Source organism: Bacillus rossius, chromosome 1 (genome assembly GCF_032445375.1).
Source record: "Bacillus rossius redtenbacheri isolate Brsri chromosome 1, Brsri_v3, whole genome shotgun sequence".
NCBI classification, from domain to species: domain Eukaryota; kingdom Metazoa; phylum Arthropoda; class Insecta; order Phasmatodea; family Bacillidae; genus Bacillus; species Bacillus rossius.
Window position 1 is genome coordinate 262187117 of NC_086330.1, and position 144179 is coordinate 262331295.

Here is a 144179-nt window from a genome sequence, read left to right on the forward strand (position 1 = left end):
ACCCAGATTTTCAATGCCTCGCAAGTACCTCACAATTAACTTGATTGAGATAATGTCTTCTTCGGTTGGTTTCTCGACAATTCTGCTGCAGCGATTCACTGCAAACGCTATATCTGGCCTTGTCTTATTGGACAGATATATGTGACTTCCTAACAACTCTCTATACGGAAAAATCTTGTTTAGTCTCTCTTTTTCTTCTTCTATTTTTTCTCCACCGCTGGAGTTGGGACAGACTTTGCTTCAGACATGTAGGCTTTCATGAGCTAAGTCACAGTCCCTGTCTGGTTGAGATGAAGACCTCTTTCATTCCTGCTAATTTCCATTCCCAGGAATCTAGTAGGGTTTTTCTGAACACTCACTTAAAATTCCTTCTGCAGACTTTCCATTAAACTTTCTACAGCTTTACTGTCCTTGCCCACTACAACACCATCGTCCACATACAGACCCAGGATCACAAAGCCATTACAATTTTTAAACACACAGGGTTCAGACTTCAGCTGACACATACCAGCTGACTTCAAGTGGTCTGTAATTCTCTTATTCCACCTTGCAGGAGCTTGCTTGAGGCCGTACAATGACTTTGTAAGTCGGCACACACCATCAATGTTCATTCCCTCTGGGGGATGCATATAGACCGGCTCTTCCAGATGGCCATAGAGGAATGCTATTTTGCTGTCAAACGTTCTCACCACATACCCTTCGTTTTGAGCCATGCCTAGGATAGCCCGCATGGGTCCGCTGTTCAAGACTGGGCTGTAGGTTTCGCCACAGTCAATGCCGTTTACTTGTTGACACCCTCGTACGACCAACCTTGCCTTATATTTCCCATCCTCCTTCCTTTTAAAAACCCATTTACTGGTCAGTTTCTTTTGTCCGGTTGGAACATCTTTCTTTTCCACAACTGTCCACGTCTCATTTTCCAGCAGCGATCTCTTCTCTTCTTCAACGGCTGCTTTCCAATGCTTTCCTTCGGTGCAGGAAGAAACAGCTTCTCCATAATATGTCAACATCACATAATCTTCAAATCTCGCAGGGATCCTTCTGTTCCTTCCATGTGCTCTCCCTTGTTCATTCACAGCATTTTCGTCAGTTTCCTCACTAATTTCAAATCCATGAAATGATTCGTCACTGTCTGTGTTTTCATCATAATTTGACATCCCATCTGCTTTGTCTTCATCATTTTCTTTCTCTGTATCTCATTCATCATATCACCCCATTCCTGTAGCACAGGCAGCATTAGCGGAGGGTCGCTTGCTTCTTTACGAGTGTCCCAGTATTCTATGCACACCACATCTCTTCTAACCACAATGTCTCTTCTATTTGCATCCCACAGCCGGTAACCCGTTCCCGTGTAGCCCACGAACAGCAGTTTTTCACTTCTTGACTTCAGTTTCAACTGGTTCTTGTTAATCTTTGCATATGCTGCGCATCCAAATATTCGTAGGTTAGAAACATCAGGTTTTCTTCCATACCACAGCTCTGCTGGGGTTTCACTCCGTCCTGTTGTTGGGTTTCTGTTGATGAGATAGCTTGCTGTATACGCAGCCTCAATCCACAGTTCTTCCGGCATGCAGGAGTCCAGCATTAGTGCTCTAATCTTGTCCATCAAGGTTCGGTTGAAACATTCGGCCATTCCTTGGTATGGAGCAGATGTGTCGGCAACGGTACCTTCAGCTTCAATCCAGGCTCTGAGCTACTCCTTGCCATTGTATGTTCGCAGTTTGTGGACTTTCAGATTCCACTGCCTTTCTATTTTCTTCACATGCTGAATCACTAGTTCAGGGACCTCCACCTTTGATTCGAACAAGCGGATTTCAGCAAAGTGTGTGAATCCATCAATGAAAGTCAGGATATATTTCTTCTTATTCCAGCTATGTGGTGTAATTGGCCCCACCAAGTCGGAGTGTAGTATTTCCAGGGGTTTGTTGGCTTGCGCCCGTTCTTTCACGAACGGAGCCCTTGTCTGTTTTGCTTGTAGGCATATTACACATGATTCATGGTTCAGATCTCCAATCCTCAATGTCATTCCTTTCACAACCTTTGATGCAGCTTTGAAACGATCTTGACTGATGTGACCCATTCTTCTGTGCCAAATTATGTCAGGATTTGTACTTTCGGCCACCAGAGCTTCCGACAATGTGTCTTTGGGAATTGTTACCAAATACAGTCCATTTGCACTTCTTTCGCCGCTTATCATCACTTCATTATTTTTGATCACTTTCACTTAATTCTTTGAAAATTTCACTTCTCCCCCATTTCCTGTGATTGACTCCACCGACAATAAGTTCTTACTGAGCTGAGGGACGTACAATACTTGCTTCATTTCACAACAGTCTGTCACTACTTTCCCTACACCCTCTGCACTCATGCGCACAGAATTTTTCGCAAGGCCTATATTCATCCTAGTAGCTCTCGGTTCTTCCAGTAAGCTTTTGTCGTAGGTCATGTGGCATGACGATCCTGAATCCAGGATCCATTCAGTGTCTGCTAAGTCACAGCTTGCTGTCATGAAGGAAACTGGTGGTCCCTTGTTTGCCTTATTTAGGAAATAGCAGTCCTTTTCTTCATGGTTGGTTATTTTCATATGCTACAGTTCTTCACTTTGCTTGGACACTCCCTAGCCATATTTTCGGTTTTGTGACATGAGAAACATCTAATGGTAGAGGTACCTTGCCTTTTATTCACTTCACTAGCTCTGTGAAACCCCGCTAAGTGTTTGTCTGAACCACACTCGTAGCATCTTCTTGCTTCAGCTTTGAATGCCACTGCATCAGTTTCGGCCCTGGAGTCAGTGCACCTTTTTTCCTCCGCCACCAATCGTGTTGCCAAATTTGCCAGAGTTTTACTTTCCAATGGAGTGGATTCCCATGCAATAATAAAATAGCTGTACCTTTCAGGTAAAGTCGTCAGGATCCTAGAAATCAACATATGTTCTGGAACGTCGTTTCCCAGCACCTTCAACCTGAACACCAGGTTTTCAAGCTTACTTACATGCGTCACCAAGTCTACCCCTGCTGTGTATTTATAAGCAAAGAATTCCTGCATTAGATCGAACTTCTGCTGCGAAATGTCCCGTTCATATACGTCGCACAGTTTTTTTAACATGCTGTACACATTCTCACACATAAGAATATGCGTCAGAGGAATCCTGTCAACAGTGGCTATTATTATCCTTTGTGCTTTCGCATCCTTTTTGATGTACTCCGCATAATTTCACTGTCTCGCTCTGGTAATTTTGTTTTTTCCAGTTACGATGTCGTGCAAACCTTGTGACTTGAACAATATATTTACTTTGAACTTCCACAACTGAAAATCACAAAGTTCCTTTAATTTTTCCACCAGTGAAAGTTCGTTCACTTCGGAGTGAGCCATTTATGTATCGTCGCAACGACCCTTTTAATGCATCCACACTTTTTTGCGCGATACTGATACACGAATGAAGAACATATGGAAAAAAGACCATCCAGGATGGTCAAATCGCAGCCAAGGCTACGTTCTCCTTGAGCCGCTGTGGTAAAGGATGCCATCTCACTGGGTATCGCAACACTCATCGCTACCTTAACGACCATGCTGTTCACACCTGCAGGTCGATGTCGTCAGATGTATCCACATCCACACATGATCCCAGAACCAGAATATAAAGATACCATCACCGGCATCACGATGCCTGCTCGCTACCATCGCGTACGTACACAATCGCACACACAGAATCGCTTCAAAATGTTTGCGCTAACGCCGCAGTAAGCAGAAGGTCGGCCACCTGATGAGCCACCTGCTCGTCGCTCCTGACAACTGACAAGGTGCAGCAACGCCAGCTGCCAGGAAAACAGTCCGCCAGACCGGTTACTGGTTAGGGGTGTAAATATGAACAGTGACATGGACTATGTAATCGGCCCCCAGAGTAGCCATGGGTAGCGATGGTCAGCATTACACCACATCCATGGCCGAGCCAAACCTATGCATATAGCACATTGCCCTCTGCATTATGCAAGTTGAAGATTTGATGCTGGTGCTTGCTACTAGATGCCTTCCGAGGGTGGCAGTGTGTGTTTCCTTGTTCTATTGGTTAAGTACGAGCGACCCTTGACATGTCACATAAGGACTGTGACGTGTGAACAGTGTTTTTGTTGCACACATATAACCTGGGCCTGTCATGAAGATTAAACATGGTGTAAATAGAGATGGACGAGAGCTAAATACACATTTTTTCCCCACATCCCACTCGCGCTCGGTGCGCATGCGCATGATGTTACATCCTCCCAGCCCCGATTATACGCACTGCTCAATAGCTGCACTAGCACGGGTCACAGAATCTACTCAGCTCAGCTGGTGCACCGGTTGTCCCAATGTTTTGACACCCGCTATGCTGCTCCAAACCTCTGACAGGGCCTGACCTAGATTTTTTTAGAGAGGGGATCTAACATCGTACCTCCTTGGCCTTTAAGTAAAGCTAAGGACCCAGCCCTATCCACAACACACCACAAATGTAGCTCACACCAGTCCCGACTGGTGCTGCCAATGGCCACCTTGTTGATAGTGGTTAATATTTTATGTTTAAAACTTTTCCAATGAAGGAAATGTGATAATCATAAAGTGTAAATTGTGTCAATTTTTTAGCTTGTAACTGAACAGACTCGTCGCAGATGTTTTTGGACTGAGTTGTGTTCATGACATCACTTCCATGCTGTGCATGTGGAAGTAGCGTACGGATTCCTTGAACCCAGTTCCATCTAAGACCACCACCGTTGGCCATATGTGTCACGAGGCCCTCTGACTTCTTTTGCTTTATCACCGCGCATTCTCTTCGATAGGTTTTTTGTAATTTTTGGTTAATTACCGGAACTGGAAGAAAGGACCTAGTGACAGTGTTTGAGTGTGTAGTCAGTCGTGTGTTTCATAGTGGCACTTCGCAGTGCCCTTGCCTGCAATAAAAGGCCCAGCAGTTAGACACAGAACTGTGATTAATGGTTATAACCCAGTCGTTGTTCTATCCTAGTAATTCTCTGTGTATGAGAGTGACTAAACTGGTCATTGTAGGGAACACCATCTTTCCTCCCCTTTTCACAAGGAAGAGCTTTGAACCAAGCAGCGTATGTTTCTGGAATGACACCTTTATCCAGCAGTTTTAACAGATCTTGCTTTTTTTGGACTGATATGGGTATCCTCTTACTGTTCGCAGAACTCAGAGTGATGGTGCTCCATTTAAATTTCTGTGCCCTACGCCCAAGAACAGAAAACTCTAAGAAGGTCTCATCACTCAGATTGTACTTTAACTGGACAGAGTATGGAAGTTCTTTCTGAAACCGAAGCCACTTTATCCCTAGCCAAGATATCTTGTTCCTATTGGTATCTTCTTTGGTGTTTGATAGAACCCTCATTCCTAGATTCTTCATATCTTTTACATCTTTGAAACTCATATTTTTTACTTTGTATGGGCTTCTTTTTTTCTGGCCATTTCCATTACAACTTGATATTTCTGGGTGAATAGATGTTAATGTACTTCCGGGCACGCTCAATTGTGGCATGCATGGAGTCAACTTCAAGATATATTTCATGTCACATATCTTGAGGTGGTCAATAGTATGCACTGCATATAGCATGGCTGCTGAGATGAACTGGTTGCGATTCTGTCCACCAGCTGTGTCCGAATAAAAAGTCACATGGTCAACAGAATCAGGCAGCATCTGCAGGTAGTTCAAAATACAGAACCCAATTTCTGAGGACCCTTTTTTCCCTTCAGTTTCGTCCCAGACGTAGCAGTAACCATCACCATTTGAGTCAAATATTGTGAAATTAAAAATCGACAACTTCCTACTGTAGTAAATCTGACAATCTCCGGCATGGGGAATGTAGAGAGTCGCTTGAAGGTCAAATGTTGCAGTCCTTTTCTTTCCTTCACTTTCTCTGGCACATTTCATATAACTTTCCTTCATTGACGTGGCTTCTTTTTTCCTTCTGTCATGGGTTATCCACTTTTCTGCCATTTTGGTCTTATCTGAAGCCTCATAATAAATTTTGCATGTAGTACATCTGTCTTTTTTGGGCACATATGTTGATAATTGTGAGTCATAAGAATAAAAGATTCGCCGAAATACATTTTCCTTAACAGGTATTATGTTTTCGTTTGGACAGTAATTTGTACAGTAAAGTCTATAGAGCTCAGCAACACTTAGTTCTGGGGACAGGTAAAGCCTTTTAGAAACAAGCCGACAATAATGTGATTCTAGGTGATGGAAACTGAAAATGATTTTCATGAATTACATAAAAAAAAACAATGCCCGGTTTTGCGAACACAAAGGTTGTAATATTATTAGAAGACATAACATTTGTCTACAGCAGCGTCGGACACAGTTGCTTTATTTTCAGCACAAAGGTAGTATTAGTGGACATACAACATACATTTGTCTACAACATCATTTGACACAGTTGGATTCTTTCCAGCACAAAGGTATTACATATCGGACATACTACTTTTGTACACAGAAAAAGTTACACACTGGACGTACTACTTTTGTGCTCAGAAACAACTCCTTCATTATAAATGAAAAGGTAGTATGTGGGACCTGCCACCATTGTCCTCATAATGTTTAGTAATACACTGGACATACTGCAAGTGAAAAAAAAGCAATGTTAACCACTACGTTGAAGAAAGGACATAAAACCTTTGTCCAGAAGAAAGTGTACACCAAGGAGAATCAGTCAGTACCGATAACTCGATTTTGAAATTTTTTGGACATACAACCTTTGTGCTCTTAGCCATCGAATCAACCCGTCTACTTAGGACTAACATAAACTTGCATGTCAAGAGTTGATTAGGCTGTTTTAAAAATGGCATTCTGACACAGGTAGGCAAGCGATAAGAAAATAACTTGAAAAAAAACTAGTTTGTAGCATTTGATTAGTTTTATTAAAAATCAATATAAGTAGATTAATTGAGTAGCAGATATTGTAAATATTATCATAAGTTTCCTACAGTATCCTTTTATTGATAGATTATGCGATTAACAGTATGTGGTTGTTGACAAGCTGTTGTAACGCGAGGAGGAGTCCTCGTCACGGATGCATGTTGTCCATGATCCACCGCATGAAGGCCGAGGCGCGCGTGTAGACGCCGGGCTTGCTGGTGGCTCCGCAGCGACTGGCGCCGAACGACACGATGCCGATGAGGAAGTAGCGCGGCGGGCCGCCCAGGCTGTCGTCGGGCAGCATGAGCGGTCCCCCGGAGTCGCCGCCGCACGTGTCCTGCCCCACGCTGCCGCCGGCGCACATCTGCGTGTCGTCCACGTTGGCTTGCCGCCGGAACGCCTCTGCGCACTGGCTGTTCTCCACCACCGGCAGCTGCACCGTCAGCAGGACCGCGCTCTGCTTCAGCTTGTCTGCGAACACGAACCTCGCACTAGCTACTGTACCTCATTTAACATATTCAATGGTAATGTTTACTTACAAGTAAAACTGACTATCAAGTAAATCGGATAAACTTATTAATAGTATGTTTAAAACATTATTTTTAACTTATTGTCGCTCCTATGCGGTCTTAGGTTCGAAAATGTTTACCTCTATTCCAAATCGTTGCAACAGCCAAAATACCAGCGCCTAGCTACGGTTCTAATCGGTGGATGGTCTGGAGTATTTCCCGTTTAATGATAATGCGGATGTGGTACCTCCTAGCAAAACAAAAGCCATTTCCGTGTTTGTTTTCGACGAAGTAATGTGCGAGAAGCAAGGCATAATACAAGAGTACTTTTCCATGGGCAGACACGCTAAAGTTGACTGCGTTTACCTGTGTCAGACGTACAGTCGTATTCCAAAACACCTCCTACGAGACAACGCGAATGTCGTAGTACTTTTTCGCATGGACGAACGTAATTTACGTCACGTCTATGACGATCATGTAAACACCGACATTACATTCCGGGTAGCCTACAATGTACAAAAGTTGAGGAACATCCCGATAAAGCCCGAAGGGTTAACCTTCGGCCATCTTCGGAAGTTTGTTTTTATTTTGGCAAAACGCGTGGTATTTAGAAATAGATTGTAAACATGGCATATAAGAACAGTAAGATAGGGAATTAATTTAAGGAATGTATAGAAAATAAAATGGAAAACATCGTTGGGTTTGTGGAGATGGAAGTTGTCTGTGAAACATTCACGAATGGATTGCAACAGTTAGGTTATTAATACTAGGTGCCTCAGCAGATGAAGATGAATTTATTATCTCTAGCCTGTCCGTGAATAACGTCAGAGTGATAGACTCGACAACAGACTCGGCCATTGGTTGGACAAGCGTGTGTATGATATGTCAATAAAGTGCCATAGTTTTTACTCAGTCTGTTTCCTTTTCATTGCTGGTGAGAACGGGACGAGAGTGGAGTGAGCTTGAGGAGTGAGTATTAAAGGGGAAGGGAGGGAGGGACTTAAGGAGGAGGCTCAGGGAGTTTAGAAGTGTAAGTTGAGAGGGAGTTATCCTTGCCACCGGGTGGAAGCCCAATTGCAAAAGTACAAATTAATTAATTCATAATTCATACAAGGCGTCCTGGGTGGCCTGAACAGCCCAGGTAAGTTAAATTAACGACGCACTCCTGCCTGCAGCCACGTGGTAGAACCCTCCCTGAGACCATATTTTCGACCTAACTATGAATGTACAGTCGTAATTACTTCAACGCTGCTGTGTTGATGACTTCATAATGAAATGTGTGAATAGATAAAAGATAAATGTATATTTATATAAGATACCAAAATTATCGAGATTATCAAAGAATACAAATTTTTAACGTGTGAAATATGTTGACCATTGGGTGTGTATTATGTTGCTGTAAATAATATCTTTTTTTATTCAGTTTCTCTTTAACACTTGGTCTCCAGAGTGCCCTTTATTTGAGCAATTCACTACATCCTCAGTACCTACTTGTAAATTGCTTCTGTTTGTTGCAAGCATGTGAATAAATTACAATATTAGCTTATACGTTAAATTCCTTGGACGCGCCATGGAAATGAAGAATTATTTTCCGTTTGTTGCAGGCATGAGAAAAAATTAGAACATCTGCTTATACATGCGATTCCTTGGACACCACATAAAAATTAGGAATTATTTTTATCAATCCTCATAACTGTGCCTTTTTTACTGGATTTAGAATGTTATTTCATTGCCACTTAAGGATAGTAACTTAGAAAGTTGAAATAAAACTGGTTGTAGGTATTATTTAAAAATCAAAGAGTATGTTTTTACAACCTTATATGTCAATGAAAAAAACTTATGAAATTTGGATGGAGAGAAAAAAAGTATAAAGATTTTTTGCCACATATTCATAATAAATGATTGTACAGTGAGAACGGTAGGGGAATGGAATAGGCTGGAGGAGGAGTGTGTGGCGGCTGGGAGTGTGGACCAGTTCAGAAGAAGAGTGCGGGGAAAGTAGGGAGAATGCTTGCCACCGGGCACTTCTGTACCCAATTGCAGCTATAATAATAATAATAACATGATAGGTATATTTTCAAACGCATTGATAGTTATTGGTAGGTAAGTTACAAGAAAGAAAGTGTAATATTTGAATCATAAAAAAAGATTTAGGCTTAACCAGTGGCGTAGCCAGGATTTGTGTATGGGGGGTGTTAAGAAGCATGGCCCCCCTGTATTAAAGTGGGGGGTCTGGGGGTCCTCCCCTGGAAAAATTTGGATTTTAAGGTGTAAAATAGTGCTATTTTAGCAGTTCTTAAATTGCAGTTTCGGTTCTTAAATTTAAATATTTTAATGGTAAAAAATTTATTAATTTTAATATGAAATTTGTTTGAGTGATGAATAAGAAATTAATAAAAGATTTGGTGCTAAGGGGGGGGGGTTTGAACCCCTGAACACACACCCCCCCCCCCCCTGGCTACGCCCCTGGGCTTAACATATTCAATATGTCATTATTCTATTCATGCACAGTACATAAAAAAAAATTTATATGAACTGCACATATATATTTTAATGTAACATGTCAACTTTTATGAGGTACCGGTATAGGCTGAAAGAAATGGACATGGATAGGGTTCTTTTGGGCAGGGCTGTAATGAATAAAAAAATACAATGACAAAACTTTAAAAATTACTCAATATTTACGTTTATTTCCATTAATATATTTGTGATGAAACTGTGGGCTCTAACTTTCACATAAATAAATGTATTATTTCTGTACTGAGCATTACCAAAACAGAGATTACAGAGTAATATTTCCTCTTTACATTCTACGACCAGATGACACTCTGCAAGTCAACATACACTAAAGCACACAATTGTGTTGAACCTCAGTATCCATCTATGTGAAAAAATACTTTTATGGTGAGAAACAGAATCTTGTAATTTGTTAAAAAAAATTAAATAAAAAAATTATTTGTTATTTTGACCAACATAATTTGTGTCATCACAAGTTATATAACTTGAGTGTGCCTAGATGTTAAACATAGTTAGTTGAAGTATAGTGCGTTCTGGTATCTCTGAAATAAACTGTTAGATGCAATAACATGCATACATGTATCCAATTCTTTCCCAGCAACCCAAATATCAGCTGATACATTAAAATTTTCTGCTTTAAATGCTATATGGCTAGTAACTTCTATTCTCTTTAAATGTACTTGATTCCTGTAAATGTAATCTGGTAATATTCTATTAGTTATTCCTCGAACAAAACTTAAGCAGGAAAATTCTCAGAATAATGACAGTAAGTAGGCCTACATATACTCAATAACAAACAAAACAGTTCCTGCGTAACATACATGAATCAGCCATTAAACATTAGAATATGTACACACACAAATACAATTCAAAGTTATTAGTTTTAACTTTAAAATTGGGCTAAAATAACTTTCTTAAAATTTAAACAATTCTGTACCCCATAGGGAAAGGGTACTATGTACTTTTATCTAAGTTTACAGGAGAACATTTTAAAGTTTTTTATTATAACCAGTAAATACATAAAAATTAATTAAAAATGCTAACCAAATTATTATATCACAATTTTATAAGTATGTACATACATTTTTCATTGAGTTAGGAATTCATAGGCCTACAAACATAAATCCCATATTGATTATATAGACAGTTTAAAATGTTACAATTAAGATATAGACGGGGCACGCTGGGGCAATGGACCCACGACCAACAACGGCCTAGCTTTCCAAGCTATCCTGGTGCCCTCCGGACATCATCATCATCATTACAACACCCGTACAGCCCGTCAGGTATTCCCCGGGCCTTCCACAGAGGACCGGGTGACAGCAGGTGTAAATGCATGTAGCTGATTTTGTATTTTCCACCACAGGAAAATGAAACATTAAGGTAACATGCTATAGATACAAAGAGAAATATCATTGTATTAAATTAATTAATTTAATGCACCCGTGGCAGTCTACAAGCAGAACACTCTCGCACTGCTCATTTCACAATCCCCTCCTAGTGTGAACCCCACTGTCGCATATCGAGCGGGGAAAAATAATTAGATGTTTTAAAATCAACTTCCATAAATAAATATAACAGCAATGAACGGGAAGAAATGGATTGATTGATTGATTGATTTAGTGCTGTGATTTAATGTAATATTAACCAATGTCTTGCCGTCAACAGTTTTTAAGGGCCTTCAAACTAATTTTTAAGTCGACAATAATTTGTCAATATGACAGCAAATGTAATAAATTAAGAAAGACTGGATTAAGATACAAACATAAAGAAAGTACCTGCGATGTAACAGTTGTTGCCAGGAGATAAAGAAGGCACCAACAATGCAATGCCATTACATTAACTTAAAGTTTGTTGGGAATAACTGGTCAAAAATCAATAAAAAAAATGAAAAAAATTCTTGGCTCTAGACCTTGCCGTCGTTACCTGCTGAGACACATTTCTTACACATTCTTTAAACAAATTCTCTATTTCATTGTTATCGTGCGCAAAATTTACAATCTATTTAACATTCCCGCGCGTTTTTCAAAAGAAAACCAACTTCCGAAGATGGCCGAAGGTTAACCCTTCGGGCTTCATCGGGATGTTACTCAACTTTTGTACATTTTAGGCTTCCCTTACATTCCAGGAATACAAAGACATGTTCTCCTTGTGTTGGAAAGACGAACACGGATTTCTAGCTATAGTCAAAGACTGGCCTCTATATAAGGGCAGGTACAGACGAGGTTTCGATCAGTATATCGTTAAACATGAGTCATAGCATTTCGAAATTCGGTCGTAGCAGTCGAGACTTACGTACTGCTCTCAAGCCTCATGACGACGTTATCCGCAAATACATTTCGCTACTGGCTCAAAAAGTAGAAAGTGTGAAAAACGAATTACTAGAGTATCTCGTTGCCATCAACCCGCGCGTGGAAGCTTCGGATTCTCGCATTCGCGACATGATCGAAGTATCGAATGCACAAAGACGTGACGATTTGAGGACTTTTCAAAGTAGTCTGAAAGCATCACTAACTCACTTGTCAACAAATTCAGATTTAGCTAAAACCAAGAAAGAAGTTTCTGCGAACACATAAAAAAGTATAAAATGAGGTTGTGCAATATGTTTTCAGCCAGTACAATGTCGGACCTGGCCAGTGACCTTCATCGAGCTATACAGTCTGTTCGTGAAACATATCTACTTGCTAGACGAACCATACTTGCACGTGAGATGAAAAAAGGAGATATTTAAACCAATCACTAGTCGCCTCGACGAACATAAAAATAAGGAAGCCATCAATGTGAAGACGGAAGTTGAAGATGACATGCCAACTGTAAAGAAGAGAAATTCTGAACCAGATCGAGGAGAAGAGGACTTAACGAGTACAGAGTCCATGCACAAGAAAAAAATACCGGAAAAGGGACACCAAGTTAATGCAATGGTCCGGCCATACCTGATACCGTTTACGAGTTGGAATAATGATACGACCTACGGAGTGTACAGAAAACATGATAAGTGGTTCCTCGGTGCTAAAGAAATAGACTTTCTACCAGGAAATATCGTGCGCGTAGAAGAATTCAAAACGCGCGGGACTCCGGGTCTGTACGAATTGCTGTTTCGCAGGGGGCCTAAAGGATATTCTCACAAAGACTTACAAGAGTACAAAAAACTGCTAGAGCTAACCAATTCACATTTTCGCGATAACGATCCAGATAGTGGTGTATATAAAGACGAAGATCATGAAAAAAATCGACATTCTCGCTAATCTTTTCAGGGAACTAACAATACATGGTGAAGGTTTAAAAAAGCTAGAAAGTGATCAGATATTTGACTATGTATATTGGGACGACCCCAATGAATTAGTTCATCGCCTTAAAATTCTACATGCTTCGCTTAGTGTAGGAAACTATTCGCACATCAACGAAATATAGATGAAATGAGGGAAGCCGGCTACATTTACAATGAATCTAACCGGAATCGCTCGCGAACTTCATGCTCCTGCTAGACGAAAATACCTTCGTCGCAAGGTTATAGTTCGTGGAATTGATGATTTATTCCAGGCGGACCTTGTTGAGATGATACCGTATTCCCAATTGAATAAAGGTTTCAAGTACATGTTGACAGTCATCGATGTTTATAGCAAGTTCGCTTGGGCTAGACCTGTAAAATCAAAGACTGCAACTGAAGTAGCCAAGGCCATGGACAATATTTTGCGGGACGGACGTGTACCGTCGCACCTGCAAACGGACCTCGGGAAAGAATTCTACAATGCAACCTTCAAGGCTTTGATGAAGAAGTATGGCATCGAACACTACTCTACATTTAGTACCGTCAAAGCCTCTGTTGTCAAAAGGTTTAACAGAACTTTGCGTTCCAAGATGTGGCGACAGTTCACGGCTAACGGAAATTACAAGTGGCTTGACATCTTGCCGAAACTAATAAGCGAGTATAATTCAACAGTGCATTCTACCACGAAAATGAAGTCAAATGATGTAACAGACAATATCCTGCTTCGAACAGTGTTTTCCAACACGAAGAAGAAAGATCCACGAAAGCTTAAATCTAACGTCGGTGACATTGTGCGAATCTCCAAGCAGAAAGGTATCTTCGAGAAAGGTTTCAGTGCGAATTGGAGTCCCGAACTTTTCCGTGTGACACATGTACGTGAATCAGAGCCTAGGACCTCCTACCTCGAAGATTTGTACCACAAACCTATCCGTGGCGGCTTCTATGCCGAAGAGATTCAGCCTACGTTGCATCCCGATACGTACTTGGTGGAGAAGATTATAAAACGAAGAAATGGACGGTCCCACGTCAAGTGGTGGGGCTTTCCACCTCGCTTTAATTCGTGGGTGGCAGATGCAGAAATCGAGAAATCCACAAGACTTTAGTAATTTGTCTGTGTTTTTTTTGTACTTGTAGTAGTGTAGAGTTTATGTAATTTTATTTGCTTTTTTAAAAGAACTTGTGGTGTTTTTATTTTCTCAAACCTGTCACTTTTGTGCCATTTTTTTTAAATTAAAGTTGTTTTGTATCGCCCAGGATCTAACCATGTATCGATTCTATAGGTAAATTATGATTGATTTTTTTTATAAATTTATGGGTCAATAATACAAATATCCACGATTGTGGTCATACCGGCTTACTGGAGGCTGGTAGTATAGGATTTCAGCCTCTTTTAGGACTTTGATCATTATTTATTGAAACTGATATTTTTTAAATTATATTAATATGTTTTGCATCAACCAAAGATCTAACCAAGGACAGGAATCGATCGAATCAATCAGTATATTGCTTACAAATTTATTTAATGAATTTTGGAATTTTTCTCGAATCTCTATCATTAAAATTATGGATTTTCAAGATGGTGGACATGACGACAGGATCGGTTGCCATTTTTATTTTTTTGCCCTCACCGAGTTCAAACCAAGGACTCCGAGCTCCGTGCCGTAATTTTTATTTAATTTTTTTATTTGAATTTTAATAATTCGAATTTTTTTATAAATTTAATTTTTTTTTTATTAAAATCGGAGAATAAATAAAGATTTTCAATATGGCGTCCATAACGGAAATTGAAACGGTGAAGTCATAATTCAAAATGGCGGAAAACACAATGTCGGAATGTTCGAGAAAACAAAATGACGTCATCCAAAATGGCGGATCCATGGCGGATCCAAAATGGCCGCCGGGGTCAAGGTCAAGGTCACGACCATCCAAGTTGGCCGCCGTGACGTCACAATCCAAGATGGCGGGCCGACAGTCCTAATCCACACTATCCACACCCAGGACCTAGGCGTAGGGCGCCCATTTGTAGGATACTACTCATAAGTTATTTCTTATGTTCACAATATTCAAATAGAAAGTTTAAGAAATAAGTTTTGTGCTGTTTAAGTTTAAATGTTCATGGAATTATAAGTGATGCATAGCCTTCCGACACTCATTATTCTTTATTGAAACGTCTTCGCTCTGTTTCTCAAAGTATTTCTAATGGGTTTAGCTTTTAATAATTTAATTTTTTATTATTATTTCATACTTATTTGTTAATTGCTTTTAATATTTTCAGTTATTTAGTTGATATTCATTATTAATATCCATTGTGTAGCTATATATATTTTTAATTTTGACATTAATCATGCTAAGTTTGAGCACATTTATTGAGAGGTAATCTGCAATATTATACCGGTGTATAAACTTAAGTTTCTTCACTTTTTATATCAAATGGGTGTATATCAAATTCACCCAAAATTTAAATTTAAAAATATATTTACTTAATATAAAAATTCATATGCACTGTCTTGTTAGCTTACCCAAGTCGTATATTCCCCATCCCGCCACGTGGGGATGCTCGCCAATGAAGCTCATGTTCATTAGCGGTCCAGCGATGACGCATATCGGTCTAACCCATTCTGCGGGGGAAAAGAATGCTTTTACACAGTACCATGACAATTAGTAGTTTTATTATCAATGAAATATCTGAGCCATCAAATTACGTTAGTTGTACTTAACATAATAATATAATAAATAATTAACATGTAGAGAAAAATCTCAATTTAAAGAAGGTGTGCTTAAAATTTACCTTTTAAATACTAACTTATAATGCAATGTTGTTTGCAAACAGTGTAAAAAAAATTGGTACCTTAATTTAAGTGGAATTGTGAACTAAATTTTCCTCTCCGCATTAGACATAAAGACAGGTCAGAAGCGGTGTAGTTCACGACTGGCGAAGTGTGGAAGATGGCCCAGCCGAATGAAAATGGAATCCTGAGATGAGACATCTAAAGATTGGTTTGTGAGCACATGAGTGGGCACAGGCGTGTTAAATGGTGCCCAACTAGTGTAGCCTGAATACTCAGAAAGCAAGAAGATAGCAAAGTTTACAAGGGAAGTGGATTTTTGCGCGCGACCATTGGACATTGGAGATAGAGAAGCAATGTGTCCATGTTGAAATGTTGTGACGGCTAACAGACTTTGTGGTGGCACACCTCACACCAACTTAGTTGAAGACCAGCTGACATCTAATCCACATCAAATATGAAGTGAGGGGTAGTGTTACAGTTATGGGCGCGGAAACCAACTGGCGCGTAGCATGCAGGCGGTTTATCGACAGCCCGAACTTTAGTCTCGAACGTGACCGAGTGGAATATGGACCCGTGGTACACAGATATCTGTCAACAGTGCCGACGACCACGATAAATAGATTTACTTACGACTTTCCACCTAAATGCACCAGTATGTGAATGTGCAGTAGCTCAGAGAGAACACAAAAACGGATGGAAAATCCGTAAAAGGTAAAAGTGTGTAACAGCAAAGTATGTGATGGGAGCGGTAGACAAACAGCAACCTGTAGCACATTTAGACATGTGGGACATGTGAAGTGCATGGGAGCATTGGAGTGGCACATGAATCGGAAGGATATTTTCGTCTGCGATGTGTGTGTGCGAGTGGAAACAATGGCAGCCGATGGCCCAGGAATGACAATTCAATCGCCCATGCCAATAAAGCCCGCGCCGCGAAACAAAGCACATAGAGCACGCCAACCCGACTACAATTTAATGTATCCGAGCACACCACACCACGGGAGGAGCAATCAGCCATCTATGAATGCCACTGCGGCTGCTAAGTTCCAAATACTTCAAACTTTCTCCAGATTAGATTATGAGGAGCTGCGCGCATTCATTCAGTAGCAAGAAAATTAGTGTAGTATGGTGTACCAATTAAAGACTCGGCAGTAAATGTAGGCGAGCAGTTTTTATGCAATTCTAGAGTGTGGTGAAACTCTGTACGTCACTATAATGACTTGTGGAACAAGTTTTGTTCGCAGTTAGAGGGCCGATACTCGGACGTAGTTAGCGTAAAAATGTGCCGTGACAAATTTGACAGTGAATCGCAGACAGAGATGCAAGGACTGGTAGTGTACATTAATGCTCTGTTGTTTATTTACAAGCGACTAAACCCAGAATTGCCACTATAAAAATTACTCGAAACGATCACGGAGCGAGTGCAGCCATAATACGGAGTATGTTAAGGAGAGTCTATGCGAAGGTTTATTTACAAACAGCGATGGAAGCAGAGCGCGGCGTGAAGGAAATGTTTATATCACGAGAGCTGCGAGGGGAAGTAGCAGCGGCATCTATCACCCTGCCACTGCATCGAGAGCAATGCCGGGAAGTGGAGGGGTGACTCCAGCTGATCCCCACCCTACCAGCGCAAGGTCAACGACAGTGTATGTGCGCACCGACCCACAGCATGCATGCCCGCAACTCGTGCGTTGGTTGTCACAACAAACCACAGCAACAACAAGGTACAGTGTATCCATCCCAATCACACTATGCAGGTACTGTGATGGTGAACAATACCATTGGCACGGTGAGTGTGTCAACAACCCACACAATAGCAAGTCGGGAAACAGCGGGTGAGGGGGAAAGGAGACAGTGCTACAAATTCTCTGCCGACAAAAAGGGGTACAAAATGCAACTGACAATCTTTTAGGGCAATTAGGAGTAAACCGGCAGGGACTGATGTGCATTCCAGTGATAGTAAATAAAAAGTCAGCAACAGCCCTGATTGATACTGCTCCATCACATAACTATGTGCAATCACATGTTATTTTGCTGCAAATGTATTGAGTCAGTACGAAACTGTTATGTTAGCTACCGAATGTCACTCGTGTATAACCCTAGAGCAAACAAACATTTAATCATGTATTAGGTATTTACAAATGTCTGTGCCAGCTCTTGTGAGTGACATGTTAGGAGAAGATGTTATTTTAGGCACACCATGGCTATTAGCAAAAAATGCAATCATTGAGGCAGCGAGTGGAAGAGTCCATATCGATTCACAGGAGCATCGTACAGTATACGGACTTTGCGTGAAGCCACTAACACAATGAACACCAATACGTCAGAAGATTTGAACCATAATGTGCCACCAGAATAAAAACAAAAATTCCAGCAAATTTTAAATGAGCATAGGCAGTTGTTTGTATGCGCAGACCCCTTGTGGAAGACAACAGTAACAGAACACAGGATCCATCTGGAGCATGATAGGCCTATTTACTACCCACCATTGGCGTCATGTCTCTGCAACATAAAATAATAGAACAACAGGTGGCGGAGATGTTGCATGACCACGCGATTGAACTGAAAACATCCCATTACAATTCCACAATTAAACTATCACCGAAACGAGATGGTACATGGAGGTTTTGCATCGACTTCCAGCCGATCATTCTTATCACAATCAGCCAGCCGCCACCCCTTATTAACATCTAAGAGACACTGAACCTCCCAGGCACACAAAAATTATGATTACACTTGACATGAAGTCGGGGTATTGCAGATCCCAGTACTCAGAGAAGATCATAAAAAAAACCGCCTTTACCACACCTGATGGACGATGGTCCCATTTGGTTTAATATGCGCCCCTGCTACTTTCCAAGCTTTGATGGTACAAGTGTTAGATGGACTCATAGGACATATTAAGCTCGCATATTTGGATGATGTGATTGTATGGTCCAATCCTAGGAGGAACATCTCCACCACCTCGCCATAGTTTTGGAGCATATGAGATCCATGGCTTCACATGCTCTAACCATAAATGTAAAATTGGGAGAACCGAACTGCCATATCTAAGTCACTACAAAGACAAAAGAGAGAAACAGACCAAATGCGGAACAGCTACAGCTGATAGTACAATACCCCGTACTGGAGACACATAAACAGTTGCATAAATTTTCGACTTATCCAATTGGATTAGGCAATATATTACACAATTTACAAGTACGATAGTTGCCCTAACTAAGTTATTGTCACTGCAAAATTGTTATCAGTGGACAGAACAGACATAGGCTGCTTTCGAGGAGCTTAAGTGGAATTTCCATGAGTGCACGAAACTTTCACGATGCGATCCACAGTGCAGACTGGTGGTCCAGGCAGATGCGAGCCAGGAAATCATAGGTTGTGTGTTAGACCATGACAGAGAAGACAGCAATAGAGATGTAATTGAATAATTCATTGCGAAGTTAGGACGAGCGGAAAGGAGATATGATGTCAACGAGTGCGAATGCCTAGCGATTGTGTGGTCACTGAAACGATACCGACCATATTTAGAGTACCTATCAACCTTTCAACTTGTTTGACATGGCTACATACCATGCAATCAGGGCGAGGTAAACTCGGTTGATGGGAAATGCTTTTGCAGACATTTAACTTTTCCGGTTGAACATTGTACCCGGTGCTGATAACCAATTAGTGGCCGTAGTTGCAAGGATACCAAGGAGTATAGATATCATGCATGCGCGAGTTATCAACAGCCAGCTGAGCTCACAGGATGGCCGAAGACAGCTGGAGAAATGCGAGCAAAGTTACGTGGAGCAGTAGTGCTGTGTAAACAATGGACTATGAATTCGATCGCAGGTGACAAGTGACGCTTGCATGTGCCTAAGGCCACACGAGTTTTTTTTTTTTTTTCAATTTTTCCATGACTACCCTTTGGCAGGACACTCAGGCGCCAAGCAAACCTGAAAACAAATGCACGAGCATTTTCATTGGCCCGGGATAGTACGAGCAGCGAGTATGTGAGAAATTGCGAACATTGCCATAGACATAAGTCCAGAATGGGAGATGGCAATAAACATCAACTATTGCGATTGACCTAATGTACCCACATCCGAAGTCCAAACAGGGCAAGAAATGTTTGCTGATGGTGATGGACTTGTTCTCTCGGTGGGTATAGGCATATCCAATTTCCACTGCACAAGTACATCACACTGCAAATAGCTTGGAACATGAGTTTTTTCCCAGGTGGGGCTACCCATAAAACCTGTTGTCGGATAACACGACACAGTTCACGGGCTGCAAATGGCGCGACTGGTGCGAGAATTGGTGAGTCTGCCACTACACCACCTCTATTTACCATCCACATGCGAACCCCATTTAAAGAAGAAATCAGGACCTATAGGTACAGTTGTATTAAAGAGTCCACAAGGACCATCCCTCTTGGGCAGAACATATCCCCACAATACTCCTGTGTCTGAGGCAACAGAACAATGAGGCTACAGGTAAATCACCTGCTGCCATCTTGCAAGGATACCAGTTGTGATTATCCATCGAGCATGCATTGCCAACAACTGTAGGTTTCAAATACAACAGTCACGAGCACAGCACCAGCATCATCAACATGAGCAAATGCTCGCCGAGGTCAAGCAGGTACAGGCACAATACATCAAACAATGGCTACCACAGATGCAGAAACCACCACAGCCATTCGAACCATGTGATCTTGTGTATCTGAAGACACACCCGCAGTCTGCAGCTCAACAGAATTTCTGTGCCGGCTAGTGCCGAAGTGGAGCGGCCCATACACAGCCACGAGTGTACCCGAAAGTCGAGTGTTGTTTGTGCGCATGGGCTCGTGGCACATCATCAAGTTGCATCGTGATTAAGTTCGACTCGTTTCACGAGGGACTCATGCCCAACCACATGCAAGCAGCACTGAGTTAGCTGTGGTAACAAGACTGACTCCGCCAGAGTCGGAAATACACGAGCCAGGAGATTGGGTGACAAGGGTAAAGACACTAATGCACCGACTCAAACCAATTGATTCATCAGTTGCCGACAGCGAGACTTCTTGGCAGTTGGCTGCAGTGAGGAACCAACCGAAATACCAAATCCACCTACCAGAATGATTATGCGACAGTGGCAGTGGTGTTCGGTAGACAAGACCCGAACAACACCACAGATCCTCAACACTACCACCCACAGCAATCAAATAAGGAAGCATGCAGGCAACATCAAGCAAAGAGGGGGCGCAAGCACGCGGGGTGCTAGGCTGGAAGCAGGGAGGAGCATGTCACTCACACAAACGACATTGGGCCACAGTCTCCAAAGAGGGGGGCGTTTATGTGCACCTCCTTTGTCGGCGCTCAGCCTGCCAACCATCTACAATGATGTCAGCTCGGAATGGAAGCTTGGCTTCGAGAGATCGAAGCAAGGGATCGAGAGTATTGGGAACAGGGTCGAGGAGAAGAAGAGGACGGGCAGTGAGCGTCGAGAATGAGATGCTGAACTATTTTAACTTTTAATAGTCGCAGTGAACAATAAATACTTAAATAAAACTATAGTTGTGTAGTTAAGGCATGTGTGAAGTCTAAATACCACCCCACGTTAGGCATAAAGACCGGTCATAAGCGGTGAGCTTTACGATAGGTGAATTGTGGAAGATGGGCCGGCCGGGCCGGCCAAACGAAAACAGAACCCTAAGATGATACCTCTACAGTATGCTTTGTGAGCACAGGAGTGGGCACGTACATGTTTGTATACTGACACAAGCACTTGACCTTGGTTTCGACGAGAAGTAAAGGACCCCAACCAAATAAAAAGTAAATTTAAAAGAGGAACTGATATGTCAACAGGACATTAAATAATGCATATTAGTATAAACTCAAATTGTAATGTACTTATGTGGAAACTCTACCTCGCTGACGATTAGATCTTATGACCGAAGTATAATAAAATGCAAACTAAAAAGAGATACTGACGTGTAAATTCAACCTCGCGGTCGGTGCGGATGAGCGCTACATCATTCTTGAAGGTGCGCAGGTCATACTCGGGGTGTGTGATGATCTCAGCTGGGTGGTAGTCAACCACCGGGTCGCTGCAGAAACCATTCTGGCAGTCGGGGTCCGTGCTGGTGTCGTGCTCACCCAGCCGCAACAAGCTACTGCAACAGCAACATGCATGGCCCATCACTTCAATCGGTTCACCATGAATAGAACATTTCTTTAATCTAATTCGTGTCACTAGCCCAAAAGCCCACTATAGTTCACTTTCAAGCGAACTGAGATGTTCACCCAACTGTGTCCTCTGCAGACCACTTGCATGAACAATTTAAAACTTAAAATCTTATTTTGGTGGAAATTTCTTAAAATATTTTTCAGATTTAAAAAATATATTTATGATTTGTTCTGTTGCCGATCGCTTCTTTAAAACTTTATTTTAGTATACTAAATATTTAAAATTTGTAACAACAGCTATGACACAGAACTGGTTTCATGTCAAAAGAGCAACCTGTCTTTTAAAAGAGCATGCTTATTTATTATATATTTTTGTTCAACAATCTAAATATAATATATAAGTTCGAAAACTAATAACTAATATGGCTGCAAAAAGAGGTTGAAAGTGCTCGACAAGTGTCCAGATTCGTTCACTCTCTCTTTCGCCTGCACCTCTTGGAGCTGTGACAGCGAGCCAGCATTTTCTAATAATACAGGAGTTCTGGTGTTCTGGATACTTTTTTTTTCCATATCCAGAGGATCCAGTTTAACCACACTACTTGTTACCCCTCCTTCCTCCTCCTAGAGTAAAACATCAAGAGGATCCATTTACATCGCCCCCTCCATCTCCCCATCTCCGCCTTTCAGTGCATTATTTTGAACAATGATAACAGTCGGTGATCTTGAGGTCCAAAAGATTGAGTGCTAGCCATTCAGCCAAATGCACAATTGAAAACTAAGAATTTAAATAAGGTATACAAAATAAGTGAATGACTGTAGTATTTCTCTCATGTGTGTTAGGCCCCTGGGATGCCAAATTGAATACTGGGGGATTCTTCTACTCCTATCTATACTAATATTATAAAGCTGAAGAGTTTGTTTGTTTGTTTGAACGCGCTAATCTCAGGAACCACTGGTCCGATTTGAACAATTGTTTCAGTGTTGGATAGTGCATTTATCTAGGAAGGCTATAGGCTATATTATATTATCAATAACATTAGGTATCCTTACTAAAAGTCCAATAAGGTAACCCAAGGTGTAAAAAAATGACCCCAAAAAATCCTTACACAGCGTGCGCTGCGAAACCTATTGATTATAGAACAAAACAATGTACTACCACTTTGCAGAACATATAGTTGTCTTCAAAAAATATCGCATAACCATATGTCTAACTATTGTAGTTATCTCACAATTAGTGTTTTCTTTTCTTTTTTAAATAATTAAAATGCCATCGCTTCAAAAACTCTTTATTGTGTACCTTGGTATTAATCCTTATCAAAATAAATTACTTATAAGTACTACTTTACTACTTATTAAATTTTAATGATGCCACATTAGTATATCGCATACGTACGAAATCGTAACAGGTCGCTAGTATATAATACTATTCAACAAATTATGGTATAGCATACCCTCCAATTAAGGTATGCCAAAGTTTATTCATGATACACTATATGTATTGTGCAAAGTCCTGTTTGTCGTTAGTGTTCTCCCCATTTCCCCTTCCTACCTCAACCCCTAGGTGACACCGAAAAACCCCTCTAACAACTTCCCTTCTCCCTCCAAGCCTCTTCACTTACCACTAAAACATAGCACCCTGCCAAACCTCGCCAGGGATCGTCGGCCGCTGTCGACGATATATATGTTGGCGTAGCCACCATCTCGATTCCAAAGTTAGTTGCTATGCATGCTAATGGTATATTAATACTCATGTTGCACTCAATGGATTTAAAATGTTTAAGCATACCTTTTACCAGTTCAACATTGGTTTCTGCTTTTCATTGGCTCAGAAAATTTCCGACAACTACAAGTCCAGGATTGTCGTGTCTCATTCATGGAATTTATGAAGGCTTGGTCCTTAATTAATTTTCTTATTTCTAGTCCGTTATATATTCCTATTGTAATTTTTTTCTTCCTCAACTGAGGCATTTCTTCCCCTATAAATGCAAAGCATGATCCGTCCTTATCAAGAGACTTTACAAAATGCTTCATAATGCCCAGCTTAATATACAGTGGAGGAAATGTGTTTTTGTCTCGTTCAACTAAGGGTTCGTTAATAACGTTTTTTCGCCAATGATTATATCTTTTCTCTTAGAACACTCTTGTCTATCCCAGTGGTGTGTTTTGTCTCTGCCATCCCAGAGGCACAAGAAACGAGGATATTTGGTGCCCAGGATTTATCCTGATCACCGAGCTTAACATCAAAGTATCCAGGATAAGCTCTCTTTACAAGGTCACTAACAGTCTTTCTGTTATCTTTTAAAGTGTAGGTATTCTCCGCATATCTAGCAAAAACACATCAGGATGATACAACTTCTTCTACTGAAGATTATTTTTTATCAACTTCGATGAATCCTGCACGGCAAAAACTCACAAACTGACCTCAAATTTAGTTGAAGCATTGAAATGAATTATGGGATTCCCATCTTGGGGTATCCCAGTTACGAATTAGGGATTCCCAGGATGGGGTATCCCTGTGATTAAGTGACTTGAGTCAAGCAGGTGGTGTTACTTCTTTTTCCACACTTACCTCAAAAAGTAGAGCTGATAGAAAATAACTAATTTTAATTTAGATTCAATGTTCAAAATATAACAAAAATCAATTTCCAAAATCCTAGGCACCAAAAAAAAATATTTTGTTGGCCGATGTAAGTGTTATGGAACAATGTATACCTGCATTAAGTAAACAGAATGGCCTACCACATTTACGCAGTCGAGTCTGACTGATGCGTTGGAGCTAAAGATGCAGATGTTGATATGGTATTTGACTGGTTTACATGACCTAAAATGTCCGATGCAGATGTATGGATTTGACTGACTGGAGCTGACGAATTTGAACTTTTGAGGTCCACCAAATCAGTCAGCACCATCAGAATCTTAAGTCATGAACAATATTCACCAATGAGAAGCTTGATGAGCACTAAAAAAAACTATAAAATCGCGTGATATTTATTTACAAACAAACATTTTACATTCTTGTTTATATAATTTCGTCTTGAGCACCATTATGTTTAATGTTTTGCATTAAATTACTTTGAAACATTAAAACGAAAAATCTGAAATAATAAATAAAATGGTAAATGTATATAGGCATGAAAATAAAAATTTTATCCAAATATATATCAAAATCTTAGAAAAATTTTGAAAAGTGTTGAATCTCCATTAATATATATTTACATTAATAATTTTTTGTATAACACTCTCGAGTAAAGCCAATCTACCGAGTTGCCATCTATGATAATCACTTGAACCAGATGCATCACACAAGTGATTGTGGTATGCTGCTACAGAAAATCCATCACACAGCATGGTCGAACAACACGGTTAGACAGACGCTACTCCGCAAATGTGGTATGGCCTAAGATTTAGCAAATTCTTGCATTTTTCCGGTTTATAGGGGTCAGGGAAACCATGGTATAGTATGTGTAAAGGTTTTATCAATCATACTACGGTTTCAGGTGTAAAGTTTTCAGATAAAAAAATAGAATTCCCTGTTAATTTTGAACATAGCCCCCAGGGTCAGAGGAATGCACAAACATAAGTAGGCCAGTATTTTTATGTGAGGTAGTGCTTTGGGTGGAATTTTGGAATTTGAATTTGATATTAACTGTTATGCTAGCAGAGTTCTGAACATGATTCTTAAAGTCCACCCTACCATATGCCTGGTTTCTGGTATCCTCCTGTTATATCCATGGGTATAAAAGTATGTATGGCAGTTTGTATAGTAAAAGAGAAATAAGACTTTGTTACTCCATACACATGATACCTAAAGTGCTAAGAGAAAACTTGATAATCTAGTGATATAAAATTAAAAAGATACGAGTGAATTCGGATTTACTTCAATGTAATTTATTTATGATATATTTAAATATTATATTAATAAGTCAGCTCATCGAAGTAATTAACAGTAATATTGTACTAATTCATTGTTAGTGTTCAAAATGATAGCAATTTACATTTTTTAATGTTAATTGATTACTCAATTATTAGAATATTTTTATAAAATAACTTACATTTTTTACCGGCCAAGATAAAGAAACAAGCAAGGTTTAAGATAGTTGTAAATATGCTATTGGACAGAAAGCAATTGTGAGATTTGGACTGCCACATGAAGGAAATGCATCGAGGCTTATTGAAATATTATTTGGATGTCATTACAACAGAGATAGGAAGTTGTGAACTCACGCACCCACCACATCAAGCTTACGGATTAAATCACAATCCCGAGTGTGCGGTGTAGATGTTCTCCACCTGCAGTAAAGGCTCATAGGAAGATAATGAATGAGTTTGGAAAATTAAAGTTAATAAAGTCGTCTATTTCTTCATGTGCAGCATTAGCCTTTTAAGTAAAGAAGAAACAGAAAGGAAAAAATTGATAGTTTTATATCACCGGAAATTGAACATTGAAATAAAAATAAATTCTTTTCGCGATGCCGAAACTTGATAGTGTCGACATCATCCCGCCTGCCCCCGTAGAACTTTACAATGGAATCGTTGATCACAAAACGAGATGTTCAAAGGGGGGTTCCTGGCCAGCATGACTGTGCCAAGGAAATGATTACTTTTGTTATAGGCCCCTGAGTTGTAGGCAACTCAGGAAACCATATTTATAGAAAGAACACTTGTAATTGAGGTTGACATTGTTTTAATGACATTCACATACACACTCATACATAGTGCTGTCTCTTGACTGGCCTGAACCATATGTGAGGCAAGAGGCTCATCCCATAACACAGTTTATAGCCTTACTTCTCGTATCGCGTGACGATCTCCCACATCACAGTCTTACATACATGGATTTGAACGCGGTTCGCTTGGCGTAGTTCATGCAGTACAGTTGTAACAATGTCAATGATACATGGGTAGAGTTAAGTACGAACACTAAAGACGATGTTTGGCATCTTCGGTGCAACTGAAATCCCGTAAGCTATAGGAATTATGTCGGAACACGGACTCCTCACTTAAAGCTCGGACAGGAGCTGAACTAGGTATCTGCAAAGTGATGTCACCAATTGTGCCGTGTATTAGGGATTTAGGCACGTTTTATTTAAAAAAAAAAATTTGTAATCTTAAATATTTTTGGAAATATATTTTTTTTCTCTCATCTTATTTTCTTTACGTCCAGGCCCTCAGCCTCTGTTCTCAGAGGCGAGCTGATTTTCTTTCCCAGCCTCATGCTAGGCTAGCATTCTGGCTAATATTTCTCCCGCCTCCAGGCACGTCGGAGCCGGTAACGTTATTTCTTCGCGGGTCTTCTTTTGCCTACAGCAGCTTGTGAAGCAGTGCTGAGCCCTGCTAACTCTGTCACGAATCGGTATAAGGTTCACTAGCAGCAAGACACGACAGGAGGATCCCGTGGGCCTTGTGTCCCACAGACCATGCGTTTTTTGAAGCCATCCCCCGCCTGCTCACCCACCCTTTATTCTCAGAAGTGGCTAGGAGCGATGACCGCTCGGGTACGTTAACCGGAGTCAAGGCCATCTCAGGCTTGACAGCCGCAGTTACGATTCTGCACCTTAGCGACATCTTGTGACGGCTGTGGTCACTAAAGCCACTTGTGGGCGTCGGCAGCGCCGACACCAGCGCTCGCGCGGAGGTAACGACAACCTCTCTCCCCTCCTTATGTCTCAGGCCGCTAGGTGGCACCACTGGTTACTCCATTACCCCCTAGCTTGACACTCTCGTCGGTCACAAGTCGATTCATTAGTACTTCCTCTCGCCACCAAAAGGTAGCGCCTCAGTCGCGCAGTCACTCCAGTAAGATCTAATTTTTTTTATGCCGGACACCTTCGGGTGGACTCGGTAGTTTTCGGCTCAGAGCCTACCCCCCCTCCCATTCTCTAGAGACCCCGCGCTTATGATATCCTGGTGATATCCCGCTCTGGACATACTTCGGTGCGCGCCTCCTGACTGACTGGTACTGTTTGTATCTGCGATCTTCGGCGAATCATCGACATCGTATATTATGTAGTCTTCTCAGACTAGAGGGATGGAGTCCCTAGCTAAAATTGTTTACCAGTCAGTAGTTTAGTGGAAAGTAGAGAAACTTAGTATTTTATATAATTTATTTTCTAATTATTCGTGATGACTTCCGTGGCTACCGCGAATCGTGGTTCGAGTTTGCGGAGACGAGACGCCCTCTCCTGAGCGCCAGGACCAACACCCTGTTTTGGTAAGTCTTGACGTCATCCCCCCCTTTAATTTTCCCTCTATTGGCCTCTTGCGCCATTTAAGCATACTGTCTGGAAACAGGTCTAATTCTTTGGAATTTGGACTTCTGTTTCAGACAGGGTTCCAAGTTTGGGGCAGCCAAAATCCTCTGCCAGAACCTCTGGAGTCGGTTCCTGCGCAGAATACAACATCTTTAGGCCTACTACCTCAATCACCGTCTACCTACAGCCCCGGGTGATACCCGCATAATTCTATCTTTTTATTCACGAACTCAAAAATAGTGTAACCCAGTTAAGACAGCGGACAGTAAAAAGCAGTTCGAGGAGAAGAAATTTATATTATGTTTTGGAAGGACTATATTTACAACCTTTAAAGTTACCAATGTTAATTTCATTCTTGTTTTTAAATATTGTAATTTTTGTTATACATTCAGGGCCGGCCCTATCGTAAATAACGTTAAGGAATATCATATAATAAGTGTAATTGTGAGGAATTTAAGTTAGATCACTTATCAAAAAAAAAGATGTTACTAAGGAAAAGTTAATCTATAAAAAAAAAGAAAGAACAATGATTAATAAAATAAGGAAGTCTATAGACGTAACAGTTGTTTTTATTTATTTAATATATAATAACGATCCTTTTACTCCCAAGTATTCGTAGGGAGTCTCTAAATTTTCTTTGTTTACTCCTAGTGTCGCCTCTGTTGTTGACTTTTATGGTTATCAATTGAGGGCCTCAGTAATCAAAGCTTCCAAATCTTTTACCTTATTATTTATTTATTCTTTAAGACACTAGGGGTATTACAAAATGGTAGCAGAGCATGGTTACGTCTATAGGCATACCTAAGTTGAAAGGTCCTACCTAAAATTTAAAAAAAAAAAAAAATTGAATAAAAAAAAATTTTTTTTTTATTTTTTTGTCACTTAGAATCTTTTTGTAGTAAGTAAGTTGTGAACTGTCCGCTGATACACATAGTAGCTAAATTGACCCTTGAATTTTAAAATTATCATAAGTTTTGCTGCACTTTGGTCTCTGTGTTTACATCTGAGCGCGAGCCGAGAGGCAGCTGGCTGCCCACCCACGCGAGTGGCTTATCAACAGAGACGTGTCCGCTGGACAAGATACCCCCCCCCCCCTCAACTCCACTAGTTAAATGCGCTGCGCGCCAAGGTCAGTCCTGCCAGCTGACGTGACCTTCATTAGCTGACGTGACCTTCATTGTTGGTACCGTGTTGTGCAAGCTAACCTGACAGCTTGTTACACCCGAGTACACTGTTCATTTCCCGACGCGCGTAGTAGTAATAATAATAATAAATTATGAAGGCACACAATCAGGCCTCTGCACAATCCCAAGAGGAATTACTCGTCAGTAAGTTTGTAACACTTTCAGCCAGGAAGATGCTCCATGCGGGCTCAACTAGAGAAAGCCTGGCGGCTGAGCTGGCTGAGCTAAATTTGAGCCCACGACACGTGGCTTGCTGAAAATTATAATAAAATACATAGGATGCTAAAATGCACTCCAGAGAGGCAAAGATGATCAGCTACGTGACTGGTAGGGGAAAGGCACCTAAGAGTGCACATCCCCTAAGAGTACGCATTGCTATTTTCTTACAGTTGGCAACATTGAAAAAAAAAGTGTATAGCCTCAGATTGTTCGTTACTGTGTGACAAACGAGTGGCGTGAAACTTGCAGCTGCACAAGATTATTTGTAGATTTGAAAGGTGAGAGTTCATTTGTTGTTGTTTTCATGTAATATTTTTATCGGGTAACTTAAGCTATAGCAAGTAGGTAAACAGAGATGCGTTCATTATCTTTATATTACGTAGCAGCTTTGGTTTTCAGCATTCGTGTCGATAAAGCCATATTAGCTTTTACGGTATGTGCTGCTATCTGTCGACTCTTTTAGATACTTCGTGTTCATTCCCTAAGAGTGCGCACAAAGTTTGTCCACAAGAGTGCGCGCGCACTCTTTGGAGCACCTTGCGTACTCTTTGGGACAAGTTTATATTAATGCAAAAATGAACAATTTTAATCAAATATTTGTTTCAGAATGTCATCTTCTTATAAGAGAAAATCGGAAAGAAAGTTAATATTTTCAGAAGAAATCTTAAATGAAGCAAGAAACAGAATACTAAATGGGGAAAGTCAACGAAAAGTTGCAAAGGATCTGGGCACAAAGGAATCTACGCTAAGTAAACGCCTAAAAGCAGTAAGTACTATTTAATTAGCAATAATTGTATTATTTTGATAAATGTAACTTAAATGCATGAACTTATTCATGTTTCTTAGTCCGAGTCTTCATTAGAATTAGTAGTGAGTTGAAATCGGCCAAATTGAGACCAACCTAGTATAGGCCAATCAATAGCAATTACTTGACTTCCCATACATAATGTTCCAAAACAAAATTATTAATTACATTTTTTGTAAAAAATACACAACAATTTATATATATTTCATAAAATTGCTAAGTTACAATAAAGAAAATTTGAGATAATTTATTATTACCTACTTTAGAATTTTTATAAATATAATAAACTTGCATTAATTTAATTCCTTGTCAGTTATCTAGGCTTACTTAACAAAATGTTAATTCATTTCCCATTATACAAAAATAAGGTTTGTTAAGCCTGCATAATTAAAGCAGTCGTTTGTATATTTAGTTATTATTTAGCGATTACTATTCGAAAACTGGCCATCGCTAGCTCAGAATTAATGATTTAGGCTAAATTCAGTCGATTTCGCCGTAAAGAAAAATAATGTACTGTGTCAGTTTAATGGATATTTTTGTGTTCTTGTTTGTGTGTCTCCTTACTCATTTCATTGCTGTTTCATCTACATAACATTCCATTCCTTGAAGCGCTGTTAGGGTAGATTGACCCACTAATATTTCCTTCCTTGCCTTTCCTAGCTGTCATTTATTTTCATTAGTAAGTAGATTCCTGATATCTTATCCTGAGTTGAGTTCGATGATTGTTTCAGGGATCCATACCAGTGTCACTAGGAAGATTGAAACGAGTTTTTACACCGGCTCAAGAGCAAGAACTAGCAGACCACATAAGGGATTTGGACAGCCGATTCTATGGCATAGGGAGAAAGCAACTGATGAGTTTGGCTTTTGAGTATGCGACTCTAAACAATATTCCACACAGGTTCAACAATGTTACAAAGGCAGCAGGGTGACACTGGGTGCAAGATTTCTGCAAGAGGCAGAATTTGTCCCTTCGAGCACCCGAAAAATGCAGTCTTGGCCGTGCCATTGGATTTAACAGAGTACAGTGTCAGCGGTTTTTCCATAACTTGAAACAAGTGTCTGATGAAAAGAAATTTCATGCTCATCGTATATTCAATATGGATGAAAGTGGAATCTCGTGTGTCCCAAACAAAGTTCCCAAAGTACTTTCTCCCAAAGGCAAACGTTCAGTCAGCAAAGTGTCTTCAGCAGAGAGAGGAAAAACTGTGACAGTAGTTTGTTGCATGAATCCTGTTGGTTTCTATGTGCCCCCTGCGATTATTTTCGCCAGGAAAAGAATGAAACAAGAGTTATTTAAAGATGCTCCTGAAGGTTCTTTGCACATGATATCTGATAGTGGCTTCATTAATTCCGATCTGTTTTTGGTCTGGCTTAAACATTTCAAGACCTATGTCAAACCATCTGAGGATGACCCAGTACTCCTAATTCTAGATAATCACTCATCCCACTATTCTCTTGAGGCTGTTCTTTTTTGCCGAAAGCACAATATCACACTTCTTTCACTCCCTCCCCATGCTACACACAAACTGCAACCTCTCGATCGAGGATTCTTCGGCCCTCTGAAATCAATGTTTGCTATTGAAGCGGAGAAATGGATGCACAACCACCCCGGCCGTGCAATTTCCAATTCTGACATTTGTTTTTTGTTCCGCAATTCATATGAGAAGGTTGCCACCATGGAGAAAGCAAAGAATTCATTTCGTGCAACAGGAATTTATCCTTATAACCCTGATGTGTTCAGCGACGAGGATTTCATCCCATCTCATGTGACTGACAGGCCAAATCTAGAGGAGCCAATGGACAGTGGCAACGAGGTGGTTCCTGTTGCTCCAGATACTTCTGTACAAACTGTGAAAAACCCCATCATGCCTTCTAGCTTTGACACATCCCCATCAACTATTGAAAATCTTCAAGTTGATATGGAATGTTTGGTGTCTAGTGAGAATAATGAAACAATGCTGGACCAAATACCGTCGACCAGTAATATTGTCCATGTAGCTGGATTGGAGTTTTCTAACGCTGATGAGAATGATATGCCGATCGATAGTGGTGTCGAGTTGTCGACTAGTGAAATTAATCTGGGTTGCCAAATGCTAGCTGGTGTATCAAGTGAGAAAAATGTTAAGAAAATTAACTCTTCCACCTGCATTGTAAATAATAGTCCTATGAAGGTATATCAGAGTGAGGGAAAGGGAATCTCTCCAGCCAGCATCGTACCTGTTCCCAAAGCAGACACAACAGTCAAGAGACAAAGGAAAGCCAGGCGATCGGAAGTAATGACAAGCTCGCCGTTTAAAAATGCTCTTTTGCTGGAGAGTGAAAAGAAACGTTCACAAGATTCACAGAAGTCAAATAAGAAAGGAAAATCATCAGGTCCATTGAAAAAGCGTAAAACTTCAAAGACAGTGGAAAGTGATGTACTCTGTCCAGGATGTGATGAGAGATATACTGAACCAATCTCAGAAGACTGGATACAGTGTATTAAATGCCAACAGTGGTGGCATGAGCAGTGTTCGTCATTTGAAGGATCTGTAACATTTACTTGTGATCTGTGTTAAGTGCGCACTCTTAGGGTAAACAATGCGCACTCTTAGGGGCTAGCTCACCTAAGAGTGCGCATTTGCATGTATTTGTTTTTGTGTGTTTTATAACAATATGAACAGTTTTCACATAATTGAACATATGTAGATGAATGCATAATAGATTAATAAAACCGAATTTGACTCAAACATTTATTGTTAATTTAAAATGTAGTCACATATGACTATTGTTTGTTAGGTGCGCACTCTTTGGTGCCTTTCCCCTATTTTCGTTCTGAGTCGAACGAGTCCGTCCACGGGGAAGGATGAAAATGGATTAGGATAACTTACGTTTTCAAAATTACTCTATGGCGGCAATACATGAAGCCCCCGTGGTGCCCGGACGCATTTGGATTTGGCGCCTGCGAAGCGATGACTGTGATAGCCCTGGGAGGCTGCGCGCCACCAGGACATCTTCCCGTGCAAAGTGCGTAGGAGAATCGGGAAGGTGATTCAGTTTGATTTCGAGACTCAAGTACGAAGTGTATAATTGTCTTTTTTTTGTACATAGTGACTTGTATCCAAAAATGTTTTTCACAATGATTAGATACACAGTTAACAAAATAATTTAGCACGGAAGTATGCGTACAGAGGCACCCACACACATTTCTACTACTTTCCTCAACCTGACCAACTACTTTAAGTCAATGGGAATCACTATTTATAGTGACAAAACAACCGCAATCTACTTCACCAGACTACGCGAAAAGCACCTTCTAACAATTACCGTAAATGGTAAGGACATCAAATGGTCTACTGAGGGGCAGTATCTTGGAGTGCATCTAGACTCCGAACTCCTCTTCCAACATAATATACTTGTCACAGTTGGCAAAGTGAAACAGCGACTTACCAACTCGCTCCTATCCTAAAACCTGCGACTCCAGTTACCTCTCAGCTGAAGAGTTTTGTGGTGAAGACATACTTCCTGCCACTCCTGCTTTACACGACCACATTTGTATTTCGGCAAAAGAAAAAGCATTATTTGCAATTTTAAGGCTCACAATCAAATCTACAGCTTTTGCTGTCAAAACAGAGAATAACGCACAGCCGATTACAACTCCATAAAGCAGATATGAAGACAGTTAATTTAGTTTCAGGCTCGCAAATTTACGAGACAACTGCCACGACACAACAATCCTTTCATCAAGGCCTTATTGAAACCAATTCTATGTTATTCTCGGAAACGTTTTAATGTGGAACTCATAAAAGAGGATCATGAAGAATGCCTACTCATAGTATAAATAGAAATGATACAGATCCATCTTAATAAATCGTGAGTATTTTTTCCCAGGGTTCTCCTGATTTCCTGCTTCACCAAAGATATGCAGCTATCCAAGAAAATTTAAGGAACCACCTACTAAATTAAGAATAAATGAATAGATTACCATAAAATAAATAAAAAAGATGTAGTTAACACCCAGCTATACAATAATCTGCTTAAATTATCAACCCAAAAACATGTCCCGAAAAAACTAAAAACAAAGAAACAATAGCCCGACCACTTTCTCGAATGACACCAAAATGAGGGAATGGAGCTCAAAACAAAACTATAAAATAGTTAGAGCATGTATGCATACAGCCAAGAAATGGGAAACCTCTCCACCCCCCCCCCTTAGGCAAAAATATAAAGGCCACTTGTATGAAGATGTCTTTTATTAAAACTTATTTCCTTCTGTAGCAGCCTTCGGGAATAGCTATACGTCCCTCCGCTTTAGGTCACTGATTCCCCGTTTGCTTAATTGTCCTGTTTTGCCCATGCTGCACTCGTCGGTGGGGTGTGAGTTCAGGCAAACGTGGCCGGGACCGGGAAGTAAGGGACCAGGAGGGAATTTTAGGTGAGAAGTAAGAATGGTAGGCAGCTCCAGAGATAACTCGGTGATGTCCTTTCCACGAGCCCCTTTTATTGTCGCATAGAGAACCTGCCGCAGCCTGGCGGACACGTCACGGAATGAGCGTCCTCCCCGCTACGACCCGGACTCCGGAAGTAAGCCTCGTCCTTTTAATACGTCCCGACACAAACTGGGAAGGTAATCCCGTAACTATCGTCCCGGTTACGACTGTTCGGTAATGATGCACTGCACGTGCGCAGTCCGTCACGTAAGAGATTCGTACTGACTGCGAGGTTCGGCGGTCCGTAGTTGCGCGTCCACGGCCTATGACGTTCGACTGGTGAAGTCCCGAAGAACTCGTAAAACTCAATACGGCCAGCGATACAACGAATGCAGCTCAGCTGCAGAGACGACCCGTGACATTTCACGGTCAGCGGACTGCGAGATGATTAAACGCGCCTCACGATCAGTGTGGAGCGGCGCGCACGTCTGCTCTCTATCGCGTCCAGAATACTACTGCCCCCTCCGCCCGCCAGCGGACCGAGGCCCGCGGGCCGCGGAGGAGGGGAGGGGAAATCGGCCGGCGTGGGAGAGGCCCGCCCCGCGACGCGCCAAGCTGCGATTACATTACTAGCATGGCATAAGCACTTGAGAAAAATCACAGAATTATTAACACAACTTTAGCGAGTAATTAATTAAAAAGCAATTTTACACATGAATTAATTAGTTACGATTACATGACAAGCGAAGTATTTAAACAGTGTTTCAGACGTGAGAGTTCTGTTACGTTACGAAATATACACAATCGTTGAGGCTCGTGACCATTTAAAAATAAATAAAAAGCATAATCATTTATAACACAAAAAGAAGCCCACTGGCATGCTAGGGCGCACACGGGTGCGTCCCTGACCATAGCACTTCACAGATAGTGCACTGGGGGGACAAAACTCCCTTAGGACCACGTTGGTGGACAGGTACGGCCTCTGCATCTGGGAGGGTACGACGACACTCGTCATATGCCCCCCCCCCCTCTCCCGAGGCCATCCTGGCACCCGACGTCGGCCTAGACCGGTAGCTGCATCCGCGTCCGGCCACGTGTCTGGTCGTCGGAGTTCGTTACGTCATCCTGTATAGGTCGGGCGAACTGGGGCAAGAGCTGCATCACACTGCAGCGTAGCCCCCTGGCGGCCGTCTGTCGTCCGTCTCGGGGCTTGTACCGACCCCCCCCACTCATAGTCCCGGAGGTAGTGAGGGGCCGTCGTCTCACGCGTGGACCGGCGCAACGCCGGCCCTCTCCCCGCGTGAGCGGTCGTCATCGGCTCCCCGGAAGGCAAGTCTAGGACCACATGCAGGGCCCTGTCGACGTCACCCTCCCCACTGAGGAGCCAGACCGTTACCCCGTCTGTCACGTCCTTGTTCATGTCTGTCCTCGTCACCCGCCGTTCCCAGGGGTGGACGCGTCTCCGTCCACGCCTCTGGACAGGCTCCGGCAATGTCACTACTGGTTCACTCAGGTCGACCAGATCGCCCTGTGCAGTGTCGTCATGTGTCACGTCCTCGATCAGTGGTCTGTCGTTAACATTGGCGTTGTCGTCGTCGGGCAGAAGTACCCGGTCCACAAAGCGCTCCAGCTCTACCATGCTTGCGCCAAGCGGGCCCCTTCCGCCCCTTATGTCGCGCCCCCTCTCGCCAGCCGGGAGCCGCCGTCTCCTCCCTGATGTCCCCTCGTAGGGTGCGGAGTCGGTATTGTCATGCAGGCCCATTCGTGCATCGTGCCCCCGTGTGTCGTCGTCCCCACCAACATCCCCGCTTACCACCTGCAGTGACCCGGGGTGGGTGTGTCCCCGTCGACGACCCTGGTCCAGCCCCGGTGGCGTCACCATGGGGTCACCGAGGTCGACCAGCACTCCTACGGCGACATCGTCATTGGCCCTGTCCTCGACTACTGGCCTGCTGTCGTCGTGGTCTCCCTCGTCGTGTGTCCCATCTCATGTGTCATCGTCTTTATTGACGTCCCCGCTCACCACTCGCCGTGACCTGGGGTGGGCGTGTCTCCGTCGACGTCCCTGGTCCAGCCCTGGTGGCGTCACCACAGGGTCACCGAGGTCGACCAGTATTCCTACAGCGACGTCGTCATTGGCCCTGTCCTCGACCTTTGGCCCACTGTCATCGTGGTCGTCCTCGTCGTGACTCCCGTCTGCCATTATGATGTCGTCTCTATGTACCTTCGTCGTCGGTCCATCGGCGCGATGTACGAGGTACGAGGTGGTCCCCAGTCTGTCAACCACCTCCTGCGGGCCTGACCACTTAGGGGCCAGACTGGCACAGAAGCCTCTCTCGCCAGACGACAGGTGGTGACACCTGACAAAAACCCGCTGGCCAGGCTCCAATTGTCCCGGGGGCTGGTGCGTCTGCGGCGTGTTTCGGGCCAGGTAGTCAGTCTGGCGACGTCGGACGTCTTCACGCAGATCGTCCGTGGTTGTGTCGTGTGAGTCGGGGGATGTGCGCACTTCCCTGGGCAAGGCGAGGTTTCGGCCATGCACCAGTTCAGTGGGGGAATGGCCCATGACAGCGTTCGTCTGGCGGCGCAGGCAAAACAAGCGCGGCAGGTGCAGGTCCCACTTGGTGTGGTCCTCGTCCAACCGGATGTGCAGCTGAGTCTTAATGTCCTGATTCCGCCTTTCGGTCGGATTCGCGCGTGGATGGTAGGTGGACGTGGTGTGATGCTCCACCCCCCATCCTGCGCAGGACATTCGCCAGTTTCTCCCCGTGAACTGCACCCCGTTGTCCGTTAGCAGGACCGTGGGGTACCTGTATCGCGGGAAGAACTCGCGCTCGAGCAGGGCAATCACAGTGCCGGCCTTCACGTTTAGCACCGCGAACACCTCCGCCCAACGGGAGAAGACGTCCGTGACCACAACAATGAAATGCCGGCCACGGGACGTGCGAGGATACGGCCCCATGATATCCACCGCCACGGTGTGGAAGGGATCTCGGGGCCATCGCGGGACCTGTTGCTTCTTGCCACCGGGTCGTCTGGACTTCCGCTCCTGGCAACGCAGGCAGGCCCGCACGTAGCATCTCACTTCTGCCGCATTGTTAGGCCAGTGGAACATCCGTCTGACCTCACGCAGCATCTGCTCCGCACCTGGGTGTCCCGCCAGGGGGTGGTCATGCAGGTAGCCCATGACCCAGCGCCTAGCCTTGGGTGGCACATGGGTCTGCCACCTGCTCGTCCTGTGAGCCCCCCTGGTCTGGAGCACCCCGTCTAGATTCCAGCAGCCCGGTACCACCCCTTCCCCGCACTCCGTCAGTTGAGTCTGGGTGTAGGGACCCAGAGCTGTGCATCGTGGACCCACTTGAGCAGTTCAGTCATAGTCTCTAGTCTCGCGTCCGGCACAGGGGCAGTGGAGCTGGACAGCGCGTACAACGCACACGGTCGCGGCACCGAGTCCTCGACCCCGTGTTCGCGCTCAGGGAGGAGCACTTCCTCCCAGCCCTGTTCGTCACGGAACTCATTCTCAGGGTCCGGATTCCAGGACAACTCGTCGGCCAGCTGATTTTCACGTCCAGGAACGTGTTCGACAGTGAACGAGAATTCCTGGATCAGCATGGCCCACCGAGTGAACTTAGACTTCCGGCCCTGAGTGGAGTCTAGCCAGCGGAGGCATTGGCTGTCGGTTCTCAGCATGAATGAGCGCCCCTCGATGTGGTGACGGTACCGCTGCAGGGCCCAGACCACCGCAAGACACTCCTGCTCATTCACCTGATACCTCCGTTCAGCCTGCCCAAACTTGGCGCTGGCGTACTCGATCACGCGTCTCATGCCCTGGTCATCCATCTGGTACAGTACCGCACCCATCCCCTCCTGACTCGCATCCGTCTGGATGAAGATGGGGCGGCTGGGCACCAGGCGCGAGAGCATGTGACAGTTCCTGAATCGGTGCTTCACCTGTCGCAAGGCCTCGTCCGCGGCGGGGGTCCACCGGAACTTAGTCTTTGCGACAGTAGGTCCGTCATCGGGGCCATGATCGTGGCGAAGTCGGTGACAAAGGATCGCAGCCAGTTGAGCAGCCCCAGTAGCTTCTGGAGCTGCTTCCTTGTCTTCGGTACCCCCCTTTCCCTCGATCAGCTCCAACTGCTCGGGTCGGAGGCGGTACCCTTCCGCCGTCAAAATGTGTCCCAGGAACTCGATCTCAGTGGCCCCAATGTGACATTTCTTTGAGGCAAACGTCAGTCCGTGTCTGGCCATACGTTCTAGCACCAGTGCCAGATGGTGCCTGTGCTCCTTCCACGTCCTGGACAAGATGATAACGTCGTCCAGATAGGCACTGGCGAATTAACCAATGTACCCATCCAGAACACGTACCATCAGGGCCTGGAACATCGCAGGGGCATCCATGAGGCCAAACGGTATGGAGCAGAACTGGTATCGCCGTCCGTCTGGTGCTGTGAATGCCGTCTTAGGGTGGTCCTCCGGGCATACTGGCACCTGCCAGTACCCCGATTTCAAGTCAAGTGTCGTGAAGATGGTTGCGTCCCCCAGTCCGGCTAGAGTGTCCGTGATGTTGATCTGCTGGGGCGGGGCTGGGATGGTCAGTTTGTTTACCGCCTTGAAGTTTACGTAAAAGCGTAAACTTCCGTCCTTTTTGGTGGCCAGCACCACCCGCGAGTTGTACGGGGAGGTGCTGGGCTCAACCACTCCGTCACGTAACATCTCGTTAATTTGAGTCTGTATGGCCCCCCATTCTCGGATGCCAAATCCGTACACCTTCTCAAAGGGGGGACGGTGCGGTACCACCGGTATCCAGTGCTCAGTCGCGTTCGTCCATCGTAGCCGGTCTGCGGCCGCAAATACCTGTGCCTGGGAGGTGAGGACACTGTTGATGGTGTCGACGTGCTTCTCGGGGACACAGTGCTGAAGGTCCTCCAGACGGATGACTGACTGAGGGGGGCTAGAAGGAACCTGGTGTACGCCGTACACCATCCAGAGCCCCCGGGTGCCGAAGTGCATCCGCCCAGCTCATACTTCCACGGTGGGGTCGACCTCGTACAGCCACGGGACTCCCAGGATCAGCCCCTCGTGGAGCTCAGGGACCACCCAGGCCTCGATGTGGCTAACGTGACCAACGGTGCTCAATGTTACCTGAGTGATGCCCCCTGCTGCGACGACGGCGTCCCTGGTGGCCAGCTGCACCAGCTCCCTCCGCGGGGTCACCACCTCCGCCCTCACCAGGTGGGCCGCGATGTAGGATCGGCTGGCGGCGGTGTCCACCAGGGCCAGCATCTCCCACCCGTTAGCATGGACAGGAACTCGCAGCAGCTCCTGCTCCTCGGGGCCGACCTGCCCTAGCTGTGCAGCCGTCTGTCCCCCACCGCCCCCGGCCTCCTGGCCGTCCGGGCTTGGGGAACTCGCGACGAGGTCCTCAGCTCGTCCTGGAGTTGACGTAATGATGTTCCGGCGGTCCACCTTGTCGACGGCAGGTTCCGGTCCCGGAAATACCTCCGTCGGGACCGCTGTGGTCGTGGTGACACTCCGTTGTCCCCGTAGCTGCCCCAGCACGGAGATTACTGGCGGGATGCCTATGTCGATGCTCAGGTCACCCACCTTGCCGACGGCATGTCAACGAGGTGGCTGGTCCCGCCCCGGTAAAACCGTCTTCAGGGCCACGGTGGTCGTGGCGGCATCCAGCTGTCCCTGGGGTTGTCCCGGCACAGGAACAGCTGACGGGGAGCAGTTCTGATGCCCCTCGCTTCCCGGCGATGGACACGATGTCGGTGTTGTAGGCGCTGGCGGTGGTCGACGAGTCCTGCTGGTTACTGGGTCTGCTGGTGGTTGGCGGGTCGGGGAGCGGCACCAAGTTGTCCCTCCATCCCCATTCCCGTGTTTCCCGCCTGCGACGAGTTGCCCTCGCGCGCCTCTTCCCACGCGGCTCTGGTGAGGCACAGGCGATGCCATGGTACGCCTCCAGGCAAAACCGGCATCGCGGTGGACGCTCGTCCCTCTCCAGCGTTCCTGTCCGCTCGTAACGTCCCCCTCCTGCTGCAGATGTCTCTGGGCGTCCCCTGGTGCCACCTCGGTCTGTTGTTTTCCGAGGTCCCGCGCCGTCGGCGCAGCTCACCATGGTCATGTCATTGTCCGTGACTTCTGTGGCGGTCACCCCCTGCGGTCCTGAGCGGGCCCGGGAAACTCTCGCGCCCCTATGTGCCGTCCTCCACTACGACATGTCGCGCTCAATCACGCGAGTGAGAGCCACGAACTCCTCTGTGTCACGTCCGGCGGCTGTCCTCAAGAAGGGGCGGAACTCTGGTAGCAATTGTTCGACGATGGTTGGTAATGCCGCACTCACGTCCCCACTCGTCCCCAATCGGCGGAACATGCACAGCTTCTCGTAAATAAACCGTTCCGCACTCTCGTCCTCGTCCTGGTTCCGGCAATAAAATGTCTGCAGACACATCGCACGCGCCTGATCGTTATCGAACCTAGTCTCGACTTGGCCTACAAAATGTCCCCACTCGGTATCAAAACTCCCGGCCATTGACCACCAGTTTCTCACCTAACCACCGAGCTGTGCCGCCACTCGCGACGCCCACTCTGCCCGTCGCACTTCGTACAGTTTTAAGAGGTGCTCGCACTCCCGCAAAAACTCCCGCGGGTCCTCGTTGTTACTCCCCGCGAACACTGGCAACTCGAACTGCGTATTCACGTACCGCACTACTGGCCCCTCAAAGTCCGCAGGCCTGTCGCTCTGTTCCCGTTTACAGTTGACGTCTGTGCTGTCCATGCCGTTCGCGCCCCCGGCCGCGCCGCCAGATCCGCACACTAGGCTTTTCTCGTCCATTTTCACAGAGTCCCCTTCCTCATGCATGTCTGTTTCGAAACTGATCAGATCGTCTTTGTCCTGTCCCGCCTGTTTCCACGCCATCCTATCCGCCGGCGCTACTGATCCTTGGCATAATCGCAGTCGCCCCAGTAATCCAGTCCGATCCTTCCCGTCGCATTATCTCAGCCGGCGATCCCGCTGCGCCGCCGTCTTGAATTCCCGTCGCTCCCATGTCGCGCTATCTCTCGCCGAAACGTCTCGTGTTCGCGCCTTCCCACACCACGTTATCTTCCGCCGGCACGACGGCTTGGGTTCGCGTTGCTGTCACGCCGCACGGCTGCACCTGCCTTCGCCCTGTCTGTGTGCTCTTACGCGCGCTTACGTGCGTTTACGTGCGCTTCTGTGCATTCGTGTGTGTTTACGGCCACACTAGTTGGGCGCCAATTGACGTCCTTCCCCTTTAGGTCCCTAATCCCTGTTTGCGTAATTGTCCTGTTTTGCCCGTGCTGCTCTCGTCGGTGAGGTGTAAGTTCAGGCCAACGGGGCCGGGACCGGGAAGTACGGGACCAGGAGGGAATTTTAGGTGAGAAGGAAGAATGGTAGGCAGCTCCAAGGATAACTCGGTGATGTCCTTTCCACGAGCCCCTTTTATTGTCGCATAGAGAACCAGCCGCAGCCTGGCGGACACATCGCGGAATGAGCGCCCTCCCCGCTACGACCCGGACTCCGGAAGTAAGCCTCGTCCTTTTAATACGTCCCGACACAAACTGGGAAGGTAATCCCGTAACTATCGTCCCGGTTACGACTGTTCGGTAATGATGCACTGCACGTGCGCGGTCCGTCACGTAAGAGATTCGTACTGACTGCGAGGTTCGGCGGTCCGTAGTTGCGCGTCCACGGCCTATGACGTTCGACTGGTGACGTCCCGAAGAACTCGTAAAACTCAATACGGCCAGCGATACAATGAATGCAGCTCAGCTGCAGAGACGACCCGTGACGTTTCACGGTCGGCGGACTGCGAGATGACCAAACGTGCCTCACGAGCAGCGTGGAATGGCGCGCACGTCTGCTCTCTATCGCGCCCAGAATACTACTGCCCCCTCCGCCCGTCAGCGGACCGAGGCCCGCGGGCCGCGGAGGAGGGGAGGGGAAATCGGCCGGCGTGGGAGAGGCCCGCCCCGCGACGCGCCAAGCTGCGATTACATTACTAGCACGGCATAAGCACTTGAGAAAAATCACAGAATTATTAACACAACTTTAGCGAGTAATTAATTAAAAAGCAATTTTACACATGAATTAATTAGTTACGATTACATGACAAGCGAAGTATTTACACAGTGTTTCAGACGTGAGAGTTCTGTTAGGTTATGAAATATACACAATCGTTGAGGCTCGTGACCATTTAAAAATACATAAAAAGCATAATCATTATAACACAAACAGAAGCCCACTGGCATGCTAGGGCGCACTCTGGTGCGTCCCTGACCGTAGCACTTCACAGATGGTGCACTGGGGGGACAACACTCCATTAGGACCACGTCGGTGGACAGGTACGGCCTCTGCATTTGGGAGGGTACGACGACTGTCGTCAAGCTCTAAACCTCCCAGATCCCATTCTCAGGTAGCAACCTTCGAAAATTCTCCTACCTCCTCCTCTACACTACACTCCTTACGGAGTTTTTAGATTTGAATCTGTACACCTTTTGCTTTCTCTGACCTATCTGATTTCGTTTGTAGTTTATCAAAAATAAAAGATCGCAACACTTGCATTTGTGAGTTCATAATAAGTTTCTTTCTTTTTTTAAAGAAAATTTACATTTTGGGTTTTGATAATTGCTTAGCTGTCAGTCGAGTGTCCATATGGCTTTGCTTACCCAAGAGTCTGAGTGGAAATTGAAAGAGTAATCGCTCATTTTCTCATTGTTTTGATGTCATGCAATTTGGTCAAAGTAGCCTACTGAAAGTGCTGCTTAACAGATCTGTGAATATGGGATTTTAATATATCCTTACTGCGACTGACATTTAAAATAAGATAGGCTACATGTCTGTGAAAGAAAAGACTACTAGTTATGTTATTGTAGCAATTAGGAGCATGTTGGATTCTCCTAGACATACCAGATACTTGCTTGTTTTTTTATTTGATAAATATTTCTTAAATGCTTCCTGCCAGTAAACTCAAAATTAAACATTACTTGATAGATAACAATATAAAAGACAGTGTCAAAATATTTAATAGATGTCTAAAAAACATTTTTATTTCATTAATTCACTGTCCATGGTTCTTATTAGACCCTCGATCTGTTGCCAAAAGTGCTATGTGTTTATAATGCTATGTTATAGTATCAAATGACATTAAGGTTATATCAATGTTTGACACTGTTTAAAGGAAAATTAATAAAATATGTACAATATTCTCAAGGTTCCTATTGTTAATACCTTTTGTATTTCTATAAATAAATGAGTATTTTTCGAAATATTATGCAGGAAATTCGAGCTTTGGAATTGTAACATTACTATAATACTAATGACTTTTCATGTGTGTGTTACATCTCTGATATAGAGAGGGCAAAGCTGAAAGGTAGTTTATATTCTTATGATCATTTGGCTTTAAAAAAAATTGCCTCAACATTATTTAATAAATTCGGTTCTCGTCTGTTGGGTCACTTCGTCGGGTTTACAAACAAGATAATAACCCGGACTGTACTGATATTTGCATGCGTAATAATTTGGCTTCGTAGCCATCTGCACAGTTAGTAAGCTGCCATGTAAGGTCTCGTCTGCTGGCTTGGGCTGCTCCAAGTTGGTAGGGAGGGCTCTAAATACCAGAGCCAGCCAACTAGAAGGCATAAAGGCCTTGGTTAGTCAGGGATGTTGCAACTGTTCTTCAGTTCTGTTGTCTGATAGTAAAGCGTAGATTTTGACCCACATATCCTTGCATGCACAGATTTTTTTTTCTTTCGTGGAATATCATTATGGCTGGTGAAAAGGCACAGTTCATTTTTCACCCCAAAAGTAGTATGCTTTGGTATGTCCGGGCGCAGACACCAGGCGCTGGTGCCTGGTGCCAACCGCCATCTTGGATATTGACGTCATGGGGGCAATCTTGGATTTCCTTGACCTTTGACCTTGTCCATGACCCCGGCGGTCATATTGGATCCGCCATCTTGAATCTGCCATCTTTAAATCAAGCACCCCACTCACTCATGATGAAATTTTCGTCACTGCCGCCATATTGATTTTTTTCTTTTCTGCTGGAGGCCGCCATCTTGGATACCGTCGACTTTGTTTCTGCTGTTTGTTCCTAGAGAGCACCAAAATCGCTCTTGATTTTTTTTGTTCTGCTGGAGGCTGCCATCTTGGATACCATCGAATTTTTTTCTGCTGTTTGTTCCTAGAGAGTGTCAACGTCGCTGTCTCATCACATAAGGTCGAAGTTCCATTACCTACTAGAGCTATTATGGTCCTTATCGACATATTTAATTTAATTTTTTTTATGCAAAATACATTGGAAGCACTGTGATTAGAACCATTGCCGCTCTGATCTTTAGGTTGAAAAACATACACCTTTAACCACACGGCCATCGAGACAGTTACAAGACTGAGAATTAAATAAGGTTTATATAAAAATAGCATGCATATTCAGACTTGTATTTTTTTTAAATTTGAAGTATTAATAGCATCACCTGTTCGAGACAGAACTGCCATCTCCTATTAAGATGTAACTGTTTCAATTATCGTTCCGGCCACCATCTTGAAAAACTGTAATTTTAATGCTAGAAATTCCAAAAAAATTCCAAAAAATATTTTCTAAAAAATTGCCCTACTTCAAATGTTTAGTTACAAAACGATTTGGTCCTCGGTTCGATTCCCGGCAAGAGTTAACCAGTAATTTATTAATATAAAAAAAATTCTCAATAAAAAGTAATAAAAATGTCTTACATCACACCCGATATTTTGAATTATGTCACCACTGTATCAAATATCATTATGGGTGCCATTTTGAAAATCTTTATTATCCGATTTTAATGAAAAAATCCAAATTCATTAAAAAAATAACTTATTAATATACTGATTGATTATATCGATTCCCATCCTTTGTTCGAAACCAGTAAGAGCAAAAAATAAAAAACGACCGATCCTTCCTCCACGGAAGCCAACTACAGACTGACCTCCCACCCCCAATACTAAGGTATATGTCATCAGCTGGTGTGACATTTCCGCCATCTTGTCTTCGTCCGCTGGAGGCCACCATGTTTTCGTCTGCTAGAGTGCGCTGATGCCATGTTAGTGTAATTTGGTGTTAACCATACATTTGACCTCGACTGTTGACATTGAACTTTGACCTGGACCTTTAACTTTGACCTGGACCTTTAACTTTGACCTGGACCTTGAACTTTGACCTTGACCTTGTATGTTTACCTTGACCTTGAACTACGACCTTGACCTATAACTTTGTCCATGACCTTGAAATTTCACCTTGACCTTCAGCATTGTCCTTGAACTTGAACTTTGACCTTGACTTTGAAATTTTACCTTGACCTTGACGACCATCATGGATCTGACATTTTGTGTTCAGTACTCGCTACCAGGAACTATAGTTAACATATATCACTGGCTAGAGTACATTACCACCATCTTGTTTTCATCTGCTGAAGGATGCCATCTTGTTGTGTACTTGTCTGATAGAATGCATTACCATTATATATGTTTTATTTATTACCCACTAGAGTGCAGTAATCATTTATTATTACCAAGGTGCCCACCATCTTGAAATTTGGGCGCCATCTTGGAATTGTGTAATTATTCAGCAAGAAATTCGGAAGAAAAACATAATTCACCAAAAATATTTACAATAAATTAACAATTTGATTCGATCAGTTCCTGTCCTTGGTTCGATACTTGACCAGTGACAAATGTAACTAAATATTAAAAAATCAAGAGCGATGCTGGCGCTCTCTAGTAACAAACAGCAGAAACAAAGTCGATGGTATCCAAGATGGCGGCCTACAGCAGAGCAGAAAAAATCAATATGGCGGCCGTGACGAAAATTTCATCATAAGTGAGTGGGGTGCTCGATTTAAAGATGGTGGATCCAAGATGGCGGATCCAATATGGCTGCTGGGGTCATGGTCAAGGTCAAAGGTCAAGGTCATCAAAGATGACTGCTGTGACATCACATTCCAAGATGGTGGTCGGCACCAGGTACCAGCGCCTAGCGCCTGCGCCCGGACATACCAAAGCAAACTACTCCCAAAAGGTTTCATTTTGCTTTATGAATTCAGACATCATAACATCATCAAGTGACAACTACTTTTTAGTACTTGGTCATGCACCCCTGTGCACATTAGATGTATGTCGTTGTTCAGCATCATTCTTGAAGAAGCTGACCTCTGCTTTGCCTCCATTCCTGACTCCAGCTCCAGTGCCACAATATCCAAAGAGCTCAAATATGCTGGGACAAGCGATTACCTCGATAAGGTTGCAGTACATTTTTGTTTAGAAGTGAAGTGAACAGTGAATATTTCAGCAAATAAGATGTGTAGATTTTTAGTTTTTATTTTAATTAGGATTTTCATTTGGTTAGAGGCTGTAACCAAACCTACATGGTATTCTTATGTCAGTGAGTAATTTTGTTATAAGTGTATCATGCCACCTCGGAGGCCAAATACATGATTGATTGAATAGTTATAAACTAATGAGAGCCAAGAAAATTATACTCATAGAAATTGTCTTCAATCACACTTGTTTCCTTAAATAGCTTTCAGAGCAATTAGAAAGTTGGGCGAAACTGCTATTCTGAAGTCACTCGTGCGTTATGGCAAGCTTGCCAGTGGGTGGCTCGGCATACTCAACACCCATTACACTTACACAATAACGATTTTACATTTTATTTCTTTATTTTTATATTTACTTATTTTATTTTATTGAAATAATTATTTACATATTGCACTTACCTGGCGGGAAAGGCATCACAACCAGTAACGTATCCAGATGGAGGGGGGGGGTGCTAAGGGGCTCAAGCCCCCTCCAAAAGCATCTGGGTCCACTATTGTTTTAGTGTTTGCCTCAATAAAGCCTAGCCTCAGCTGGGTCAAGCCCCTCCCAAACCAAAATCCTGGATCCGCCACTGATCACAACGAATTTATTTTCAACATGTGTACATATGCAAGACTTAAGGGCGTATGTCCCGTTTCAGGTCATGATTTTAGATTTATATCAATCACTGATCAACTTTTAGACATTTTCAATCGTTTAACTTTCATGAAATGAAAAATATATATAGTTGCATACTTTTTGTATAATTAGCTGCCAAAGTTACATTTTTAATTTTTTTTGTACAAATAAGGAGAATTTAATTTATTGCAGAACTGAAACTTTTTAGGATTAACTGCAATGCCACTGGCTACTTCAAGAAATGGTTTGCATTTCTATCACAAAAACTCATTTCATGTTTCTTGGATGTCAAGATCATAAAAATTTTGAGAATTTTGAAATGTCAGGTAAAATTAATTAATATTTTCTGAAAGAAATGCAAACCATTTCTTGAAGTAGCCAGTGGCATTGCAGTTAATCCTAAAAAGTTTCAGTTCTGCAATAAATTAAATTCTCCTTATTTGTACAACCCAAAAAGGTTAAAAATGTAACTTTGGCAGCTAATTATGCAAAAAGTATGCAACTATATTTTTTTCATTTCGTGAAAGTTAAACGATTGAAAATGTCTAAAAGTTGATCAGTGATTAATATAAATCTAAAATCATGACCTGGAACGGGATATACACCCTTTATACACTCGCTGCTGCATTATGGTTGCAAATATGTATAGTCCGTGATATTGTTAATTTTCTTTCTAACTCATTCATGCACTCCAACACATACAAACATGTTTTTTTTTCTGAAAGTGGGACACATCAGAGAGAAGTCACTGGTGGTACAAGTTTTTTTACCTTATACCTCACATTATCACACAACCTCTTTTGCCTGCATTTCCTCTTAGGGTTTTGACTATTTTGTATTCCTTAATACTATCCCCTACCAATCACCATGCTGCTTCCACCTGTTCATGGAGGGAGTAGGTAAGAGATTTGGGCCAATTTTAATGGTCATCCTGACCACGTTAGATAGTCATAGTTGTGCAGGGATGCTGTGAGTCACTACTCCAAGGACCTGATTTAGATTAGATGTTATAGGTGGGGAAGGTAGAAGTTGTGATCCAGATGGCACTTGAGTGCTTTTTTACAAAATGCACTATCTAGTGCCCACAACTTCTGATTTCAATCGATAATCAATGCATCATAACCAAAATTGATGTTACTCTCCCCGTATTGCGACGGTGAACTTACATCAGTCAGCATAACGAAATATAAGCTGTACTTGTTAATAATGATTCATTATTTATTTCCTTACTGTTATAATGTATGTCTAGTTATTTGACGAAATTTTCAATAAATAACAGCCCCAAATAAACAAAGGATGTTTCATTTGTTAAAAATAACTTGATATTCGTAGAAATAAGACCACATCTTGATTACCGTGTTCTGTGCCATTTTAAACAGTATAAACATGCATGTTCAAGAAATGTGATTTTTCTGTCGATTTAAAAACATTTAGAGCTTTTGTTAACATTCCAAGATGATTCTGGTGAGTTAATGTTTAAAGATAGTTTAATCAGTACATCTAAATCCCCGAAGATATCTGTGAATTTATAAAGTCCATTAGTTAAATTGTAACCATTTTCATTTGTATATATGTTTGGAATTTTAAACAGCATGGTCATTTTAACCAAATCTAAGTTGCAACGATTGTAAGTAATGAGCTGTCTCCTCGTACTGCGAAGGATAACTTATGTCAGTGATCAATCTGTAACCAACAGTGATGATACATGCTGGGTTGCCAACATCCAGTTATACTTGCACTTTCAGCTGGTTGGGAAGTTCGGTAAGGCAATGTGCTGCAGTGATGAGGTAGTACTTGCTCACAAGCGCCGCTCCACACCTGAATAAGGGCTTTTTAACCCTTTCGTCTGAAACACATTCACACCACAGTCATGTTAAAATTATGGATCAGAGTAGTCGAGTGGTCATATTACTCGCCTCCCACCAAAGCTATTGGGTTCCACCCTGACCTTTTTTCAATGGTAGATGTTGCAGTGAGCTGTGGGTTTTCTTGTGGTAGGCCTGCTGCTGTTTCTCACACCCATTCATTCCTGCGATTCAATTCTCGTACAATCATCATCAAAGGTCTGAAGAAAAAAACACCTCCGAGACTGTGCGTTCTGGGCAATGGACTGCAAGAGCTAGTTGGTAGAAATACGCAGCAGGAGACAATAATAGATCTCAAACATGCTCCAGTCATTCTAAGTCATGTGGAAAAAAATAAAAATACAAAAAATAAATAATATGCATTAAAATACATACTTTTTGGAATGATTAAATTAGCATATAGTTAGCATCAAAAAATATAGTGCATCATTCGTCGTATTAAGAAGAACCAACATAAAGTTAAATATTATCAATGCCATGTATTTTCTATAACACTTTTCTCAGCCGATATAATTCACTTAACAATAAGAAAAAGAAATGGCAGAAACTGCGTTCGTGTGTACTAGCATTAATAAAAAAATTGGTGTTATTAATTGTAGCTATTAGTCCAATATCAAAAATACACATGGGCATTAATTTTTTCAATTTATTTACCTAGTTTATTTTTATTCGTTTAAAATAATCTATGCTATATTTTAATAGGTACATCCAGACGAAATGCACATGTGCAGTGGATATAGCATCATTTAAAATTTCAGATATTCATTGATCGCTCACATTTTGTTTTTACTGAATCTTCACTCTCGTCGCACCTTCAAAAATCTCAATTATATTTGGAAAATGTTGTTTTTGAGTTCCTCCTATTATATTTTATAACTCTGCAAACCAGCATTGCGTTATTTGAGATAGTTTACCGGTAGTTTTCTATTTGAATCCTACTAATATTATAAACGCGAAAGTTTGTAAGTATGGATGGATGTTTGTTACTCTTTCACGTAAAAACTACTGAATGGATTTGAATGAAATTTGGCCTACATCTAGCTTATAACCTGGATTAATGCATAGACCCCATATTAATATGAAATTCCATCCCTAAGGGAGTGAAAAAGTGATAATTTCATTTTATAACAGAAAAAATCATAGGTCATAGACATACAAATAGTGAGTGAGTGTCATTTCTCTATGTCTGAAACACGATCGTACACATAGTAAGGTCTGGCAAATTTATATAGAAAAATGAGACCAGTCCGCTTAGTGGAGCTCGCAGCGGCTAGCAAAATAAAGGCGCTAATAACGGTTTTATTCTTAACTTCGTCAATAGATAGAGTTTCCTTGAATTTTAAACGCACCATCGTTTGTTGCGTTTGTCATGACTTTAATTTTCGTTTGTTTATACCATTCATCCAAATGCGATGAAATTTTGTTGATTTGTTATGCGCATGCTCATGAAGGTTACTGAGACGGTATAACTATTTTTCAATAGTTGGAGCACGAATCGTGTCAAAAAATGTGTTTATTTCATTTTATATAGCGGCACTTCGTCTGTTTTTGTATATATATATAGTGCGCACGCATGACACAATTTATTTAAATATAAAAGAGAGACAGAGATAGAGTGATATATATAGTGAGATAGAGACGGAGAGATAAGTTGAGATAGAGCGAGGTATAGAGAATGAAATGGGTTAGATAAAGAGATGTACCTATATATGTATAGAGCTATATAGATACTTATATATAGACGATATAGAGATAGTGGGAAGTATATATGTAGATATAAAGAGATAAATAGAGATAGAGAGATACCTACATAGTTGTATATAGATGTAGATAGAGATAAATATATATAGAGAGATGGATATATGATTTGTATATGTGTAACTACTTTAAACATTATTACAAAACAAATCTGAATAAGGCATTGCAATGCAGGCCAAGCATTAGCTAGATAATGGAATCTTTTCAATATTAGTATTCTCTTATTTTTAAGCTTTTTTCTATAAGATAAGATGCCCTTATATCGTCCCCCATTTGGTTTTTGTTATAAAATCCAAAGAATTGGCTGGAAAATTGTAGAACAATTATGAACTGGTAGCTTGGTTACCTTGACGTCGTACCGACCATGGCCGTTAAGCCCTTGCTCCGCACCGCCAGTACCGTATCCCGTTTTCGGAGCGCGCCCCTTGCCCAGCCGGATTAAGTCAGGCGAGCGCCTCGGGCGTGACCCCAATAGACATAATGAAATTTAAAGGTATGGAACCCCGGAGACTCGAACCCATAATCCAATTAAAATAAAATCAATTAGTACGAAATTACTAATTAGCCGACATGTAATAAGTGCGTCGTAGCCACTCCGGGCGAGTACACCACGCACGGAGCAGACAACAAACCTCATTAACAGTCACCGCGGCCACTGGCCTTAATTAAAATGCCTGTGACTATGATCAAGTCAGAACAGGAGAAATCCCTCTAAAACAATTCGCAGTGGGACAATATGTTAGTAAATTTACAGTCGCCAACTTGATGTCACAATTTAAATAATTAAATACATTAAAACCATTGTTAAGCCTTAAGCACCCAATTACCAGGTGCTACATTTTAATTGGGCACCTGGAACATGTTTTAAATGGTAATAGAGTAAATTCAATTAATATAAGTTTTTTGATGCTGACTAACAAAGAAGAGAAAGTTTTCTCTTCCTTGAGAGGCGGCCATGTTCGGCAGTCTCCAACCACTCCGCGCCGGGAACAGACGTGTGTCCGTGGGCAGCATCCAAGTTTCTTTCATTGATTATTTTTATTCTGTACTAAATCTTTAAATTTAAAACCTTATGTTAATTCACCTCTGCCCACGTCGACTCGGCGCGTATTTTGTGGAGCCGGGCCTATCCCGACCGTCTTCAGTGTGATACCGCAAGGACGCTGTGCATATGCCTGCCGGCTGCACACACATAAGTGTTTCGCCGAATTTAGGAGCCCGCTCATAGAGCCCCCGCTGCACCCGTTAAATTTCGGCGCTGGCCGTCTCCAGCGAGCATCGACCCGCGTCCCGCGAGACTGCCGCGGTAATCATTAGTGTCGCGTAGTGTTAAATTTTTTTTGTGTTAATTGTGTAATGGCTAGACGTCGCCAAGTGTTGGTGAGAATGTTTTGTAGCGGGACTAAATTAAAGCTAATTCTCACCAACTCGTGTACACTAATTTTCCGGAATCTCCCATCCTCCACACGGCCGAGTGGCCTTCACAGTCAAGGGAGAGCCATTCAGGGTAGATTCAAGCCGTGTACCTGGCGGGGCACGCGGGGGCAGAGTACCCACGACCCAACACCAACGGCCTAGCAGTCCGCTAGCCTGGCACCCCTCCGGACAACAAGAGCATCGCGACGCCCGTAGCGCCCGTCAGGTACCCCCGGGCCTTTCACATAGGTCGGGTGACGGCAAATGGCGCCCTTGCGTTGGGCCTAACTACAGCCAAAAATCACGAAAAACGCAGCAAGATCAGACAAAGGGGACAGAAGATGGCCATTTTGGACGCGCGCAGTGGAATTTGGCGCACAGAGGAGCAGCGACAAAGGGACCACCCGGAAGAGAGCGTCACCGCCCGCGCCGACCCTCGCCAACTTTCACTTTCACCCCCACCCCTCCCCTTTGGGCCTTCAGCGAACATCCTCTCCCGCACACCACCCCACCCCCCTTCACATCCTCGCGCTCTCCGCTTTGTGCGGCTATCCGGGCACTCTCGGCCACCGCTACACACGGCTATCCGCATCCCCCCCTCGCAGTGGCCAGTCTCGGCTCTCCCTTTTGTGCGGCTGTCCGGGCGCCTCTCGGCCAGCAGCCCGAATCAGTGCGCGCGCCAAGCCCCTTTACCCCTCGGCATACACCGGGAGTCTGTTTGTAAACAGAGCCACGTGCGCGCACAAAGCGGCTGTCGACACCGACGCGCCGCGCGACGCAATGGTAGACAGACTCAAGATGAACACCTGTCGAGTCTGCTACTGGCCACAGGGCAGGGACCTGGTAACGGGGAAAGCGAACCCTCTACAGACTTGTAAATGCGCACCGGATTACAACTTGCCAGCAATCAAGGTCGAAGCGCTCATAGAACCGTGGCACGACAGCACGGAGATGGAATTACAGGCGCGAACACCACCGGTGGACCACACACCCCTACCGGGCCGTACCACCCCGGCCATCACCGCCCCTCCAACCACACACGCCAGCGACTGGAGCTCGCACCCTGGCCACGCGACGCACGCGCTGGACATCACCGAGGCCAAGTGCGTGTGGCCTGGCCTGGAAGACCTAGCACGAGCCCTGCCACCCCGCAGAGCGACTCTGCCAGAGTTCGCCGGATACCCGCACGAGGACCCAGGGGAATTCCTGACGCAGTGCGAGGCGCACCTGACCGGGTGCGGGACGCATCAATCGTAGTGGGCAGAGCGGGTCAGCGAGCAGCTGCGAGGGACCGCTCGGAGATGGTGGAGCATGTGGGGCCGGTTTGCCATGCCATGGGGCGAGTTCACGGACACATTCCGACACCGGTTCGACACAGGAGCGCCCCTTGTCGAGTGTTCCGCCAATTTCTATGGGGCTCGGCAGAAGGACAGCATGGCAGTGGAGGCGTTCATCGCCACTAAACTCCAATTGTTCCGCCGCATCTCGCCCGGCACCCCCTTGTCCGGGGCACTGCCCATCATCACGTGCTTAGTGAGGGACGAGCTGCAGCCCTTTCTGCGTCGCTGCCACACCGGCGGTGTAGCAGAGTACGTGCAAGAAGCACACGAGACAGAACGCAACTTCCAGAGAGCCTGCAAGCGCGGCCCGACCACGAGCACCCGGGGGGGTGATAGCCCACCAGAAGCCCGGCGGAACACCGCACAACGCGACTCACCCTCACAACAACACCGAGGAATACGAGCCATCGAGGCGGCGCCGGCTTGGCGAGCGGAGCGACCGCGGGACGCCGGAGCAAGGGAGAAAGTCCCCCTGTGTCGCTTGGGATGCTCGCGTGGCGAACGCCACTGGCACAGCGAGTGCCCGCGGGGATTCCGTGCGGCGCGACCTGCCACAACGCCGCACCAGAAGACGCACGTGGTACCACCTCTGCCACAGCGCACCAGCCCGGCCCAGTCGGGAAACGGCCCCCGGGGGACCGGGTTTAAAGCTCCCTCCCCCCGCACAGACCATCAACCCCGTGCCTGGCGGGGTGCGCGCCCTCCCGACCTTGGGACAGCTGGGCCGCCCGCGGGACAACCTGTTCCGCATCCCCGTGGAGGTCAACGGCCGGCCAGCTGCTGCGTTCGTCGACACGGGAGCGAGCGACGTGTTCGTACGCCCTGCGTTCGTGCCCCCAGGCACGTTGCGTCCGGGCAGCGGCGAGCTGCGCCTGGCTACCACCACACACACGGGGCGGATGTTGGGTCATGCTGAGATCGTGGTGAGTACGCAGGAATTAAATAGTAGTGTGTCCGCAGTAGTCGTGCAAGACTAGTGTTAGAAGGTGGTGCTAGGACTCCTCTGGTTGGTCCAGCAAGATGCGGTCTTGGTGCTAGGACCCCCCCGCCTCAACCTGGGAAGAGCCGGGAGGTACGTGGTGTACGCCCTAGGACAGACGCCCCCCCCCCCCGACAGGACGCGGTGCTGACCCTGGCGGACGTGCGCCTTGACGTCCCCCCTCCTACCAGGCTGAGGTAAACAAGGTCCTCGCCACCCGACCCGAAGTGTTTGCTGTGGACGGAACCTTGAGGCGGACCACCGTCACCGAACATTGCATCCCCACCCTGACTGATGACCCAGTGTTCGTCCTGCCTCGTGGCTACGGGTTTCGCGAGCAGCGAATCATCCGGGAGCAGGTGGACGAGTTGCTGCACGACGGAGTCATCGAGCCGTCCCACAGCCGGTACAATGCGTGCATTGTGCAGGCCAACAAGAAAGACGGTACAAGCCGATTCTGTGTCGACTTCCGGCCGTTAAATGCCGTGACCGTCAGTGCCCCCCCCCCCCCCCCATATTAGCGTCGAGGCCGCCGTAGCCAGCTTGGAAAGGGCCAAGGTCTTCAGCACCTTGGACCTGAAGTCCAGTTACTGGCATGTGCCCATACGACACGGGGACCGGGAGAAGACGGCATTCACGGTGCCAGACACGGACGGAGGTTCCAGTTCAGAGCCATGCCATTCGGCCTAAAGTACGCCCCATACACCTTCCAGTGCATGATGACCTGTGTGCTGGAGGGCTACATCGGGCAGTTCGGCTTAGCATACCTGGACGACGTCATAGTGTACTCAGACACCTGGGTGGACCACTGCCGCCATCTCGCCTTGGTGATGGAGCGGTTGGCCACAAACCACCTGACGGCCAACCCAGCCAAATGCCATCACGGAGCGCCGAGGTCGACTTCCTGGGCCACGTGGTCAACGCGGAGGGGAACCGCCCCCAACTAGGTCACCTCCAGCAGATCGCGATGGCAGAAGTCCCACGCACCCGGAAGCAACTGCAGCGCTTCATCGGGCTGCTGAACTGGCTCCGGAACTATATCCCGAATTTTTCACAAGTCATCGCGCCTCTGACGGACCTGTTGTCACCCCAAGTCCGATACCACTGGGGCTCACCCGCCCAGACGGCATTCGAGGCCATCAAGAGCGTGTTCACCCGGTGCCACACACTGGCCCGCATCGACCCCGAGCGCCCACTCGTCCTCCAGATGGACGCAAGCGCCCTGAAAACCGGAGCCGTGCTGTACCAGGTGAACGACCACGGAGAACGGCAGGTGGTGGACTACGCCAGCGCGAATTTCGGCGCGGCGGAGAGGCGGTACCACAGCAACGAACAGGAGTGCTTGGCAGTGGTGTGGGCCATGAAGAAATACCGTCCACACCTGGAGAGAAGTCATTTCACCCTCCGCACCGACAACCGCTGCCTCACCTGGCTCCACACCATGCAGGGGAGGAAGGGGAAACTGATCCGCTGGGCGCTGCTCCTACAGTCGTTCGACTTTACGGTCGAGCACGTGCCAGGCGCAGAAAATCAGCTCCCCGACCTGCTCTCGCGCGAGCCAGACTGCAGTCGGGAGGTGCTGGACGAGGAGGAGTGGGACGAAATCCTGCCCCCCTCCCACACCAGCACGACTGACGACGGGCTCCCTGCCTGCACCCGCCTCACGCTCGGCGTAGAAGGGACCGAAGACCCTCCCAGTACCGATGCCGACCTGGAGCGGTGCATCCTCATGGCCCAGCACCGCTCGCCGGACGCCGACCGGCGCCGCAAGACAGCGCGCGGAGGAGACCACCCCTCCTGGCAGCTCCGGGACGACCGGGTCATGAACAGACCGCCGGGGGAAGTGGACGAGTGGAAGACCTACGTCCCGTCCGAAGGGCGCGAGGCAACACTGCGGTTCTACCACGATCATGACCTCGCCGAACACCCAGGCTCGGACCAGACCCGGAGGGCCGTCTGCCGGTACTACCACTGGCCAGGGGTGAACCGGGATGTCCGTGTGCGAGATCTGCCAGCGCCGCAAAGCCCGCAGAGGCGACGGCACGCAGCAACAGCAGCCTCGCCAGCCATCAACACCGTTCCAGATGCTCGCGCTGGACATGATGGGGCCATATCCCTGCTCGCCACGGGGTAAGCGCTTCCTAGTGGTCGTGACCGACATGTTCACCCGCTGAACAGAAGCCTACCCCTGCGGCAACGCACGGGCGGCCAACATCATCGAAGTCCTGATGCGCGAGTTCCTCACTCGGTTCGGCTACCCGGAATCCGTCCTGACGGACAACGGCAGCCAGTTCCTGGGGGCCCGGTGGAGAGGGTGGTGCCAAGAGGCACACATCATCCACCACACCACACCCTCATACCACCACAGGGCCAATCCGACCGAGCGCAGGAATCAGGATCTGAAAGTTCAACTGCAGCTGCGCCTATGAGAGGACCACACCCAGTGGGACCGCCACGTCGCCGACGCACTGTTCTGCATCCGACGGCGCGTGAATGCAGCCACTGGGATGACCCCCGCCGAGATGATCCAGGGGCGTAACCTGCCACTGCCCGGCGAGCTGGCAACACACGGCATACCGCACCCAGGAGAGCAACCGGAGGAGCGCGACGAGCGACGAACCCAGGACGACGCGGCACGTGCAAGACAAGCCCGCTACAGTCAGGGAATCACGCCACAGACAGCGCGACCCCCGGCACAACTGCGGGCCGGCGATCGGGTGTACGCCCGAGCGTACCCCCTGTCGGCAGTGCCGCGCAATTACTGCGCCGGACTCGCTCCCCGCTGGGAGGGGCCCTACACCGTGACGCGGCGACTGGGGGCGACGTCCTAAATGGTGGACTTGGGCGGCCGCCACGTGCAGAAGATCCAGCAGGACCACCTGCGAGTGGCGGCGACCCCCGGGGAACCACTCCCGACCGAACCCGAACATGGGGACATGGCAGACAGACCAGACATCCTCCTTGATGCACTCCCTCCTGGAGGACTCGAGCAACAGCGAGAAGAAACCGAGGACACCACTCCAGACGAGCCCGAGTACCTCACCGACGGGGAACTGGACGCCGACGCACCCCACGACCCCGGCGAGGCACCCTGTCCCGCAGAAACCGCACCACGAGGGGAGGCCACCTAGAGCGTGCCCCCCCCCCCCCGCGGCATTAGGAACCTACGGAGACTCACACCACACCGCGCCGGCGGAGAAGGGGCCGGCCCCGCCATTCCCGGTGCCGGGTGACAGAAGTCGCGGGGGACGACTCCGAAAACTCCGCCAGAGCGACCCCTGACCCCGAACCCATCATATCCGAACCAGACGAGGACGAAGAGGAATCGCGCCCGAGCCCAAACAGAGGTGGTTGGGGGCACGCGGCCTCCCTTGCCGACGCAACTTTCCGCGTCACCGTCACACAACCGCACGAGGAGGGGGCTGGACGTCCCCTTCGGACACGACGCAGACCAGCGAGGCTGCAGGAGTTCGTCCTGAACACCACCCCGGGGCGGAGCTTATCCAGCCCGGCGCTGATACCCGAGTGGGAACGCCAGCCCTACGGACGGCAAGGCCCAACGAGCCCGGAGGAAAGTGGCCCACGAGAGCGCCCCCGACGGGAGCGTCGGCAACCGGCCCGCCTGGTCGAGTATGTCTTGGGCGGGCTTGTGGTACCACCTCCCCTGCCAAGCACCGCGGCGCTGCCACCCGGCCCAGCTGCCCACGCAGCGACCGAGGCGGCGTCCGCCTGCGCCAGCACCTCATACGCCGCGGCGCCGCCTCCCGGCCCAGCTACCCACGCAGCGACCGAGGCGGCGTCCGCCTGTGCTGACACTCCATTAGCCGCGGCGCCGCCTCCCGGCCCAGCTGCCCACTAAGCGACCGAGGCGGCGTCCGCCTGCGCCAGCACCTCATGCGCCGCCGGCGATAAGGCGCCGCCGGCGCTAAGGCGCCGCCGGCGCTAAGGCGCCACGCGCCATGGGATCGCGTGTTAAGGGTGCCGGCTGTGCTAGGGGGTGGTCGTACCGCGGGAGCGGGAACACGGGGCGGAGACGGGCTTCCACTGGGGGGGGGGGGGGCATTTGACGTAGTACCGACCATGGCCGTTAAGCACGTGCTCCGCACCGCCAGTACCGTATCCCGTTTTCGGAGCGCGCCCCTTGCCCAGCCGGATTAAGTCAGGCGAGCGCCTCGGGCGTGACCCCAATAGACAATGAAATTTAAAGGTACGGAACCCCGGAGACTCGAACCCATAATTCAATTAAAAGAAAATCAATTATTACGAAATTACTAATTAGCCGACATGTAATAAGTGCGTCGTAGCCACTCCGGGCGAGTACACCACGCACGGAGCAGACAACAAACCTCATTAACAGTCACCGCGGCCACTGGCCTTAATTAAAATGCCCGTGACTATGATCAAGTCAGAATAGGAGAAATCCCTCTAAAACAATTCGCAGTGGGACAATATGTTAGTAAATTTACAGTCGCCAACTTGATGTCACAATTTAAATAATTAAATACATTAAAACCATTGTTAAGCCTTAAGCACCCAATTACCAGGTGCTACATTTTAATTAGGCACCTGGAACATGTTTTAAATGATAATAGAGTAAATTCAATTAATATAAGTTTTTTGATGCCGACTCACAAAGAAGAGAAAGTTTTCTTTTCCTTGAGAGGCGGCCATGTTCGGCAGTCTCCAACCACTCCGCGCCGGGAACAGACGTGTGTCCGTGGGCAGCATCCAAGTTTCTTTCATTGATTATTTTTATTCTGTACTAAATCTTAAAATTTAAAACCTTATGTTAATTCACCGCTGCCCACGTCGACTCGGCGTGTATTTTGCGGAGCCGGGCCTATCCCGACCGTCTTCAGTGTGATACCGCGCTACGTATCGTATCACAGAACGTACGGTACTGGCCGACTCCAGTGAATGTGTTTTTATTTAAGGACGCTGTGCATATGCCTGCCAGCTGCACACGCGTAAGTGTTTCACCGAATTTAGGAGCCCGCTCATAGAGCCCCCCCTGCACCCGTTAAATTTCGGCGCTGGCCGTCTCCAGCGAGCATCGACCCGCGTCCCGCGAGACTGCCGCGGTAATCATTAGTGTCGCGTAGTGTTATGTTTTTTTTGTGTTAATTGTGTAACGGCTAGACGTCGCCAAGTGTTGGTTAGAGTGTTTTGTAGCGGGACTAAATTAAAGCTAATTCTCACCAACTCGTGTACACTAATTTTCCAGAATCTCCCATCCTCCACACGGCCGAGAGGCCTTCACAGTCAAGGGAGAGCCATTCAGGGTAGATTCAAGCCGTGTACCTGGCGGGGCACACGGGGGCAGAGTACCCACGACCCAACACCAATGGCCTAGCAGTCCGCTAGCCTGGCGCCCCTCCGGACAACAAGAGCATCGCGTCGCCCGTAGCGCCCATCAGGTACCCCCCAGGCCTTTCACATAGGTCGGGTGACGGCAACCTGCCTATAACATTTATGTAAGCAAAAATCATTTTAAGTGAAAGTGTAATAAAAAATAAACAAAAATAGAAAAAAAAATTCCATTTTCGAAAATGGGGTCTTAATTTTGTCCCCCTATTTTTAAATGTTAAAAACTTAAAATACATTTGGAAGTCATCATCAAAACACTTATAAATGTTTTTGTACATTAAATGATACAATACATGCATTTATAAATTTTGTGTCATCAATATAACTTGCAAACAAAACATTGGAATTGAAATACAAATGATCTATTTTACAATAATTTGCAAAATGTCGTAGCTTAACATTTAAAAATGAAGGAAAGTGCAAAACATTGTTAAGAAATGTATTAAAGCAACACACGTTATTGTATATTTGTATAAAATAGAAAAGTAATATTTTAAATGAATATTCAAAATACTAAAATCTGTAAAAAGAGAACAAAAACCATGAAAATTCGAGTCACGTGGTAAAAATGAATAAAAATTTGCAAGTTTTGACTTACTTCAAGAAATAATGAAAGAATTTCATTTAACTGTCCAGGCAAAGATCACAAATGAATTTTGCATATTCACAATGGGATGTACAAAGTTCATGGCACCACTGAAAACATTTTGTACTTTTTACCCACTTCTCTCCATGACGGTCAGCAGAAAAAGGTTTGCAACAAAAAGGACAATTAACATAGTTCTCACTGTCTTCGTCATAAGTTGAAATAAGTGAAACACAATCACTATCACAACTAGAAGAGTCAGAGACAACTTATTTCTTCTTGGATCGAATAACTGCTTTCGCTGTTTTCTTAGTCTTCTCTTTGAGAGTGGATGTAAATGCCTGTACTACTTCAACTGAAGATTTTGATGTAAGCTTACTTTGTTGAGATGATGGATCACATGAAGAAAGATCCAAAGCAAGTCTCTTTCACGATTTGTTTGGTTACTTGTGTTGAGATGTCTTACTTGCATTTCGTTTCTTTTGCTGAGCTTCTTGTACATTACCCTTATGTGGAGTTCCTGTCACCAGAATTGCTGTCCCACGTCGGTTGGATGTAGATAGCTGTATTATTGGCACATCTCGCAAGTCTTTTGGACTGACCACTGGTTGTACTGGAGTTTCTTCTGCTCTCCTATTTTCAGTTACGACTTCTGGGTTTAGGGTTGGAAACTGGTCCTCGGTATATATTTCTGGATTGAACGGAAAGATTCCTGTTTTCTTGAAACCATTTACTGCGGTTTTCAAGGTTGCAGCACGCTGGTAACCCTCTGCAAACAGTTTCGCGACCTGCAGCTTTCGCACAACCCTGTTTGGGTTGTTGGCTAACAAATTTTCAATGGCTTTGGCGTAGTACGACTTTAAGGGAAACATGAATGCAACATCGAGTGTCTGCAACTTATCTGTCCAGTGAGGAGGGAGACACACGATTGAGACATAATTTTCACGAGCTTTATCAATGACGTCTATGTTCCGTGTGTGGGTAAAATGCCCGTCGAGAACAAGTACCACTGGTTTCTCCTTCGATGGCCTAACAATTGAAATGAAATGGTCAAACCATTTAGAAAATAGGGCTGCAGTGATCCAGCCCGAATCACTACACCCACCAATCGTCCCTGCAGGAGCTTCATCAAGTAGTACAATTTGCCAGTTTTTTGGGGGGAATATAAGCAGTGGTGAAACATACTGCCCTGCAGCAGACATGCATGTCACAGCAGTTATTGTCGCTCCTCGTTCGGCTGAAGAAAGCTTATGCACTTGCTTCTTTCCTTTTGCTGTTACAATTCTACTTGCCTTGTGCTGGATGATATAAATACCTGTCTCGACTACATTAAAAATTCTTGTTCCATCAAAATCTATTTTTTCCAGATCTTTTTTCAAAATGCAGAAGAAAGTGTCTACGTTTTCTTTTTTGAAACCTTGGATTCTTGCGATTGATAAATTCTGAGGTCGCCTTATTGTAAGGCATGGGTTCCTTTTAAAGAAAAGTATCTTCCATTTCAACCCTGCGCTCTTAGTCTCCTTTGAAAAGGGATGTGGTAGATTATTCTTTAGTGCTAACTGATAAGCCATTCTCCTCAGATCACTGACCGTCAATCCATAGTAGTTGTTTTCCATCTCCAAGCAGTATTGGACTAACAATTAATTTTTCCATGGCCTCTGGTAGCACTGGGTGTCTTTCAACTTTCTTTTGTACACACTCATCAGCAGACACCTCTGATTTGACATAATCTTTCAGTATCGCTCTTGGAACATTAAAAAACTTAGATGCTGTTTTATAGCCCATAGTATTCTCTTTTACAGCTTTCACTGCAGCGATCATAGAGTCTTTATTCCATGTTTTCCGTTTTCCCATCTGAAATGTATGAAATAGGCCACAAATTGCAATTCAAGCTGTGTAAGGACATACAGTGAAGAGCAAATAAACAACCGTTAATATAAGAGATATTTTCCCCTTAATAATACAATGCTGCTGTCTATTAACAGATTACAGAATACAAAATTATAATTATGTATGTAAAAACCTTATAGCTTGTAGAGAAATTCATATTGTTATATATAACAAATGCAGCTCTGTGCTGTTTAATAACATTTAAAAAAGGTTGGAAATTAATATTTCTTCAAAAGCCCATTAAATAATATGTAATTAATAATTATTTATAAAACTTATGCTGGAACATAGGTCTGTGTGATATGTATGGCACTGGATTTATTTTTTAACAGCCTTTGAAACACTGGTCAAAATTTCGTCCCCAGGACGAAATTAGGCACTGTACATGGGGACGGAAATTGGACAGGTCGAGTCTTTCAAAATGGCCGTCTGTCTCTCCCAACACAAACACGAACAGAACGAAATGGCACATGAAAATGAAAATAGAGGTTATAAGTGATACATTGCTATGTTGAAGCGAAAAAAATTACTTACCTTTAATTGGAAAATGTCCTTGAACAAAGTACAATTAACAGGTTTTTCTCTTTGCTATAAAATTTAAACTTAAATTACTACACAGCGCAGAAAGCGACCCGCTTGAGCGCCTTACTAGATGTCTACTGCGCTGTTCTCTCCGAGTTCCATCGACTGCCACTAGAATGCGGCTCTTACTAGTCCGGAAACCATGGGGGACGATATTAGGTCAGGGGACGAACTTCGGGCATATTACCTTATTGCTTTATAAAGTCTAAATTACATACAGACCAGGTAAATAACTATAATCCGGCAGAACAACGTCTGTCGGGATCTGAAAGTGATGTAAATTAATTTTCACACTTGACATTCAAATTAATAAGACAATTACTAACAATACCCTGTGTTCAGCCCGGGCAACGCCGGGTATTGCAGCTAGTACTTCATATTGTTAAGTTAAATTCATGTAATTGCTTCAAAATCTTTTGAGCTATTGGTTAGGTAAAGTTAGTTACATTTAAAATACTGCCAAATAGTGCGAAGGGTAGGTTAGGTTATCTCAATTTAAAATAACTACCTTAAAATGGTGTGGATGATTATTTTGTTAATTTTATGTTAGCTATTTTTTTTTAATAATAAATTGTTGAAAACAGTTGTTAGGTTAGCAACATTTAAAAAAAAATTGTGCATTTTTTGAAGACATGCATTTCTCAAAAAATACAAATTCGCAAGTTTTTATCGTGGAATAGTTGTTCCTACTCTAGGAAGTTACCAAAATATTAATCAGATTGCCAAACCATTATAAAACATTTGCCATTGTTCTGAGTTCCGACGAACATCCATATTGGGTGGTTTTACCCAAAAATTTATACTACCTACACAGAACAATTTCCACCATGACAATAAACAATATTACTTTCTGATGTCTCGGAAAGTAAACAATGTTGTTCTCTAATGTTTTGAAATTTCGGTAGTTTGCTGGGATATCGATCCGGACTGTTAAACATCACTTAAACTTAGTGAAATTTATGTCTCCACAAATACGTAAACATAAGAAGTTATTGCTATAATTTATATGAATGGCAGTATTATTTACAAACCATACAGAAAAATTATCATAGTTACTTTAGCTAGAAGTAGATTATTATCTAGTGTTTTTCTAATGTTTCGAGTGGCCCCTAGTAAGAGTTATAGCCTCTAAAACAGGTCTCGAAATATTATCCATATCGCAAATGGAATGTCAGTAAGGGTCTCTAATATTTAGTTCAAGAATCTACAGTACCTAAGTTTTTAACCTATGTTACTGTGCATTGGGTTGTTTGCACATCATTAACCGGCACAATTATAAATAACAGATGTCGAATGGTATATGTATGTTCTTTGATTATTTCTTGTCAACAATGAGATCATCTGAAAGAGTCATACATAAATAAATTAAAAGTAACTACGAAATATTGACCATCTTTACTAATAAGGAACTACCCCAATATTTTCTTTGAGTGATTTCGTGAAAACATAAATTGCTAGGGGTTAAAATATGTATTCTCACAAATGCGAATATTCAGTATAAACATTGCACCTTCTTTCCCAGTCCTTGAAGCTTTATTAAACAGGATTCTGGTAGTAACTTACACTCATGTTGCCTTTCCTGGTGTTGAGTTAATCATGTGTCGTTGAGCGGGCTGATCCCCTTATTGGTTGTGTAGGTTCTTGGGCTAGCTCAGTTGGGGGTGGGTTTCGGGCCACGTGGCAGTTAAGAGGATCTAGCCGGCTAATAATGAAACTACATAGGGTTTCGTGGCACTCACTCTTTTTATTGGCCACTATTTGCACTGGCACGGGGCTATCGCAGTTCCCGCCTACGACCGTTCTTAGGTGAGGCCTGACTACACGAGAATTTCCCCTTACACGGCCGCCTATGGGAAGTAATAGGTGCCGGCGTCGCGGCGCTAACCGATGGCGTTTGTCCCAAACCGGCAGGGCTTTGATTTCCTGTCCTATAGCGACTTCAGGCAAGCACTACCTGCGGACACAGTTTCTGAATTGTCCCATTAATATGGCGAGGTCTCGTCCATGACACAATGGTACTATTTTATCCTAGGCAATGCACGACTATACAAGCGAATAAAGATATATATATATATATACGAGAGGAAAGGAAAAAATTATGAAACGCTAATGAAAAAAAAAAAACTAAACTATCTACAATAAGGCGACCCCTTGGCAATAGTTGACATACTAATCTCCAAAGTTCCGAACTGCCTGACACGACTCGAAGACTGTTGCTGATCTAAACCCCGCGTCACTCTGGTTAAACCCGGAGGTCTCTATGCTCACCCGTTTCACTCGTCTTGGCGAGAGCTCGCGGCCGTCACGTCTCTGCACCGCGGTTCTCCAGACGCGACTGCCGACTCTCCTCGCGCCGACCCCCTCCCCGCGCGTGTCTCGTGCAGCACCTGACGTCCTCGTGGACGGGAACCCGCGACTTGTTCACCCCGTGCATAATAAAATACATGTTATTTACCCTTCTAATTTAAATTATACATGATGAACGATATTATAGTTTTTACAATAAAAATTATGTCCTGCTGAAAGAAAAGAAAATATACATAAAAAACTACGTCGGAGGGACACTGGTTTATTGAAGTTGGCACCACTGGCTCCCGCACACGCCCGCGCACAGAAGAAGGCGGTGACGCGCCATAACGGCCTGCAGGAGCTAGGGTGGCCTCTGGGTCGACGTCAAATGCCCCCCCCCCCTTCCCACAAGGCCATTATGCGCGTCAACGTCTCTTAGTCGCATCTGCCGTTGCACTCGTTGATCGTGGAGACGGGAGGGTAGGGAGTGTCTTGGCCTCTGGTGTGTATCGTGTGCGGGTGTCTCGCGAAGGGTGGCAGTAAACTCATGACACTGAGTCGGGATCTTGTGTTCGCATGGTGGCTTGCCTTTGGTAGGTAGGTAGGTAGGTACCCGCCGTATCCTCCTAGGTCGGGAGTTTTCCCCAGATTCGCTTCTGGAAAGTGAGGGGCTGAGTGAACGGTTGGGGCCTAATGTCCTGTCCTTTCCCCCCATCCTCGTGGTTGGGATGGCAGACCACCCCGAAGATCCTGGTTCACCTGTCAGGACCCCCATCAGTTCTTCCTCCATCCCCTCTGTGTCCCCCCGTTCTGTCTCTGAGTCTGGTTCGGTGACGGTCATAATGAACGACGAGTCCGCCAGACTCGTATTGAGGGGCCAGAGAGGGGTGTCTGGGTCTTTCCCCTCCTCGTCCTCCCCGTCCGTGTCCGGTTCCGTGATGAACTGGATCACGTTTGTGTCGGCGGTCGTTTCGTCTGGTTCCCCAAATGTCCTGGCTGGTTCCATTACGCTCTCTTCTGCCCCTCCTGTCTCTGTTCCTTTCATGGCTGCCCCTGTGTCGGCTGCCGGTCGCGTCTCTGTCACGTCTCCTCGTTCTTTCTGTCCCACCATGTCCTCGTCCCACCTTCCGTCCATGTCACAGCTGGCTTGGTTTGCGTCGGTGACTGGTGTAGAGGCAGGTCCCTCTCCCCTGTCCGTGTCCCTTGGAGCTTGTCTCTCCCCCGCGGCTAGGCGCAGTTGGTCTCTGTGAATTTTTGCGGGCCTCCCGCTTGGTGTACGTATTAAGTACGATGTGGCCCCCGCCTGTCGCAGAACGGTCCTGGGGCCCGCCCATTTCGGGGCTAGACCTGCACAAAAGTTCTTTGCCCTTGACGACAGAGGATGCTGTCGGACGTACACTTGGTCCCCGGGGTTCAGAGTAGGGGGAGGTCTAGTGGACTGTGGTGTCGTCTGCTGTAGATAGGCCTCCTGTCTCCGCCTAGCCCTCTCCTGCATTCTGGTCAGCTCGGTATTGAGACATTCGCCCCACCCGGCTTCTGTGGCTGCCGCCTCTACCCGGCATTCTCCTGGCAGCGCCAGGTTCCGCCCCATGACCAGCGATGCCGGCGAGTAGCCCGTGGCGGCACTCGTACGACGCCTCAGACAGTATAAGAGGTTCGGCAAATGGGTATCCCATTTTGAATGGTCCTCTCCCAACCGGAGACGGAGCTGAGCCTTTATCTCTTGGTTCCGTCTCTCGGTTGGGTTGGCCCTCGGGTGATACGTCGGCGTCGTGTGGTGGCTCACCCCCCACCTTCTGCAGGCCTGTTTCCAGCGGGCTCCCGTGAACTGACATCCGTTGTCCGATAGGAGCACCGCTGGGTACCCGAAACGAGGGGCTACCTCTCCGTCGATCAGCGCTATCAACGTTCCCGACCGGACGTTGGAGACCGGATAGGCCTCGACCCATCTGGTGAACAGGTCTGTTAGTACTACAAGGAAGCGCTTGCCTTTGCTGCTGCGGGGATAGGGCCCCATGATATCTAGAGCTAGTGTGTGGAATGGGTGTTGCGGGTGGCGAGGTCGCTGTTGCTCCTCGCCGTCTGTCCTCCGGGCTGCGGCAATACTGACACCTGGGTGGACGGTTGTCACTCGTCCGCTGATTCGTACTCCGCTCCTCTGACCATGTTCTGGTCTCCCGCGTGGGTCCCCCTGTCGTCCTCTGCCCTTGTGGTGTGGTCCTGCCCCTGTATCGGACCAATGTCATTGCGTCCTCGGGTGCCACAGTCTCTTGTGACATCACTGGTGTCATCTTCGGCTCCCGTCGTGACTCTCTTGCCCAGAGTTCCCTCCTACTTGCTGCCAAGTCCATTTCAGTCTCCCGGGCCAGCTCCATGAACTCGGATACCTCTAGGTCCATGGCCCGTCGCAGAAAAGGGCGTAGCGACGGCAACAACTGTTCGCATATTACGGGCATGACCTCGCTCACTGTTCTCTCCGGCCCCACTCGCCGGTGCAACCGCACCTTCCTATAGATAAATGATTCGGCGCTCTCCCCTGTGGCCTGTGGTACACTGTAAAGTTGTCGCTGACACTCGGCTCGTGCCAGTGGTCCGTTGAACCGCCTCTCTAGTGCTCGCTCGAATTCTCCCCACTCGGATAGATAGTCCCCCGTGTCCGTCCACCATTTCGCCGCCCGGCCCCGTAACTGGCCACACACTCTCATCACCCAGTCCCTTCGTGGCACTCCCCTAAGCCTGTCCACACACGCGGCTACAAACGCACTCGGATCTTCGTGCGGTTCTCCCGCAAACTCCGGTAATGGGCTAGCCACCTCGACCACTCGCATCACTGTACTCGGATGACCATGACCTATGGGCTCTCTAACGCCCTCGTCGCGGTGACCCGGTAAATGACTCCCCGATTGTCTGTCATTACTCTCCCCGCTACTCTTCACGTCCGCTAGTCCCCATGGGCATTCGCACGAAAGGTCCTGTCCGTGTCTCCCCCTGAACAGAAGTCCACACCCCACACACGTGTCCATCACCCTCGCCTTTGTCTCATCCGGTCCCTCCATTTTTCCGGTCGTCACACGGCTTCACTTGGTTATCCTATCCTTCTCGGCTCGGTCGGCGAACTCGCCTCTCGGCGCGCGATAAGCCGCAGCGCGATAACGCGCGAATTCGAGCCCGGCGTGGGTCGCGCCGCCTTATCTCTCTCCCGCGTGAACCTGATCCCGGCGTGGATGCGTCTCCTTATCTCTTTCCCACGCCGCTCCTTCCGCCTGCTTCCGCCGCTCCGCCGCGCCAGGCAGCTCCCGCGCCGTTCGCGTGACGCAACTCGTGCTACGTCGCACGCTACTCCAGTCCGTATAATGTCCGTGATGTCCTTTCCGCCCACTTTGTCCGTGTTCTTGGCAACCCGCACTTTGCCAAATTACGCCCTTTGAGACAAAATTTCGAAAGTTTGAAAGTTTTGAAAAATTTGAAAGTTTTGAAAATTTGAAAGTTTGAAAATGCGTTGCCACCTAGTTGGGGGCCACTTGTCGTTGAGCGGGCTGATCCCCTTATTGGTTGTGTAGGTTCTTGGGCTAGCTCAGTTGGGGGTGGGTTTCGGGCCACGTGGCAGTTAAGAGGATCTAGCCGGCTAATATTGAAACTACATAGGGTTTCGTGGCACTCACTCTTTTTATTGGCCACTATTTGCACTGGCACGGGGCTATCGCAGTTCCCGCCTACGACCGTTATTAGGTGAGGCCTGACTACACGAGAATTTCCCCTTACACGGCCGCCTATGGGAAGTAATAGGTGCCGGCGTCGCGGCGCTAACCGATGGCGTTTGTCCCAAACCGGCAGGGCTTTGATTTCCTGTCCTATAGCGACTTCAGGCAAGCACTACCTGTGGACACAGTTTCTGAATTGTCCCATTAATATGGCGAGGTCTCGTCCATGACACAATGGTACTATTTTATCCTAGGCAATGCACGACTATACAAGCGAATAAAGATATATATATATATACGAGAGGAAAGGAAAAAATTATGAAACGCTAATGAAAAAAAAAACTAAACTATCTACAATAAGGCGACCCCTTGGCAATAGTTGACATACTAATCTCCAAAGTTCCGAACTGCCTGACACGACTCGAAGACTGTTGCTGATCTAAACCCCGTGTCACTCTGGTTAAACCCGGAGGTCTCTATGCTCACCCGTTTCACTCGTCTTGGCGAGAGCTCGCGGCCGTCACGTCTCTGCACCGCGGTTCTCCAGACGCGACTGCCGACTCTCCTCGCGCCGACCCCCTCCCCGCGCGCGTCTCGTGCAGCACCTGACGTCCTCGTGGACGGGAACCCGCGATTTGTTCACCCCGTGCATAATAAAATACATGTTATTTACCCTTCTAATTTAAATTATACATGATGAACGATATTATAGTTTTTACAATAAAAATTATGTCCTGCTGAAAGAAAAGAAAATATACATAAAAAACTACGTCGGAGGGACACTGGTTTATTGAAGTTGGCACCACTGGCTCCCGCACACGCCCGCGCACAGAAGAAGGCGGTGACGCGCCATAACGGCCTGCAGGAGCTAGGGTGGCCTCTGGGTCGACGTCACATGTGGCTCGGTCAATGTAGCTTTATGAAAAATGTCAAAAGGTTGTAGTACTCACTTGTATAGCCTATCCTGGCGATCCAAGGGAAGGCGCCCAAGTCTGCCTTCTCCCCGCCTATGATCCTGTCCGACAAGCTGGCGCCGCACTGCTCGTGCTCGAACAGCTGCCAGTTGGGGTGGTCGCGCGGCTCGAACAGCTGCGAGGACGAGGCACCATCTCCCGAGCTGGTCACTTTAATCATAAAAGGTGATTGCTTAGAACCTCCATTTTCCATTTTTCGTATTGATTTCTTGGTAACATTTTATCCCATGAATTCGTCAATAAATAAAATGCTTCGTATTTAGATGTTTTATCTTATTTGCAGTTAATCCCACAAATTTGGTGCATTTTGTTTTGCATAAATAATTTTATGATCACAGTAGTGATCGAGTAAGGAATCAAGTTTATTCGATTCAGATTTCTAACACAGGTTAACTAAAGGGCTGAGAAAATATTTACTCTAATCGAGTTAACCTAGTACGTTTTTTTTTTCGAAAGATTCTCTTACATCGGAAAAAAATAATTGTACAACCGTTTTTGGGGCATATATGTCTTTGAAAATTACACTGTTAGAAATATTTTCTTGAATAGCTAGAATATATTCACATTACACAATTATTCCAAAGTAAATTGTAATGTTTACTTTCATGTCATATTATCCATGAAATGTAATATAAAATCACTTGAAAGATATATGTTTCATTCAAACACACAAAAAAAAAAAAACAGATAATTTTTGGCTTATTGTTTGAGGCCATGTCCAAGTATTCAGCATGCCTTTTAATAGCCATCTTCAAGAACGAGTCCATAGTGGGCGGTATAAAAGGCATAATTCTTATGGAAACCAATTTGACTTGTGCTGTTTATACCACCCAATAAATAATTAACAACTGAAAGTCTTGTAATCTTGCTCAATATTTGCATAGGGCCAATCACCACCAAGATGTGATTTGTCTACAAAAGTGGCCATGTTTGAAGGAGAATCTGGCCGATCAGGATAGGTGCAAAAGCCTTGCTTACCTGTGACCCTCATTGGCTTGGAAAATGAATACACTTTCACAAAGCAGTTCAGATGTATCACTAACTATGTTGGCTCATGATTAAAGCCCCACAGCTGAGCATTCGAATAACTACTTTACACTGGGATCCCTCCGTCACCCAGAGATCAATTATGCAACTGGCACCTATCCAACCACTCCAAGCTATTCAGGCCAGTACAGGTTCACTACATTCGCCTGTCAGCTTGCTCAAAGCATAGGAGACAACCACTGTCACCTTGAATCTGACACCAATCCAAAGAGTGTCTTAGGCTACGGCCACACGAGCGTGTTTTCACGCAGAATCTCTGCGTGAAAAGACGCCAGAAATATGAACCGCAGCAAGGAGAATGAGACCGGCCAGACGCAGCGTGAATTCCCGCCGGGGAGAGGACAGATAGGCGCGTCTTCAAGGTCGCCCGCAAGAAAATGCACCGCGGCCAATTCGTTGGCGTGATTTCACGCAGCGTTTCAGTCGATGCCCGGCCACACGTGCGGGAATTATCGCCGCGTTCTGTTCTGAAATACTACCCATTGTAGTCGATATGTTACGACTTCCGGAAAATGTTCATGTAGTTTTTCTTTTCATACCCCAAGACCTTACCATGGTCAACTCAAAAGCGCGCGCGCGTGTGTGTATGTGTATGTGTGTGTGTGTGTGTATATATATATATATATATATATATATATATATATATATATATATATATATATATATATATATATATATATAGTTATTTCATGAACATTTTTCGGCACATTCTTCAGCGCTAACACATTCTCTCATTGCTGTGTTACTTTTTGATATATTTTCTTTCACCATAGACAAAAGTATTTCAAATGAGTTAACGGACATTCTGAAGTACTCAAAAAACTAGTCTGGATTTTCTTTTAGTTTATTATGAAAGAGCACAAATTTTCCTTTCGTTGATGTTTCACTCAATATGGGATGGACCCAGTATTTTCTTGAATGCTTCCGCCGACGACGACGCCTACGAAACAACAGCACAGCACTTAAAACCACAGCAGCGTTCTTGCTTAATCTATACTAATATTATAAAGCTGAAGAGTTTGTTTGTTTGAACGTGCTAATCTCAGGAACCACTGGTCCGATTTGAAATATTCTTTCAGTGTTGGATAGTACATTTATCGAGGAAGGCTATAGGCTATATTATATTATCAATAACACTAGGGATCCTTACTAAAAGTCCAATTTAGAATCAAATGCGTTGGAGGGGGTTAGATACAACATGCAGTACACGTACGAAGTGTGTGTTGACAATGCCGCAGGCGCTAGAAGTTTATTTCCTATTGCCTATTAACATTGTTGCCACGCACTAGATGCCTTATCATTCTTAATTTTCCCATACAAGTAAAAAACACCCGTGTGATATTAACAACGAAGCAATCAGTACCCTCATAAGAGTTCAATTAGTATTTAAATACTTTTTATCACTTTAAATCGCAAACCTAACCTTTTTGTTTTTTTCCTCTCTCTGTGTTTAATTTGTTTTTTTTTTCCTTTACTAGAATTATTTTTATTATTTTTATTTAATTTTCATTTTTCGGACCATCAATAATTTTCCTCTCCCGTTACAATTCTGACAAGGACTTGTATCTATATTATATATATATATATATATATATATATATATAAACAAAATACCATTCACTGACTCACTCATCACGAGATCTCTAAAACTATACTCCCCAATTGACTTGAAATTTATCATAGTTACTCATTTTGTGATGTACACGCTCACTAAGAACGGATTCGGCGGAAATCTGATCCCAAGGGATGTTTCGGGGGCGTAATATATCAAAATTTCCAGTTTTTTTGTAGGAAATCACCATGGCAATGGCTGTTGCTTTGTTGATGCTTCATTCGTCTCTATGGCAACGACTATTTCATTGTTAGTGCAGTCCTCATCACCTTTGAAATTTTGCGGGTATTCTAAATAACAAAAAATGCCCTTTTTTTTTCAAGTATATATATTTTACAGACTTCAAACTTCACAGTAATGTTCCTTATGTTACGCAGGATGACATTTTCCGAAAATTAGATCCCATGGGTGGTTAAAACCAGGAAACAGTGGGTACTTTGTCTGCACGAGAACAGGATTTTCAATTGTTCATGCCTTCTGCGTCTACATGGCAACGGGCATCGCGCGGCAGTGGCGTACCCACAAGGAGGGGCATGTATAATAAGCGGCGCAAGAGTGATCTGCTTGTAGACTGCCGTAGCGAAGTACGGGTACATCAGTTTTATGTTGCGTGCACGAGTCGGGAAACCATCGGTACATTATACAGCATTGTAATAAATTTTCACTGCATTTTTTTATTTACCATTACTGTAAATGGGAGATGTGGCTTAATTTTTTTCCATTAGTATAGCCGTGCGAAGCCGGGTCGGGCAGCAAGTGAATTCATAATCAAGCCTGCAAAGCATAGATGGGTGCCAGTTCATAATACAACGCTCACATGTGGCCGGGTAGCGGATTCATTCTGCGTGAAATCACGCGCTAGGCTTCAGCGTGAAAACACGCACGTGTGGCCATCGGTCGCTCAGGATCTCACGCTGCGTGAAAACACGCTGTAAAAGCAGCGTGAAAACACGCACGTGTGGCCGTAGCCTTACAAAGAAAATTTAAGCAGAATTCTTTCACTGTGTTACTCCAAACTTTCCATGTTACTGGCAGATTTTTCCAGACTTTTATCAGGGGCGTAGCCAGGGGGGGTGTTTTGGGTGTTCAAACACCCCCCGAAATATTAAATATATATATGTACTTATGACAAAATTTACACTTGTCTAGCTGTTGCAAATGCACTTAGATGAATTAAGTAACAGGGTGCTTGTTGTGCATAAATTACTTTTAATTGGCTGATGGCTGATCTAGAGCTCTGGATTGTTTCAACAGTTTTTATCCTGCAGTGAGTGTACTTGTGCAAACTTCAACTGACCAAGTTATAATCCCTTCCTGCGGCGTAGTACCAGCACGCCTGTACAAACTGCGACTGGCCGGCCGAGATCTTCGTACTGTAGGGGCCACGAAAGTAGCGAGCTGAATCCCATAGTTCTAACAGCAGACATTGCTCGACACGGATCGCCAGAACGAAGCGGTGGGGAGACAGCGCGCGCGAAACTCGGCACGGTCTGGCTGTATATTATGCATTCTAAAAATATTCAGTGCACTAATGAAAGCGCAGCATTTAATTGTGTATCTGTGAAAATGTGAAAATAGTAATGGTGTATGTTGTAAAATTAAACACAGTGTAAAACGGGGCAATACGGAAACATTAAATTAGCACTAGATGTCCTAAGTTAAAGAATGCATACTAGCTCTTACAAAGGCTGAGCCAAACACGATGTAGCATTATCACTATCACTTTATTCATCACTGCTGTCCCTTACACTGTTACTTGTTAGAGGAAACGAATTCGTCATCGTCACTATCATCGTGTAAATTTATTAAAAACTGGTCCATTGCCATGTTCATTATGCAGACAGTCTTCCAGTATTCATCTTCTAATTGTTCTACATGATTGCAATAGCCTACCCAGTCATCCTTTGTTTCGGAGTTAACAGTATCCAGTGTGTGCATCTGAAGTTCTTGCGCGGAGAACTCTCACACAGTATTATATTCCCGAATGCATCGCTTTATCTTTGCCTACGCTAACTCCGATAGCATTTAACTCACACATGTATGGCAGGAGTTCGAATGACATGACGTCCTGCATTCTTAAAAAGTCGATCAACACATTGTATCAGATATGTTAGTAATGAAGACCATCTTATGTTGAGGGAAGACTTTGTTGCCTTTTTTCCAGTAACAGATTTGTGTGGAGAAAACGTATCAAGAAATATTTTACAGTTATTTAGAGACTTGGGACTTGAAATGACTAAGCTTTTAGGTCAGGGTTATGATGGAGCTGCGAACATGAGTGGCTCCATTAGTGGTGTTAAAACGAGAATCCAAGAACTGTACCCAAAAGCTATGTATGTACACTGTGAATCTCACGCCTAAATTTGGTACTAAGTGAGTCTCTTTCTGTGCCTTACATCACAAATGCACTTGGAGTTGTTAAAGAGACAACAAATTTGTTTAGATTTAACTCTCAAGCAGGAAGTGTTTTGAAAAGTAACATTTATAAACTACTCCCAGACTCGAAGAAATCAAGACTACTTGGGTTTTATGAATCCAGGTTCATAGAACGCCATGAAGCAGTCAACACTTTTGTAGAGCTACTTCCAGCCATAGTGCCCAGTCTACAAGAACTTTCACAGTGTAAGAGAAGTTTTTCAAGTTCAGCATAATCTCTTCTGGCTGCAATGGAAAAAGGAAATTGTATTGTGTCACTCGTTGTTTGTGAGTACTTGTTTAGCCTTACTCTACCATTGTCTTCATATTTACAAAACCCGCAGCATGATATAGCTTCTACAATATCTTACTCCGAAAGCATCTTGAAAATGTTACAAACTCTTAGGGCTAGCGACAATGATAATCATACAAAATTTGCTGAAATTTTCCTTAAGTCTGTAACTACAGCAGATAACATTTTTGGAACTTCTTTTTAAAATTCCGCGACAGTCTATGAAGCAGACAACAAGGAGTAATCATCCCCACAAATCAGTTGAACAGTATTATCTAAGATCAATTTTTCTGCCATGTCTCGATGGAATCATTGTCAATCTTCAGCATCGATTTACTCAAAACAAAGACATTCTTTCAGCTTTTGAGATTATTCTCCCCAAACATGCACACGAAAATTGTGTGCAAGAGATCAACAAACTAAGCCTCTACTTTCAAAATAAAACTTCTCAGGCCGCGGTTGAGGCGGAATATCTCTTGTGGTGTGAGAAATGGAAAGACAGCAAATCTGACATACCAAATGGGATTATGTCTGTTTTGGAGGCATACAACAAGCATTTTTACCCAACCATACGACAACTGTTGTCTGTTCTGGCAACTTTACCTGTATCAACAGCTGAGGTCGAGAGGTTATTTTCCTCGACGAAAAGAGTTAAAACATATTTAAGAAACACTATGTGCAACGAGTGACTAACTGGCCTAGCGCTCATGTCAATTCATTATCCATTTCTTTCACATCTGATGACATTTTTAATGTTATTGCCAAAAAACTCAACAGAAGAATGGTATTGTAAAAAGCTTTCATAAATATGTACAATAAGTGATACTGATGCATAAATTACTTTTATGTGTTTTATAGTGTAGGTCAAATATGTATTGCTTTAAAATGTTTTGATTCTTGTGAGTTTCTGAGCAGTTTCAGTTGTAGTAATAACATATGGTGGTTGATAATTGACTTCTCTGTTTATGTATTTATAAGTACAATAAGCAGTTTGAGAACATATTATTTATACAATACTGAATATTTTATTAGCAATATCATTTGCTCTTGCTGAGTGGGATGTATTTTATTCTTAGGTGTTAAGAGTTAAACATTTAACAAACCCACTTTTTTACTATCGATTTATAGTAGGTAATCTTACTTGATACAAAAAATTCATTTATCGAGTTAATGACATTCAACAAAGGCGAAACTAAGAAAGAACCCTTGAGCCGATAACCCTTAATATTCAGCAATGAGCTTTCAACAGTGTCTCGTTAAAAATATCATAAAGTCGGGACACAAATTTATGTTATTTAAATCCAATATTTTAATTATGAAAGTGCTTAAATAGCACCAATTTGCACATTAAAATCTTTTTTTTTCTGGGGAAGGACCCCCTAGTACCGGGGCAGGGTGTAAGTAAACACCCCCCTAAAAGAAATCCTGGCTACGCCCCTGCTATTATATAAAATGTGTTCCTTCCAGTTGATCCATAATCACCTTGGTCACAACCTCGGATATCCATGAACCCATAGTTAGGGTATCTGAGAGAACCACACGTCCAGCCCTATCAATTGCCATAAGTTATTACTTCTTCACATTTAAGTCAGACTTCTTGACATCTGATGGCCTAAGGCTAGGGAGTCCGAACACACACACACACACACACATACACCAAGGAGACTCTAAGACTGTCTGCTGTAAACAGCGAAACTAGTCCTCCTCCATCAGAAACCCATTTCCAGCAAATGAGAATACTGGAAGGGTGGGGATCTGTTTACAAATTGGTTCCAAAAAGAGGCAGAGGGTTTAAATTGGAGGTGCGTATATATATACGTATATATATAATAAAAAAAATCAATATTTTTATAAAATTGTTGGTGCTTCGATCAGATATTCGGTCTGACAACAGCTCCAACAATTGATGGGCCAGCACCTTCTTATACTCCATTCAAACCTACTCCTGAACATCTTTAAGTATACAAGTAACAGTCTTTGGGGTTTTCCCCTTTCACTTTTGAACACAATGCTCTTAGCCTAATGGCCCTGCCATGCCACAGCACCCATGGGAAAAAGAAGCAGATAATTAATTTCATCGTTCTCAGGACATGGATTTAAGTACATATCTATGCAGAGAATCTCAGGAGAACCATTCCAGTAACAACGCCACCAGCATACCCACCCCCCCCCCCCCTCCACCACTCGCTACCCAGTCAGTTGACTCAGACACACAAGGCCCCTTTGCCCGAGTACTTACTGGTGCTTACCCAAACTTATCACATCACTCTAGAACCCATCACCCAGGGAACCAATAATCCAATGGGAGTCCATCAACCCCTCCTATATTTCCAGTCTAGTAGCCAGAGCTGTATTGCCACTCATTATAACTGCATATCAAAGGGATCGGGATACCTGTTTGACGTGCTCCAAGCATTAGAGCCACCACTGGCAATTACGAATCCGACACCAATACTGGACCAACAATGAAAATCACAGAGGGGATTCATTCCTTCGTGGATCAGCCGATCCCAACCTTTCATGCACTAGTATGCATCCCTGGGCTGAAAGCAAACTCGGTCAGCCAGCAACCAAGTGAGAGATGGTAACTCACCTCAGAGTCTTTCCCGACTTAAGCTTATAACCAGTTAAGGTCAGGGCCAATCTCACACCAGACCCCATGAGTGAGCTCGCCAGGCCTTTGCTATTACCATGGGGATGGGTCTCTGCGCGTCGGGGGACACGTTCTATGAGACACAACAGCCTGATGGCTTGGAGTCCGAGCACTACAAAAGGAGTCTTGATAGATTGGTGTTGCCCACAATACTAGCCTGTACTGCATCACCAGATATCCCATTGTGGCAAGAATATTGCACAGAGGTTACGAACTCAACAAGGTACTATTACAATAGGTAGGAGACATTTCTTTACAGTCAATTTAGGCTGTATTTAGTATTATAAAACATTAATTATCATTCAGGTTTTCAGGTTACAAGAATTAAACAACGAGCAAAGCACAAGTGACTGTGCATGACTATTTAATTTGCATTGCAAATCCGGCTTGCCAGCACAGCCATCGACAGAAACCAAGAGCTTGGGGGAAAATAATTTTGTTGGGTCCCCTTCCTATTATTTAATGTAGGAACTTCGGGTATTGTGGACCCATCGGTTAAAGTGGACCCACGCTGTCAAACTCGGTGTATGTGCTGCAACATAGGAAGAATCACAAGAACTAATCTGCCACAGAAGCTCAGTTCTTAGACTGTTGAAAGCGCGCGCCCATATCGATCTCCACAGGTTACGTTACGGTGGCGATAAACCAAGATATAAAAGTTTTTGCAGGTATGTATGTCTGTGTAACGTGTTGAAATACTTAAGGTAAATAAATTATGTATAATATTTAAAAGTAACGATAAAGGAGTCTGTGTTAATGGTAGGTGTTGGAAATGGTCAGCACGTAAGTAGTTTCGATCACAATACCATTCGAATAACAATGGCGTAGGTCGGCTAAAGTGGACCTACGAGGTTTGGGTAAAGTGGTACCGGTCCACTTTACCTGCCATATTTTATGTAACATACTGGTTTTTTTAAATTAATTTTTACTTTAGGTAGGATTCACGATACTTCAAATTTCGCTTAGAGTAGTGGCGGAAGTTAGTAAAAGCCAATCATTGCGATGCTTTTATTTAAATGCAACTCCCTTATTGGTTAATTTAAATTTCAATGCAACATTATGTGAAAATTCGCTCTATCGTGAAAACCACATTGCTTATTTTTTTATAATGTATATAGAAATGTTTTTTTTTTTTTTTTTTTTGGTTGGTTGCAGATGTCAACACAAGCAGAAAAAGTGGGTGTGTCAAGAAAGATATTGATTACATGGAATCAACTGTCCATGATTGCTGCTGTTCATGCTGTTCGTAAAAAAATATATGGGCTTGAATAAAGCGCAAAAAATGTTCAATGTGCCTAAAACATCTCAAAGAAGATAGGTCAATATGATTGATAAATTTCCTGAAGAATCCATTCTTACATCAGGTAGTAAACCAATATTTAGTCCCAGAATGGAACAACAGTTATTTGAGTACCTATTTGTTGTTTATGGAAGCTAAATTATTTGGTTTAACTATGCAAGACATAAGGAGGCTTGCCTACCAGTTAGCGGAAAAAAATAATATTGAACACAGGTTTCCTGAACTCAGGGAGGGCTCCTGGAAAGGACTGGTTGTATGGATTTCTAAGGCGACATAAAAATATTATCACATTGCGAACTCCTTCAGGAACATCAATAGCCAGAGCCAAGGGGTTCAATAAAACTAGTGTTGCAAACTTTTTTGATATTTTGGAAAGCGAATGTGACAAAACGAACTTCCCTCCAACTAGAATCTACAAATGTAGATAAAAGTGGCTTGTCTGTGCTAGCCAGCAAAATACCTAAAGTGATTTCTTTAAAAGGTAAATGCCAGATTGGATCAATTTCATCAGCTGAACGAGGTTCACTTATCACTGTGATAGTATGCATGAGTGCTGGTGGGAGTTATGTACCACATATGTTAGTGTTCCCAAGAAAAAACTTCAGTCAACATCTTACAAAAGGTGCTCCTCCAGGTTGTGTATTTACCTGCCACCCTTCTGGATGGATCAACTGTGACATTTTCAGTGAATGGTTTGATCACTTTGTGTATAGTACCAAACCTACATGATCTGATCCTGTTCTCCTCATTTTGGACGGACATTTCAGCCATACCAGGAATCTAGAAGTTATAGACAAAGCCAGAACGAATCATGTCACCATAATTTGCTTGCCACCACACAGCACACATAAACTTCAATCCCTTGATAAAACTCTCATGGGTGTTCTGAATCATTATTATAGTGAAGAAGTGCGTATGTTATTGAGGATAACAGGCAGAGCTGTGACACATTTCGACGTAACTGAACTCTTTGGGAAAGCTTATCTGAAAGCACAAACCGGTGAAAATTCTGTCAGTGGTTTCCGCAAGACAGGAATATACCCAATTAACAGGAACATATTTTCAGATGCTGATTTCGCTTCTTCGGAATATTTGGGTTAGATGGCGGTCCAGGAAGGTACCTTATAGCGCGCCAAGAAATATCAGGGGGTAATCAGTCACCTTTACGAGATGTAGCAGACACATCTTCATCTGAAGCTCAGAATATACAACCGAACACATTTTCTGCTGCCGATGAAGCTTTTCCACTACTTAGAAATGTCAGCCATAACACTACTTCAGTTATAGAAGAGCCTTCAGCACTTCTTCAGAGTCCACTTCCCAAATCACCACCGGGAGGAACTGCATTTTCAGTAGGCCCTAGTGACATTTCGCCGTCTCCAGTAATCGCTAAAGCAGCAACAACAAGAAGTAAGCTAAGAGGAGCGGCGTGTGTTGTTACATCATCTCCTTTCAAAAACAGTCTTTAAGAAAGTCGTAAACAAGCTGCCAAAAAAAATCCGACCATTTCAGCCTACTGGAAAAAAAGAAGAATAACCTAACTAACAGTTATCTGGGAGACTATGGATACAAAGCAATCGGTTGAGCGTAATACATTTGACGAAACTGATGCTACTTGTATCTGGAAAGTTTTCTGATGACAGAGCTGGGGAAAAGTGGATTCAGTGTTTGGACTGGAGTCACGAAGAATGTGCTGACAATGAAACAGCATTTCGTATGTGATATTTGCAAAACCTAATCCACCATTTTAGCACATATATCTACTGACATAGGGCTACACGTATGTGGTTAGTGCATCCTTATTACAATAATGTAGTCTAGAATGTTTTCAGTGTGCAAATAAGACATTTAGAATATTTTGGTAAATATGTGAACTATTATTCTGCTAAACTTCACTACTAATAACTTTTTGTCTCCGAAACGTGTACCCACTGTATACTTATACAAATTAAAATGTAATCTTTGTTTAAAAGTTTTAATAATTTGTGATGGGTAAAATGGACCCATTGTTCCACTTTACCCGCGCTGTTCGGGTAAAGTGGACCTTTGCATACTTTTTTATATATCACTATATAATGCCAACATCCAGAGTGAAATTAGTAGGTTCCATATTTTCGTTACCCTTACATACCACGCTATCATATTGAATATATAGATGTAATTATCTTATACAAATACTGAAATACAACAAAAAAACAAAAGGGGGGTCCACAATACCAGAAGTACTTTTCAGACCTCACAATTCAAACAAAATACAAAATAACTGTAAACATGATCTGTGAATATCGCAGAACTTGTAAGGTTTCCTATGAATCATATTAACAATAGACTTGGAAGTTTGGTCCCATCAGAATAAGCCCAAGCATTGAAAAAAATCTCTAAACTCAACCAGGGCACCCTGGTGCCCCAGGGTTCCCCCAACCTCTCTTTCCTGCCCCTCCTTCAAGTCGGCCCTGCTTGCGAGATCTGGAAAATTGAATTAGTTAAAAACAAAAAAAAAACAAAAAAAAACTAGAAGAGAACATGTGAGTGAGTCTTTCAGTACTCGCCAGTGATGTGTAAACATCTAACCTCGGTAACGAGCGAATTCGTGTGTTCACATGTTGTTCGTGTTGAAATAAACTTACAATAAGAAACTCGGACACGAAATTAAAAGTACTTAAAATTCTTGACAATAATGCCGCACATTTAGAACATACTGATCAATAAAAACATTCGCTTTTCAATTACGTACCAACATTCTAGACGCAAATCACGCACTTACTTTCTGTACCTGCCGCTATAATTCGTTGCCTGAATCGTAAACGTTGCTTGCCACCATCACGTACAGATTGCAGCACGAAAAAAAAAAAAATTAAACCATTGGAAACGGCTCCGATAAAAGCCAACAAGACTTGAAAAATCCCTAAACTCTGGCTTTAGACCTTATTTTTGACAAGAAATTGTATTAAAATTTTATTAAATTTGTTAAAATTCATTAAAGAGTGTATACTAAAAGTTTCTACACAAGTTACGAGTTATACTTCTATGGCATTATTAAAATGTTAACCTGAAACATTTTAAAACACTAAGTAGTGTTTGTATATTTGTTTTTGTTAATACGACTGAAATCATTCTGTAAATACGTTCTACAAACAAACCTTAACCTTAATGAGCTGATTCAACATTATTATATAAAATTGTTGTATTATAAAGTTATTAAAAAGGTAAAAAATTAAAAAACTACTGTGACCCGATTTTAACCACGTCCCTTGAAATTAATAAGTGCGCGCTCTACCGCTGTGCTATTAAGCCAATTGGGAATTTAAAAGTAGAATATTATCATCATTGCAATGCCAGTTTTCTACGTATTTTAAATCTTGAGATTACATTTTACTATGACTATTTTATTTTACCATATATATCCTGGGGTAGGATAGTTTCACTATCATAAAGTTTCATTTGGCACACCAATACGTTTGGTATGTCCCATAATGTTTACGAAAGTTACTGTATACGAGTTTATGTCGCTACACGTGGGTCCACCATCTTGGTTACACATTATCATTCATCGAGTTCAGTTCAATTTTCATGGAATTACTCTACCTAAATGCCGTATACCGAGAGCTAAGTCGTTTACACATCAAAAAAAATCATCGGAATATATTTGAGGTATGTGCCTTAAAGGTGGGTTTCCAAGGGTAATTTACAATTAAACACAAGTCTGGTAGCTAACACAAACATCGAGACATAGACAGAATTTTCTAGATGGAAGCAAAATTAAAATTTAGAAAAAAATGTCACCTGAAAACAAATTACATGAGCACTCATACATTGCCCACCTCAGTGCCAGGAAACAAGCTTAGAACTTACTTCCATATCGCATTGAACATATTCAGTCCCACATTTCCAACTACTGACGCGATACAAGACATTACGCAGAAGATGAAGAAGGAGCTGCGCGAGCTCTTAAACAACTGCGCAGACTTTACCTCACGCACTCGCGGTCTATCATACAGTGGTCTTTGGTCTTCGAAGGGGGAGGCGAGGTGATGGGTGAATATTCCCCGAAAATCTGAAAAATGTATCATTCTCATCAACAAAAGGAAAGAATTTGAAAGCAAACAACGAGTAAAGTGGTTCTACCCCCTCCCCCACTGCTTCATTGAAATTGCATTTTGTGTACGCTCCTGCTACAGACCGTCTCACTCTTAGATAGCAATACACGGATTATGGCAAGCGCTGTTGCCAGATTTCTAACACGTTACGAAGATGTTCAGGGGAATGTACTCCTCTGGAATTCTGAGTGCATAAGAAACATTTTAAAATCCATTTTAGACATGTATAATGTTTTAGGCCTAAACTTGCCCAGACACTCAAAATCTGTAATAAATGGTCTTTTTTTTTAACTTAAAACAAGACATAGTTCACACACAATAATTGATACGTATTCATACGAAAATTGTGATGTTCACTCGATAAATAAGTAAACAATATCCAATACCTTCAATTTCGAATTTGTATATTTGAAAACAGCGCACACAGAAACACGGACAGCGCTACGGCAGCCGGCAGTATTAGAAAGAGAGAGGAAGGCGCCCATTTACTTCCACGTTGCAATTTAAGAGTGTGGCGCTCTATAGCGTAAGACACATTTTCAGGATGGGAGAAATACTTAGAACAAGAACCTGAAATGGTGGTTAGGGAGGAAAAGAGAAGATAAATTGCGCCAATCTTTGATGTTGACTAGACCAACGATGACGACGCATTGATGACGGGCATACAGAGGAAGAACCATACGACTCAAATTAAAAACCTTTGTTGGTTCACTCGGTTACGTGCTGGTCATCATTGGCTGCCTGCGACTATTCTATTCGCTGGTGTATACTTTTATATCTGCGCCGCTGAGAATTCCCCACAATATGTGTAGTAAGGGACCATCATATGACCTTATTCACCGACCAGGCCTCTCAATAACCTCAACTACACTATACTTAATCTCTGAAAATTGTTCTATCACTTAGTGCAATTAAAAATTTTAGTGGAGATTTTACCTTGAGATAGATGCTTCTTCTAAAGAATTATGTTCTGTCTTAGGGTGTTAGAACAAGGATGTGTTGTTAAAACCCATTACTTTTACAAGCCGCACCCTTAGTGTATCTCATCGCTACATAGAAGTTTTTTAAATTAGATCTTGCCTCTTTGTTCGGGGTCAATAATTTTAGTTTTACCTTGACTGTAATAAGTATGACCTGTGCACAGACTATCAGCTGGATAAGTTGAATCACTGGGATTTGACGATTTTCGATTTAGTTTTAAATGGCCGAGGTTCTAAAACCGCGATAGTTATTTCTTTGTTACGGAAGCATAAAACGTAAAATTTCCAGTTAGACATTCCTGTGGAGGAATCAATTCATGTATTATCTTGTAAGATTTTCCCAGAGTATTTTATGTTAACCTCCTGGACTTACAACATAGGACATGCTTTGTGTTAGGATACATAAGAATCGAAACTCACATAAGTATACAATTGGGTACTGTTTCTGTATTTCACAGTGAAACGTGAAAAATATTCGAAACTTTTCTTTTATGCCATGCATTCGTATAATACTTCAATATGTACATACTTTGTTTGTGATCTCGAAGGTAGTATTGAATATTAATTTTAAATGTGTACCCTAAAGCACCATTGACTGTGGTCAATGCCGCAAACTATTGGTCATAAATTAAATAAAGTTTACAGTGTTTAGAGACAGAAGAAGTAGAAAGTTCAACAAGCAATGAAATTTTGACGTTGAGGCCAGCCAACAGCCACTAACCTGAGCCCACGTCCGCCACCTCACTTCCTGTTGGGGTCGACGTGCGTAGATGATCCTCTCGTGGAAGTCGATCTTGCATTGTGCACTGTAGCTGCACAATCACTGTCAGCCAAAGAAGCGATGGAACCAGCGAGACCATCGTGAGAGTCGCCGTGCCTGGAACACATTCAGACACAGTTAACACAGCGAATTCTGGCTTCTGTGCGCTGTGCCGAGATGTAGGCCACTGCGAATGCAAAATATGGATTTTCACCAGAGGGTGGCCACGTTCACATGATGACATGGTAAGTATGTGAAGCCGTCTTTCTTTTTTCAACTAATTGTTGCGGTGTATCTGTTAAACGACCAAAACATTGGCTGAATCTGAGTTTGCGCTTTTTAAACAATTTTAAATGACTTTGTTGACGGAAGTGACTGTATTTAACGACGGAGATTCTCATTCATACTTACTAACCGTAATCAGATGTTATCAAACACCATTTCCACAATGTTTCGGGCGGAACAACACGGTGATGGCGAGGTTAAAAAAGTGACTTCAATTACGTCACAACATGCCGTCTCCTGACATGTCTTAACTCCATTGTTTTCACTATAATGATGATGGAAAAATTCGAGCCCAGATACAGAAATCTTGCTAACCAGCCGAGACTTCACTCGCTCAGATTTAAGAAAAGTGTTAATATTGTAAAATTATAGCTAACTTTTGTGGTTAGTTCCAAGCACAATTAATCAAATCAATATAAACAATCAAATGTCACGTGTAAAGGCCTTTAATTTTCACCGCAAATTGCCCACATGTAGACTTTCTAGACTGGTAATAAAAATTACATACCTGCGTGTTGGAGGTGTACCATTTAAGAGTCGCGGAGCCGAACTGACATTTATGCTCCAACGTTATAGCACATTGGACGTCACGCTAGCAGGCAGGCAACTGATACCCGTGTGGAAACTCCACACCGGATTACACGTGTATCTCATGTTCCATGTAATAAAAGAATACATTAATGGGCTCCTCGCGAGACGACCCCCGCGACGCCCTGAACAGATACTGACATAACAAAAGAATTAAAGCAACTATTTATAGGTCAATCCAGATCGACACGGCCGGTATGAAGAAAACGCAAGTGCACAAAAACGCCCAATTTTGTAAAATATTATGTATATAAATTGTGATGTCATACTGGCCATTTCCAACTTTGGAGGATTTGTTATCTCGTTTCTTGCTCCACTCATGTCTGGTACTCAATGGCGGGCCTCCTAACTTCTTCAGGCCCTGTCGCACTGTCAAATATTCGTCTCCAATCTATTTGACAATAGAGCTGGAGAGGTAGTACTGGACGGAAAATTGCTTCCAATTTTCTCCATCAAATAAATTGGGGCAAATAACATTAAATACTATTTTTAAATCCTGTGACACTATCAAAGTTTATTTTTGACTGAGCTGACTCAAACGTTTCTATTTTAATCTTATTTTGAAATTAAATAAAACGTCACAGTTTTAAACTTCTTGCGCTATTTGTGCATTTTTATTTTTTATTTTAACATGTGTATATAATATTCGTTACATAATAAAATTAATGTTCAGTGTTTTCTTAAGTTATATAGCCATAATTTCCTTTTTGCACATAAAATTATTTTGCATACGACATTCATATTAACACTATTTTAGTTATTTCACTTTTAAAACCGCTTTAATCACCCATGTGTTCTTCGCCATTTTAAAGACTCGTTGTGACCAAACGGATGTCATTTCCTTTTTCGCTAGGCACGATTTTGATTGGCTGATCATCTAACATCCAACATATTATAGAACTCGTACTATATGCAACATATTTTATGGACTCTAAAGTCATCCGACTGCGCTAGTGACGTTTTCGGTGATGTCATTGCTCTCCGACTTTAATTGACACAACATATTAGAAGATGTTGGAAGCGAAGGTTTGACAGTTTGACGTTGCATTTAGAACCAAAAATCCATGGATGCAAAAAAACTATCTCCGTTCCTCACATGATCTTTGAAGTTGTTTCAATTTATGTACTCTTAAAATTTGGATAAATTAATAGTTTTAATTAACATTCCTTAGCAAATTAACTTTTAAGGGGCTAATATTTTTATAAATGCCAGAATCCAACCCCCCCCCCCCCGGGTCCTTTTCGGCTCTCCACCAAAATATTCAGCTGGGTGCACCACAGCAAATGTCCAAAGATATCTGCGTATGCGTACTTTGTAATGACATCATTTCTTATGGGACTTTTAAAATTGGACACTTGGCAAGAGCATAGTTCGAAGAGAGCTCAAGGTTGACATGCGGCTTTTGAGGGGGTTTGGTGTCAAGGTCGTTTCTTTGTTAGTGCCGCAGCCATAGATATGTTGTTTTTTTTCGTAGAAATAAATGATTTGCGTAATTTTTTTGGAGTAGCCTATATGTTTTCAACACACACCCTGCATAGGTGTGTTGGTCCACTGAGCAATCAGTTTGATCTTTGTGAATGTTACTGACAGGTGGGTTTACAGAATTAAATAACTGGGGGGAGGTCTAGCTCCAAGTTCGGAATGCTCAGCCCGAACTACAGTTTGGAAGCCTTCCCCACACACGATCAGTCTTGTGGTTGCCATTGCTGTTGGTGCATCGTTTCATCGTAGAATATGGAGAAAAAAACTCGGGATGTTACAATTACAGTAGTTCTTTTTTTTTAGTTACAAAAAGGAAAAACAACCAAAGACTATATTTCGGCCACGACACTCATTTGATAGACTGACAGTTTGAACTGGGGTGACGCTGTTCCCGCACACGGCAGTCGGACTGAGAGCTCTCGAGCCCACAGACCGATTTGATGGGAAGCCATCAGTTCGTCAGTCCATCAGTTCTGACTGATAAGTCCACCGTCCTTGCACACATACGGCTGTTCCGAATGATAAGTTCAAACTGACAGTTCGGACTGATCGTGTGTGGGGTCTTCAGGATTTCGAGGTGGGAATATATCACCCCCACCCCTACCACCACGCATACACCTATGTTTTTTGATGTGACAACGTCTAATAAATCGATGAACGCCGGCTGCACGCACGAAAAAGTGTCCCGTAACGCACATTGTCCCACTACGATGTGTCCCGTTACGCTCATTGTACGCTTGCGCCGCATCTCTCTTCCACTTGATTGGAACAACCATCGATTTGACTTTTCAATCATGTTTTCGTCGTTTGAATTATTAATATTATGTAATTTAACTATCGTCCACAGATTTTCAGCACAATCGGTATGGTTATTTAAAAGTAATGTTGAATTTTCAAATACGTTCTTGTACGAACAATGGTGTTTTACAGTTACACATAATAATTCAAATTACACCCGGAATCTTTTGCACAATGTTTTAAAAAATATTGTAACAAATCAAAAATAAGTTTGGTGTATTTGGGATGTGTATTTGTTATAAAATCGTATTATAAAAACGAAATAATATTATTCCCCTACGGTGCTATCATTTACGGTGACGGACGCAAACCGAACGAATCGCGTACTATATCCACGTCCGCTGAAACCAGGCACTCGTTAATACATATTTCCCTTTGTTTATCGCGAGGGGCGTTATTATTAATGAATTATAAATAAAGTTTTCGTGCCCTGGGCCACAATTGCATATCATTTTGAGCACTGGAAGACATAAAAACGTAAAATATTCTCGACGAATTTTAATCTCGGCCCCTTCGCACCACGAGAATAAAGCCGAAATTATTTCTTAAACTTACTAATACTTATTTTATTAACTTCAAGGGCATTTTTAATAAATTATACGTTTAATTTCAGGACGAACAAATTTCGTCGTTAAATGTGTAATGCGAAAAAGTGTAAAACATTCTCGACGATCTTGAAGTTAAATAGCAAACATGTATAAAAGTTATAATTAAAATAATCTCTTTGTTAAAGTAATAAACATATTTGAATTAATGAGTGGAATAAAAGTAAATTTATCAATTAAATTGTAGATTTCATTTCACTCCTTCTTTGTATCCATACAAAATAGTGATAATTCAATAAAAATGATTCAATTTTATTCATACAAGTATGCAATCATTTCATCAATGTTTTGTTATGACGTTGTCACGTTTAACTATCGTCCTTAGACCGACTTTACAGACAACCAAATTTTTTTCTATGATGGAGCTCTTTCTATTTAAATTCAATTTTATGAGACTTTTAAATCTTTTTTACATTCAAATGAAAGCAACGCATTAGATTTAAATTTCCATTATATTGTTACGAACGCAGATAGAACCGCGACACGCGCCAGGTTCGGAGCTGGCTGGCGGCCTTGCCAGGCCACTAGCGTCATGCACCATCCATTGACGTGAGGTATGCCACGCGTGCCTGACTGGATTACAAGGGTCGTCGTTAATCCCCCTCCCTCCCCTCAGTCAACCACGCATCGTCCTGCCTCGGTGCTGTTATCTATCGCTGAGCGGCCTTGGAAATTCCGCGGGCCGCCGCACGGATAGGCGCGAATGAACGCCACCCTTCTGGACTGTTCGAGCGTCGGGTCGGCCCGTGATGATGCGACTCGACACAGCCGCTCTCGTCGGTTCTGGAAAGACGACCCACGAGTACTTAAGCAGCGACGCCGGCCTCCGCGGGAGTTCCGAGCTAGTGCCACGACAGTTCCGGAGTTCCGAAAGTTTCGCGAGCGAAAGAAGGTGCGACATCGGCGAAGAGGGTGAGAGACAACCCCCCCCCCCCCCCCCGGCTCTCTCTCGAGAGAGAGAGAGTAGCGCGATGCGGAGTTCGACTGGATCGAGAGATTTCGGTGACTGAGTGGCGCGCGACTATGTGTGGACAGGCGCGTGCCCACGTGGCAAGGGGCGAACTACAGTTGAGCCTAGCTCCAGTGAGGAGTGTGAACTGCGGAACTTAACAAACATTGATAGACTTGAGAATAAACATTTTTAAGTGTCAGTAATTTGTGATCGGACATTTTTAAGTACAATTATGTATTATTAATGTAAACATTAATAATTAATACAACGGTAATAAAACTTAATTGGGTTATCCCTTACGAACCCAGTTCTCACCACATAGTTCGCAACAATATGTTGAACGTACTGATTCTTGGCAACTCATTAAGGACTACAATGGCGTGGCGATAGGCCCCCGATATTGTGCGAGCTGCAAGGAATTTCTCGAAATGGTTGGAATTTCGATGAAATACCCATGAATTAATTATTGTGAGTAAAACTACAAGGACAGAAGACCAAACAATATCAATATGAATTACTTCAATCTTTCACCATGATAGTAGAGAAATAAAACGTTAAAACTATGCCCAACAATATTCAGGGCTGCTGACTACTTCCCATGAAAATTAAATCAAAAAAAGTTGTGTTTACGTATGTATACACTTTAAGAGTTATACTTATTTTTTTTATCTAACACAATGAACTATTTTGTAATTTATTGCAACAAAAATAATTAAATAAATACTTAGCATCCAATATTAATATAAACATTTATATGAAATTAGTTATTTAGTTTAGTAAAAAATTATAATAAATTTTTATTTACATTAAAAATCAATAAATATGCACAACTTTTATTCTAATTTATTAATTTAAATTATTTATTGAATAATAATGTAATGATCTATAATGAAAATTAAGTATACATACGAGAACATAGTCTCGCTTATATAAATACAATTAATACACTTGAGAATGTTTATAAACACAATTTCCATCACTGTTGTTTACAATAAATAGGGTAAAGCATCCTATTGTTGGCACAGTACCATTTATTGGCACTCTTTAATTCATTTTGAAGTAATAAGCTTTGCAGTGTGCTGGCTGCACTGTTTCCTGTTTTTTCAGTGATGCCAACCTTTTGTTTATTACTATCGACAGTTTCCACCACAAAACATTGTTAGTTAAATGGCAGCTGTGCTGACAGTCAATTGCTGCACATGAAGCTACTAATAAACGATTTTTCTTAAAGGTAAGTTAAGAATAGTATATTCATTGAGTAGAATCATATAAGAAACATGGTTGATAAGAAACTTGATGTTTGGCTTTTGTGTGAATGTATACTATGGCAGTTATTTGTGAAGTAAATGAAACTCATAACCTCAAAAGTGTTGTTTTTGTTGGTATGCCAATTACTGGTACACAAATTTGCTTGATTTCCTTTTATTGGTACTGGTGCCCATAACTGGATTATTTTTATTATTAAAATATATAAATGTTTTCATATGCCAAATGGTTTCTTTTTTGCCACTGAGCACAAAGCTGTATAGTTTATTTTTTTTTTTTTTTTTTTTTTAGAAATGAGTGTAACCATGTGTGCCAATAACTGAAAAATATTGGTGCCATTTTCTGGATACGGTGCCAATTACTGCAGAAAAACCATGCCAATAACTGGGACTAATTCTAACAATGTATACTTTTTTTGTAGTAAATATTAAAAGGATCATGTCTATGTTTTCAGATACTAAATGGGTCCACGTAAAACAAAAAGTTATTAAGCCGAGAAACTTGAGGCTGCGGTTGGTGCTGTGAAAAATGAAATGCCTTTCAAGACAGCGGCAAAACAATATGGTATTCCAAGGGCAACTCTGCAGTTTCGTTGCAGTGATAAATTTTCAAAGGCAACACATGGACCAGCTCCTGTACTTAGTAAGGAGGAAGAAGACACTATTTTTAGGTATGCATGTATGGAGTGATAAATTGTCATTAAATGATATTTTGAGATAAGTGATGTGCCAGGAATCTAATGGTAGAAAACGTAATATTGAACTTCATTAAATATTTTAATTAACTTTATACCGATCTAAATTAAACCAGGTTTATACATGTGTGGCGAAACTGGCAGTAACATAAAGTAATCTATGCCATTTCTTTCTTTTCAGGTGGATTTTTGAGTCTGCTCGAAAGGGGTTTCCACGGAGGAAGGAGGATATACAATCCAGTGTCAAGACATTTCTTGAGGAAAATGGTCGCCAAAACCCATTTAAAAACAACATGCCAGGAAATAAATGGTATAGTAGTTTCAAACGCCAACATCCTGACGTAACGAACAGAACTCCCGAAGGTGTCACTGCAGCTAGTGATTCTGTTAGCGAGGAAGATCTACGAGGGTGGTTTCAGGCTGTGGAAGAAGTCCTTAAGGAAGAAAAAGTATTTGAGGTTCTATCAGATCCTGAATGGGTGTTTAATGGTGATGAAACCAACTTTATGTTGTGCCCTAAAAAAAACATAGTTCTTGCTCCGAAAGGTAGCAAAAAATTTTATGAAATGGAACACAGTCAGGCAAAAGCAACACTAACTGTAATGTGTACATTCTCGGCTTCAGGAAAAGTATGCCCTCCTATGATTATATATCCTCTGCAACGAATCCCACAGGATATAGTCGCTAAGGTTCCCGAAAATTGGGGTATTGGTCGCAGTGACAATGGATGGATGAAGTCTGAGGTTTTCTTTGAATTTATTGGGAGTGTTTTCTACCCTTATCTTGTAGAAAAAAATATTCAGCTACCGGTTGTGTTGTTTGTAGATGGAAATAAGACATATCTTACTTATCATTTGAGTATGTTGTGCAAGGAACTGAAAATTGTAGTTGTGGCTCTTTACCCCAATTCTACAAGAATTCTGCAGCCAGCTGATGTATCAGTATTCCGACCAGTGAAGAACAAATGGAAGGATGCAGTTCTGGAATGGCGAGCAAAAAATCCTGATAAAGCAGTTACAAAACAGGATTTTGCTCCCATACTTGACAGTCTTTTGAAAAACATTGATTTGGAGCAAACTGTTCAGAATGGCTTCCGAGCAACGGGTCTCTATCCTTGGGATGCAAATGCAGTAGATTTCTCAAAGTGCATTGGAAAGAAGATTCGCAGACCAACTAATATTGCTACAAATCCAGAAGTAGCCTTACATACACTTAAATATGTTGACTTTTGCAGAATAGTGGGAGATAGGCGAATTGAGACTTTTAAATGAATGAAAGATGAAGTTGATGATGCAAGTGAAGACCTTTCTGTTCTTTTCAAACTTTGGCAACACTTTCAGAAAGAACCAGAAAAACCACATGAAGACAGAGATAAGCAGGTTGATGATTCAAGTGATCAGAGTACAATGCTACAGAATATTGTAGAGAAAGCTTTGCCAGAGGTGGATGCTGTTCCTAGAAATGTGGTGCACGAAGTAAGTGAAAATAACACAGTGGAAAATAATGTTGAAGACAATTTGGCATGGGCAGTAAATGATATACCTAGTTGTACTGAGCAAGAAGTAGACAAACGTAACTTTGGACAAAGCATAAATGAAATTTTAAGTATTGAACAAGATGGAGGGATTAATAAAATTAATATGGAAGAAGGCAATACGTGTCATGTGGAGCAAGATGATAATATTGTTAGAAGCAGCATACGCCTAGTTACACCATCAAAGGAAAATCCAATGACTGAGATCCTGGCATGGCCTGAAACTCCGAAGAGAAAAGGGAAGAGGAATGTTGAAAGAATTCCATTTGTCCTTACTTCAAGTAGGTGGAAAAAAGTCAATGACGAGAAAGAAAAGGTTAAAGAGGATGCTCTAAGACAGAAAGAAAAAAGAAAAGAAGACAGAGTAAAGAATAAGACTCTTAAAACAAGCATCACTGAAAAACCAAAGGAACAGTAGGCCCAGTAAACTAACTGCAGAAGAGCATCCTACAGACAATGCCAAAAGGGCAAATACATCAGTTTCTTACAGCATCCTTAATGAAGACATACCTGAAATATCAACTAGGCCTACCAACAATACTCTAAGAGGAATGTGCTACAAATGCACCCGTACAATAGAAAATTCTAGGAAATGGCTGGAATGTATTAAATGCAAGAAGATTTACCATGAGACATGTATACCCAAGGAACACAAAATTCACCTTCCAGATGATTCCGACGACAAACTGTTTATGTGTCATGATTGTTTTCAAGTTGAAGATAATGGTTTTGACATTTCTGATGAAAATGAAGACTGAGTTTTAAAACCTGACATTTTGTTAGTTAAGCACTAAGATATTGAAACCATTAGATCCAGATATCATTAACGAATGAAATGTGGATGTATAGTGTTATTTTTTAATTGTATTAATTGTAGGAACTTCTAAAAGTTTACTAATTATTAATTGCAAAAGGTCTGTACAGTGTAGTGCTACGAAACAATTTTTTTTTTAAATATTGACTATGGTGCCAATAATAGGATTGTTGACTGCCAATAACTGAGCGATTTGTGCCGACAACTGGTGTTTTTGACAGTGTTTTACTTAAAAAATAAATTTGTTTTGTTTTATGCATTTATGCTACAATGTCTATAGAGCAACATTTTCTTAAAATAGTAATGCCATTATTAAAAAAATAAAGTAAACTAGCGAAAGCAAAGTTTAAAAACCTGCATTTTGCGTTAAGATCATGCTTAAAGTGCCAATAACTGGGTGTTTTACCCTACATGTTTTTAATTATATTGACCAGTATTCAATATCAATCACTAAATTTTTGAACCGGACTCACACGAAGTACCGGAGCAGCTACGTCGACTCTAGAATTATTCAATTTGCAGAGCGAAAGGTTAAACTACATATAACGAAACTTCGATAAAAACGAAAGAGACTTGAAAAAATACTAAACCCCGGCTTGGACCTGATTTTCGACAAGGAATTTTATGAAAATACTGCCCAACTTATTAACATTAAAAAGGTAATATTATATAGTTTTCGCTCACGTTAGATGACTATAAATTATTAAGTACTAAAGGATAGTTTACCATTTTAAAGTTTTATTTTTATTAATAATGCGAATTTATGGAAAATCATTTCCTAAAAAATGTAATTAACTTAATAATACTTTAAGTAAAAATAGAGCATATAGGCCGAAATAGTATGAAATAATATATCCAGTGGACTGAACTATTTATTTAATAGATTAATTATAAAATAAAAAAATAATATTTATTCATATATATTTGCTTGAATAACAATTTGTTAAGTCTAATATTCTGTAATTTAAAAACAACAAAAAAGTAAAGAAATTTTCCACTGCCGAGTTTAAAGCCTCGTTGCTTTACTTAATAACCGCACGCTATAATCACTGCGCTACGAAGCCTGATAGAATAGTAAAAGGAGAATATGTGTTATAATTATTGTTGTAATACCAGAATCCTTGATTTTTCAAACTTGAAATTACTCTTTATTATAACTATTTCAGTTCAACAAATATATTGCAGGGTAGTTTTTCTATCATAATGTTTCATTTGGCACACCAATACGTTTATGTTCCCTAATTTTTATGAAAGTGGCTATACCTATACGGGTTTATATTCATACATGTTGGTCCGCCATCTTGCTGTGAAACTTTGTTGCGTGGTGCGGGTGCATCTTAGAAATTCACTCTTATCATTTTTCCATAAACGCCTAAAGAAGTATAACTTTAAAATATCGAAACTTTTAACTACTTTTAAGTACATATTTGCACTTAAGTAGAAACTTTTAAATACATATTTGATACACACTATGTCTTTGTACGTACTTCATACCTAAACATAAGGCTTCAATTAATAAATTACTTAAGAATAACGTACCTCATTTATTGACTTACGTTGAATTAATCATATTTTAAGATGGCCGCCTGGCTGAGCGCAGAGTCTCTACGGGCGACCCCCGACACTGGCTCGCACATCAGATGTCTCTTCGCCTCTATGCACTTACGCTCTTCTCATCGGTAACGTGCCTATGTATGCATATGGGACTACAAGCGGTGACACTATCATTTTATGTGGAAATATAAAAATTTAAGTTTCCTGCTATTCGCTATACAACTTACAATACTGTGTGCACAAATTAAAACACTGTCATAAAAAAATTGTCGCCCTTTTAGCTGTCCGAAAACATACATTTCAAAAAACAAAAAATGAATCTATGTTAAAAAAGTGCAAAGGTTTTGAAACGTTCTTCGTAATCGGACACTTTTTATAAATGTTCAATGGTCAGTAAATGGCGTGCTAGCACCCAGAGATCTGGAAAGCGTTGAAAGCCGTGATTATGTTTGTTTGAGTTTGAAATGTTGTGTTGCAGCTTTCAAGTACGGAGGGGACATTCGGCTTGGTTTATAAACTACGCAGGAACAGTGCCGGTTTATAAACTACACAAGGCGCAATAACGCACCGCAAGTATTGTTTGACTTGCAACTTCTTCGCGTATTGGCTCGCGTTTTCGACGGCCATATTTGAAAAAAAAATGCTCCGAAAACTTTTGAGAACGTAGACGTTAAGTACATAGAAGCCCACGATATCCATTTGATTATATATGTCATGTTTACAATTAACTTATACCTAGTGGAAGAAAATAAAACTTTTCAATAAAATTATTGACAATTTCTTTTGTTTTAATGATGAAAATGAATTATGTTTTCTTATGTTTTACAAGTTTGAGTATTAGGGTTGATGCATGGCCCCCACAAGGGTGGGGCTGGGTGGACCCCTGGGTCCAGGGCCCGGGAATGGAGGGGGCCCAGGCCCAGCCTAATTTTATTTTTCTGTAACTATCTTCATTTTTTATCTCAGTGTGTGAAATAAATATAAAAACTCTGTGGTTATTTTAAAGTAAAATAATTTTATAAATAAAACTTTGTTTGGACTTATAAAATAGTAACCATAAATATACACTGTATTTTCAGGTCAAATAACATTCTAAAAAGAGTGTAGGTAAGAAATTAACATGCACTTGAAATTTCAATGGCAGGGGGGAGGGGGTTTCTCCGATCCTGGGTCCAGGGCCCGTAATCTAATGTGGGGGCCGTGGGTTAATGATGTCTGGCGACTTGCGTGCTTGATAAACGACTGTGATTTTCTTGCGTTGGCTGCGTGTTGCGCTATTGCGTCGTTGAGTTCACTGCGTGGTTTGTGGACCCAACCTTAGCACTGGCTGCATCCGAATATTAGCCTAATGGATCCCTTAGCTAAGGGATCCTCTAAAAGTGCATCGTAGTGGACGCAGCCATCTTTGTGTTGCTTCCGAACTCTCACAGCGGAAGCCGACGCATCCCTTCATCCGTCCACAAAATCTAGATTTCTAGGGATGTGACACTCGCATCCACTAACGCGTCCCTTACATGCATTTGCTTCGGAATCGTGTTTTATTTTGTAGCTATACAATATCAATTAAGTATTTTGGCATAAGATTTGTTTAAAACGTTGCAAAGTAAGTGATAACTCAATTAGAAACAAATGAAAACGTTAATAAAAATTGCCGAAATGCGAACTTTAAACTTAAAGGTGTATTTAATTATCATTTAAAGTATTTTTGTTATGGTATAATTTGTAACAAAATTTTAATTTTGATCATTAGCATTTAAAAACTACTAATTTAAGTAATTGTTTTTTTTAATTGGTAATAGTTATTTACGTTTTGCTGAATATTCGTGGTCATCACGACACTAAATGGCTACGTGCACATTTGTACGACCAATTGTCAACAGGTGGTGCTAGCAATAAAGGTATTCGGATACTATCCATCCAATAGATATGCGTCCTTTATATTGTGGCTGCATTTGCTAAGTGATGTAAGGATGTGTTTGCGATGGACGTATCCCTATGTATTCGGATACGGCTACTGTGTGTTCGCACTTCGCTGTACGTCTTGACATCCCTGGCGGGTCGTGGACAGCCCTGGGAACGGCCCCAGCAGTCAGCACGCGAGCAGGTACAGGCGACGTCAGAAACTTGTAGACCGCCCGACCTCCGCTCCGCGCAGAGCGCCAGCTCCCGATACGAAACAGAAACCACCGCGATCTGCGACACTTTCCGCTGATAACGATACCACATCACGAAAACGACACCAACTGACGATAACTAAACCACGCGTAGCTCGCTGATGATCACAGCTCGTGTCAGCCGCTAGGCCAGGCCACGAGGTACTCGGTGCCCGGAGCCAGGCTACTTTCCCTGAAGGCCCTGTCACACTGTCAAATATCTGACTCCAATGTACTTTATAATAGAGTTGGAGGTGAAGTATTGGGCGGAAAATGGCTGCCAATTTCTCGTCAATATATATTTTGACAAATAACCTTAAATATGTTTTGAATCATGTTACACAAAGTTTATTTTTGGTCTGAGCTAGCGCAAAATTTTCAATTTTAATATCAATTTCTGAAATAGAATACTGCAACACAGTGTTGGAGGGATTTTTTAAAATTGTTATTAAGTTTGTGCATTTTGTATTTTTTTTAAGCGTGAATAAATTTAAAACACAACATATTGTTACGATTTACCGGGTTCGTAAAGGATAGCCCAATTAATAGATTTTAATACACACTACACAGTTTTATTTATTGCCACTAGTTACTTCACTACAAATAATTTAAAAATGCCAAATAATCAATTGCACTGACGCAGAAACCCCAGGGGTGGACCGAGTTTCCAACCTGATGCTAAAGAAACTGCCGCCCCCTGCGGTGGAGTTCTTGCTTCGGGTTTTGAACGCAGTACTGCGCACTTAGGTATTCCTGCGTGCCTGGAAGGAGACCCACATCATTACACTGCCTAAACCAGGCAAGAATCCAATCTTCCCAAAAAAAATCGCCATCCCATCTGCTTGCTGAGCTCGCTCAGAGAGCTGGTAGTTTTGAGTCGGCTGTCGGTACGTGCCCCTGCCCTCGGGGTGCTCCCGGACTTTTGATATGGGTTCCAAGAGGCCCACTTCACGACACACCCTCTGGCATGGATCGTCGAGTGGCCACAGGCGCCATCAATTCCTGGGAACACATTATGGACGTGTTCCTGGATGTGGAAAAGGCATTTGACAAATTCTGGCACAAGGGGCTCATTTACAAGCTCAATTCACTTCATTTACCGCCCCGTTACACTCTCCTCGTGTCCAACTTTCTGGCCGGCAGGACCTTCCGAGTCAAGGTGGAAGGCAAGCTGTCCAGGCCACAGCCAATCTCCAGTGGAGTGCCGCAAGGGGCGCAACTAAGCCCCTTCCTTTACAGTTTGTGCATCGCCGACATCCCCACAGCGCCGAACGTGCGAGTCCAGCTCTTCGCTAACGACACTGCGCTGTGGGCCACAGGCCCAGACAACGACCAAGTCCAACAGCACCTGCAGGACTATTAGGGCTCTTCGAATGTTGGCTTGAGAGATGGCGAATTAAGGCCAACGCCGAGAAACCTCAAGCCATCATCTTCACTCGTCGCAGGCCGGAACCGCCACTACCTCTGGAGCTACTTGACACGCTCAACCCCCTAGCCTCCATGGCTAAATACCTGGGCCTAAATCTAGATTCCCGCCTTACCTGGCAGTACCATGCGGCCAGCAGAGTGGCGGAGTGCAAGAGAGTGGGAGCTCTCTACCTACTATTGAAGGGCCGAGTGCTGCCAGACAGGCTTAAAGTATGCATTTACGGTGCAGTTGTCCTGCCCGCAATGCTCTATGCCGCCGAGGTGTGGGGTTATGCAGCCAGCCACACCATTCAACGACTCCAGGTCGCACAAAACCAAGCCCTACGACTCATCAATGGCATGGATCGTTTCACACGCATTCGCACTCTTCACAGACTCACAAACATACATCTCATCTCACAGCTGATTCTCGCCAGGAACATCATATTCCTCAACACTGCCAGGGCGCACAGAAATGCTCTAATTCGCGAATTGGGGAGCTACGACCCAGAGGAGGTCGTTAGGTACAAACGCCCACATCTCGCAGCACCCTGAATGCTCCACGGGGGCTGCTCGGACTCGTGCGCTGGTTGCCTGCAGCTGCCGGCTGTGGGGACCTCGCGTGGGAGACGAGCCATGCACCTCAGTCTCCGGGACCGATCCCGCACTCACGACTGAAATAGAGGGAAATGGAGACTGCAACACCACCGACCCTCAGCTCGCTCCATAGCCACTCCACTCCGTGCGCGCTGCCCGGGGTTCTCCGCGCTGTGGGTCAACAGTTTGCGGCCACAGGAGGTCGACAAAGGCAAACCTAAGAGGGCACAGTCGTTAAAGGCGCCTCCAAATGCGTGCGGGGCAAGCGGCGCGGCAGTACTGGCGCCCGCAGTGCGACAGCCGCAAGTTCTCTCGGGGGCTCAAAGCCGGTAGTTCAAGGCGAGACAGGAACAGCTGGGGCGCCGGTGCGCGAACCCACGACTCTGGCATTGACCGCAACAAGTGGAGGTTGAGGCGGAACAGTGGTGCCGGCTCTCTCTCATATCGGAAACCCGACCGCGTGACTGCGCGAAAGCAGTGAGCCAGAGCACTGGCTGCGTTAACAATGGCTAGCAGTCTCCTGGAGAGAGCGGAGGGCTCTAGTGACGGTCTCTTGTGGGAGGAACTCCCGTGGGCCGTATTGAGAGGAACTGTTGCGCTGTGCAGTGTGTCATCTCACGTATCTCTACAAGTAATCACCTACATCTGTTACGGATGGTTTTAGGAAAAGAAGTGTTTTCTATCCCTATCTGAAGTAAAAAAAAATTCATAATTTTCACTGGCACTTCGAAGTAAGCGGGGGCTGAGCCTCTCACTCCCGCGCGCCAAAAAAATAATTATTATCTTCATCCTCATTATTATCATATTTTTCAAGCCCAGTAATTGTGACTTCGAAAACCCAATTCAAAACGACAAATGTGCACTATCATCCAAGGCTGATGCACACTCTCAGCGTAATCAATTTACAAACTCTGCCAATTAGAGCACAGGGCAGGCAGTACGACTGAAATTGCTCACATTGGGATTCAACCCCGTTTTTCCAAATCTCACTCATTTATTTCCTCTCACCTCATTCATCGTATTGCCCTCAGCAGCACGTTGGCTCGAGTCCCTACTGCGATCCCGCCAAAGAAACAAATTTTAACAACACTTTACAAGTAACTCAATATCAATCAACTTTTACTCAGACATCCAGACATAAACTCTATTTCACAACAATAGGTAGTGGGCGGCATTCCGCGGCCTGGAATTCTTCTCGTAAGCCTTAGTTAAATGCTCAGTTCTGGAAATCGGACCACGAGGCCCGCAATAGCTATGATGACAATACAATTTGCGGCATACTATGCCGCAGTGTTGTCTGATTAAGCAAAGAGTATGAGCTACTACATCGCCGAGCTGTCTCAAGTTCCGAGTCATTGTAGAACGGGCCTTACAGCGTTCGAGCCGCGCGTCGACAGACTTTCTGCAGGGAGTGTACCGACCTAGCGGCTGATGCGAGGTTGCCAGGCGGCTGGCCAGCGACGCGTGACGTCACTGCGACGTGGCTTTGTGAGCGGCCGTTCGCAGCTGTTCGCTCCAGGATTGTCGGGCGTACCATTATCACGGTACTGATGTCATCGTTGAACCTTGTGTTCATAGCACATCCGAAGATATTTTTAAATTTTAATTTTGTTTGTATGTGTCTTCGACAAGGACAAACACCCAGCGTTGTTAGACGTGCCATTGTCATGTTACAATTACCAAGCATACTAAAAATGGGACATTATTTGTTATGGTGTATTAGAAATTATATAATGAAGAAATGGTTTCGTGGCGCGTTATGTGGGAAACTTCGCAGATACAGTGATATGAAATTCTTAGGGTACACAAAGATTTCAAAAACATGTAAACATGCATTAAAAATTATATTTATTCACTACACAGATTACATGTTTCTGTACTTTTACAAAATATTCCTTTGGAAACCATTTGCCGAGAAATAGTTGTTACGTAAATATACAAAAAAGGATTTTTTAAATTCTTAAAACACGTGGCTATGATTATTATTTCATTGGTATATGAAATACGGTTTTCGCAAATATTACGTTTACAAAAATTAGCGCATAATTTTATATTTTAATTGATGTTTCATTCGAGCATAATTTTTGTAAACCATAGAAAATATAACCGAATAATTAACCATTTGAATTTTTTGTTTTGTTTTACCGTGCTTCTTAATGTACGAAGTTAATACTGGAAAGCTATTCAGGGAACGGTTTACAAGTAAATTAACTATTGGAGGTGCTGGGAAAACAAAATGCATAAATACCCGGGTAAAAATCCGAACCCAGTATTACTGCGAACACTGATTTGTAGTGATACAGTAGTTTTCATGTAAATGTACAGATTTACAAATATGTGTAAGTTTACACGAATATTTCTGTTCCAATTGAATTAAATTAGCGTAATGTCTTTGTCTTCAGTGGAATCTAAGAGTGAAATAATGGGTTCATGATAAAAAAAATTTTGTTTTTTCCAACGCAACGAGAAATGCAGCAGTGTAGCGATGCTACACAGAAATTGGCGCTCAATATTCCCCCTACCACTTTTTGCCATTGAGTGTTGCCATTTTCGTTAATATCAATGAAGCATCACCTATTTCCCCTACCGCCTGTAAATGAGAGTCACTTCAAAGTTAATTGGCGTGCAGGCCTACCAGAAAAATATTTTTGGCAAGAGAATCATCGGACGCATCGTGATTTCTTTGTCTCTTGTGGCCTTCTCTCGGAATATTTTATCCGTCGCATTTTGGCAACAGCTCAACGCCCGTGAACGATCCGTTCCGGTTCCGACGCCAGGTAGATTACGGTACATTGTATTAACTGAAGCCTTTTCGCAGAGGTAATTACTGTAGAAACCTCACTTGAGAACTTGGGACCGCACTGCGGTGCCAATATAAAATACGTGGAAGTGGGACGTTCAGCAGTGTTCACAAATCTGTGAATAGTTTGAAACCAAGTCGATATCCGTGTCTGTCGGTTTCTTCTCTTACTTCTAAACTACACAATGCACTTGAGGTTTCCCCCATCACTAAATAAGAATTTCTTCAGGGAGGTTTATGCCTATAATACATTTATATTTAATTTAATGATAGTAGAGAAATCTCAATGTTTTATAATCAAGTCGTAAAATTTATGCGCTGTCAGAGCATCTTTTTTTTTATTTATCTGTAAATTAAATAAGTGACCTTAAGGTTATGGTTTGTGTTTTAGTTATGGGCAGTATGTGTTAGTATGCGTATAGATTTGTTTGTTTTTTTATACAAATCTACAGTTTCACTCCGAGCGTGATGAAATATTCCACACTTGACCTTCGAAACAAGAGGAAGGTCACTGTCTACGCGAGATTTTGGAAAACCATCCAATCCCCCTTACCCAGACACTAAAGCAGAATATTTGTATTTTTAGGTGAGATTTTGTACCATTTACGTTTAAAATAAGAATAAAATTACTGTCTTCACCCGATTTAAAAAAAAAAAAGGGGGGGAGGGGTGTCTCTGTCTTAGAAATTTCGAAAAAAAAAAAAAAAACACCCCATCACTTTTTCCCTCAATTTAAGACAGAAAATTGATACTTCTTATTTTAAAATGTGCAAAATTTACACACATTACATTCAGAATAAGAAAAAATTACTGTTCAACATATAATATAGAAAAAAAGAAGTCCACCTACATATTATTTTTTGAGAGACCACCCCATTCCCCCTTTCTCATTCCTCAAAGCATAATATTGGTACATCTAAATGTAATTTCAGATAATTTAGTTTAAAAACAACAGGAAATCTTCGCTTCATATTATTTAAAAATAGCAACTCCCGTCTTCTTCTTGTCCACACGAAGTTTCAAAAACCAACCCGGCTCCCTTCCCACCACTTAAAAGTGAATATTGGTATTTCTTTATAAAATTATGCGTTTATAAAATTGGTGTTAAAATTAAGAACAAAACTACTGTCTGCATCCAATTTCGAAAAATAATATATCCTTTACCCTTACCTGTGTTCAGTCCGAGCAACGCCAAGTACTTCACTTTTTTTTTTTCGTTTAAATCATTCATGAATTTTCATAGGTATTAAAAGTTCACAATCACAGATATTCAGGACGATATGTGTGGGGTTATAAATCTGTATGGGGTTATAAATCTGTATGGGGCTAGACGAAATTATTTTATACTTCTAAGTCAGTTTTAAAAACGTGGTATATTAAAATGTTCATTGTTTAAATAATTCTTTTCCGCTTTTTAGTCTTGTGGGTGTGTGTGAAATTTTGCAAACAAACAAACAGACAGACAAGAAATCGAGTTAATAAAAACGTGGTATAAACACAGAACTGGGAATTCGAAATACATCATAGTTTCTACGAAGATTCAGTTATATAAAATTACGAAGAACTCTTCGTTTATTTGAGATTAGTAATTTCAAAGAGAGTGAGTGTTCGCGACCGGCGCGGCGTTTGGATCCCACCATTTTGAATGTTCACATATTTAATTGACAGCTTGCAGTAGAGCTCGCTCAATGGCGGACGCAGGGGGGACATGGGTGATGTATAAGCCCCCCCCCCCTTTTTTTTCCTAAACGGATAATATTTTGCAAAATATTAGTGACGAGACTCTTTTTATTTTTTTTGTGATGCAAGGTGAGCTGTTACATCACCTGAAATGAGGCGCGTCGCCTATGGCTACTTCTGTAGGACCATATGTCAGTGTGTTAGCGACAATGGTAATAAAAGTTCTTTTTTAATACAATTCTAAAACAAGTCCTGTATCCGTCACTGAGCTTGCATGTTATATTTTATGGATTGGCATGGCAAAGGACTGGTGAGGTCGTGGATTCAATGAGCACTGAGTCGGAGTTAAAATTGATCGGAGCCCACTTAGTACCATAACTACTGCTTAGCTGCTGTAAAACTTACATTTAGGTAAAGCATTTTTCCTTGCTAATAGTGCGAATTGGTTTGTTCTCTATTGAGGCCTACACGCAAATTAGCCATTTTGGTTGCAAAGTTAAAAATAAAAATCGTACTGTATTGGGCTACTAAGTGTGTGCAGAGCTCCGGGTGTTAACACACCACTTGAAGCCCATTCAAGTTCTTTGAAAGGCTTCTGATAACGAAAAAAACTTAAAAGCCGTTGCATTTTCCTTGCGTGATTTCGATTCATGGTTTGTTTATCTTTTTTTTTTAACAGTGCATAGACTAAAAATGTTTTAGTTTTAAAAAATTTGGTACCGTTTTGTAAATAAGATAGGTACGTGCAGATACATTAAGTTTATCTCGGTAGAGTAACAGGGTCACTGAATAAAGCCACTAAAGGGGTTTCTGTTATAACTTAGAAACAAACAATAAATAATTTTCTAAGTTCTGTCTGTTTCTAAGTTCTGTGTTTCAAAGTCATGACGATTCTAAGTTGTGTGGCTCGGCGTTGTGTGTTTCTAAGTTATTGCAGTTCTAAGTTGTGATATTTATAAGTTGTGTGTTTTAAGTTATAATGTTTCTAAGTTATATGGTTCGGCGTTTTGTGTCTCTAAGTGACATTTTTCTAAGTCAGTTCTGAGTTGTGTGTTTCAAAGTTATGTGGATGTTTTCGAGAATTCTAAGTTATGACTGTTCTAAGTTGTGCGTTTCTAAGCTCGTAGAGGCGAAGAGGCACGTGATGTGAGATTCAGAGTCACCGTTAGCATCCCACGCTTTTAGAGCTCTTGTGCCCAGCCAGGCGACCATCGGAATCCTTACAAACAATATCTGTTGGAAAGTTGGGAGTTGGGGCTACAAGTAGGTTACTGCGCACGTTCTCTCTTATCATTGGTCTGTGGACTGTGGCGCTAAGCTTGCTGTACACGATGCGACGCAGCACGGCGCAAAACCTTTGTTCTGCCGTTATCTAGACGCTCGAGAATGTTCGAAAGTGATTGCAAGTAAATTAGCACCGATTGCGAAACCAGACGGTGGTGTGGGGCGCCATTTCCCGCTGTGTCATCGCGCAGGTTGTGAGTGTGACGCACGTCTCGCGTATCAGAACTATGGCGTGTGTACCATAATGTTTTCATCCTGTCGCAGAAATCATAGACAGTACTTGCATCAGCCTCAGCCTCGCAAGAAAACAAGAAAAGTGGGAAGTTCAGTTTTTCAATCTTTAGTTACTTTGATGTTCCTGTGTCTGATACAAACTACCTGGGAAATAAAGAAACTAAAACTGGAATCGTTAGTAATATAATATTTATATTATTATCGATATTATAAAATAGATAATTTAATTTTCAGAAACAAAAGTAAAAGCGAGAGTTAAATTTTTTAAGCTTAAATTTGATAATACCATACTGGTTATCTACTGCAAACTGCCATATATGTAGAAAATTATTTACTTTCTGTGGAGCCTAATTATAGCACCTAGATTGAAAATGAAATGATCATTTAAAAACTGTACAGACACTTACTTTGAAAATATATTTTAGTGATTTACCAGAAAGTTATATAATATACATAGCCCTACATAATTTTAAGGTGCATGTAAAATTACCAGAATTTGATTGGCAAGAGAATCACCTCCGTTTCGACGCTGTGTGTTCGCGACGGCACATGGCAATAATCACAAATATTTCGCAGAGGTTATGACAGTATAAGCATTTACTTGGTAGCTTAAAATTGCACTTCGTTGCCAAATTGAAATGTGTGTAATTGGGACGACCAGTCTTCAGTCGTATTTACATTTTTTTCAGACAACAACCCGTAGTCGATCCAGGGGAGGAGGATCTTGGGGGAAAAAAAGGTGGCATTAATTCTATGATAAAATAGGACGTAATTGCGAAAGTTAATGGCATTAAGGGTGGTGGCTAGGGAGACAAATTTGAAACTACTTATGACATGACATATTAAAAAAACTAATAATAACTACTGTTTTTAAACTATATATATATTTACACATAGTCTATATACATACACACACACGTATCTCTGCTTATTTGGATTGAAAGAAGCCTATATACTTAAATACTGGAATAAAAGTGCATGTTTAATGACACATATGAAACAAATACTTCAGAAATTTAAGCAGCCATGTAGACTGAGTTTGGGTAACTTTTCGAAAACATTTTTTTTCCGTATGCCACTTAATAGCGTTAGCAAGATTGCGTACCATGCTCTGTGGTCCCACGAGGTTACATACAGAGTGAGTCTGAATCCAACCGATCAACTTCGGATGCAGGTTTATCACGCGAAAACCAGCTGAAAATATATACGACATATGGTCTCAAGTGCTTCCCGAGACTGGTATACACCTTTGAAGTTACAGCTGAATCGGTTGTTTTTGCAAATAATAAAGTACGCCTAACTATTTACACTGGCGGAAAATGAAATTCAAAAACTAAGATGACATTAGTTTAAAGGAATGCAATGTAGGCAAAGCAATCGTCTAGGCAACAGGTCACAGGTTAAAGTAATTATGTGTGAAAAGACATGTGACGTGGTGGGACATCAATAACTGCTGTAATCGCCACGATTTTGGTTGCAAGCATACAAACGTGCATGCATTGTGTCGTGCAGGTGCCGTATGTAATTTTGTGGGATGGAGTTCGATGCCTCTTGCACTTGGTCAGTCAAATCAGCAACGGTTAATGCTGGTATTGGATGGTACTGGATTTGTCTTCCCACAGTGTCCCATACGTGCTCAATGAGCGGAAGGTCTGGTCAGGGCCGCAACTAGGGGGGCGCAAGCGGGGCATACGCCCCGGGCGCAAAGCTGTGGGGGCGCCGAAATCGTCGGCTTGCATTGTAATTCCTACTACAACTGGTAGTGGGTTCATACAGTAGCACAGAAACTGTTACATGTTGGTATGGAAAATGCTTAAATAACACAATTTTTCCGTGGGAGGGCCCCCGGACCCCCTTCCCCCCCCCCCCCCCGCTTTATTGATGTGGTATGTACAAAAAAATAGGGGGGGGGGGCGCATGAATCCATTCATGCCCCGGGTGCCAGATACTCTAGTTGCGGCCCTGGGTCTGGTGATCTCGCAGGCCAAGGCAACTGGTCTACACTCTGTAGAGCTCGTTGAGTGACAGCAGCGGTATGAGGACGAGCAGTATCTTGTTGGAAAACAACCCCTTGATAATACCGCGAATGAATGGCAGCGCAACCAGTTTATTCACCAGCCAGACATACGAAGCTGCTGGCAATCTTAGGATAATGACGAGAGTGCTCCTGCTGTCAAAGGAATTCGCTTCCTAGACTATAACTCCTGGTGGAGGTCCAGTGTGTCGACGCCACAGATGGCTTGGTTCCAAGCGACTTCTTCGTACCAACCTACGGCCATCTCTGGCACCAAAATAGAAACGGCTCTCATCTGAGAATACAACAGATCTCCTCTCCTCCCTCCAATGAGCTCAGCTTGACACCTCTCAAGTCACCGATGACAGTGATTCGAAGTTAGTGGCATAAAAGCTACAGGACGTCTGGCTTAGAGCTGTCCCTCAAGTAATCGATTTGTTACAGTTCGTTGTGTCCCTCTGGTGCCAACTGAAGCTCTAATGGTTAGTACGATCGACCACAGCCACAGCCACAGTGGTCTTCTCTCTCCGTAGTGGCTGGTGTGCAGCCGGAACCCAGTCTTCTTGAACAGTGCCTTCCTATGATCATTGTTATCACCACCAATGCACTGTGAATATATTTATGCTGAGTTTTTCTGCAATATCGCGGAAAAAACATCCACATTTCGTAGCCCTACTACACGGCCTCGTTCAAACTCAGTAAGCTGCTGATACAGCCTTCTTCGACTCCTAAGAGGCATGTTTGACTAATACCTACCTCACCATATCAACACTGGACGATTACTTCCTCTCATGAAGTGTACAGGTGTATTTAAAGGAGACTTGGTTTGCAAGATCATAGTTGCGCTAACACCACTTAACGTCGACTAGAGCACAAATTTGAATATGCACCATCATTCACATTTCTTTTATCTAGCACAAAAGGCTGATTATTAAACTACATGTCAAAAGAAACAAAAAAGTTCTCATTGTTGTACTACCCAATACCCCACAATTTTCGTGAGAAACTAAAATAAAATTTAAAAAACAATACTTCGATGCCTGGCAGTTGTGTAACAACCACAACACTCAGTTTGAAACAGCTACCTAAAATAAGGGATTAAGAAAACAACATATAATGTTACAAAGCATGCTGCAGGCAGGGCCGCAACGTGTGCCAGGTACCTTAGCGGACCTTCCAGCAGTAGTCTAACCCCGGGAGCCCGCACAGCCACTGACGTCACACGCGCATACAGTTCGTGATTATAGAGGCCCGACCTCGCCACCCCCTGCCCCGCTTCCTCTTTCCTCGGCGCTGCCATCTACCCTTCAAACGGCGTGGGAATTCTGCGGGATTACAGAGGCAACCGCGTGGAGTGACGTGAATAATGTGCCGCCATTCTGGATGTCTCGGGCCGGCCCGAGATGACGCAACACGTCACAACCACTCCAGCCCATTCGAGAAAGATGGCCAAGGAGTATAAAAGCCTCGACGCCCGTTTCAACAGGAGTTTCAACAGGCGAGTTGAGTGAAGTGCGAGTTCGGCGAGGAGGACGAGAGAAAGCGCCCCCCCCCCCCCCCCCCCAAATCTTTTTTATTTTCCGAGCGGCGCGACGCAGAGCGACGGGACCATGCGTATGTGTGTGTTTGTGTGTGTTAGACCGAATGGCGCGAGACAGTGTGTGGACAGGTGCGCGGTGAGGGGCGAACCACTGTTGAGCCTACCTCCAGTGAGTGTGAACAGTGGACTTGGAATATACCTACTTAGTGTTTTGTGAGCAGACATTAAGTGTGATGATTTAATTAGTATTGTATATAATATGTTATTATTTCCCAGAAGGGTAAGTTTTCATACGTTTATGATAAGGTTGTGTCAGTTACATAAATAATAAGTAAAAAGGTTCTAAAAAAAATGTTCAATTTTTTTTTGCAGGAGGTTAGGTTTTCGAACGTATAAATGATTGTAACTAACATGAAAGTTTGGTTAGGTTTGGTAAGCGATATTTTAAATACTCTAAATTCGTTAAAATGTATGAAAATTCTCGCAATTTTTTTTTAATCCGACCACAAAGTTACAGGAACGAGCTGCAAACTTCGCATATGTTCGGGGGTCTATGGATGCCAGGCTTCCCGCTGGACTTGGAAAGCGTTTTGGCGGCGACTATAAATAGCCGGGTGGTGGTCGGTGACAGAAATTTTGCCACGGAAGAAGCCGGTCGACCTCGGAGTGAGGCTGTTTGGCCGTCTGCAAGTTCCAACTACGAAAAAAACCTGTTTCCGTCCGGCAGGTTTGCGACCTTGACGCAAAAAAAAACATTCCTGAAACCAAAGGGTGGCCACGTCTGCATGATTACATGCGAACCGGGTGAAGTATTTCGAATAGATTTTGAAGAAATACTACCATTTTTTTTTCTCAACAGATTATCTCCGGCATTTTGGTTAGTCGCCCAAAACATTGACAGAAGTGTACTGTTTACATTGAGGAAACAGTGTCACTTATGGAAGTAACTTTGTTTAACGATGGAGCTTCTGATCCATACTTACTAACCATCATCAGACGTGGTCAAGTTGGGCCGTAGGAAGGATTTTGGGAAGTAGTTGGTCCAGTATGACCATTTTATTGTTTTTTATGAGTTAAGTTTTCCTCACAACTGATTGAAAAAAAAATAGTTTTCACATTAAAATCTCAGAGAAAAGTAAATTTTTAGAACTCCGTTTACGGAAAATGTACATTTAATTTTCGATTTGTCTTTAATTATTTTTAATACTTTGTTCTTAACGTTAAAAAAAGTCATTAATGAACATCTATTAATGTTATTAAATACATTAAATACTCGTGTCAAGTTTGTATGAAATACATACCAGCAAAAAATATAGACTAAATGGAAAAACAATAATTCCTGCAGTTCGTGTGTATGAGGCATGTCGGGCTATAATGGTGAAGAAATACGTTATTGAAACCCTGTAAGGATTAAAATAATCCTTCCAAAATAATCTCTCCCCAGCTAAGTTGCTGTAATATTCTTTAATTTTCTTATTCTGTGTTCGCTTGTTTTTTTTTTTTTTTTTTTTTTTTTTCATCCTGGAAGGGATGGTTCAGACCCCAACGGACCTGTCTCCTGGGTACGTTCTTGGGTCAAGCACCGTTTACGCAATGTTTTGGGCATTACAATATGTCGCTGGTGAAGGGGAAAATGTGACTTCAACTACTCACATCAATACTATGCCTTCTCCATGACTCAAACAACCGGCAAAAAATTTTGCCAACTGTTACCGAACATAGAAAACACCTCGCGAATACATACCATAATAATAATAATAATAATAATAATTATTATTATTATTATTCAATTAATGATTAACTTCTCGTCGACATCGGGATCGTTCGAGACGATGAAGGGTGATGAGTTGAAAATGGAGTATTGACGGGATACATCAACGGAGAAATCGGGAGTACCCCGAGAAAACCCACAGGTCACGGCAACGTCCGCCACGTATCCCACCTGGAAGAAATTCTGGTTCAACCCCGCCGGAAATCAAACCCGGGACGCCTTGGAGGGAAACGAGTTTTTTGAACCAATTTTTCAACCTAGATTTAATAGTTAAGTTTACAATATGAATAAATCATAAACCCAACCCCAATAGAAACGCTCAAGTCTATTGCACCAGGCGAACGCATATCGCACTAGAAATGTAAGAACCTAATGTTTTGTAACAGGTAAACAATGATCAGCTAGTAAATAAATATATACGTTATTTGGATGTTTTAAACCCATGTATATAGTGTACATAATAGTTTTTCATCAGTTTTTTGTATTATCTCCCACCTCTTCAAACGAAGCTTTTGTATGAAGTCTTGTTTTTCGAGTGACAGACGCTCGTTGTGAGCAGTCGTACTTTTTCCAGTAATCACACCACTGACTGTTGGCAAGCTATTGGGAATAACTTGAAACGAATTTAGAATATTTCCTTGTCTTTGATGTCATCAATCCATATCTTCGTCCATTCCCATGTTGATTCTGCGTATGCTATATTGTCACTCTATGGCTTTCTAACCACGGCGGTCGAATCTGGTTACACCTGAAATCAGTGACGGATGACGGATATAGGAAAAGATTTCAGGCCGGGATTAAAAAAATAATATTTGTATTAAAAAAAACTTACGTCAGCAACAACGGGTTAGGGCAGTTACATTATCATTATCAACATACACCACTGCCTTCGTTGTTTGTGATTCCAGGTGCTAATAACAGCTCACCTTGCTTTACCCAAAAATAGCGTACCTACTGCCTTGAGCCTTTACCGATATCCCCTTCCCCGAAAGAAGTTACTGCAAATCACAGAAAGGCATTGATGCATGTTGAGAACGATAATGAACCTTTCAAAACCCTTTGTTGTTGAATGTAAAAATTCGTATTTTATTTATTTTTTTTCGAATCCCCTTCCGAAATAAATTCTTGTACCCGCCCCTTGTAAATTATTTCTTTTTGTAGATGATTTATGAGTATAGATATTCATAATACAAGAATGAAAACACAATTATTCCAACGTGTATGATTGAATACTAGACTATTATAGCGAATATATATACCTATATATACATGGTTTGTCAAATTCTTTAATTAAATCCTGTGGTAAATATATATTACAGCCTCTCAAAATCATAATAAATCAATCTTTTGAACAAGGATGCTTTCGTGATAGGCTTAAAGCTGCTAAAGTATTACCAATATTTAAAAAGGGAGATAAATATAAATGAGAAAACTATAGATCTATTAGAATACTACCAGTTTTTTTTTTCTTCAAAAAATTTTGAACGGATACTATATAGCCGACTAACTGAATTCCTAGAAAATAACAAATTAATTTGCAAAGAACAAAATGGATTTCAAAAAAACAAATCTACAATGACTACAGTTTTTCAACTGACAAAGTCAATAATAGAAGCTCTTGATCAAGGTGAACAAGCCTATGGCATCTTTTGTGAATTGTGACCTTTCAAAGGCCTTTGATCTTGTCGACCATATTATACTTTTACAAAAACTTAGTAATATAGGTATTAAAGACATGGCCCTAAATCTTTTCAAGTCCTATATCTTAGTAACAGAAGGAAAATCGTAGAAATAAACAATAATGGTACAAAAACTCTATCAAACTTGGAACTTATAAAGACTGGGGTCCCTCAAGGAAGTATATTAGGACCACTTCTATTCCTTATCTACATAAACGATCTGCCAGATAATATTAAATTATGGAATTTAACTTTGTTTGCAGATGACACTAGTATCATATTAAGAGAAAGTAATACAACTACACTTAGGCAAATTTCAGAAACTGCGTTATCAACATTAGAAAAATGGTTTTATATTAATAGATTAATACTTAGTGTAGATAAAACACAATTTATACAGTTTAACAAACTAAACAAATCCAAAGAACAAATCATCCAAACATATAACTCTAAGCCAATCGAAGAAGCAGTTGCAGTAAAGTACCTAGGATTAAATTTGGATCGAAGACTATCTTGGTCTGAACACATAAAAAAACTTGAAGGAAAACTATCTTCTATCTGCTATTTACTGAGAGCCTTGCGATTGATTTTGGATCCTAAAACATTAAGAATGACATATTTTGCATACATATTTTCATTCTGTGATGAAATATGGTATCGAATTCTGGGGAAATTCTACGAACAGTTATAAGATTTTTCAATTACAAAAAAAAGCAATACGTATTCTCTCTGGGATTAATTGTAGAACTTCCTGTAGACCCTACTTTAAAACTCTTCAAATTAAAACACTCTACACAGAATACGCCATTCAAGCACTCAAATTGATTAAACAAAATCTGAATAACTATAATAAAAATGAAGACATACACACACAATACAAGAAATGCATACAAGTTGCGAATAACTCAACATAACAGCTCACTCTTTAGAAAAAGTATATTTCACTCTGGTCTGAAAATGTACAACAATTTACCTAAAAAAGTTACTTCTGAAACTGATATAGGTACATAAATTTAACAATAAAATTAAATACATTTTTGAAAACCAGTATCTATATACCTAGTGTACAAGAAATTGAAGAATATATCTTGAGCCTTTGCAAGTACAACATTAAATTTTCTACTTAAATTAATGTGTTTAGCTCGTAACCTTTACACTAGTCTGCTCTATGAAGTGTCATGTGAACAATAATTGCATGAATGTAAAGTTCAATAATTGTGACTGTATAGGCCTAGATAGTTCATAGTGTATAAAATAATGCAAGTGAGTGAATTTTAACTATGATGTGAACTACGGTGATTAATGTGAACATGACTAGAAATAGACAGATTGGTCTAACTCTAATGTTTAACAAACTTTGCTCATTAATACATATTTTAATTGTTGAACATAATATCCATTATTAGAAATTTGTAATATAACTTTAATGCTAGGTAATGTATATATTGTACATATATTATAAATAGTGTATGTAATCATAAATTTTGTAACCATGTTGACAAGCCCTATATTCAGAGAGCCACTGCTCATCAACGGAGTATATTGGATGCTAAGAAAATAAATAAATAAATAAATAAATAAATCCCACCCGTGTCGTCCGATATACATGTGGCTGTACGATATATATCGCTTTGTTTCACAAATACGAAAGTACTGGTACTAGTAGGAGATTTATTATACGTGTGGTAATAATGAATAGAACTTATATTGTAAGTATACAAGTTTTTGATACTTAAAATTCAGCCAGGGTTTACAACATTCTTTTTTTTATTTTATTAAATTCATTTTGATGTTCTTGGTGACATGTATATTTAGTTCGTTATAGCGTGACCTAGGTTTTCATGACGTCATTCGAATCCGCCAATGATCATCTTACAAGTCAACGTTCCGGAGTGGGGGAAGGACTGCGCCAGCGCCAGTTTGCCAATGTTATAAAACCCACACGGTAGACATTTTGTTTAGAATTCAAGTGGAAACGTTGTGCTGAAGATTGGTTGGTTGTTATTGTGAAGAGATTTAACGATATTGCTGTGCTGTATTGAGGTAATAGTTTAAAAAGTTACTTGTTTATTCTTTTTTAAGTTAGTTAAATATATATTATGTGCGTTATTTTACGAAGTCTGTGTTTCCCATTCGATGCTGTTAGTTTTAAAAATTTTCACGTACATCTTATGTTATTTATCAGTTTCTAATTTATTTATTGCATATATGCAACCATATTGATCAACGCATTAATTTGTATGGTTGTTTTGAATGTTCTGGTTTTTTTTTTTAAAGACGTTAATAAGTAGTTCCACATTTGTAATTAAAATAAGTATTAAGTAATGCTTGCTAAAATTGTGCAGAATATAACCATATTATAAACCATATTACATTTTCATCGTCTATTTTGACAGCCTTATTCCTTACTTTTTAGCTAGAATGTTCAGGAGAAAGTGAGATAAATGTTAGGTGAATACTTTACTTTATAATTCAAACAAGCACAAGCGTCAAAAAGTCCGTGCCCAAATTCTAGCGTTAAAGTTATGTAGGCCTACTGGTAATTAAGTTTTATCATCCATATTTTCAAAATCTAGTGAATTTTGATTATTCTACAGCTTTGTATCATACTTAGAACCAATTTCTTCATTTTATTTTAATATGCAACTGGATACTCGAATACCTTTGTATTGTGATGTTTGAATTTTTTATTACCTCCAGGATCTTTCGACGTAGTAAATTAAAACGGCAAATATCATGTACCACAGGATCAATATACTATACATAATTATGCCACTAAGATCGAGGAATATACATGAATACGTGATACGGAAAAATTATTTTTAATGTCAGCAATCACAATAAAATATTTTTAATGTACCTAACCTAACTATACTACCTACTCTACTAAACTACTTAATTACTATCACAACCCCTTCTTGAGAAAAGAATTACTTTAAATGCCTGGAAATTGAAAACAAAACAAAAAATTGGAAATATTTTTCTCCAGAGAAATTGCTCTTCAGAATCATTTTTTAAAAATATAACTTAATCACGTTCAAAAATTAAATCTAAAATTAAAAATTATGTTAAATTAAATTATAAATATTTTGGAATATACTTGTTTCAACTTGTGTTAGACAAGTACAAGTGGTTTTTTTTTTTTTTTTTCAGAAACTTTTTGTGAATTTTTAAAATTAATTTTGGAAATTTTAATTATCCTGGTGAAACATGGTGAAAAATTATTTTATACTTCTTTTTACAAATCTTTAAATTACAAGTCTTAGATCTAATGTACAAAACATTTAAAAAGTATTTTTGTATAGAATAGATGGTAATTATCCTTTAAAAAAATATTAAAAATGGTAATTTTATGTTTAGTGTCTTCTGACTTTCCGAATTTCTTAATTGTTTTCTCAGATATTTCCACGATGCAGATTTTTGTGAAAACTCTGACTGGGAAGACAATTACTTTGGAGGTGGAAGCATCTGATACCATTGAGAATGTGAAAGCAAAGATCCAAGACAAAGAAGGGATTCCTCCAGACCAACAGAGACTGATTTTTGCTGGCAAGCAGTTGGAAGATGGTCGTACATTGTCAGATTACAATATCCAGAAAGGTGAGTTGTCTGCTTGTAATTCTCTTATTAGTTTCTGGTCTTGAAACTTAATATTTTCAAATTAACAAATTTTGTAAACTAATAGTGTGACATGATTATGTAGTCTATAAGAAAATTTACATATTGTTATAAAAATTCTGTAAATTTCTACTGTTGGGAGTTTTTCCATAACTAAACTAATAAAATTCTGAATGTTATTTTATTTGAATACCATAAATGTTCTATTTACTGTGAAGAGTTACACATTCCTACTGTTTTCTGAGAGATTACAGTTTGTAGGTTACATTAGGTGCCTGTGCAATAATGGTGCTGTCACCTTGTTCTTTGTTATTAGTGTAGCCGAGACTGTTTTCTAAAAGATGAATGTTTAATGTCAGTACAATACTGCGGGACCAAGATTGTTTATCACCATGATTATTTTCCACCCTTATTATGTGTAATTAGCCCCAGCCATAACGTGCTGCCATTAAACATCCCCGACTTTTAGAAAACAGCCTGGGCAATGCTGTATTCCTAAGGGTCTCTGGAGAACCTCTGAAACATGTTGCACCTAGCATCAAGTAAATGGTAAGGTGGCAACAACAAGATCAGGTTATTTTATAGAGTCTCTGCTACGAAAAATAGCACAATAAATCTGTCGCTATAGAAAGCACATGTGATCAGGCCAATATCTCGTTGAAAACTGTTATGGCTTCACTTTAAAAAAAAAATAAAGCATGTTGTGACAGCCACATCATTGCACAGGCTACCTAATTTAACGTATTAATTTTCATTTCTCAAAAACCAGTACGAATTTTGAAATGCTCTTCAGGGTAAATAAAGGAATGTCTAGTGTTTAAAAAACATTCAGGATTTTTTAAGTGGAAACTTCTTTAATCACATAATGATTTTTGGTATAGCCCGTCCCACTCTTAGATTGCAGTACACGGCTTATGGCGCGCGCTGTTGCCAAATCTCTTAACACATTACGAATTTCAGGAGATCAGTGTCTTTGTAATTTGGATCGAACAAGAAGCATTTTAAGAAATCATATCGTAATTCATAATATTTTTTACTATTACACATATAAATTTGTAATAATGCCACTTTTATGTAAATTTCAAATAAAAACTACCTATTGTAGACGAAAATTTCTTATAGTTTTCTTTTCTGTTCTAAAAAATCCCATATATATCACATTTTCATGGGCCCGATAAATGCCGTATTTTTGGACAAGTCGTGTCCAAAATGATAAATAAAATACGGTAATGGAAATTCTCGGTCGAGTAAGTTATGGGAAAAATCCGAACAATTGGTTCGAAATGGGGAAGATTTTTTGAAAAACAGAAAAATCGCAACAACTCCCATAATATGAATAATATCGCATCCGTTTTAACGTATGATAACTCGGATTACCTAATGCCGAAAAATGTTTTCTAAATACATTTTTGATACGACCAGCCATAACTGCATGGGTTCTAAAAAAATTTTCACCGGACAAAAAAACGTAACTGCCTTAGTAGAGACCTTATCAAATCTGTTTAAATTGTTTGTAATAATATCATAATTATTTTCCAAAACTTTGTCTAAAACAATGTTTGATAAGATGCTTGGTGTTGAGAAGGATAGAAAAATAATTCAAAATTTTGTACCATGATCGCTATTGAATTCATATTTATTTCATACATTTTACATATTATGTTCAAGAATCGATTATAATATTTTTTGTTGACTAAGGAAGCCATGTATTTGAAATTGCTTGTAGGACAGAACCCCACTTATCTAAACGCACGACCCTGTTTCCTCTTACGACGGCAGCGCGCGCTCTTGTACTGATGACACATCTTTAACAGCTATTTCCACGGAAACTGTAGAAGCAATTGAGATGGGGCTGCTTTTAAAAACTAATTCAATTCATTGTGAACATTTTTCTCGCTTTTGTCCCACATCTATCTTTAATAGAAAAAAAATTTTCCGCAGGTCAACTTTTTGATGTGTCAGTTTGTGAGAAAATGCATTTCAATATTTTAAAAAAAATTATTTAAGTGAAACCTGTACAGTTTTTGTCTTAACATTTGTTCGGTGGCGTCCTAAGGCATTAATTTACTAATAAAAAAAATCTGAATGAAATACACATGTAGGTTTTCTTTTTTTGATGTGAAACATATCGGAATACTTCAAAACAGTTCGCAGCGAATAAGTTAGGTTTTTTAATTTTTTCGGACACTTAAAATATTGTTAAGTAGGTATTCAAAATAAGCATTGCCTGATGCGTATTTTGATTCTATACAATATGAAAAAAAGCTTGGTCCAAAAATTAAAATTTTAAATTTAGTTTGATATTTGGCAACAACGCACGAAGAAACAAGGACAGTGCTAACGGCAATTGGTGTGTGTTAGAGAGAGAGAGAGAATGCGCCCATTTACTTCCACACTGCAATCTAAGAGTGGGATGCTCTATAGTGACAAAACTTTGGGGTTTGTGTCACTGACATGCTAGTGACGTGGGGCACTAAACTGGGCACCAAATGCATGGCGGCCTGTGTACACGAGTAAAATCTTTTGAGTTAGCCACCGGCATGCTGTAGTAGCAGTAAGTGAAGTTGAATTGACAGGGTTGAGCAATATTTTTTTTGTTTATTTACATAATGAATGTTGTATATTTGTGGCTTTTAAGTTTATATTTTTTCAACTTAATTTCTTCTAATTTTAAAGTTGTTATTGCTAGTGGCGAAACTTGTGGATTTGTGTCATGGACATGCTAGTGATGTAATACCAAAATCAGTTATGTACATTTGACATAGAAATGCTGTCGTATTACACATTTAGAAACAGTCAGTTTTCATTTCTGTCGACAGTTCCCATGACTGTATTTTTTTTTTATGTAAAAGCAGCTATGGTATATTTTTACCAGAAATTCAGTAATTTGGCCAACGAACCTTATACTATCTTGGATTAGTGGAAAAATTAAGTTTTTAATACTGTACTGGATTAGAAAAGCACTAGGAAGTAAGGAAATTGTGTTGTGCTGGAATCACAATAGCGCGAAGGCAGTGACTCTTAAGAGTTCTAGCTAATAACTTTTAAGACACATCTAATGTCGGCACATACTAAATGGTGAATGGAACTTGATAAATTTGAATTAAACAAATTACTCTTATCAAAATACCTATTAAAAACCTACAAGTTCCAATGGCTGATGTATGTTTGGTGCATTTTATGCAACACCTAGAAAATTTTTTATAGGTACAGTAATTTTTGTTTGTATAAAAGCCATGTTTTCTTTGTATTAACTTTTTTTTTGTTGCATCATGCTATCATGCTTTTGATTCCAGCATTATAATGCAATACCGACGTTTTTGGCATTACAACTGTCATAATTCCTGGTGTGTGTTTTGACATTATAGGCCCAGTGCGTGCTAAATATTTTAACTTATTGTTAGTAGCTAAATCTGAGTTAGATGCTTTAATTTCAATTTTATCCAACAGTTGCATGAGAACACACATAGTATACAACAAACATAAATCAAGTCACAACACAATTATTGTATTGGGGAATAACTTCCTTGTCAGGTAATGAAGTTGTGTAATATTTTAATGCTGCACTACAGAAACATCATGGATGATTGATTAATTGAAAAGCTGCACTTAAACAATTTGTGAGTTCTGTTTAAGTATCCCTGATAGTGTAAAATGGCATTACAATACCTGTGAATGATGGTATTCTGGTAGTACATGTTCCAACACTCAGAACGTAGTTATAATTTTCAGTTGGGAATTGTTAGCAAGTGTACCAACTATGTTAATGAATATGTTAATATCAATTAACTATGAGTTAGGACCATATTTTATGTTGAATATTCCCAGGTTTTGATGTGAATTAAAATAAAATGGCTATTAGCATTTTGGCCCAAGAACAAATTGGTTTTTAATCGTGAATTGGTGAAATATTTAAGTTTGCAAACTTTCCAAGGTAAAAATGCTGGAGAAATAGATATGGTGAATATACTGGCTTCCAAACAAAATTTTTTTGTTTTACTATTTTAATCAAACATTTCATTAAATATAAATTAATGAAAATGTATTTGTGTAGGTTTGTATGCAATTTCATTTTTATAATGCCAGTCTATAAAAAAAACACTTTACAATTTAAATGTTGATAGTATAATTTTAAATTTGCTTTCTAAACTTTTCGTGGTGGCCTCTTAAGAGCACAGAATTGTCAGGCTGTTACCGTAGCCCGAGGCGTGACAGTGTGCGGGGAGCTCTGGAAGATTGCAGGGGGGGGGGGGGGGGGTAGCGAGGATCCTTGTAATCTGGCCAGGCACATGTGGCATGCCTGTCTGCATTCATAACGATATATTCATTTCCCTCCTGTGCACACAACCTCAAGACTACAAAACATTTTTTGGGGAATGGGTAGGTAGGTAGGTAGGTAGGTAGGTAGGTAGGTAGGGATTTCATCCATGTCTGTACATTAGATTATCTTTGAACTAGTGACAATGAATCCACAGCAAGGAAGATTATTGAATAATCAGACAATTTACCTGTAATGTGGTTTTTTCCAATAGGTTTTTCTAAAACAATTTTTTTGTCAAATGGTTTTTTTCATTTCATATATATCAGAAATAAATATTTTCTGTACATTAGTGTTATATTAATTTTTCAATGGGTGTCATGCAGCTGACTATAATATTATAGTCGTGTTAATGGCTGGAATACAATTCTCAACCCTTGCTTGTATGAGCATAATGCCACGGCAATTACTAATATTTTCTAGTAATATGATATATAAAAAATGGGCTCATGTTGAGCAGTGGTGAGCCTTAAGAGAATTTATCTCCATACACATGATACCTAGAATAACAGAAAACCAGCCAATGCAGTTGCCGACCAAAGCAAGCAAATCGGGGAAGGATAAACATGTTGCTGTCAACAAATAAAATACGGGGAAGGGGGGGGGGGGGGAATTATGAAAATTGCAGCTGTTATTTAAAAATTATGTAACCTGGTGGATATTTTAACTTCTATATTTCATTTGCAAAAAAAAAAATATTAAACAAAGTTTTTAGTATTTAAGAACTAATACAGAGAAATTTTCAAATTAAAAAGATCGTATTTTTTATTGGGAGGTTAGTTTCAAAATCTAGTTATATGAAATTTAAAAAATCAAAAGGGAAATTGGGTTTGCTTTAATGTAGTTTATTTATGATAATATTTATAGTATTAATCATATGGTTCATCTAACAAATTCACAGTATTAGTTGATTTCATTGTAATAGTAAAAATATTCTACATACTTATTTTATATATGTTACTTGATTACTAACTTATTTTACTACTTTGAGAAATTGTAACTAACAATTTTTGTAGTCCAGTGAGACAAACGTGCATAGTTTGCATAATAAACTTAAATATGGAGTGAAGGAAAACCATCTCCCATTTTCACTTAAGCTAACAGGTGTGGGTACCTATGAAGTGTTAGTTTAGTCGTTAATAATTTATAGACATTATTTTCCTTATAAATATAGGAGTTATAATTAGAGAATTAATTTATTAAGTAAGAATAAATCTGCCTAGTATGTAATAATAAAACCAATGGTCTGAGCTATTTATTTAATACATGGTTGCTACAGGACTAGAAAACCGGGAAATGTCAGGGAAATTAAAATGGTCAGGGAATTCCGGGAAATGTCAGGGAAAATTCTATGAATTCTGGAAATTTTAAAGTTGCTTATAATTCAAACAAAGCTTTGTTTTGATGCACTCGTACCGCTACCAAACGACTCCGCTAAAAGGCTGCTGCTTAAAGCACACGGCATTTGCAACCTTTTTTTTTTTTTTTTTTTTTTACTTGGTCTACGATTGTCCGTTGCAATAGGCTGTTACAACCACCCACCATAACTTCTGGCCAATCCAGGCACTCGTTTGTTCACTAGCGAACCCGGCCTTCATTTGTTCGTGTTTTGATCCTTTTTAATTTGCCCTTGAGACTTTGTGTTTTGTTCCGTTCCATGCAGTGAACTACAGAACGGGCATGGCGTCCTTTATCTTTTGAAGGCTATTTTCATGTGGAATAAGATGAGTACAAAGCTTATTATGTGAATTTAAAGGCGTTGTTTCAGGTGAAGTTACTTTTTGATGCGATCATAAGAAAATAAAGTGCATTTTGATAAAGAAGCAATACCAATTCTCATTTTGAAAACTACCAAGCTGATACGAAAACACGTGGATTTTGTGCGCGGTTTATGTTTTTGCATTTTTTCTGACTATTTTTTTAATTTTTTTTTCAACCGTTATAATCCGCGAGTTCTGTTGCGTGACACTTACATTGTGTGTAAAAAAATATGCATAACTGAACATGTTTTTCCCCAGAATCGTTAGGTAACATTGTAAGAATGTAAGAGTATTGCATGTTGTAATGCTGCTATTGTAATTTTCTAAGTAGGTGTGAATTTGTAATAGTTTTTGTATTTGTGTAGTTATATATTTTTAAGAATTCATAATCAATAATTTTTAACCTAACCTGAAAATATTAAGATGTACTTTTTTTTTTAGCTTAGAGATGTCGAATAAAACTACTTTTAAGGCGAATTGGCTCAAGGAGTCACAGTTTCAGCATATCAAACCCTCCGCTAAAAACATAAATTCTGCGTACTGCACATTGTGCTACAAAAGTATTCAACTCGGCAATATGGGCCGAAGAGCTCTCACCACCCATGTCGAAGGAAAAAAACACATTCACGATTCTGCCGTCAAAATAACACAATAAAAAAAAACCTTATTTTACCTCATGTTGAAATTTTTATATTACATTTAATCATATGCACGTTAATATTTATGGTATGTATTTCATAAGAAAGTCAGGGAATTTTTCTCTTAAATTTCTGGAAAACAGGGAAAAGTCAGGGAATTCTAAGATTCTATTTCTGTAGCAACCATGTAATATAATAAAAATAAGATAAACAGAAAGTATTAAAACATATTTTCTTAGAGCAAAATACGTATAATCCCATAATCTGTTATTTAAAAAGGTTAAAAAAAAGTTTTTGCAGTGACTGGGTTTTGAACCACATCAAAAATTACCCCTTGAATACTACAACTGTGTGCTATACCACTGCGCTACCAAAACTTGCATACCTTAAGGTGTGTCACCACTCACCACCTCCTTCTAGCTAAAAATTAGGTGATGAGTGGAACGTAACAGGTTAGTAGCAGGTCACGAAAAAAATATATACTCAATATTTGATGTGATTATCTTTTTTTTTTTTTAAATTACTCAAAATATATTTTAAACAAACAGAAAACAAACAAAAATTAAACTGTACATCGAGGAAATTTTCATTACATATTTTAAAACTTGCGATTACTTTTTTGTAAGATTGTTTTAGTTTCCCAAGTAGTTTTAGTAACAGTTAAATTTGGCATGCCATTACATTTGTTACGTCCTCTAATGTTTACAAAATCGACTATATAAGGGTTTATATTGCTACATGTTGGTTCTGCAGAAAAGTAGAACATGTTCTATTATGGTTTTGGCTAAGACTTGGAGTATGAAAACTTTTATACCCAGAGCCAGATGCCTTGGGAAGTGTGCTGAAATGTTACCTACATGAGAGCAGGTGCTGTATCAGAAAATAAATATGAAAACTGCTAAGGAAATGGGTACCGTGTGGGGGGCTGGCTTTATTGAATGCTTAAAAGTACATACTCTGGTGAAACTTTGGAATGACTGTACGCAGGTAGATTTTGAGGACCAACCAAGAAATATGTCTATACTGGCAAATTTATAAAGTTCATTTCAAGTATATTAACCCTAGTATTTTTTTTTATGTGCCTTAAGTAATGGATTCATTTAAAATGTATGTATGGTGTATGGGTAGTTTGTCTGCACATAATTATGTTTTAAATCTTTCATAATTCTTTAAAATCTAACTTCAGGAGGGCAGGAGGTAGCAGATTAACAATATGTGTCGTTCTTTTCATGTTTAACTTAATTTTGCTGTTAACATTTTTATGATTTTAAAGATATGTATTTCTGAAACCTAAGCAAGTTTATTTGCCATGAACTATTATTTTCTTAATGCTTGGTCTCGTGCAGTTCAATATTTCATTTTATGATAACTATTAAGGTTCTGAATTTCTTAAACAATACTTCCCTTACATTTGTTCTGTTGTAATTGTTCTAAATCACTATTCACTAATTGGAATATAATGGTTGTAAAAAGTCTTGCAAGTGATTGTAATTACAAACCTTGCAAGCTCATATTGTTAAATTTTTTTGAAAATTCAAGGGAGGCACTGAAAATTTGTTTTTAATTTGATACCTTTAATTGGAAAGGAGAGAAATTTATAGAAAAAAATAGTCTTGCGAACTCTAGTTTTCATACCATCATTTTAACATCCTCTAACCCCTGCTGTTCTATTATCAAGATTAGAAAAATAATCTAAATTAGATTTATTTTACAATGTGTGTACATCTACATTTTTTTAAACACCCTTTCCTTACAGCCCCTTCAACAAAAACTTTAATTTTGTGCTTAATTTTCAAATACTAGATTAAATAAGCCATAAATTGTAACTGACTAGTAAACCCATCGCTATCTTTACGTAAAGTAAATGTGACCTTGGTATAGTATAACAATGATTTTAAATAGGGCAGAGCCAAATAGAGTAAACACCAGTGGAAGCACTTCTGTCAACTGTGAAAGATTCTAAACAGTCGTTGATATTGGAATAAGCTGCTTCTAAAGAGTTTTTGTGAATTAAATCCTTCTTGAATTTAAATTCACATGATGGTTGATCAGTTTTTAGCTTTGTCAAACTGGGCAGCAAGAGAAGGGTGGCCACAGACCAAAAAAAACTGGAATAAGTCGTTAAAAAAAAAGGCAAGGAAAACCTGAAAAAGTTTGAATTTTTTGATTGGTCAGGGAAATTATTGAGGTAATTTATTCTGCATTGTTACTGTTCCTTAAACGGTCATTCGTTTTAAAAATAAAAGGGGGGGGGGGTTTATCTGTAAAATTTTCTAAATTGTGTATGCATATTAATTACCATATTCACCCAAATAGATTTCACACAATTTTTTATAAAATGTGTATAAAAAAAACATTATGCACAGCTTATTCAAAACTTGACAACACTGCATAGTAATTCTGCATAGCACACGGTTGGTTAGTGTGCTGTTACTTAATACATATACTGCTTGTGGTTTGAAAAGTTTTTTTTTTTTTTTTTCAGAAAGGCATTGCAATGATTACTGAAGTTGTGCGATTTCAATTGTCTATGGTAGCTGGAAAACACTAAAATGATTCAAATTGGTGAGGAAATGGGAATCGTGCTATGGGAAGAAAGGTTTATTTATACATGATGGAGGGGGGGAAAAATAAGATTTTGTTAGCGAGTGATGGTGGTAATGTAAAAATGTTTTATTTTAGAGAATAGAATTTGTTGTGTGTTATTCCAGCAGTTTCAGATTTTGTTTATAATGTAGCATTGCTTTTGGTGATTCGTGGTTTAATGGTAATGGCGCTTCACTGCAGTAAACAAAACAGCTGAGTTAATAATTATACATTAATAACCATGTTTTCCTCATATCGCGGTAAGCATGTTATTATTTTATAGTTAATTCATAAATTAAATATTTACTTTCAGATATGTGTAGGAACGTATATTTACATTTTACGTTACAAATTTTAATGGAAGTATTGAAACTTGTGATAAAACCTTTTAAGGCAATTTATAATTTGGCATAATTATGCATGTCTTCAACAAATTTAAAATTGATAAAAGTTATGGTAGAATGTCAGTGTTTTTATAGTTTTAGAACAAGGCCTATTCAAGAGCTCTGGTTAGGTAATTCTAATGGTGAGCCATTTTTCTCAAAAAATTATTAAAAAAATTCCAAATTAGTTTTTTTTTACTTCCTGACTTGTTTTACAATCATTCTCTAAGAGGGTGTTGTGATACAAGTAGTTCACCAGTTTCTTACTATTGTAATTAATGATGAAGTTAAGTTATTACAAATCTGAGAGATTGAGAGTGGTTGGTTAGGTTAGCTACATTAAAATCTTAAATATTGTGTGAACAGTTGGCTAGGAATAACAAATATATAATGTAGCTAAGTTAACCTAACCAATCATTCTCACAATTTTACACAATTTTTAATGTACTGTATCTAACCTAACACAACCACTCTTCTAAATGACAAATTACTGGTAAACTAATTGAAGTGTCACCATCTTGAAAAATGATTGAAAAACTGTCAAAAATAATAAAGCATTTTTATGAAATTATGCTCTTTAGAATGGCTGATCAGGGTGTCTACTAGGTCACGAAAGTCATGAAAAAGTCACGAATGTTGTAAAAGGTCCCGGAAAAGTCACTATTTTTAAGTATATTTTGGTAAAAGTCACGAAAAAATTAATTACAAGGCTAATGTGTATTTCTTGTGCACTGATCTTGTATATACTGTACCATATTTTTTGTGCTTTTGGCAGCTTGCATTTTCAGGAAATTCATCGCTTAAGATGTTCCCACGCAATACATTTTCCCGTGTTTAACTAGACCAGTCCCGCCATTTTCGCCATAAGACGATTGGTTTAAAATCCCGTTCAAAATGTTGCTTACAGCTTCTATTCTCCTACGTGCAACTTCATAATTTTCACATAGAATGCAGAGAAAATTTTAGTAATAGCGATTTGCTCTTTTATAAAAAAAAAGTCCATTAGAATGCTGTGAAAACGTAATTTATTCAATTCTCGTACCTTACACGCTTAAAAAGGGTGGTATTCGTTCCGTGGCGGCTACGGCGTAGTCAGTTTCATTCTTACTCTACAGAGCGCACAACGATCGCACATAATCGATTGTAGCTGTCAAGGCGTCAATGCGTGCGACCCGCGTCCATATCGATAAGTTGTTAGCCAAATGGTGAGCGTTCATAATAAAACTTATAGCGTTGAGTTCGTTTGTTTACTGCTTGCTTGTGTGTACGAAACGTAAATTTATGTTTTGCTAGGATAAAAGAAAGCCAAAAATGTGTGATGTATTTTCGTGTTTTGGTTTTGTTAACGACTATGTTTACAAATTACGAAACAAAATCCCTCAATTGCCGCCACATTTTATTTTCCAACTGAAATCATTGTCGAAGAGGTTAAAGTGCTACAGAATGGAATTGTAATATTTTCTATGATATAATGTGCTGAAAATGTTTGCCAACAAATGTTAACGTATTTTAGCCCTGAAATTGCGACGAAAAATTGGCATGCGGGAAAGCAAATCTAGTTAATTTTATTCAATTTAGTTCAAACTAACCTTCATTTGTTAACTTTGTATATTTTTGCATGCTTTTACTGCTACTACATGCTCATAATTTTATTTTCAGTGTTAATTGAATGAAAAGTAACTAAAAAAAAAGAAAATGCCTGGAAAATGTTATTTTAAAGAATATTGGCTCTCAGATGAAAATGATAGCTTTTCAAAGTGGTTGCGTCCTGTTAAAGATGACTAGTACAAGGCATTTTGCACACTCTGTAAATCAAAGTTTGATGTAAGTCGCAGTGGTTTGTCATCTGTGAAGGTTCATGAAGCAGGAAAAAAAACATCTGGAGCTGTCTTCTGCCATACTACAAAGCAAACAATCAACACTTAAGTTTTTTGAAGGTTGACAAGCTCACACATTTGGGTCAGGAAAAAGATACTACACCTTCCACTTCAAGTAGTTCAGGAACAGTGACTTCTATTGATAAATCATTTAAGTACTGAATGTGTAACTCCTTCAAATTCAAAGTCACAACATTTCCCAGGTTCTTCAAATAAATATTGTGTTGATGAGAATGTGTGGAAAGCAGAAATATTGTGGTCACTTAATAAGGTAATGACACACACATCTGACATAGGTTCATGCGCTACTAGTGATTTGTTCCCCATAATCTTCCCAGACAGTGCTATAGGACAAAAATTCAAAATGCAGAAGGATAAAATTGGTTATGTGACAACCTTTGGCCTTGGCCCTTTTTTTTTTTCAAGAAAAACTCGCCAATACTTTACAGAAGTGTACTTTTTTGCAGTTTCGCTGGACGAGTCTGAATCGTATTGCGCAAAAAGGGCAGATGGATATAATTGTTCGTTGATGAAGAAAAGCAATCGTTCAATTTTTCATTTTATTTTTGATGTAAGGTATTGGCTACACTTAATTTTATAACATTTAAAAATTATACCATTTTGACAAGTTTCGTGGTCACACTTCAGTAGAAATTGTCATGAAAAAGTCAAGAAAAAGTCACTAATTTATATTTTTGTAACTCAGTAGACACCCTGCTGATGCTTATTTGGGTAATTTCTTCCTTTGCTATGATTGGGTTTGAGTACATAGTAATCCCATAATGTTTTTATTCTCAAGAAGTTTAGTACATTTATAAACAAACTATAGGTATACATTTTTATTGCACATGTATTTTCCTTGAATTAAAAAATTTGTTCACTTTTTGGTGTGTTGAATACTCTTGAGAGAAAAAAAAATGCTGATTAATTTTTAGATGTAAAATAGTCTTAACACTGCTAAATCAGGTCGAGGAAAACCTTGTAAAGTCAAGGAATTTCATTTCAGATTTTGTGTGGCCACTCTGAAGATGATTTTTTTTAAAAAGTTTGTTTCATATTATAACATGTCAGTGAGCAACATGTGTGTATGACATGTTTGTGAAAGCTTATGTTATTGTATTTGTGGTAAAGAAGAAAATATTCAGTGCCATTTTCTTGGAGAATAACCTGATTCTGAAATCATATTATATAATGAGTTTTCATGTCAATTGTAAGAAAATTGTAGACTTGTTTTTTTTAATGAGCTTACTCCAAAATAAATCGCTAGTAAATAACCCAGACAACTGGTATGCATTAGGCCTACAACAATAAAAGTTATTTAAAATAAAGTAAACATTATTAAAGTTGAAACCTGTTTAATAATGACCTGCAAACCTCCTGTCCCATATATTTAAAAGTATTTTTTACTCTTGTATCTTGGAAGCATGTATATATTGCTCTCATTTCTGTGCTAGTAACACATGGCAACTCAATCTACTCAAGTTTTGTTTATTCAGCAGCCCATGCTACCCCTCCCATTGTGCATTTTCCAGGTCACACATAATTTAATACAGTAGTTCAGAAGAGTCTCGGCCTTTCCTTCAATTATTTTTTTCCAAAATGATAATTTTTAGTGATTACCAAGTTTGATTTCCCCCAAAAATGGAGTTTGAAAATCCTACTGGATTTTGAAATACTAGTGGAGAGGGTGAAGTCATGGAAATTGTGAGGTACAAACAATGGTAAAAATAAATTTACTGCCACAACTGTGCTGTAATCTGCACCTACAAAGTATATTGAGTGCACACGCATGAGAGCTGAGTTTGGAATTTCTGCCTTGTCCCTGCTCAATTTTATTTTCCATAAAATAAAATGTTTGGTTCATTAATTTTATGTTTAAAATATTATTTCCTGTGTAAAACATGATCTCATACAAGAGAGAGAACAACAATGCACCATTTGAAACATTTGAACTATAAATTATACTAAATGGTTCCTTGCACCCATACTCTGCATTGGACACAAATGTTTTCTCTCATATTTTTATTCCCTCTAACATAACATAGATGTTAGGGTAGGAACTACATAGAATTTAATTATAAAATATCAAATCCAGAAAAAAATTTAAATAAAATGTATACTACCTGTTTCTTTGCGGCATGGGGTCAGCTTAATTCTGCAAACAGTAACAGTGTACTTATTTTACTTTAATAATACATTAACTTACCTGTACAAATCTAAACAAAACAAAGCAAATTAACTATAAGAAAAATAATTACCAAGAAACGGGGAGGAATAAAATAAACTTTATAAGTGTTACAGAATGGCGTAAAATGTCTTTAGATAGCTAATATAAAAATGTTTGAATACAATTTTTACTAAGAGAATATTGTTATAAATAATGGTATTGCTGTGTTTCAGAATCCACACTCCACTTGGTGCTGAGGTTGAGAGGTGGAATGCAAATTTTTGTGAAGACCCTGACTGGAAAGACCATCACCCTGGAAGTGGAAGCATCAGACACCATTGAGAATGTCAAGGCTAAAATCCAAGACAAGGAGGGGATTCCACCAGATCAGCAGAGGTTGATCTTTGCTGGCAAGCAGTTGGAAGATGGTCGCACGCTGTCTGATTACAACATCCAGAAAGAATCCACTCTCCACTTGGTGCTCAGGTTGAGAGGTGGAATGCAAATTTTTGTGAAGACCCTGACTGGAAAGACCATCACCCTGGAAGTGGAAGCATCGGACACCATTGAGAATGTCAAGGCTAAAATCCAAGACAAGGAGGGGATTCCACCAGATCAGCAGAGGTTGATCTTTGCTGGCAAGCAGTTGGAAGATGGTCGTACGCTGTCTGATTACAACATCCAGAAAGAATCCACTCTCCACTTGGTGCTCAGGTTGAGAGGTGGAATGCAAATTTTTGTGAAGACCCTGACTGGAAAGACCATCACCCTGGAAGTGGAAGCATCAGACACCATTGAGAATGTCAAGGCTAAAATCCAAGACAAGGAGGGGATTCCACCAGATCAGCAGAGGTTGATCTTTGCTGGCAAGCAGTTGGAAGATGGTCGCACGCTGTCTGATTACAACATCCAGAAAGAATCCACTCTCCACTTGGTGCTCAGGTTGAGAGGTGGAATGCAAATTTTTGTGAAGACCCTGACTGGAAAGACCATCACTCTGGAAGTGGAAGCATCGGACACCATTGAGAATGTCAAGGCTAAAATCCAAGACAAGGAGGGGATTCCACCAGATCAGCAGAGGTTGATCTTTGCTGGCAAGCAGTTGGAAGATGGTCGCACGCTGTCTGATTACAACATCCAGAAAGAATCCACTCTCCACTTGGTGCTCAGGTTGAGAGGTGGAATGCAAATTTTTGTGAAGACCCTGACTGGAAAGACCATCACCCTGGAAGTGGAAGCATCGGACACCATTGAGAATGTCAAGGCTAAAATCCAAGACAAGGAGGGGATTCCACCAGATCAGCAGAGGTTGATCTTTGCTGGCAAGCAGTTGGAAGATGGTCGTACGCTGTCTGATTACAACATCCAGAAAGAATCCACTCTCCACTTGGTGCTCAGGTTGAGAGGTGGAATGCAAATTTTTGTGAAGACCCTGACTGGAAAGACCATCACCCTGGAAGTGGAAGCATCAGACACCATTGAGAATGTCAAGGCTAAAATCCAAGACAAGGAGGGGATTCCACCAGATCAGCAGAGGTTGATCTTTGCTGGCAAGCAGTTGGAAGATGGTCGCACACTGTCTGATTACAACATCCAGAAAGAATCCACTCTCCACTTGGTGCTCAGGTTGAGAGGTGGAATGCAAATTTTTGTGAAGACCCTGACTGGAAAGACCATCACCCTGGAAGTGGAAGCATCAGACACCATTGAGAATGTCAAGGCTAAAATCCAAGACAAGGAGGGGATTCCACCAGATCAGCAGAGGTTGATCTTTGCTGGCAAGCAGTTGGAAGATGGTCGCACGCTGTCTGATTACAACATCCAGAAAGAATCCACTCTCCACTTGGTGCTCAGGTTGAGAGGTGGAATGCAAATTTTTGTGAAGACCCTGACTGGAAAGACCATCACTCTGGAAGTGGAAGCATCGGACACCATTGAGAATGTCAAGGCTAAAATCCAAGACAAGGAGGGGATTCCACCAGATCAGCAGAGGTTGATCTTTGCTGGCAAGCAGTTGGAAGATGGTCGCACGCTGTCTGATTACAACATCCAGAAAGAATCCACTCTCCACTTGGTGCTCAGGTTGAGAGGTGGAATGCAAATTTTTGTGAAGACCCTGACTGGAAAGACCATCACCCTGGAAGTGGAAGCATCGGACACCATTGAGAATGTCAAGGCTAAAATCCAAGACAAGGAGGGGATTCCACCAGATCAGCAGAGGTTGATCTTTGCTGGCAAGCAGTTGGAAGATGGTCGTACGCTGTCTGATTACAACATCCAGAAAGAATCCACTCTCCACTTGGTGCTCAGGTTGAGAGGTGGAATGCAAATTTTTGTGAAGACCCTGACTGGAAAGACCATCACCCTGGAAGTGGAAGCATCAGACACCATTGAGAATGTCAAGGCTAAAATCCAAGACAAGGAGGGGATTCCACCAGATCAGCAGAGGTTGATCTTTGCTGGCAAGCAGTTGGAAGATGGTCGCACACTGTCTGATTACAACATCCAGAAAGAATCCACTCTCCACTTGGTGCTCAGGTTGAGAGGTGGAATGCAAATTTTTGTGAAGACCCTGACTGGAAAGACCATCACCCTGGAAGTGGAAGCATCGGACACCATTGAGAATGTCAAGGCTAAAATCCAAGACAAGGAGGGGATTCCACCAGATCAGCAGAGGTTGATCTTTGCTGGCAAGCAGTTGGAAGATGGTCGCACGCTGTCTGATTACAACATCCAGAAAGAATCCACTCTTCACTTGGTGCTGAGGCTGAGAGGTGGTGTTTTGTAAATCCTTCTACCTATGTATTGAGATAGTTCCTAATTTTATTTCAAAATTTCTTTGGCTGTTTTTTTTATTTTGTTATATTTTACTGTAAAAAAATATTGTTTCGCATGTTAGAATAAATAATGATTTTTTTGTGTATCAAATTTAGTTTTATTTGTCCTAAACTCCTGAAAGTATTTAGTTATTTACCTTTTTTTTTTAAATCCTAAAACATATTATGGAATACTTTTAAATTTATTTACCTTAAATGTATTTAGTAAAATTCAGTTCGTTCTAGTATTTTTCACTAAAAGTTGGAAAATTTAGAGTACCATAAAGATAAATTCACATTTAAAATTTTGTTTGTTTTTGGTTTTCTTAAGACAGGATTGTTTTGGCCAATTCTTTTATTTATATTTTTACATATATATTCAATCCTTAATTTCTAGTTTGTTGGGTGCAGGATAATTGGTTATAATGTTAGGTGTGGTAAAGGGGTGTGTGTTGTCTGTTTTTCCAAAAATATTTACTTTAATTAATCTAGTTACCCATAAAAATTTCTATTTTAATATAAGAATTGTGAAAATAATTTTGTAAAGAATACTTGTGGAGCATGGAGGGGAAATGCTTAAGATTTCCAAGAGAATTTCTGTTAACCAGATCTTACTTTTATTATTGTTTGGAGTGCCTGCCAAGTTGGTCTTTAATAGGCTGGCACTTGAACATTACTTTAAAAAAAAATGCTAAAACAATACATGGAGAGAAAATGTAAAGCATAGGCAAAATGTCTTAAGCAAAGGAAAGATTAAACAATTTAAATTTAACTAACAAAATTAATATGTATAATATTCATATCTGCATAAAAATTAGTACAACTGTCTTTCATTGGGACTATTGACTTAAGAAATAGATCCAAACTTTTGAAACTAGTCATTACTATTTGGATATGTTAAACTTATATTAAAATTTTAAATTCTAAGTAATTTCAATAAAGTTATTACATGAAATATTTAATTGAATGAAAATTATAGCACTAAATTTCTTAAATTGAGATACAAAATGGTGTCCAAATTTTATAAACAATAATTGTATTCATCTGCAATGTTTGGACAGCTCGTCTTGTGATTTTGAAAAAATTCTTTTTTCTGTGTTTGTAAGTAAGAACTCTCCCTGCTGTGGTAATTGGAAATTTATTAATTCTATACATAATGTTTCTACTCAATGTTAACTACAAAAAGAAAAGAATAATTACATTTTCTTGCTTGCCAATTTCGTCTGCTGTTATGTGCTCACATGCTTATCTAAAATTAATTTTTTTTTTTTTTAATATTTGAGATGGTTATATTATTTTGCTAAAATAAGTATCATGAATAATGCATAATCCTTCAACTTTAATAAATAGGATTTAAAATTTAATTATTTTTTTTCAAGCATAAAATTTTTTTTGTATAATTTTGTCTTTCTGGTGTTGCTTACCTAACTCAACTAATAACCATTGCTCCCCTGATTGTATACTCAGTCATGGAAAGCTGTTCCATGCATTAGTTTAAAATGGCACTTGAATATATAATAAGGGTTAAATGTTTTGTCACTATAATGTGGAATACTGAAATGGGATTAAGTTTTTGAAGGTGATATAAATAACATTGTTTATTTTTTGGCTATTGACTATAAATAGTAAATATTTCTGTTGACACAATTTCAACAGTGAGCAATTGAATTAACAATCAGTACATACATGAAACAAGTTGACATAACATAATGTTGAATAAAATATGAATGAATGAATGCATACATACTGAGATAAACTAAGTGTGAAAAGTATTTTCAAGAAGTTAGGAACTTTGAAAAACAAAAGGAAATTAAACATATTTAAAGAAAGATTTTGTGCTGTAAAAAGCATGCTCGTATGCAATATGTGTAGTTTTTGACTGGGAGATGTATAGAATGTACTTTGTATTGCTTTTCATCTTTCAGGCATTTTATTTTATAGCTGTAGGAATTTAATATGTAGGGATCTACAAAGTGTCAAGATTTTTTACAATCCACTTGGGCAGTAAAATACTCATTGCTTGGCCAATATAGTCTAATGTTTGCCATTGAATTGAATTCAGTGACGTAGCAAGTGGGTGGCAAGGATGGCCCCTGCCAGGGGCGCCGGAGCAGGAGCAGGAGTGGGAGACGGTTTCGCGTTACTGATTCCCCCCCCCCCCCCCCCCCCCCCCCCCCCACCTTTTAATCCATGAGGGGGTGCCAGTCACCTTAGCTACGTCACTGATTGAATTGAATTGCATTATGAACAATATTCCCTGGTATCTGATTTTTTGTAAAGGCAAGTTCAACCCTAATGCTTTTTTGCTCTCACATTTGACTCTGAACAATTTGTGACAAATTTACCAATGGAATTATATATGTTTAGTGGAGTGGGTAAATCAAAATGGCTGTAGTAATTGGGATTGAAGTAGTTTTGCAGACCTCATGTTTACAAAAACAATTGGCATGGTCATTACTTTTTTACTCTCAGTTAAGGTATATTTTAAGTGTTTTTGTTGTCACTTGGATATTAAAAATGTTTGGTACACATACCAGAGAACAGTTTTAGTTTCAATACCTACTCATTTATCAGTCTCACCAAAGCTTGTATTTGTGTATTTGGTAGTGATGGTGTCTGCTGCGAGATATGCTACTTGACCACTAGACCTTAGTTATGTGTATCACTCACCTCCTACACCTGATTGTACTGCCTATCTAATTCAGTAACTTTTAATGTTATGTTAATCATATAGACTTCTGCTAAGGATGTGTGTACAGCTTTTTTGATATGAACCCTCTTTCAAATAAGACAGAAACCTACTAGGGTGGACATTTGAACCATAAAAATTTCATCTTCACTTAAAAACATCTTTACTATAATTAGCCTCTGAATTGCAAGTGCAGTATCACCTCAACATATACATAAGGAATTTGAATTTGACTGACAGTTTTTGACTGCAGCTTCAGCACGTAAAAAGTAAGTTATTTATGTATATATGGCTTAAGGTCTTGAGTGTTGCCCGAAGACTGATAAATGTCTGAATTTTCAGCTGAGCCAGTTGTTTACTGAAAATAAAGTGTTTACAGTGGAAGGCCAAGTGTCTGGATAAAGTCTTATCACTGCAAATTTTCTTGGTGGAGTAAAATTATTTGAAATAACTTGGGTAACACCCTTAATTCTCATAAAATTTGTGAGATGGATTAATACTGTGGTTTTTAAAGACTGATTTAATTTTTAATCTACATGTCAAATGTATAAGAAATAGTTTGCCTTGTACTACCCTTCACCTGTTAAATTTATCATCTGTTTTGTTTCTCCATGGGAAATTTTGGTATGTTGTGGTGGTAGGGGGGGATGGATAACAACAGAAAGGAACAAGCAAAGTGGACAGGTGTGTTGTGTAAATAACAGTGCATAGTGTAGGAGGTGAATAAAGTGGCAGAAATAAATATAACCTTGTTTAACTTCACTGAGAGAAGAGCGAAATCCAACAGGTTATGGGCCCAGGACGTTGCTCTCACTGATTTAGGTCAAGTGTGAAACTGCAACACGTGAAGGAAAATGGCTACCGCATCTGATGATTTGGGCCATGTAGAGAAGCTAATGCTGCCGTCGGTGCTACCTCTGAGAGCACAGGCCGTTGTGTCCTCAACACCTGAATTAGGGCCAGTGCTACGAACATGCCCGCGCGTGCAACATAGAGTAAGAGGGAGCAGTGCCTCGAACTGTGTGACGTAAGTCACGGCTGGCTGTGTACGAAGCGCCCGGCCGGGTGTGACAATGCGCAAAAGGGGACAGTGCATATGCAATTTAAATTACAAACATTAACTAAAACTTTTGATATATCAAATATTTCTTAATAATTAATTCTCCCCTGGCTGGGTTGCCAGGGAGAGTCGTCAGTAGCCTTCCAGCACCCACCAGGGCCGGCAGCTCCGCGCATGTGGAGCCTTCACTTCTCGCGCCAGAAACAGCATGCAGCTTTCCAAATCCGTTTTCATCTGCTCCACGGCCGGCCCAAAATCGACCGTACGACGTTTCGTGCGGTTCATGAGTAAATATGTGTGGCTCGACTACGAGTCGTTTTAGTGTTCTACGTAATTTATAGTGTATGGTAAACTTTATTACCGGGTTTAAGTGTTAGTGTTAGTTTTCGCCATCAGCCATGTGTAAACATTAATTACATTGTTTTGTCTAATTCCTTAATCAGTGACTAATGAACTATCTTTGTACTGTTAACTGACCGTCCAGGCTACCACTCCCTTCAACTAAATTCGCCACGTGCCTTAATCGTTGTCACCGTCACTCTCAGGATAGCCTGCGTCCCTCGGTGTGGTAGTCTTCCGGAATTCCGCCAGACGCGAATCAGTACTACCGCCAATCGAGGGCCATGTGAGCGGAGATGAGAAGGTAGACGATGATACGGCCAGTCATGTGAAGATGTACTGTAGAAGGTGAAGTACTGTATCGTGTGACACCGCAATAAAACCAGTTACGTTTACGTGTGTTTTTCAATAGTTACGGTGTCCTGGGTGGCCAAAACAGCCCGGGGGGCCCTCTGTCGACGCATCCCTGCCTGCAGCCACGAGGCAAAGAACCCTGCCCTCGAGTCAAAATTCTCATTCATGTCGATGGTGTTATGCAATAAGGGCCTTATCAACCAAATTTTCGATTTTGACATTTTGGTATCGTTTTTCAGGATTTTCCAAGCTGAATAGATTGACAGTAAGGGCGTTATCGTAGCCTCAATAATGTAAGATATGGAAAATTTAAAGGGCACTATCAACACAGTTTTATTTTGTCTATCGTGCAGTAAAGGCCTTATCACCTTTGTTGAGGGCACTGTCAAAGTTTGTTTAGGAGGTATATTCCGTTTTATAAATAAAGATTCATTATTTATATTAGTTCTGTAGAAGTTGTTTAACACAGCCCATTTATTTATCTTATTCTATGACTTTCAATGGCTTGTATACATAATATTGTTTGCTGTCATTTGCTGTAAATGAGATTGTGTTGTTGCAGAAATGTCCGACTTTAGTGGAGGTCTCTTATTAGTTAATCTTGTGTTAAATCAAGAAGATGAAAATAATTCGATAAGTAACACAGGTAATATTGTACAGTCAGTGTGTGATGATACCTCCAAGCCTGGTTTAGAGGTTAAGAAACGTCTTGCAAATGTGCCAATTAGCAATAGTGTTTTTGAAGGTGAGGGCTCTGTTTTAAATAGAGACAACCAAAATGTTGACGTTAATGTGGTACAATCTTCAGTGGTACTTACCAGCAACGATATAGATAATGCCGAGATAATATTTGATGGGTTTGTGACAGTAACAGACAGAAAAGATGAATACCATGATACTAATGTATATAGTGTGTCCGAAAATACAAATGCCACAGCCGAAAATTATTTTGCAAGTAACATGCCAAGTGACAATATCACTGGAAAAGTATGTAATAGTGAATTGGTATTGAACGAACGTGTCGATGAAATGTGTACGTTTGGTAGTGAGCGTGGTGACACTGTGGTTGCAAATGAGAATGGAACATTAGATAACGAAGGCAACATCAGTGATTCTATAGGCGCACAAAATGGAGACAACGCATCGGATTCTGATGGAAATGCTAGTAATCACAATGACACGGAAAGTGAAATAGCTATTGGAAGAAAAAGGCAAAGTAAAGAAGAAAGGGGACGTGAGAGACGAAAAAGGCAACGAAACAGTGGTGAGTCCTATACGAATGACAAAGGATTGTTTGAGAGTGGAAAAAACATACAACCCAATTCCTGTTCTAAAGGAAAATGTCCCAATAAATGTTCAGAAAGCTTTACCGAAGATGAGAGACAACAGTTATTTCAACAGTATTGGAGTCTTCGCGACAGGAGTAAGCAAAGGGATTGGATACTGTCTTGTGCAGCTCAGGTACAAAATAAAAGGAGATGGACTTCTGACAAATCAAAGCAAAGGGAAACAAGGTGTTATTCTTTCCCATCTAAGGGAAAACGAATAAATGTTTGTTTGAAATTTTTCGTGAAAACATTGAACATCTCTGCAAAAACTGTGCGCTATTCATGGGAAAACAAGACTGGCATAAGCAGAGCTAAACCAGATGAACGGGGCAAGAAAGAACCTGCAAACAAAACACCTACTACTGTTACAAAAGACATACACACATTCATCCAGAAATTGCCAGCAGTGCCATCACACTACTGTCGTAGTTCTTCCACAAAAACCTACATACCAATTGAGTACAAGAGCCTAGAAAATGTGTATAGGCTTTATAAGAAAGACTGTCAGGAAAAAAATGAACCCCTTTGCTAAAGCTGGGGTGTTCAAGAATGTTTGGAAGGAATTCTACAACATTGGAATACACATTCCGAAAAAGGACAAATGTGCTGTATGTTTGGCAGAAGAACAAGGACGTTTGGAACACGGTGGTATTTCTACTGAAAAGTTTGAAGACCACATTAAAGAAAAAGAGGCAACAAAAGTGCATTTTACGAACGATCAGAAATTAAGTGGCACTGAAGGATTTTTATGTGCTAGTTTTGACTTGCAAAAGGTGTTAAACACACCACATGGTGACAACATGTTGCTATATTACAGTAGAAAGTATTCTGTATACAACTTTACTGTGTATGAAAACCGTACCAGAAAGGTTTATTGCTATGTGTGGGGGGAAAGCGATGGCAACCGAGGTTGCAATGAAATAGCATATATGCTCCACATGTACATAAACAAAGTCGACTTGGAAAAAAGTGTGAACACACTGTCACTCTACTGTGACAGTTGTCCGGGGCAAAACAAGAATCATGTTATATTGAGTATGATAGCTTATACTTTGCAAAATGCACCTACACTCACAAGCATAACAATAAATTACCTTCTCCCAGGACACACATATATGCCTGTAGATTCAGTTCACGGTGTAATAGAACGCAGCCTAAAACACAAAGTGGTATGGGCTCCATCCGAATGGCCTACATGGATAGAAAATGCTAGAACATCACATGGACCATACACTGTGTATGTCATGAAGTACTCAGACTTCAAAGATTGGAAACCAATTGAAAAGAAGTTTTTCCCCACACAAAGGAAATAACATACATCAGGAGACAAGATAAAGTTTCAGGAGATACGTCAAGTGAAACTTATGAAGACGTTTGAAACAGTTGACATCAAATATTCATTCCAAGAAGGCAGCGAATCTCAAACTGTGACCATTGGCCCCCATAAAGGAAGAGGAAGACCACGACAAGAAGAAGACTGTGAGCTAAAGCAACTTCACAAGGCCAGACGTCCAATTTCAGCTGAGAAATATAAGGATTTGTGGCAATTGTGTGAACGCAACATTATACCGCAGCGGTGCTGGGATGAGTACCAGAAGATACCCTGGAAAGCTTCTGTAAGAGACTGTCTACCAGAGACCGATGAGGAAGATTCTGATGAGTAATTGTAATTAATTTTTTTTGTATTGTAAGATGTTAAGTCAATATATACTTATGTGTATTAGCCTGAAATTTGTTTCAGTTGAAATGTTCATAATAATTGTATGTTTCTTGAGTGATTCAATATTGTAAAACAGATGATAGTTTAATTATGCAAAAGTGAATGTTTTTAATCTATTTAATTAAAAGAACATTGTTTCATTGATAAAGGAATGTTGATGTAAATTTAAGTGCCTGTTCTTAAAATTTCCAATATTCTAAATGTTATTGTTCTTAATTTTTTAGAAAATACAGTGGGGTAATTCATAAAATTTTAACAAAGTTAAAAAAACCTTTCGTGCAGAAAGGGCCATGTAAAAAAATATTTTGGTCACTATCAACTATTCAAGGTAATCTTGCAAGCAGTAAGGGCTTTATCGACATTATATAGTTTGTTTCTATTATTTTTTTGACATTAGTAATTGTGTGTGGAATATGTCATGTCTTATAAAAATACAATAAAATTAAATTTCATAATGAAATATTTTGAGATTTTTATCATGAAATTGTGATTTTTGAGGAAGTTTTTCTGTTCTCCTGAATAAATTACATTTTGTTGATAGGGCCCTTACTGCATAACACCATCGATGTAATTTAAATATAACAGTTTTAAGACAGGCAGCGGGGACGGTGTCAAATCTTACAGGTCTCTCAAACTTTAGTATGTGGAAATTCCAAGTAAGTGTGCTGCTTAAAGCGGCTGAATTGTATGAAGTTGAATATGTAAAGAGTGGGTTAAGAAGGATGCTAAGGCTCAGAAATATATTATCACAACGGTTGACAAAGGGAATATCCAATTCATTATGTCTTGTGATACCGCCAAAGAGATGTTTGAGAAACTGTGCTCGATCTATGAAAGAGACAGTAGCCAAGATAAAAGTTTGTTGCTTCAAAGATTTTTCAATCACAAAATTGAAAATGTTGTGGCAGGCCTCTCAGAACTTCAAAATATATCAGTTAAACTGAAAAGTGTAGGACATACAGCTGATGACGAGACAATGATAAGGAAAATTCTATCGTCATTACCTGGTCGATTTAGTTACTTTTTAACTGCTTGGGAATCTACTCCAAAGAGTGCTAAGACTGCGTGGTTGTTAGCAGAAGATGAGCGGTGTCCCTCCAGTGCATGTGAAAATGTTGCATTCAAGACTGTAGATAAGGACATTGTGTGTTATGTGTGTTATAGGTGTAATAATAGAGGTCATTTTGCTAGGAACTGTGTTAAAAAAACCAAAAGGGTGTAAAATTTGTAGAAAAGAAAATCACACTGAACAGAACTGTTACTTTAAGAACAGAAATAAACCGGTGAAACAAGATGGATACAAAGTTGCATTCTTATCTAAAGCAAGTAATAAAAACCATGAGGGAGCATGGATATTGGACTCGGGGTGTACTTCACACATGATTAATACCAGCCATTCGTTGTTTAATACCAGTGATATTACCTCTGAAATTGTGCCATCCAAAATAAATGAAAATCTAAATGCAGAGATTAAAGGTGACATAGAGTATCAGGAGTGTCTGTTGAAGGATGTGAAGAACTTGATGTCAGTGAACAAAATTACTGAAAATGAAGGTGTTGTAAAGTTTACTGAGGATAGAGTAGAAATATCCAAGAGTGGAACTAAGATCATAGGTTACAAGGATAGTATTGAGCTGTATAGTGTAAAAATGACTGGCTGTGAAAATACTCTTTTATCAGAATGTAAACAAACTGACGACATAAATGAATGGCATAAAAAGCTTGGACACCTGAATTTTGAAAGCCTGAAGAAACTGACTGAGATGTCAACTGGATTAGAACATCTTAACGTTTGTGCGAGGGAAACTCTGTGTGTGACATGTTTGAGGTCAAAACAAACAAGAAAACCCTTTGGAAAAGAAAGAGACCGGGCAACAAGACCACTGGAGGTAATACATACAGATGTGTGTGGACCTCTAGACACCACATGGGATGGATTCAAATATTTTATTACATATTTGGATGACTATACACATTTTGCTATGGTGACTTTGATTAAAAATAAATCTGATGTTTTTGAAGCCACCTGTGTCTATGTTACCCTAGCAGAGTTTAAATGGAACCTCAAGGTTCACAAAATCAGACGTGATAGGGGTGGTGAGTATAATTCTGGAGATTTCAACGACTGGTGTCTGGAGAAGGGGATTATTATGGACTATGCTCCTGTGGCAACTCCACAGCTTAACAGAAAAGCTGAGAGACTAAATAGAATGCTAATGGAGAAAACTAGAGCTTTTCTGTTTGACTCTGGGATGAAGATAAAATTATGGGGAGAAGCTCTGCATACCACAACCTACGTATTAAACAGAAGCCCATCGGTCACAGTTGTGTCAACACCTGCAGAATTGTGGTTTGGAAAAAAAAAAACCGACCTTTCAAATTTAAGATTGTTTGGTGCACAGGCCTATGCAAAGAAGGTGAAATAGGTAAAGTAATTGGATGAGAGATGCAACAAATTAGTTATGATTGGATAATCTACAACTGGATATAGACTGTGGAACTAGGGGAAGAGGCAAATTGAAATTTCGGGAGATGTAGTTTTTAATGAATGCCCTACAGTAACTGTTGTGGAAAATTCTTATGACAAAATCAAATTGAATGAGAATTTTTCTGAGGATAATGAAGGAGAACTTGAAACCCTTACCCTTGATGAGACTGTGGTTGATACCCAGAGTCCTAATTTTGAAAAAAAAAAAACGAAGAACCTTTTCACTGATTTTTCCCAAATCAAATTGACAAGGCATCTTGTGGTCCCAGTCAGGAATTTACTGGAACTCTCAGATATGATGAAAATGGACTTGGAAGGTGGAAGAAGACAAGGCCACAATATTTGCAAGAATATGTCATGCTCACTTATCAAGAAGCGGTTTATGGTGAGGA

The 144179-nt window shown here is 41.3% G+C and overlaps 3 protein-coding genes across 5 annotated transcripts; 1 reads left to right on the forward strand and 2 right to left on the reverse strand.

Moving 5' to 3' along the window:
• Positions 1-6325: 6325 nt before the first annotated feature.
• On the reverse strand, positions 6326-67943 carry LOC134527540 (spaetzle-processing enzyme-like). 3 transcript variants are annotated; one of them, XM_063360300.1, is made up of 5 exons: positions 66063-66253; positions 49749-49857; positions 21949-22130; positions 15719-15817; positions 6326-7376 (listed from the first exon to the last, which is right to left on the reverse strand). In XM_063360300.1, the coding sequence occupies exons 4-5, from the start codon at positions 15777-15779 to the stop codon at positions 7054-7056; spliced, it is 384 nt and encodes a 127-aa protein (XP_063216370.1). In that variant the 5' UTR covers positions 15780-15817; positions 21949-22130; positions 49749-49857; positions 66063-66253; the 3' UTR covers positions 6326-7053. The 3 variants fall into 3 exon arrangements, 1 of the variants encoding a protein (XP_063216370.1); XR_010074212.1 differs by lacking the exons at positions 6326-7376; positions 15719-15817; positions 49749-49857 and having other exon boundaries at positions 22050-22130; positions 66063-67943; XR_010074211.1 differs by lacking the exons at positions 6326-7376; positions 15719-15817; positions 21949-22130 and having other exon boundaries at positions 49769-49857; positions 66063-67943.
• Positions 67944-68787: 844 nt separating this feature from the next.
• On the reverse strand, positions 68788-86751 carry LOC134527303 (uncharacterized). The gene is made up of 4 exons (XM_063359858.1): positions 86708-86751; positions 85876-86031; positions 70735-70908; positions 68788-68819 (listed from the first exon to the last, which is right to left on the reverse strand). The coding sequence occupies exons 1-4, from the start codon at positions 86727-86729 to the stop codon at positions 68788-68790; spliced, it is 384 nt and encodes a 127-aa protein (XP_063215928.1). The 5' UTR covers positions 86730-86751.
• A 28481-nt stretch (positions 86752-115232) lies between these two features.
• Positions 115233-133916, forward strand: LOC134527541 (polyubiquitin-A). The gene is made up of 3 exons (XM_063360301.1): positions 115233-115689; positions 117046-117246; positions 131227-133916. The coding sequence occupies exons 2-3, from the start codon at positions 117057-117059 to the stop codon at positions 133779-133781; spliced, it is 2745 nt and encodes a 914-aa protein (XP_063216371.1). The 5' UTR covers positions 115233-115689; positions 117046-117056; the 3' UTR covers positions 133782-133916.
• Positions 133917-144179: the final 10263 nt, after the last annotated feature.

Bases quoted from the DNA above. Each gene is read 5' to 3' on its own strand.
- LOC134527540 (XM_063360300.1), bottom strand. From the start codon at position 15,779: ATGAACATGAGCTTCATTGGCGAGCATCCCCACGTGGCGGGATGGGGA. The intron at 7,377-15,718 runs GTAAGCTAACAA...TCGTGTTCGCAG, and splicing joins ATGGGGAATATACGACTTGG to ACAAGCTGAAGCAGAGCGCG.
- LOC134527303 (XM_063359858.1), bottom strand. From the start codon at position 86,729: ATGGTACACCTCCAACACGCAG. The intron at 70,909-85,875 runs GTTAGTGGCTGT...TTATGATTAAAG, and splicing joins GGTGGCGGACGTGGGCTCAG to TGACCAGCTCGGGAGATGGT. The intron at 68,820-70,734 runs GTGAGTACTACA...GTGTGTGGACAG, and splicing joins CGCCAGGATAGGCTATACAA to GCTTAGGGGAGTGCCACGAA.
- LOC134527541 (XM_063360301.1), top strand. From the start codon at position 117,057: ATGCAGATTTTTGTGAAAACTCTGACTGGGAAGACAATTACTTTGGAG. The intron at 117,247-131,226 runs GTGAGTTGTCTG...GCTGTGTTTCAG, and splicing joins AGATTACAATATCCAGAAAG to AATCCACACTCCACTTGGTG.